Source organism: Miscanthus floridulus, chromosome 10, assembly GCF_019320115.1.
Source record: "Miscanthus floridulus cultivar M001 chromosome 10, ASM1932011v1, whole genome shotgun sequence".
NCBI lineage: Eukaryota > Viridiplantae > Streptophyta > Magnoliopsida > Poales > Poaceae > Miscanthus > Miscanthus floridulus.
The window spans coordinates 11701170-11845348 of record NC_089589.1 but is presented as its reverse complement, the minus strand read 5'-3'; the positions used below and the strand labels follow the sequence as shown (position 1 = coordinate 11845348).

The 144179-nt window shown below is 48.3% G+C and overlaps 4 protein-coding genes and 2 pseudogenes across 5 annotated transcripts; 5 read left to right on the top strand and 1 right to left on the bottom strand.

The window, feature by feature from the left end:
- Positions 1-15021: 15021 nt before the first annotated feature.
- On the top strand, positions 15022-17445 carry LOC136487658 (ATP-citrate synthase alpha chain protein 3-like). The gene is made up of 5 exons (XM_066484755.1): positions 15022-15173; positions 16315-16489; positions 16618-16860; positions 17013-17064; positions 17160-17445. Exons 3-5 carry the CDS (start codon positions 16624-16626, stop codon positions 17291-17293), a joined length of 423 nt encoding a protein of 140 aa, XP_066340852.1. The 5' UTR covers positions 15022-15173; positions 16315-16489; positions 16618-16623; the 3' UTR covers positions 17294-17445.
- Positions 17446-24946: 7501 nt separating this feature from the next.
- On the top strand, positions 24947-27892 carry LOC136487656 (uncharacterized). Of its 2 annotated transcripts, XM_066484754.1 has the most exons (5): positions 24951-25201; positions 25301-25396; positions 26653-26756; positions 26858-26994; positions 27568-27892. In XM_066484754.1, the coding sequence occupies exons 1-5, from the start codon at positions 25142-25144 to the stop codon at positions 27648-27650; spliced, it is 480 nt and encodes a 159-aa protein (XP_066340851.1). In that variant the 5' UTR covers positions 24951-25141; the 3' UTR covers positions 27651-27892. The 2 variants fall into 2 exon arrangements, with proteins under 2 accessions (XP_066340850.1, XP_066340851.1); XM_066484753.1 differs by having other exon boundaries at positions 24947-25396.
- An 11762-nt stretch (positions 27893-39654) lies between these two features.
- Positions 39655-41875, bottom strand: LOC136487661 (F-box/kelch-repeat protein At5g26960-like). The gene has a single exon (XM_066484759.1). The coding sequence runs from the start codon at positions 41616-41618 to the stop codon at positions 40332-40334; it is 1287 nt and encodes a 428-aa protein (XP_066340856.1). The 5' UTR covers positions 41619-41875; the 3' UTR covers positions 39655-40331.
- Positions 41876-69006: 27131 nt separating this feature from the next.
- On the top strand, positions 69007-71138 carry LOC136487655 (phosphoglycerate mutase-like protein 4). The gene is made up of 6 exons (XM_066484752.1): positions 69007-69207; positions 69606-69656; positions 69783-69893; positions 70010-70168; positions 70525-70567; positions 70763-71138. Exons 1-6 carry the CDS (start codon positions 69097-69099, stop codon positions 70990-70992), a joined length of 705 nt encoding a protein of 234 aa, XP_066340849.1. The 5' UTR covers positions 69007-69096; the 3' UTR covers positions 70993-71138.
- Positions 71139-71311: 173 nt separating this feature from the next.
- LOC136487654 (protein Rf1, mitochondrial-like) lies at positions 71312-97295 on the top strand (annotated as a pseudogene).
- A 25594-nt stretch (positions 97296-122889) lies between these two features.
- On the top strand, positions 122890-125087 carry LOC136488012 (serine/threonine-protein phosphatase 7 long form homolog; annotated as a pseudogene).
- The last annotated feature ends 19092 nt before the right edge of the window (positions 125088-144179 follow it).

The following is a 144179-nucleotide window of genomic DNA, read 5'->3' as shown; positions in this document are numbered from 1 at the left end:
ACGCGGCACCTGCTGCTCGCTGGGCCTGACATTGTGCAAGGGTCTCGGGGACTCTGGCATTGTTCGAGCTAAAGAAGATGGCCCCGCCGATGCCTGGCTGGTCGAGACCGCATGCTTCGCCGGTTGGCTTAAAAATGACGGCGCTTCCAGCTGACTTGTTGATGGCGTTCCCTGTACAGGTGCTGTCGCACCTCCACACAGGTTAATGTTGCCAATTATTTTCGCCAACAAGTCCAGTTGGGTCATCCGTAGCTCCTCAGCCTTGTCTGGATCTACCTCCTTTGGGTATCCAGCGTCCAGGCGCTTGAGGTCAATTAGGGGGTAGTGAGCATGTACCATGCTTAGCACATGTGCGCCTATGTACTCACCCGCCTCCTTCACGAACTCCTGGAACCATCCCCATGCCTTTCGGCATCTCTCGATCAATCCCAGCTGTGGCATCCTTGGCACGTCCTCTGTTAGCGCTGGATCGATGAGGTTAAGGACTGGCAAAATGCCCATTGCCACCTCCTAGCACCGGCTTTTCCAGGTGTCACGATCGTTGGTGATCTCTAGGCACTACGCCTGCCAGCCGCCACGGTCTTTTATCACGGCCTCCAGATGCTTCTTCGCATTGATTTTTATAACTGCAAACCGTACATGCTGTTACGACGCTATATTACGCCAAACTACGGTAGGCAACAAAAATGAGCAAAGGGGTTTGAAAAACTTACTTTTCAGCTCCTCTGTCATCTTGGTCGTGTGGTCTCGGAGCTTTGACTGGTCATGCGCCAGTTTTCTATTGTCCTCTTTCAGGCGATCACACTCCATGACCGCACGACTGTTCTCCTCTCGGAGACGGACCACTTTGGCTTCTAAGCCTGCAGTACAGCTGTTACTACCAACAATGCAACAACACTGGCAGTATTCGTTATGATAAAGTGGCTACTTACTTGTTCTTTCCTGCTCTTTATTACTGAGCTGGACGACCAGGTTCTGGTTCTGGGACTCTTGCTCCGCCTTCTCATGGTTGGCGCCTTCAAGTCGGTGGCGCAGGCGTTCCACCTCTACCGTCAGCTCCTTGTTGCTTGCAGTGATCCCCTCGATCTGGTCGAAGCATTTCTTGCGGTACCTTGCGGTCTTCATTAAGTCCTGTGTGCAGATGGCTAAGTAAGACAAGCTCGACTAGACAGCAAGATCAGGTGGTGAAGCAAAGCCTACCTAGACCTCTGTCACTAGCCGTTTCGCCGCCTGTTCAACTTTCTTGGTCTCTTCGACCTCTGAGATTTCCTCATGAACAACCCATTGGTCGTTCCGCCAACGCGACACATACACATGTTGTCGTTTGTCCTGTGGATGGCCTAGGACCTCCTCCACTTCGTCCTCTTTGGTCTCTTCTTTGGGTCTCGGTGCTGCTCCGGCGTTAGCAGCTTCTGCGATCACTATGGCCTTCTCACGGGCTGCAGCATCAACAAACATGCTCTATGCTCTCACCTCCGGCCACTGCTCCTCGGTCTATTTTGTTACCCTTGATGCTAAGGTGTTGCCCTCAGCAGGTTTAGCGCTCGGAGCACTCGTGCTCGGCTCGGCTCTTCCCTTGACCCCCTGCTCGGGGACTGTTGTCTGACTGTTTGTTTGCTGAGGCCCCGACGGATCTTCTGCTATGGGTTCCTCGATGGCCGGCTGCTGGGCAGCCTGCTCTAAAATTACTGGCGGAGCCACGCCGCTTCCGGCTAGCTGGTCCGGACTTTTGGTGGAAGCCAAGCTAGTACATCCGAGATAAGTTCAGAAGGCAATCATATTCAATGCAAATTGCTAGCTTACATCAAGGTCACAAATACTTACATGTTGGAAGCGCGGAATGATGTGGCGAAGGCGCGTCTCTTCGGCCGTGCTTGCTCCACGTGATGTGCGGGTGACTCCTGGTCTCCCTCTACATCCAGCACTATCGCTGGGCCTTGGTGCTCGACCCCTCCGCCGCTTGCCCTTCGCGCTGCAGTGGTCGGCGATGTAGGTCCCACCGGCACGGAGGAGCCACCTTGCTCCATCGATTCCAGTTGCTTTCTCCTCTTTCGAGGGATAAGTCGAAAGGTGCCTGCATCCTCTCCCTCCTCTGCATCATCGTCCGACAGAGTAAAAATCGCCTGACGACGCTTGCTGGCCGCCAGCCGCTTACCAGCAGCTTTGGCCGCTGCCTCCTCTCTAGCTCCGAGCACCGCCCAGTCGACGTCCTCGATCCCGACGCTGGTCTGGGTGGCTAGGACAGCTCCTTGTGGCCAATCTACTCTAGGGGGTGGCGACACAAACACTGTCACTCTATCCCGACCATTAATCTAGGAAACAAATGGGAAGTGAACACAGTGAGTTTCTACCACAGTATAAGACTACGGGTATAAGGCAAGATGAGTTACCTTTGGGGAAGGTCGGGCAAGCTTGAAAGCGTGCTCGATGTCGCTCAACCTAACATAATTTGGATCAGCTAAGTTAAATAGCTCTCCAATTCTGGCTCTGACTTCATTTTTGTCAAGCGCCCCCTGCCTCGTCCTTGTCGGATCCGCGCTACCTTGATACTCGTAGCCAGGATGCACCCTCCTCTGGCAGGGCTGGATCCGTTGGCTGATGAAGCTCCCGACCACGCTCGGGCCGTCCAGTTTTTTCCACGGAATCATCCCAAATATTTCTGGAATCTGTTCCAGGTGCTCGGGCTTCTCGGACCAGCTTGTCCTCTTCTCCGGAATGTACCCCACGTCGCACAGCGTGATCGTGTTCGGCTCTTCGCGGATGTAGAACCATTTCTTGTACCAGTCGTCAAGCGACGTGTTCCATGGGCAGTGCAGGTACTGGGCTTTCATGCCATCATGGAGGTTGAGGTACACACCTCCGGCAATCTTCGATCCGCCGCTTCCTTTCTTCCGCAGACAGAAAAGATGGCGGAAAAAATGGAAATGGGGCTGGAAGCCGCCATATGCTTCGCAAAGATGAATGAAAGTGGCGACAAGGAGAATCGAGTTGGGATGCAGATTGCAAATCCCAATCTCGTAGTCAAGACAGAGCCCCTGAAGAAAAGGATGAATAGGAACCCCAAATCCCCGCTTAAAGAAGTCTTCGAACACCACGATCTCACCTGGTTGTGGATTGGGATATCCCTCGCCCTCCGGTGCACGCCATCCTACGAGCTCCTTGTTGTGGAGCACCCCCATGGTGATGAGGTCTTCAATGGTCTGCTCGTTGCTTCTTGATTTCCACCACTCCTTCGCCATGACTCCTGCTTTCTTCTACGCGTCACTTTTCACCATGAATCTGGCCTTGCTGATAAACGAGGAACTGGTGGAGGATTGATTGGTGGTGATTTCGGAGGTATTAGGGTTGGCAAGAGGAAGAAGATGGCCGCAGCTATGAATGGCAACGGGGTTCAGTAAAAAGTAACTTACCTATCCTATACTGTATTTAACCCAAGAGTTATGCCGTTTCATCTGCCTGAGATTCTTGGGAGACGTGCGCACGCGTCGTAGATGGTTGTTTTCACAGCGTTGATATCTATGCCAATATATGCGCCTTTTCGTTGCCAGTGTATGTGCCTCTTTGTTACCAGTGTGAGAGGGCCCATGCTGACACACCTATTTATAGGTGCCATGCAACTGTTTGCTTGAAAAGACAAGACGGCAGTATGACGTGCTATACCCGTCTACTTTTTTGACCAGACATGTCAGATTGGACTTGATAGGGCAAGTAATTAAATAAATACAAAAGATAATAGTACAAGTGGCATATGGTTTTTCGCTGCACTTCTCGTGCACAGGGACTTTCTAGACCACCATCGTGCACAGGGACTGTCCAGACCACCATCGTGCTCGGGAACTGTCCAGACCACCATCGTGCTCGGGAACTGTCCAGACCACTCTCGTGCTCGGGGACTGCCTCGACCACTCTCTAACTACAGCTCGGGGACTTCATCGCTTGCTCATTGACTTGTGCTCGGGGACTGACTCGACCACTCTTCGATCATAGCTTGGGGACTTCGCGTCTCGACTACATGCAATTGGCGACTCGCATACAGTGGGGATATTTTTTCTTCATTTGACCTTGCTACAAGGCTGATATCTCGCCTTCCAGCAAGCTCGGGGACTACATCGGTATGATGCACCTGCCGGTGCATCTCGTATCACTTGTACGACGATTGGATTTTTAACTTAATTGGGAATTCTTTTTAGACCCTGGCACCACGTGCCTGCGTCACCTACTACCAGGCTCGGGGACTAAGTGGGCACACTTCATCTTGCGGTGAATGTGTTTATTTTATTGACCCCTACGCTCTGACTATTGGCCATAACTGCTATTGTACAAGGGTCACTTACATTTCTTTTCAGAAATACAAGTGGGCACACTTCATCAGGAAAGAAATCTTTTTCTTTTTTCTTTAGAGCACCATGCATTCTTCGGACAACCAGAGTCTTCGGCTATAATCGTGGTCTACTGCTCTCTGTTCTGACCAGAATACCGGCACATTCGCTTGGTCAATGTTTCAACCAGTTGGAGATGACATTAAGACGAATCGCATTAGCCGAAGGAGATTGAACGGCGTGTCGCAGCATAATACATGGAGCTCGGGGACAAGCTGTGGGGGTATTAACCCCTATACCCTTACGGCTAGGATCGGGTCGGCCCGGACCAGAGGGTCTGGCCCACTAGAAGACGACGCGCAAGGAATCAAGACAAATTTGGAGATCAAGCAAGATCCTGGTCGGTTAGAATAGGAATCCTTATCCGGCCACCTATGGCAATTGTAACTGGTTAGGATTAGTTTCCAGATTAGTAACCCTGCCCCCCAGACTATATAAGGCGGGCAGGGGACCCCTCTAAAAAACATCTATTATTGACATACAGCAATACAATCAGATGCAGGACGTAGGTATTACGCCCTCACGGCGGCCGAACCTAGATAAAACCTCGTGTCTGTCTTGCGTCATCATCTTGTCCGTAGCTTGCGCACCTGTCTGCCGATAATCTACTACCTTGGGCATACCCCTAGGTAGACTGCCGACCATATTTCATCGACACAACCCCATGGGAAGGACCCTTCATGATCAAGGAGGTTACACACCCTACGTCTTACAGGTTAGCTCGCCTAGACGGCACAGACGTACCCAATTCCTAGCACATCGACAAGCTTAGGCGTTTCTATGCTTAGCTACTAAGATATGTACCCCTCTTGTACTTTTGATTTATTTCAATAAAGCTATTATGATTTCTCTGACCACTCTAATGTGTCACTTCGAAGTCTATTGTTATTTTAACTCTACTAGTTAAAACCAACCACCATTCCTTCTCGGGTTCTCGGAGCAGGCCCTGTCTCCGGTTCCCCCAACGCGTGCATGGGATCCGCTCTCTACGCTATGGGTGATCGGCAGGTGCTCTCTGGTTTGACTTGTGTGTTTCTATGTGTGCACAAGCTACGCACCTCACACTCCGACCGCAAGACAAACCAGGGCCATACAAACCTTTCAGGATGACGTGTCGACTAAACTGGTACAACTAAATAGAACGCCAACACGTTCTAACTTAGTTACATCAACATGATATCCGAGCTTAAACACGTTTTCTATAAAACAAACAAGCTTATGTTGATATACAAGTACGTTATTACAAGCTTGCCTGAAAAGGTCCAAGTTTACAATAACCCAACTACATCTTCTTCTACAGCTATAGCCTACACTATTGGCTGGTCGGGGCACGCGGCGCCTGCTGCTCGCTGGGCCTGACATCGTGCTCGGGTCTCGGGGACTCTGGCATTGATCGAGCTGAAGAAGATGGCATCGCCGATGCCTGGCTGGTCGAGACCGCAGGCTTCGCCGGTTGGCTTGAAGATGACGGCGCTCCCAGCTGACTTGTTGATGGCGTTCCTTGTATGGGTGGTGTCGCACCTCCACACAGGTTAATATCGCCAATTATTTTCGCCGACAAGTCCAGCTGGGTCATCCGTAGCTCCTCGGCCTTGTCTGGATCTACCTCCTTCAGGTATCCATCCTCCAGGCGCTTGAGATCGATCAGGGGTAGTGAGCATGTACCATGCTTAGTAAAAGTGGCATATGGTTTTTTGCCACACTTTTTGTGCTTGGGGACTGTCCCGACCACCCTCGTGCTCGGGGACTGTCGCGACTATCCTTGTGCTCGGGGACTATCCCGACCACCATCATCCTCGGGGACTGTTCCGATCATTCTCGTGCTCGGAACTGTCTCCACCACCCTCGTGCTCAGGGACTGTCCCGACTACCTTTGTGCTCGGGGACTGTCTCGACTACGGTTATTCTCGGGGATTCGTCGTTTTCCCCATGCTGCGCTCGGGGACTGCTCCGACCACTCTCTGACCATTGCTCGGGGACCACTCTCCTCGGCTACATGTGATTTGTACTCACATACAGTTGAGAGGCATTTATTTTTTCTCACTTAGACCTTGCTATAAGCTGATACCTCGCCTTCCAGCAAGCTCGGGGACTACATCGGTACAATGCACCTGCCGATGCAACTCGTATCGCTTGTACGACGATTGGATTCTCAACTTAACTGGGAATTCTTTTTAGACCCTGGCACCACGTGTCTACATCACCTACTACCAGGCTCGGAGACTAAGTGGGCACACTTCACCTTGCGGTGAATGTGCTTATTTTATCGACCCCTACGCTCTGACTGTTGGCCATAACTACTACTGTACAAGGGTCACTTACATTTCTTTTCAGAAATACAAGTGGGCACACTTGATCAGGAAAGAAATCTTTTTCTTTTTTCTTTGGAGCACCATGCATTCTTCGGACAACCGGAATCTTCGGCTATAATCGTGGTCTACTGCTCTCTGTGCTGACCAGAATACTAGCACATTTGCTTAGTCAATGTTTCAACCAGTTGGAGATGACATGGAGACAGACTGCATTAGCCGAAGAAGATCAAACGGCGTGTCGCAACATAATACATGGTGCTCGGGGACTAGCTGTGGGGGTATTAACCTCTATACCCTTGCGGCTAGGTTTGGGCCGGCCCGGACCAGGGGGTCCGACCCACTAGAAGACGACACACGGCCCAGCCGATCTGCTCGGAGTCCTGCGTAAAGAATCAAGGCAGACTTGGAGATCAAGCGAGATCCTAGTCGGTTAGAATAGGAATCCTTATCCGGCCACCTATGGCAATTGTAACTGGTTGGGATTAGTTTTCAGATCTGTAACCCTGCCCCCCAGACTATATAAGGCGGGCAGGGGACCCCTCTCAAAGATCATCTCATTTACATACAGCAATACAATCAGACGCAGGACGTAGGTATTACGCCTTTACGGCGGCCGAACCTAGATAAAACCTCGTGTCTATCTTGCGTCACCATCTCGTTCGTAGCTTGCGCACCTGCCTACCGATAATCTACTACCTTGGGCATACCCCTAGGTAGACTGTCGACCATATTTTGTCGACACACAGTAGCCTCCGCGGGCTAGAAACCAACGGTACCACAAATTAATCTTGTGAAATCTATTTCAATACGTCCTGATGATCCAATCTTTCCGTTCAACTCCACACAAGCTGATTAATTGGAGACGTACTAGAGACACCGGCCGGGGCGCCCCTGCTTGGAACATGCCAGCTAGCCCAGCTTCCATACATCGTAGCCCGGTGGACGGATCTCATTTTCTTGGGCTGCTACTGTACATGTTTTCGTTTAGTAGCTCAGCAATGTAATGTTACGGTACTACCAAAGTTCAGACATGCTGTAGGAAAGGACGTTACTGGTTTCGACAGAAAATTACTTTATTATGTACCCTAGGGTACCCCCCCCTTTTTTTTGGACAAAGTAGCAACATATTAGGTGATTGCAAGAAGTTCAGGCATGAAGGAGAGCAGTATATCAGCCACAAGCTAGTCAGCAGTGCTGATTGCCAATCAGGCAATAATACCTGTGCATGTAAATTAGCCTTGTATGGGATTGATTCGTTTCATTTCTTCTTTCTCTCATGTTGTACAATTCCTATAAATCAGGCATGTAAAGTATTAATGTACTATATATATATTCTCTTGAATGGAATACAAACATCACTGCGTCGCAATTCCTCCAAACTCTCACGCTTTTTTTTAGGTCAACACTGGGGGAGTAAGATCCCCCACCTGAATTTTCGTTCTACATATGTCGGGCAAGCCAGGGGTGGAAGGGCATGGCGCCAATCCGATTACAATGAGTTCAAAGAGGGGGATGAGGGACGGATTACATATTCAAGATTGAGCTCCAACAATCTATTAGCACAGCATCCTTCCTTGGTAGGCGGCAGCTCCAGAGCCTGACCGCTTCTCTGCAGGCAGCCACGAGCCGGTTCTGGTCAGGGGCCAAGCTCCGGAACACGGCATCGTGTCGGTGTTTCCAGAGTTCTCAACAGCATAGGATGATCAGGGAGCTCACCGACGAAGCTGGGACATGAGGTGGGGGTGTGGACTTCCACAGTTCAGACACTGGCGCAATCGACCCTGGTTGCCAACTGATGCGCCTCGGCCTCCGGAATGAGCTAGCGAAGGGGCAGCCAACGATGATGTGGTCGCCCGTTTCTTCTGCCTCGCCGCACATGTCACATACGTCGTCCTACAGGATATTCTTGCGACGGAGGGCCGTCTTGCATTGGACGCGGGGCGGAGCGAAATTACGCCAGACAAAGTTGAAAGAGGGGCAGGTCTGGTCACCATGCATGGAGGTTGTAGACCAGCCCTGACCAGAGCCGGTGGTCCGTGTCTTCAAAGCATCAATGTCGCTCGTCCGGGTTGGTCATCAAGGCGACGTCGTGGAGGAGCAGGCTCAGTTGCTCAAGTTCTGAGGCCACCTGGGCGGAGAGGCGGTGCTAGACCACGTTCCTGACCCCTGCACGCACGACGTCGCAGACAGAGGTCGAGCTCCCGTCCGCATGGCTGTGCAGCGCCGGCATGCGGTCTGCGAGTGGAGCATCCAGGAGCCACGTGTCCCTCTAGAAGTCGATGTTGCGGCCGTTGCCTACCATCACAGTCTTCATCTTCAGGTATGCCGGCAACAGTTGGCGGAGCGCCGTCCAGTGAGCCCCAGCAAGATTGCCACCCAAGTCTGGTAGTGTGATCTGGGTGACAACCTAGCGCGCCCAGGCTGAGTAGCCTGGGTGGTGAAGTCGGTGGATCAGCTTGAGGAGCAGGGCGGCGTTCTGGGTCTCCAGGCGCTTGACGCCGCCGAGACCACCATCCTCTTTCAGCTCATAAACATTCTCCCAGGCGATGAGGCATTGGGCGCCAGATGCACGGTCTGAACCAGACCACAGGAAGGCCCTGCGTTTGGCGTCGATCGCAGCACAGACGCCAGGCGGCAGGAGCATGGCACCCATGGTGTAGGTCGGTAGGCTGCTGAGGACGGAGTTGATGAGGATGACTCGACCAGCAGAGCTGAGTAGAGATGCCTTCCAGCCGGCAAGCTACCGATCCACCTTTGCTATGAGCGGCGCAAAGGCAGATAGCTTTCAATTAGAGCTCCGGTTTGAGGGCTGCTGGGGGAGAAATGGAGCTTAGCGACGGTGCGTCTTCGTTATTTGCCAAGTACCTTCGTCTAGTGGACCTAAGCGGATACTTCGTGAAGAAGAAGCTGCCACACTCCATTCATTCTCTGAAGCAGTTGAGGTACCTCAAGGCTCCAGGGATCCAGGATCAAGTGTTTCCTACATGGGCGGATACAAAGGGTATTCCCCATATTCCCAGGAATACCCAACTATTTTAGCACACTTCTATGTATATATGTGTATATACTTGTATATGTATATGTATATGTATAATGCCATATTTTGTAGTATTTTTACTCATGGAAGCCCAAAACAGTAAAAAAACAGCCTCTTAAATTGGCTCATATTTTGTAGTATTTTCACTCATTGCAGTTAAAAACAACTGATTTTTTTTATTGACGTGGAAATAGGAATACCCAAGTTTGGAATCCTGGCTCCGCCACTGGTTTCCTAGGTCTCCACGAGCTAAGGTACCTCATCCTGCACGGGTCTTGCCAACTTTTTTTTTCACGACCGTGCTAAGGCACGTATTTCGTTAAGAGGAAGTAGATGAAACATTATATTACAACCACAGGCCACAATCACGGTAATCTCCTGATTACCGAGATTTCAACTCGCACCCGGAAACAACTATGACGGTTTTGCCAACTCAAAGACTTAACCGAAAACATTCCTGAGGCTCATTAACTTGCTTCACATCGACCTATCTGGATGCTCCGGGCTGAAGGCACTGCCCGATTCATTCGGGAGGCTTTGGAGGCTGGAGCACTTGGACCGGTCTGCGTGCTCCGGGCTGGAGTCCCTGCCCGACGAGTCGTTCGGGTTGCTCCAAAACCTGAGGCGTCTAGACCTAGCAGGCTGCTCAGGGCTCAAAGCGCTGCCCGTCTCGTTCGAGAGGCTCGTCGGAGTGCTGCGGCACCTCGACCTGTCGCGCCGCACGGGTCTAGAGCTCCTGTCCAGCTCGATGGATTGGTTCAGTGAGCTCCGGCACCTGAACCTGTCGGAGCTTCGGGATGACATAGTTTCCCTACAGGTGGCCGGACAAATTGCTGCACTTGTACCTGTCGGCCGGGCTGCTCGGGGCTAACGGATGAGACACCTATTTACCAGATACAAAGGCTGCAGTACCTAGACCTGTCGGCGTGCTCCGGGCTAGAGTCCCTACCCAAGAGGCCGTTCATCTGGTACCAGAGCCGCCTAAGGCATCTGGACCTGGCGGGCTGCTCGGGGCTCAAAGCGCTGCCCGTCTCATTCGAGAGGCTCGCTGGAGTGCTGCGGCTCGACCTATCTGGATGCTCCGAGCTAAAGGCACTGCCCGATTGGGGCGATTCATTCGGGAGGCCATGGAGCGATTCGAGGTCACGGAGATTGGAGCATTTGGACCTGTCGACGTGCTCCGGGCTGGAGTCCCTACCCGATGAGTTGTTCAGCTGGCTCTGGTGGCTTAGGCATCTGGGGCTACTCGGGGCTCAAAGCGCTGCCCGGCTCGTTCGAGAGGCTCGCCGGAGTGCTGCGGCACCTCGACCTTTCACGCTGCTCAGGTCTAGAGCTCCTGCCCAGCTCGCTGGATCGGTTCAGCGAGCTGGACCTGTCGGGGATAACATAGTTTCCCAACAGGTGGTCGGACAAATTGGTGCATCTGAACCTGTCGGACTGCTCGGGGCTAACGGATATGGTACCTATTTACCGGATAGAGAGGCTGTAGTACCTAGACCTATCGGGCTGCTCGCGGCTACAAGTGTCGTCAGAGGGATTTCTGGAGGGCATCAGGCGCAACGAAGTGCCATGTTACATGATATTTTCAAGGAATGAAAACAATTTTCTTTTTGCTGGCCACATAATTCACAAGTGCCATGTTGCTGAAGACGACGATAACATTTGTTAGCTCTCGTCGATAGACCATTGTTTTACTATGCTTTCTGATCATACATATATTGCAAGTGCTAGACCTTCTAAAAATTTTACCTGTTTGAAATGATACTTTCAATGCCTCAAATAAAGCCATAGATAACAATAACAATGATACATTTCTTGGTTTCCATCACTTGATATGCCAAAGAAGAGAGCTCAATCAGGAATAATAGCAAACTCACTAACCGGAACAAAGAAAGAGTACGTACTTTGCTGCCAGCATGAACATTTATAGAGCCCTTGTTCATATGGAGAGCCCCGTACAAATAGATTTTGAAAGGCATCTAGAGTAAAAACCAAAATTCACCATTGACATGAAAATTATGCAGTACTGTCAGATGGCAAGATCTGATTTTACCTGTTGTCCATATATGACACCAATATTAACCGAGACCACCAAGCCAACCTTGTCATTGATTAACAGATAACCCAACACATAAATTCAGTCCACAAGAACTTAAAGAACTAGCAAACTAAGGGCAGTCCCAATGCTAGAAACTACATGTAGTTTCTATACCTATTAATTACCATAGACACTACATATAGAAATCATAGTCCCAATGAATAGTTTCTACAGAATAATTTTTTATCCAATCACATACATTCTCTCTCCATTCTCTACCAATCACATCCCTTAATGTTTTGGTTCTCGTGTAGACATGGTTTCTAACTTAGACCTGGTTTCTATGATTTTTGCTCTCTCTCTTCAATAACTACCTTGCCACATCAGCAAAACGCTTAGGTGGCAGTATAATTAATGTCCATAGAAACTATAGTGGTTTCTGCATTGGGAGTGCCCTAATACATTTCTATGCACCTGGTTAAATTCGCAAATAAAATTAACTGCAGTCTACATTAACTCTGAAAAGCAACTAAATTCTCATTTATACAATTCATGTAATCGATTCTTGTGTAGGCGACCAAAAAATCAGGAAAGAAAATATATGATATATTTTGTATAGCTGTTTAAGGAATAAGGTGCATTCGTGGAAAATAATTTCCCAAACTCTCAGAAACATTTTATCAAACACATGGAGTGCGGATTAAAATTGATCCATTTCAAATCATTTTTATGAACTTGTATGCACGTGATGGATCATTAACCAATCTAGAAAACCAAGAAGAGGAGGGGAGGGGAAACGTGACCTTGTATATGTTCAGCAGGTGAATTGGTGTTGTGTCCCTCCACTACTGGAAACAGAGACTTTGTCGAGTGCAAAATCCTTTGCCGAGTGTCAAAAATCGGGCACTCGGCAAAGACTTTCTTTGCCGAGTGCCGCACTCGGCAAAGAATTGCACTCGGCAAAGAGTTCTTTGCCGAGTGCCGGGCACTCGGCAAAGGACTTCTTTGCCGAGTGCCAGACTCTCGGCAAAAGAGCGGCACTCGGCATAGGCTGCCCGCGTAACGGTGTTCGGCCACGGCCTTCTTTGCCGAGTGCCTGCTGTTAGGCACTCGGCAAAGATTTAATTTTTTTTTTAAATTCTTTGTCGAGTGTCCTAGATCTGGCACTCGGCAAAGATTTAATTTTTTTTGGAATTTCTTTGCTGAGTGTCCTAGATCTGACACTCGGCAAAGTTGTTTTTTAAAAAAAATACTTTGCCGAGTGCCCCTGACACGACACTCGGCAAAGATTTAATTTTTTTTTAAAAATGTCTTTGTCGAGTGCCCCTGTGCAGCACTCGGCAAAGAAGAAAGTTTAAAAAAAATCAAAACCCTCTTTGCCGAGTGCCTTATTCTTGGCACTCGGCAAAGACCGCCTTTGCCGAGTGCCATGCCCCGGCACTCGGCAAAGTTTTTTTTTTGCCTCCAAATTTTTTGTGCAGCCCTTTTAAAGCACCAGAAACTCCTAGTTAGAATTTGGGTATTTTTATGGCTTTTTGGTATATTTAGATACTTTATTTCGTTTACTTGAATTTTTTCGAAAAATATAATTTTGAACTGCACGTGGTACGAATAATGGAATTTAATGTTTCAAAAAATGATAGTAATGTTACTGAGTGTAGTGTGAGGCCGTATCCAGGAACGGACCTGAAATTTCGGACATCTTGTTCACGAAACGTGACCGCGAACTTGCATGCGAAGTGTTTTTAAATTCTATAAAAAGCAAACGAAGTCCGAAAATCATGAAACTTGTTGAGATGTCGTGATATCATATGTGGAGGCTATGATAAAAATTTTAGAAGATTTCATACACGTTGTCACGTACGATGCTTACAAACCAGGACATCACATACAGAGATGTCCTGGTTTGTAAGCATCATATGTGACAACGTGCACGAAATCTTCTGAAATTTTTATCATAGCCTCCACATATAATATCACGACATCTCAACAAGTTTTATGATTTTTGGACTTCATTTGTTTTTTATAGAATTTAAAAACACTTCGCACGTAAGTTCGCGGTCATGTTTCGTGAACAAGATATCTGAAATTTCAGGTCCGTTCCTGGATAGAGCCTCACACTACACTCAATAACATTACTATCATTTTTTGAAATATTAAATTCCATTATTCGTATCACGTGCAGTTCAAAATTATATTTTTTGAAAAAATTCAAGTAAACGAAATAAAGTATCTAAATATATCAAAAAGCCATAAAAATACCCAAATTCTAACTAGGAGTTCCTGGTGCTTTAAAAGGGCTGTACAAAAAATTTGGAGGCAAAAAAAAAAACTTTGCCGAGTGCCGGGGCATGGCACTCGGCAAAGGGGGTCTTTGCCGAGTGCCAAGAATAAGGCACTCGGCAAAGAGGGTTTTGATTTTTTTAACAAAATTTCTTCTTTGCCGAGTGCCTGCACAGGGGCACTCGGCAAAGACATTTTTTTAAAAAAAAATTAAATCTTTGCCGAGTGTCGTGTCAGGGGCACTCGGCAAAGTATTTTTTTTAAAAAAACAACTTTGCCGAGTGCCAGATCTAGGGCTGTGTTTAGTTGGACGAAATTTGGGAATTTTGGCTACTGTAGCACTTTCGTTTTTATTTGGCAATTAGTATTCAATCATGGACTAATTAGGCTCAAAACGTTCGTCTCGTGATTTCCAACCAAACTGTGCAATTAGTTTTTTTCTTTCCTCTACATTTAATGCTCCATGCACGTATCGCAAGATTCGATGTGATGGCTACTGTAGCACTTTTTGGAAAAACTTTTTGAAACTAAACGAGATCTAGGACACTCGGCAAAAAAGTTCCAAAAAAAATTAAATCTTTGCCGAGTGTCAGATCTGGGACACTCGACAAAGAAATTTTTTTAAAAAAAAATTAAATCTTTGTCGAGTGCCTCCCTGGTCCGGCACTCGGAAAGGAGCGGTTGCGACTTAAACGCTTTCGGCCGGCCGGGCAGTCAAGCAGACAGCCGCAGCCAGCCACAGCGCCCACGCCGGCCCGCCCCCGCCCCCGCCCCCGCGCCGCGCGCCGCGCCCACGCCGCCCGGCCGCCCGCGCGCCCGCTCTGCCCGCCGCCACCGCCCGCGCCAGCGCCGCCGCTGCCCGCGCGCCCGCTCGCCCGCGCCCGCCCCACCGCGCCAGCGCCGCCCACGCGCCTGTGCCAGCGGCCAGTTCATTCACCGCAACGCAGCAAGCAGCAGCCAGCAGGACGGAGCAGGAGGCAGGAGCAAAGAGGCCAAGCCACTGAGACGGGCAGACGGCGACTCGAGCACTCGGCGAGACTCCACCGCGAGCACGCAAGACCGTGGAGCTGGGCTACAAGACGGCAGCGAGCGCCTTCAGCTTCGGATCATCCGCCTCCATCAAGGTGAGTGGCCTTCTGCTTGAGGACTCGGACCCTATAGAGTTCCAATGCCTGTTGGATTGCTAGCTAGTACCATAAATATCAACACCAGGGCATTGCTTATTAATGCGGTTCTTTGATAGCATAAAATGTAGTTAGTTTGATGCATATATCAGCTGATTGGATCGAAACGAATTAAAATAGCATGTTGAATTGCTGATGCATATGGCCCTGCTAAGATAGTTCAGATTGATTAGTTCTACCTTGTGTGTTGAGTCGAGATGCAATGTTGGAGGGGGAATTTAGTATGCTTGTACCTTGTCGCTTTGCTTGCTCTTGCAGTATGATTTATTGGTATACCTGATACATGTAGAGTACTTGAAGCTCAAATGGTGCAAGCTAGGACAGAGCTAAGCTAGTTTCGTATTGACGCTATAGTTGTTTGTCGGCTGGCTGGCTGTGACTTGGTGAAAAGAGCATCATGTGGATTTATTTAGTGTTATTTGGGGTAAGCTTTTTCAAAAGCACAAGCTGCACAAATTGAAATGCTGGATCAGAGTGACGAGTCCTGATTTTATTAGGTTGGCAGTGACGGCTCCTGCTTTTCCTGTTCTATCCAAATGAATCTCCATGTCTTGGATAATCATAATCAGCACCCACCATCTTGCGCGCGGTCACCGTAGGAACAGGATCGGGTGCCGGTCTGCCGGAGTTAGCTCGCTCCATAGAATGGATTTGCAAGGTCTATGGCTGTGGTCATTGAAATCTCAACCTCCATAGAAACCAGAATTTTCAAGTAGCAGTTATATAGTTTGGTTTAGGGGAATTTTACTCTGATAAACTGGGTCTGTGTCAAAAACCAGTAGATCATCTAGGTAACACCAACAGATTGTCTTCGTTTTTAGTTGCCATTCACCAGATAGGAAACAACCGGTTCATTTTACTTGGGTTCTCTTTGAAGGTGCACTTGCTTAGTGTTTTGCATTAGCTGGGTTTATTGGTTGTAGAAATACAGTTACACAGATCGAGTTTGATTACTCTCAAGGGAGGTTCTTCAGGTTCTGATGTTCTATATTAGTTATCTTCTTTCATTCACTATAGCATCCCTGTTTTTTACATATTCCTCAAGACCAGTTGATTGAATTTTCAGAATGCTTAATCACAGGTCACACAGTCAACGGATTTCACTGAGCTTGCAAACCAGGAGCCATGGCTCTCATCTATGAAGTTGGTTGTGAAACCTGACATGCTCTTTGGGAAACGTGGGAAGAGTGGACTTGTGGCCCTCAACCTAGATCTTGCCCAAGTTCGCCTTTGTCAAGGAGCGGTTGGGAGTTGAGGTACTGTCATGACTAGCATCTTGCCATGCTTTTTTTTGAAGGTCATCTCGCCATATGCTTTTACCAGCACAAACCTGATCGTTAAAGCTATTTATAATCTGTATGACTGAATTTGCTCATGTATCTAGGTCGAGATGGGTGGCTGCAAAGCTCCAATTACAACCTTCATAGTTGAGCCATTTGTGCCGCATGACCAAGAGTATTACCTTTCGATTGTATCAGAAAGGCTTGGCAGCACCATTAGTTTCTCAGAGTGTGGAGGTATTGAGATCGAGGAGAACTGGGACAAGGTTAAGACTATCTTTCTTCCCACAGAGAAGCAAATGACACCTGACGCATGTGCTCCATTGATCGCCACCCTGCCATTGGAGGTCAGCTATTGCACTGTTACTTGTTTATTTATTATACCATTTGTTTTGTTCCCAGTAAGGCTTGGAACTCGTTGCTGCTGGTCATTCTCAGATTCTTGATTAACCATCAATTCTCAGTTGATTCTCATTGATGATCCGTGCTTGAATTTCAGGTCCGCACAAAAATAGGTGATTTCATTAGAGGTGTATTTTCTGTTTTCCAAGGTACCTCACCCTTGCTTTTCAAAGGCAGACAGTTTGTAGTTGTTGCTTTTCCGGTTTCAACACTCAACGTGTGATGCTCTTTGGTTCTTTTGCAGACTTGGATTTCTCATTTCTTGAGATGAACCCATTTACCTTGGTAAATGGTGAACCGTATCCTCTAGATATGAGAGGAGAACTAGATGACACAGCTGCTTTCAAGAACTTTAATAAGTATGATTCAGGCTTTTGATGTACCTCACAGATCCCAGTTGCTTCCTTCATATTAGTCATACCAGCCATATTTATGTGAAAAATATAGGTTTTTCTACTGTATTGCTAATCATAATGAGTGCACGTTGTATTTTTTTTTTCATTTGTTGTTCACTTGGTGATGGACTTGTGATATACTTGTGATGCACTTGTGGGCTTTGATGGACTTGTGGATTTATTTGGATAAACTTGAGCACTTATTATTATATATGTGATATATATTGTGATGGATGTAATATGTGCGGATGGATGTGTGGATGGATGAGATATATATATGATATATGTTTGTATGAATTTATTTGGCATGATGGAATATAAAAAAAATTAAAAATTGCCATTTTGGGTCACTTTGCCGAGTGTTGCACTCGGCAAAGGACTTCTTTGCCGAGTGCCATGGTCACAGCACCCGGCAAAGCTGGCCCAGCTTTGCCGGGTGCTGTGACCATGGCACTCGGCAAAGAATTTTTTTTAAAAAAAAAATCCAAATTTGCCGAGTGCTGGACAGAGGGCACTCAGCAAAGAAATTTAAAAAAAATAATAAAAAAATCTTTGCCGAGTGCTCTGACCATGACACTCGGCAAAGAATTTTTTTTAAAAAAAATTAAACTTTGCCGAGTGCAGGGAAGAGAGCACTCAGCAAAGAAATTTAAAAAAAAATCAAACTTTGCCGAGTGCCAGCCAGAGGGCACTCGGCAAAGAAATTTTAAAAAAATTAAAAAAAAAATCTTTGCCGAGTGCCGAGCAGCGAGCACTCGACAAAGAAATTAAAAAAAAATTCAAACTTTGCCGAGTGCCGGGCAGAGGGCACTTGGCAAAGAAATTTAAAAAAAAAATTTAAAAATCTTTGCCGAGTGCCTGAAGGGTTGGCACTCGGCAAAGAATTTTTTTAAAAAAAATAAAAAAATCTTTGCCGAGTGCCTGAAGGGTTGGCACTCGGCAAAGAATTTTTTTTTTAAAAAAAATAAAAATTCTTTGCCGAGTGCCTGCAGGGTTGGCACTCGGCAAAGTGACCGTCAACGGAACCGGCGCCGTAACGGTCGCTTTTCTTTGCCGAGTGTCACCGGGGCACTCGGCAAAGCCTTTGCCGAGTGCCCGATAAAAGACACTCGGCAAAGAGGGCTTTGCCGATCAATTTTTTGCCGTGTGTTCTTTACCGAGTGCCGCACTCGGCAAAGGCTTTGCCGAGTGCAATTTAGCCTTTGCCGAGTGCCTCAGGCACTCGGCAAAGAATCTGAATCCAGTAGTGCTCATAGCTTTGATGGATCTTCGGCATACCTGTTCAAACACCTGGTGCCATGCTTGAGTGGATCTTCAGCCACCCACAGGCAACCATGCAAACATTGTGGCTTAATTTAAACCATTCAATCATCCATATGCAAATTGAGGGAAAGATCAATACCTCATGGACACTCATGGCTGAAGGGGAGATGCAGACAATGGACAAGACGAAACATGCATGAACCCTTTGTAGTTGCTACTAAAGAATATGATGCTCTTGCCCCATCCAACTTAAACAAAAGCTCACATCATTTCTTGCTAATTTTGGAAGGCATCAAAATATGCTTTCCCATAACCAACAATTATCTCCGTTCCCATAAAAAATATTAATGGACAGCTAGTCATGGGTTCATACCATAATGTGCATTTGCATTTCAATCATGTAACATACATGTATGAACCAATGTTCAGTGACATGATGCAGTCAGGTGTGGCAGCTTCATTGCTGAATTCTCTCCGATGTGACCAAAGCTCGCTGCCGCGGGCTGCACTGCAGGTAGCGGAGGCCACAACGACCCCGATGTGGGAGGGACCCTTATCTAACCCCAAGAGCTTGTTCTCCTTGATAGGATCTGTATCAACTGGGGACGACGCAGGGACAGAGAGATAGGGCTGATGTGAGACAAGGCGCCACGTACCTGGAGGACGAGAACACCATCGCTGTCCGTGAGCTCAGCGAGGCCGAGGTGCGCCCCCGTGCACGGGGGCTGAGCCAGATCGCCCCTCGCCCTGTGCCTTAGGACGAGGTGAGCCTCCGTGAGCGTCCAGGGAGAGGGGAATCCATTGCAATGGCTCTTCATCGCCGGGCAGGAGGAGGACGACCAGGAGCTCAACGACGCATGCGACATCGAGCACTACGGCATCCTCCAGGTCTCCCGCGTCCTCCTCGTCCTCCCCGACGACGCGTTGCCCATGTCCTCGCCCTCCACTGCCAGATCGGGCCATGTAGCATCGGGCTCGAGGACATCTCTACCTCCGACACCGTGGCCCTCCTCCAGGAGCGCACCGACAGCGCACTGCTCCCCGCGAGAATGGCCCTCTTCTTCGGCAAGGCGGAGATGGAGGATGGCAAGACGCTGGCGGAATACGACCCCCGGCCGACGGCATGAACGCGAGCATCGTCGTGCACCAGTAGGTCCCCGTGGCGTCGGGTCTCGCCTGCCTGCCTGCCTGCCGCCGCGCGCCTCCCCGTGCGGGACCAGCGTGTGCTTTGCTTGGTCTGGCGGATCCAGGAGGAGGCGCGGTCGGCCGGCGGGATGGTCTGGCGGATCCGGGAGGAGAGGGATCCATGGCGTCCTCGACGCGTCCATTGGCGGCGGCGGCGTGGAGCGTTGGGAGTCGGGCGTGATGCGTTTCTTTTTTTCGTGTTCGCAGGCTCGATCCCTGAACCCTGATCGCGACGTGAGTGGGCGTTTGAGGGGAAGAAACAGCCCGCGTGCGTGGGGATGGAGGGCGTCGGGTGAGAAGCTTGGCATCACACGTCAAAGATCGGCCGTTGGATGTATTTTTGTGTTTTATTAGCCCTTAATTTTAATAGAAACAAAGTTCTATATGTATTTTCTGGATATATAATGGTTGGAGGCTCACAACGGGGGACATTTTTTTAGAGACCTAATATAATTTTGATAGGTCCAGTAGAGATAATGCATGCATATGTTAGGCTACCCACGGTGTACACCACGCTAAAAATAAAACTGCTTGGAGCACTTGATCTCAGGGCAACCTCAGAGCTTGTTTAGTTAATCTCTAATCCAAAGAAATTGATGGGAATTAAAATGAATTTCAACTTGTAGAGGATAAAATCTCTCACAATCCCCATCGTATTAGAGCTAATTAACCTAACAAGATCTCAGCAGGTTGATAACCTCTCTAGAGCGCGTCCACATACCAAACATAAACAAGAAAAGAGAAAAAAGAGGGGGTCGCTAGTGCTGGTGAGAGCCGTTAGTTCCTCCCGCGAGCAGGGCTCACCACACATGCTCGCCCCTCAGATGTGACGCCTCATTCGCCACAGAAGGTTGATCCACCAGCACGAAGAGAAATCCAGCTCAGTACGAAGCACGGTCTCTAATGGAGGCAGAGCCACAGTACGGGTTGCGGTCCGCGAAGCACAACCGCCATTGGGGGCGGTGGCCAGATCGAGCAAGGCTATCGATGAGGCTTACCCATAGGGGGCCAAGATGCATGGCTCGTCTGATGGTGCTGCGCACTAGGTGCACAGATGCCGTTTCAAGCTTGTGATGGAGGAGTCGCCCCGGCGTGACAAAGAGGGGATGTCATGCTGTTGTGCATTGGGATCTAGTGGGTTAGCACACGAGGCACAAAAAGTTATACTGGTTTAGGCAATCGAGATCTACATTCAGTGAGCGGAAGAGGATGTACTTTTGTATGCAGAGTGGTTGGAGTTTGTTTAGGGGGTGTGCTGCAGAGAATATTATGTGTATGAAGTAGAGGCACGTGTTTTGAGAGGACATCTCTTCCTTCCCCTGTTTTTTTGCTGGGGCGCTCCACCCTCTTATGGATGGTCATGTTCGCTTGAACTTATCAGCCTGGCTTATTAGACATGGAACAATATTTTTCTCTCACAACAAATCAGCTTCAACCGGCTTATCAGCCACAGAAACCGTCAGCCGTTGAGTGACGCTGTGATGAAACTTACAAGTACGGGCAGTTGGTAAAAGTGTCGATCACGTGGGGACATGTTCAACTGTCCGCTGCCTAGGTGTTGTTTTGTTGGCTGGATGTTGCTGGCGTCTTCATATTCATATCTGTTTGGATCCACTAGCTAAAATTTAGCCCGAGTCACATAGGAGATTTGTATGTTAATTAGGAGAACTAAACATGAATTAATTATAAAACTAATTGCATAAGCCATGACTAATTCGCGTGAGACGAATTTATTAAGCCTAATTAATCTATGATTAGCATACATTACTGTAGCACCACATTAGCTAATTATAGACTAATATTCGTCTCGAGAATTAGCCTTCATTTATGAAATTTATTTTGTAATTAGTCTATATCTAATACTCTTAATTAGTATCAAACATCATATGTGACCGAGACTAAAGTTTAATCATAGGGATCAAACACCCCAATGTTTGGATCCAGGGTAGTCCATGTCGAATGTTTGAATGTCAATTAGAAGGACTAAACATGATCTACTTATAAAACTAAATGCATAAGCTATGACTAATTTGTGAGACGAATTTGTTAAGTCTAATTAATCTATGATTACCACATATTTACTATAGCATCACATTAGCCACTACTACAGAAACGTTTTCCGCGGTGGGCGAATTTGCTTTTGCGCAGCGGGCAAACGTGTCCGCCAGCGTGGGAAGGTCACGGTAAATCGTGGCCTTCCCGCGGCGGGCCACTTTGCCCGCTGCGGTTAATCGATTTCCCGCGGCGGGCACGTTAGGATGCCCGCCGCGGTTAAACGTTTCAAAAAAACAAAAAAAAAACCCCAGGAACCCGCCCGCGAGCCCATTCTCGAGCCCACTGACGAGCCCATTCACAACCCAATACTGGCGCCACCGCACCTCGCTGGATCCACCGCCGGGGTCTCCACCTTGCCGGATCTGCCGCCGGGGAGGTCATCCTCGCAGGATCTGCGCCATCGCCGCAGGTTGGGGCTGTCTCGCCGTGGATCCGTGTCATCGCCGTGTGGATCCACGTCGTGGGAGCAGGGAGTAGACGCGGCCGCCCTGGAATCGCCGCCGTGTGGATCCACGTCGCAAGGAGTCGACGCGGCCGCCTGGATCCACAGCCGTGTGGTCCCTGCGCGCCATGCAGCTCCTCGCCTATGAGAGAGAGAGATGAGGGAGGTACTGAGAGGAGAGAGAGGGTGGGAGAGAGAGGGAGAGAGAGATATCGGGCATGGCGGTGCTCTCCTCGCCAGATCCGGTCACGGTCCTGGACCCGCGTGGTGGCGCGCACGACGGAGAGGTGGTGGCGTGTGCGACCTTGCTCGATGCTACGCCGCGGAGAGGCCTTCACACGCCAGCGGCGCGCGACGGAGAGGTGGTGGCGCGCGAGACCTCGCTTGTCCCTGCGCCGCAGAGAGGCCTTCACACGCCGGCGAGGGAGAGAGAGAGGGAGTGGGAGAGGGAGAGAGAGAGAGAGAGGGAGTGGGAGAGGCCTTCACGCTGGCGACGGAGGGAGTGCGTGCGTCGCGGGTCGTCGCGGGGTGGAGGTGCTCGTCGCGGGTCGCGAGGTGGGCGAGGTGGGAGCGGCGCCTGGGGATGAGAGGTAAGAGGACTGAAACCCTAAGTGCTCATTTTATACCAGTACCCGCTACGGGCCTCGCCCTGGGCCTATTGGGCCTCGGCCTTAACCGAGGCGGGCTTTATAGGATGCCCGCCACGGTACATCGATTTACCGTGGCGGACCTCTTAATATGCCCGCCATGGAAAATAGGTATTTTCCGTGGCGGGCATATTAAGAGGTCCGCCACGGTAAAACCTATTTTCCTTGGCGGGCATATTAAGAGGTCCGCCACGGTAAATCGATTTACCGTGGCGGGCAAAAGTGCCCGCCTCAGTAAATAAAAAATGCCCGCCGCGGTAAATCGTGGGATTTACCGCAGCGGGCAAAAATAGGAGCCCGCCGCGAAGAGCGTTATCGCAACAAATTTGTTTTTGTAGTAGTGAGCTAATAATGGGCTAATTAGATTTAATAGATTTGTCTTATGAATTAGTCATTACTTATGTAATTAGTTTTGCAATTAGTTTATATTTAATACTCCTAATTAATATCAAACATATAATGTGACCGGGCTCAAGTTTAGTCACCCTACTCGTGGGAATAAGGCTGATATCTCCTGTCTTGTCGGGTACGTGGGAACAGTGCCACCAGGCAAATGTCATTGGAATTGAATCTATAATAACCTAAGCTAGGTGTTTCTCTCTTTAATTTTTCCCTAACAAATCCATGTATGCTAGCGTTCCCCTAAGAAAATATCCCTTCAGCGATGCAAGAACTTGCTGATGCTATTTTACAATGCGAAACGTATAGAAAAAAGTATTTTTAGCCCTCGAACTTTTCTTGAGGTATGAATTTAGCCCTCGAACTCTAAAACTAGACACGTGCAGAACCTGGCAACCTTAGTCCTTGATTGGTTTCAATGGTGGCGAATTTATATATTTTTCTAAAATAATAGGTAAATCTCTAAAATCCATAATGATTTTTAAATCAGAAAAAATAAAATTGGTACCAATTTTTTCTAAGAAATAGAATCTATCTATCTAGATTAATTAGCTATAAATTTTTAGAGATTCAAATATTCTTTTATTTAAAATATAATCTATTTGTTTGAAGTTCTTGTACTTTGAAATTTAATTTTTTTTCTGTTCCATTGAATGAACTGGGATGGGAAGTGACCAAATCAAAGTTGTAGATATTGATGGGATCTACAACTTTGTATTGTATCACTATTTCATTTGAAATCATTTATAGTCCAAAATTATGTTTTTAAGTTCTTGTATTTTGAAATTCAAACTTTTTTAAATTATTCGAACGAATTCGGATGAAAAAATGACTAAAAGTTTGTAGTTGATGATTTTTTTATTTGAAATCATTTATGGCCCTAAAATTCTGTTTGAAAATCTCATATTTTGAATTTATTTTTTTTGAATTATTTGAATGAATTCAGATGGAGAAATGACCAAAACCGAAGTTGTGGATCTCGATGTAATCTATAACTTTATAGTCGACGACCATTTCATTTGAAATCATTTATGGTCTCAAAATCCTTATGGGAGTTCTTATATTTTGAAATTCAATTTTTTTTTGAATTCTTCGATTGAACTCGGATGAAGAAATTACCAAACCAAAGTTGTAGATCTCGATGACGTAGATTATATTTTTAGAAAAAATTGGTACCAGTTTTATATTTTTCTAATTTTAAAAAGTATTTATGAATTTTAGTGAGTTATCTACCGTTTGTCATTTTTCGAAAGTACTCCCTCTGTTCCCATTTATGTGCCGTTGTAGCTGTGCTTCTGGTAGTCTAGGTTCGAAGCATCTTCCAGGTACCTAGATGTATATATGTCCAAGTTTCAATAATCTTACATGTATCTAGTACAAAAATCAGATTTGAAACCGGCCAGAGGGTCAGATTTGTTCAGTTTAAATAGTTGTAGGGCTATGTATGTCTAATTTTAATGTTCGAGCTAAATCTAGACTTTAACAAAAATTCAAGGACTAAAAATAGACTTTTTTCCAACATATATCGTCTATGACTCTATGAGTCTATCAACAGACGAAATGGTGCTCAAAAACAGCGGCCCAGGATTTACACGCAGCGGCCCAGGTATTAAAGCCTCTTTCCGGCCCACGTTTTTGTCCCCTTGGCTACCCGAGCTCAGTCACGCCTGACGCCCCCTTTGCAGTCGCCCTCCCGCACCGAGCGCCGCCGCCACTCGCTCTCCCCTGCCATCTCTCGCCGGCCGCCGCCCTCCCTCGCGCACCGGCCACCGCAGCGTGTTGTATTCCAGCCCTCTTATTCCGCGACCTCAAACCCGCGGGGGAGAAGCTCCAAGGAAGGATGGGGTGGAAGGCGGCGGAGAAGCTCATCAGGCACTGGAAGATCCTCCGTGGCGACAACGTAATCTCTCCCGTTGTCCACTCCATTCCCTCGGTTACTATTGCAGTCCTACTTTCTTCTCACTGCAAGATCTCCCCCTATTCTCTTTTTGACTGCCAGGTGATGATCATCAGAGGCAAGGACAAGGGGGAGTCCGGGCTCATCAAGCGGGTCATTCGGTCGCAGAATCGCGTCATCGTCGAGGGCAAGAACTTGGTAATATGCTGTTATATGTTCGTTCCCAGTTGTTTAGCCCGAGTGTGGAATCGATGCAGAAGATAACAGTTTTTTATTACATAGATTGGTGCCAGTTTCATAATTGGCACTTCAGGTTGTTGCAATGCACACTGGCTGTATGCCTGTATGGATTTAATCAAACTTATCCCTCTGTAATAGTGTGCTCTAGGTACCCAGTGTAGAGAGCTCCCGTTCTGTGCGGGGTCTGGGGAAGGGTGTTAGTGGCAAGCCTTACCCTCGCCTGTGCAATGCGAGGAGACCGCGACTCGAACCCGGGACCTTCCGGTCACAGGCGGTAAGACTCTACCGCTTGCACCAGGCCCGCCCTTCAATAGTGTGCTCTAGGTATTCGTTGAAATTTATCAGACCATTACAGTTGAAAGGTGGTGCATCATAAATTGATGTGAACCTTTTGGAGTTCAGACTAGTGTTGCAGCTGCAATCATGGTTTTAATATTGTCTTGTAAGTGATTGGATGATGCCCAGCCTTTATCCCCATTGCACTGCTTTGAGTCTGTCATATTAGTTTGTCTTGTGAATGCTGAGTGATACTTCGCCTATAAGTACCACGCATCCATAATGACAAAAAGATAGCAAATTAGGAAGGGAGAACATAATAATAGTAAGTCACAGCTGAATAGCTGTCTGCATTCTGTATCATAGATGGATGTTGGCCTTCATGCTTTACAAATTGGTTAGAGCTCAAAGAATAGCTGTGGCACTCGAGGGGAACAGGCCAACCAATATCAATTGTTCGTATAGTTTGTTTGATTGCAGAAGATAGTAACAAGTGTAATTCCTTGCTGTATAACTGATCGTTATCGTGCTGTACATACTGCAATGTCCCTTTTCATGCTTTACTGATTCTCTTTGTGTCACACCACACCACATGCTTACCATATAAGCAGTTAAATATTGACATAACACCATCTAAGTTTCTAGCTGAATTAACACATGCAATAAGCCCCAAGCATGCTCAATAAGCTTATAATGTGGGCCAATTGATTTGTGATGTGGAATCAGCTGTGATGAATACCCAAAGAAGAATGGAGAAACTGTACTTTTCTAATATTTCTAAGATCATTATGTATTTATTAAACATATGCTGCAATTTTGCTTGTTTATTCTGGGTACTGTTAACTGCAGATAGCAACCATCGTTTTCATTGTCTCTGCTTTGTCATGTCCTCATGCTCATTAGGAATTCCATAAATATCTGAACTATTATTATTTCAGGTTAAGAAACACATTAAGCAAGGGGAAGGGCACACAGGTGGTATTTTCTCGATTGAAGCTCCACTTCATGTCTCAAATGTCCAAGTGGTTGACCCGGTCACTGGGTATGAATATGATACTTGATAATGTGTTAGTACCTACCTACAAAGATGTTGCTTTTATTGACTTCCTCATTTATTAAATCATTTCTCACTGTTCACTGTAGGAAACCATGTAAGATTGGATATAAGTATTTGGAAGATGGGACCAAAGTCAGGTACGCTAGAGGAATGAATGCATCGGGTGCTGTGATACCCCGGCCAGAAATTTTGAAGGAGAGAAGAAAACCAAGACCCACGTCACGTATGTCTCACAAAAACCTTATTTTACTCTTATCATATGGTGATCCACATCTCATCTTATATGCTTATTACATGCTGTTTTTCATGGCACATTAATTCTCTAAAAGTGTGAAAGTAATTCAAACTCTTTATGCTGTCGTACTTCATACTGATATCAACTGCTCATATGTAGTGTTTTCTCCTGTTCTTCATTCTATCCGGTCCCTCAAAAGTCATTTTTTTCCTCACAGCAACACTTAACCTTTGGTTGACATGTTGCCTGTGGCTATGATGTCTTTGAGATGCTATACATGTTGGGTGCCTTATCTGTGCCCGAAGGAGATTTGTAAATGAATAAAGCATGGAGCAAAAAGACTGATATTTTTCTGCTTTGAGCGTTAGTAATGTCGTATTAAATCAAAAGTTGATAGAGGTTGCATAAGCATATGAATGTGTAGTAGTAGGACAAATCATAGCAACGAGGTGCACTAAGCATTTCTCTGGGGTCTCAAATACATTCTTTGCCTATTTGACTATTTCTACCATGCCCATTTCGTGATGAGAAGTTGCTCTGACTGTTTCCTTCCTCACGCAGCTGGCCCAAAGGATACACCAATCGAGCTTGTGCTGGAGAAGACCTACGATGAAAAAGCTGGGTTTGGTATGCCCGATCTATAACTGCATTGGTTATGCGGAGAGTTCAGTGTATGTGACCAGGCCCTGAGGCCTATGCGTTAGGCAGTAAATGATTGTTGCAGTTACACCATGCTTCCCTTGTAATAATAATGATGTATTAGTTACTGGCACTTGTGTTTCTTTTGTCAGATTGTCCTCTTCTGCAGAAATGCAATCTACGAATGAGAGTGGCCATATTCGTACTTTTTCTTTAAGGTGCAATAGTCATTTCAGTTCCTCAACTATTGCTTGAGGTTCAATTTTGTTCTGAACTTTTAAAATGACAGTTTCAGTCAGTTTCATCTCATCTCAGAACTATCAAAAGTGAACTATGAAATTGTGTTCTAGTCCTCAAACTTTTCTTTTCAACTTGACTTTGTCCCTCGTCCTAAGTGAAATGCCACGCCATCAGTGCCTGGTAGCTCCTGAACAAACTGTGCTTGTGAAATCCCTCCGACCACAGCCCCTGCCCTCAAAGATGGTAGCTATTGACCTATTTGTATTGCTCTATTGGGGATGGCGGCAAGCACCCCTCTTGGGGGTGGCGGGATCACACCAAGTTCACCATAGCAATGCTGAGGATGCCCAGGACTGCAATGGCATTCACCATAGCAACCTCCATTGTTGTACAGACTATTGGGCCATGGGCCGAGCGCATCCGTCTGAAGAATCAAGCGGCAAAGGGGGTACTGGTGCAAGAATGGGCTCAGCTGCTACTGCTAGGGGTTCTCCTGCAACAACCCGAAACATGTGCTTCTGATTGTGTTATGCCTGTGATCCATGCAAATATCTGCAGAGATTATGCCTGAGCCAGTTTATCTTATAGTGTCATGTAATTGCCTTGTTTGTCCCTGAAAACTGATGCTATGGTCGAATTGATGTATGCATCTGTACTTTGATGCTGCTGTATTGCTATTTAAATATCGTACCATGTCTGATAAAAGAAAAAGATGTCTGATTAAAGAAAAAGTTTGCGTTGTGTTCAACTCTGAATGAACCATCATGCAAGCAATTTTAGGAGGTTTGTTGTCTGCATGTATGTATGCTGCCAATTGCATACTCCGTATATGGTTTGAGCTTTGCTGTTGTACACCCAAATAACCGTGGACCATTCATTTAGTTAGATTAGATCGGATGGTTAGAATTATCTATTATTCCAGGAGGTAATATGTGAAATGTATATTTATTTAATTTTTAATTTTGTAAAATAGAATAAATATGGAAATTTGTAGATATAAAGATCTTTGTTAGATTGATGCATACATGATCTGCTAGATATGGTAAATCTTGTTATTTTTGTAAATTTAGATATGACATAATTTAATTAACATAAATTACCTACTATTATTTTAACTACGTCATCCGTGCCGCACTAAGGTGCTCAACCTACGTGAACACGTACGTGTCCGATGCCCAATTCTATAGCGTGTTAACATGTAATATATTTTAGATCGTCAACGTTCACACTCGATTATATAATGTGTTAGCGTGTAATATGTTTTAGATCGTGAGCGTTCACGTACGATTTAGTTAGCATGTTAGCTGTTGATATTTTTTATTAATGTATATAGCATATTTTTCAACTGAGTATGTGAATTATAAATAGATTGTTTGAATTCGTATTCAAGATATATGCTTTATCAATTGTTTTAGTAGGATAAAATATTTATGCACAGTCAATTTGACAATAATAGAATGTGAAAAGGAAAGGTGAGAACAATAAAATACTTATGCACCGGGGACGCTGAGGAGGCTGAAGCTATTGCCTGTTGTGAAGGTATTTCCCTTGCTACGCGGTGGCCGGATGTTCCGATGGTGCTGGAGACTGATTCTGCGGTGGTGGCTGCGAAGCTGAAAAGCAATGTGATGGACCGATCGGTGGGCTGGTCCCTTGTTCAAGAAGCGCGGACGAATATGGAGGAGCTGTGTCGTTTGGAGATTGCTAAAATTAGTAGGAGTCAGAATAATGTAGAGCATGAGCTTGCTCATTTTGCAATTAGGTCTGGTCGTAGTGAAGTCTTTTTTGCTTCTTTTCCTGAATTTGTTTTGTCTCGAGTATGTAATGATACTACTTGATTTTAATAAAGTTTATGATCGAAAAAAAGGTGCGGCAAGTAAGTCACCGCATGAGCACTTGTATCGCCGTGATTAGGTGGATTATTGTATCCACGTGATTAGGAGGATTTGACGATATCTCTCTTTTCTTTTCATAGATTAATTAATAATTAATTCAAAGAATCTAAAAAAATGAAAGGATCAGATCTGTTTGAGATATTCGTCCTGTTCGCTTGAACTTATTCAGAACTATTTTTCAGTGTTTTCCTCTCACAACATTTCAGCATAAGCATCAGCATAAGCCAAATTTTAGCATAAGCGAACAGGGTGATTACCTCCTAGTGAGCAAAGGGGTACGTAGCATTGCCCACTTCAGCCATCTCAACAGTAGAAGTCGTCATTTTAGTCACTGCACGCCAGAGGCCCATTACTCAGGAACCATCCAAATGTATTCCTATAAGGAATCCCAATCATGTTTATCAGCAGAAATCTAGCTCTGCGCATGAGAAGTGTTAGCCACCAATTAAGAAGCATGTGCAGAAGCCCGATGAAAATGAAATTTTACTTCTGGTGATCTCCCACTGCCATCCTCTTCTCTCTGCCTTTCGGAACACGTAATAGAGAAATATAAAAAGAGGAGTTGTACTCAGTTACTCTTCTTTTTCGAACAATGTTTTCTCGTATTGAACGATGATGCATGGTGGCTTACTCTTCTTTTTCTCTTTACTATCTTGTGAATGAAGTTAAATAAGACTATATATGCTTCTGATCATGTTGAATTGAACATTGGTGGCTTGGTCTATTCAAAGAAGAGGAGACTTTTGGTTTTGGACGTCAATAATGAGTTTTTTTGGACGAAATCTTTGCATTGTAAGGTAGCTAGACCACTTCATTATTAAGTAGAGGCAGTTTTGTGATCGAAACTTTGAATGTAACACGTGTATATATATATATATATATATATATATATATATATATATATATATATATATATATATATATATATACACACACACACACACACACACATACCTCGTTAACGATGCCAGGAGCCGGAAGAAGGTCTCCAGCGGCAAGGGCTGCACGCGTTGGTGGCAGCATTAATTGCTGCTATTGCTAACCGCAGCGGCTACATAGGCGGCGCGACTACCTCAGCCCCGACCGGCGGTCATCCTCACGGTTGACCAGTCACCGGTTAAAGGTGATTACACCACCATACAAGAAAAAAAATTCTCCTCCTCAAAGTAGCCATGACAAAAAAAATTTAGAGGAGCTTTAGGAGGCTCCATGAGATCAACGGCGGTAGGGGGGCTGAGCCCCCCTCCCTTCCCTCTGCTAGATCAGTTCCTGTCTCTCGATCTCTACCATCATCGTCGTACCGGACACTGTGGAATGTTAATTTATTGTATATGCATGCAGGGAGTAGGTGGTGGTGAATAGGAGTGGAGTTTCTCTGTTGGGCACGGGCACAGGCACGAGCGCCACCTGCACTGTTGTTACATGAAGCGGACATTGGACTAACACCAGCCTGTATGAGTTTGCTCTCTTCGTGCAAGTGCAAAGCCTCTGACTTCATCGCTAGGCGTATAATATTTCATGTGTGTTGTTGTGCATGCTTCTGTTCTCATGCACCACCCTTAAATAAAATTAAATCAATAAGTATAATGCATGCATAACTTGGTACTTAGTACTCATTGTCGCACGTGTGCATGCATGCAGAACACGTGGGTGAAGACTCACCAGGCTCTGCACTCCATCTCAGACGGCCAGGGAGCAATCACGCGCAGGTCCGGGAAGCATTGTCTAACAACACCGGCTTCAGCTTTGTCAGGTGCGACCTCATCGGCATGCCTGGCAAGTCTATCCTAGGCCGGTCGTGGCGCACGTACGCCTGGGTGGTGTTTGCCCTATGCAACATATCTGACACGGTAGCTCTTGTGGGCTGGACCAACTGGAGGATACCTAAGTTTTAGAGGTATAGTACGTGGAATGGTTTTATCATATAGTACACCCAGGGCGGATCCAGGGGTGGGGAGGGGGCTCGAGCCCCCCTACCGCCCCCGGGCGATGCATTGGAAAAGAGGGGTTGAAGTTCGCTGGAGGTTGAAGATGACCAGAAAATCGTGATATTTGGGCCACCTAACAAACTGGGCTATAAACTTAGCAATTGGGCTTAGCCCACGTGATATTTCTGGGTTGCTTATCTCCACGTCTAACTTTTCCCGTCAGATATCCGAACCGTCCCCGATTGCCCAATCGCCACAACCTGGCAGCGACCTGGCGCACCGGGAGCAAGCTAGGGAAGCAATGGTGCGCCGCGCACCAGCAAGCCAACGACACCTCTATATGTAGCGGCGTGGCGGGCTGACCGGCAAAACAAAGCCAAGCGGTATCCCGGTTCATCATAACATAAAAAAAACATTATCTGGAAGTAATGGTGAATGGTTTTCCAAATGCAAAGTAATATTGGTTTCACCTCAGTTGGGTAATGGCAAGAATAGATGTTGATTTTTTTTTCTGTACCTTGATCCTGACACAAGAAAACAAAATACATGTTTGTTGACTTCAGCTTTTAGTCATGGACCGAAAATCTAGGTTGGATCATGCCATCATTTCTGTGTTGAAGCTATAAATAGAACATCCACATCCTTCTATTTGTTTAATTGTTTCCTGATATACTCCCAACAAATGAGTGGTCAGAGTGAAAGTTTAGATTTTAGAATGGTAGGTGGGGTTATAATGTTTCTCTGAAATATAGTCCGTGTTAAACAGAAATTTCTAATTTAGTTCGTCATTTGTGAAGAACTTCAAATTAAAAATAATAATAATAAAAGAACTTTCTTTTCTCAGATCGTTTTTGTTTTCGTATAAAAACGCTTAAAAACTATTGTATGTTGGTCTTATTTGGGCCAACATATTGGATTTATATTGGTCTAGTTTTTTTTTGAGCCTCCGCTATAATTTTTTTCCTGGATCCGCTACTGAGAACACCAATCGATCGAGGTATATGCATGTGTTTATTTGTTTCTACTCTGGCTGATCGACGTCTTCACTGTGAAACACGGCATACTTCGGGCAGTCCCAATGCTACGGTGAAGGATCCAGGACAGAGGGCCGCCGCAGCGGCCGGCGTCTTCCGACGCAGCACGGTGCTCTCTCTCTCTCTCTCTCTCTCTCCCTGGAGCGACAGCCATATTGTCATGTTCGCTTGGCTTATAAGCCGTACTTTTTCAACCAACGAATAGTATTTTTCTCTCACGACAAATCAGCCAACAATACTTTCAGCCATGGCTTATCAGCCAAGCGAACAGGGCATAGCGTCCGGCACCGGGCACCAGGCCGCGTGTGATGCGGTGCGCCCGGTGGCGTGACCAGCCGAGTCGTACTGTTTTCTTGGGCGCTTTTCTTGTCCTGCATCTTCTGAGGTGAGATGCTTGATTGAGTTTTACGTCTTTTGGGAGCAAGGTGGTATGCTGGTCTAATTTCATGGAAATAGTACACTCCAACCAGTACATGTTACTGCAAGGGGCAAATAATTGGTTATGCTATACATATGAATGTAATACAGTTCTGCATGGACAAGAACAAAACGATATTGATGATCCAGGAATTATAGTGTATTTACATACAGTTTTCTTTAATATACTTTTAGCGATTCTACTTATGTATATTTTTAAAAGAATTTTTAACTGAAATATGCAGTTTGCCTTTCTTCATGCCTCAATTACTTTGTGTTGGTGGTTGCAGGTACCCCATATGCATGGTTTATAAAAAAAACTATAAAATCGAACTAGCACCAGTTTCATTTTGTGAGAGGAGGCAACCTCGCTGCAGGTGGTGAGGTAGTTATTTTTAGTCTTGGATTATAGTTCTGGCAGTACCCAAGTTTAGAGGAGGCAAAGCAGTAATTTTGTGGTTATTTTGCCTTTTTCAGCTTAGATAATTTAACATTTAACACAAGCTCGCAGTTGACGTTACCAAAGATCCATTGATTGTTTTTTATATCCATTTGCTCTTTTACCTTGGTGGGTCATAGCAGACTTTTAAACTCATGTTCACTTTGTAGGGCCTCTGCTGCGTTGGGACACTGGTGAGTCGTGTGGCTGCAGGAGGTTAAAATTGAGAAGGACGACAGAGAAATCCTTTTAGGAAATGCATCTGCATGTTGTTGAATTGAAAGGCAAAATATTTGGATGTCCACAATTCTATTGTAGGCTCCAATTGATTAGAGCAAATATCAGGTATGAGAGGTGAAAAACATTGTTAGGGTGCTTGATCACAAATGCCACTTTAATGCCACTCAGATCTGAGATTATTGCATTATTATTGTAGGGGGCTTCTGTTTCCTGATAATCGGTGTCCCTGGAAGTGTGCAAAGCTTTGAATGTAACATGTTTTGAATCTGCTATTTTTTTTCTATTGCATATATTGGCAACAGACGATAAAAGTGTAAACTTGAGATTACGGCCCAGGTGCAAGTTATCCTCAGTTGACGGCCCTGGCGCCACAGAGTGTTCAAGTTCCTTTGGGGACACTCTGGATCGGGGAATGACAGAAGGCCTTCACAGATTAGCGACATTGACGTAAATACTTCCACTTCACTAATTGTTGCATAGGTAAGATTCTTTCTTTAAAGTTTGATGATGAAACATTTTCTGCTTCCATTTCCATCCTGCAAAATAGATAGGACAAAGCAGCAGCTTACGATTGATACCTACCTTACCACAGAGGCTTCCAATTTGTGTATATTTAATTTTGCTTGCTGATGCCTGATGCAGGAACTTAATTGTGATGTTGCTTCAAAACTGTCTTATGATCTGTACAGAAAAGCAATTAGATTTTTTTTATAATGCCGTAAGATAAGTAGCTCCTTCAACCTTACTTTTACTTTAGCCTTGCATGCGTTTGTGAGTACAGGAGAGGCGTTCCTTTTCTCCTAGGCACCTCTCGATGTCCTTTGGCTTACAAGAAGGTTGCTATGTGCAGGTTGACATGAAGAATTCCTATCTGACAAGAAGGTACCTGTGTGCAGGTTGACATGAAGATCTCCTAAACACTTTTAATTTGGTTTGTTTGTGGTAGATGACTCCTCCTGCCATTAAATCCGGTACCAATAGTTATATGGTATTTTCATTTCCCAGTTTTGTGGACAAATGCACGTTTCTTTTGCCCATGTAGGTCTGCCCTATGCCGTATGGACATGACAGGGTCAAGAAAGTTTATACTCACATAGTCACATGTAAGTCCAGGTATGGAGCTACTACTCAGGTTTCCAGTTGTTTAACAGAAATGTTCGATGTTGAGGTTCTACAATTAAGTCACTTTTATGGACTGGTCATATCATTAGCTCTCTTAACATGGAGATGAATTGTGCTACCATAGGATATGTGCTTAAAAATGTGAGCCTACTAAATTATAAAATAACATGATCCTACTGCATGGATAGTTGCGCTTTCAGTTTGATTGTTTTTCACATTCTTCTACAGATAGACATAATGTCATGGGTTAGCACGGTTCTGTTCAGTTTATAGTGGCTGTAGTATACCTACGTGTTCTGGAGGCTGAACCTGAAATTAGTGTTTTCATGCTGCAGCTACAGCATTTGTGCATCCATAATTTCTAACTTTGCATTTTCAATCCCCTCCAAAACTACACACTGAGTTTTCATATGTTTAGAGTGGTGCAGCCTATAGTGCAGGTTAGGACGAGCAACGGATACCTAAGGAAGGCAGAGCGGGGAAATAGATTCAGAAAACGATTTGACAAACAAACACCGGGATTGTATTTATTGCATTTTAGTTGTACCTGATATTGTGGCACTTGCTTCATAAAGTTTTCGAGCAACTTCATATCCCCTCCAAGCTAAAATCAGGAATCCTCCTTTCATAAGCTCGCAGGTGTTGCATTTTAAGCAGAGGTATTTAAGATGTGATTCATAGGTTGAGTACAATTGAACCATGAATCCATGAGAAGCTAGAACAATGCCATCAATCGCATGCCAATCTCTTATGAAACTATGAAACGAATAACCTTTCAAGAATTAGTTCGTTTTTACCATCTATATGATAGTCTTGTTTTCTTATGTTCCTTTGTTTCCTTAATATTTCATTGCTACAGTAAATGTAGGGCATAGTTAGATTACTTAGATATTATTATATTTGTGTCTTCATATCATCACCTCGATTCATTATATGCTGGTGCCCTGCAATAAACCAAATGTGCTTTTTTCCCTAACATGTGTATGCAAAGTAGTCACAGCATTAGATAGTCTATATTTATAGCACACCATAACAGATCAGATATAAGATTAGTCGCATATCAAAACTCAATTCTAAAATTTCCAGTTTGACCCTGTATTTCATACTCGGGTTTCCTTCTATTTTAATTCCAAATTCTTGTCCTTCCACAGATTGGTTTTTGTGATATATTGCAAACTTACATTTGAAGAAATACGCTAAACACCTTAAAGGCATTCAGTGCATGGAATACTCTTTTTCTTTTGCTGCCTGGTACATGAGACTGTCTGACATTGGATGCACAATTTTTTTCCCATATTTTATATTTTTAATCTTGTCATCACCGTTCTTCCATGTAGCAAACCAAATACTGACAGACAGGCAATACTCACATCCAGGCTGTGCAAGCCAGCAACAAGGTATTTTTTCCCTTTGATCCATTTACTATAAATGGATTTTTGTAGTTGTGTTCATGGTACATGAAGATATGATCCCTTTCTGTTCATGGTACAAATCCATTTCCAATTCTTTGTATTTTTTCAGATTTAACTACCCTAAGAAAAGTGCGAGGTCCAATTCAGTTACACCAATCCAAGTTCTAATTCTTTGTATTTCCATATTTAACTATGTTGACAACAGTCTAAGCTTAGATTCAGTTACACCAATTTATCTTGGCCTCCTGTTACGGTTAAGTTCCCATGCTTCCATACCATAATAAAGTGATAATGTTAACATATGCAATATTTTTCTAGGCTACCTACATTGTCCAGTACGTCGTACTAAAATTACATTGCCATTGTTGGCCCCCCTGTTACGGTTAGGTTCCCATGCTTCCATACTCTAGGTGCCTCAAATGTGTGCCTTATTCTACTCAAAGACTTCGATGCTTAAGTTCTTCAGTGAGACTGCTGCAAATTTGCTACTCCTAATAAAGATTCCTTGCTTTATCTTTCCTGCTTCCTAGAAATACAAAGGTTGCTGGTGTTGCCTTGGATCCAGTTCAAAGAGTAGGTCATGATCTAGATTTCAACAGATGATGGAAACTGCACTTGATTACTGAAAGCAGATGCCACTCCATTGCAAGTGCCATTAGTTTGATTGATGCCTATTTTGGAGAACTTTTGATTTTCCCTTCAAATTTGTACAATATCAGACAAGCATGTAGGCTACTGAACATTGGGAGGAACTTCTTTCTTGCTGGTATTGCTGAATCAAAAAGACCAAATGGAGAAGAGTTATTGAATAAGTTGACTTTTCGACTTCAGGAGCTTCAAAGAATTGTTGACGACAAACAGAGCTTATCCAGCATGTTAGAACGTGAGTAATCTTTACTCCTTCAAGCAAAACTGTCATGTTCTTTTTGATGCCAGTGTTATGTAAACCAGCAATAATTCTGAAACCTATTCTGGACAGCAAATGTGAAATTTCTTGCGACAAAGTTGTGATGTCTATCAATATATATAGGTGATATTCTTACTCATATATCATTTTCTTAGATGTCCAGTTATGAATGGGGACAGCATAGTGAGTGCCATTTTTCTTATTAAAATGTTGATTCATTACTGTTTATTCAGTTATTCAAGAAAGCACAAAGAAGTATCTGAGTTTGTAGGAAATTGTCCCCTTTTTGTAATCCACTATAGCTTGCTGCACAATTATATGTTAAGTGTAGAGCACCTTATCTTGCCTCTACTGATCCATTATTTACATCTAGCATTTTGATTTTTCTTCCAAGCCAAATTCTTATTTTTTGTTGTTGCCATTGCCACACAAGAACCCTTCTTATGTGGATGAATGCTTCCAGTTTATTATGACACACATAGGCGTCCCCATGGCCTAGGTCCATCACATGTGCCACAGTTGATTGATTTAGAACAATTTATGAATCCTCTACTCATAATAGATAGCCTTCCCTTTTGCTTTCGGTTCCTTCAGGTCGTTACATATGTCCAATTCCAGGTATGCCAAAAACCATGTCGTCTGCCACTGCTGCTGCCAACCTATTTGCCACACAGTGTGCAAGTCAATTGTCTGGGTTTATCCGATTGTATGCAGGTTAGTTATCTAATTCTACAAATTTTTCTTTGCTCCATCCCATGGAGTGTCTCAGTTTACACATGCCTCCATATTCCATTTGAACATTTGCTTCATTGGTTTTGACAAGATGACTCAGCATTGTGACCACTTTACATAGCTCAACTTTAATACAGTCCTCTCCACGTATTAGCAATAATTCAATCCTCAGAATTTGTAAAGTACGTGACAATATAACTCAACATTGTCGCGACTTTACATGGTTCAACTTCAGTGTAGTCGTCTCCACGTATTAGAAATAATACAATGCTCAAAATTTGTAAAGTACGTTTCTTAGCCTAATTTAAGTCCCTATATATTTTTTAATGCATGAACTTAAGATACGTAGTCCAATGCAAAGAGTTGACCTTGCCATCACTAGATGTCTATCAAATGGATTTTCCAATAAACTACCTGTTACTTCGTAGTTTTATTAGAAAGGGTAGCATACATGATGCAGCATGTAAATAGAGGTCCCGTTCGCTTCGCTGAAAAAATAAGCCGAAACACTGTTCCGGCTGATTTATTGTGAGAGAAAAACACTGTTCCGGCTGAAAAAATAAGCTGAAAAGTACGGATTATAAGATAAGCGAACATGGTGCTTCATTCTATGCTCCATATGTACTAACAACCTTCGTAATGCTATAGGTACAAAACAACATAACGGCTTCACCATTTTGTGACATGGACAACCCTATTTCGGAAGGGCTGCAAAACTTGCTATTAGCAATGGTTCCTGAAGACAACCACACCAACCTCTTTTGTACCTTTTACATGCTATTGTTCCTTTGTATATCGTGTTATTGATGAACCTGTCCTGTTGTTTTACAAGGTATTGTCCCTCTCGTGTACTCGCATATGCGCGCGATGGCACGCGCCCTGCACTAGTTCCTTACCAATGCTTGGGTTGATGGACAACATTGGCTTCGCCCTCAGTAAATCATAATCACTCCAACCCAATTGAAGACCTTAAGAAAATTTTTGCGGTGGGTAAAGTTTTAATAAAGATACTATGTGTTTTCCAACATGATATGATTGGTGTGGACTGTATTCATTAATGAAAAAAAACAAGGGGAGTATATATAATGAATTATTCGAGAAAGGTAAGGAAAAAATGTAATGAATCCTCCAAACTATTTCTAACCGCAGAAAATGATATTCCAACTTATCCCTCCCCTGCCTCGCCACTCCCTAGAATTAAACAAGTAACTTGAAGCCACAAACATCATGCATCACCATTCTATCCCCACCCCCCAAAAAGGCTAATTAACAGCACCCCAAAGAATTCCGTTATTTAACATTAGTAAAAATAATGGAAATGAAGTAAACCTTTGTACCTGCATGCAAACATACATTGAAGTGATGTGTAAATAGCTATGTTACCTATGACAATGACAATGCTATAATGACATGGATGCGAAGTGCAGTGTCAATCTGATAGTAAATAATGTCACGTGTACATAAGGAAGTTCGGGTTTTCTTAAAATCTCTTTAGGCCTTGTTTGGATGTTCCATGTATTCGTCTCAATTCATATGTGTTGAAGTGGATTGAAGTGTAATTAAACTAAATTATATTCTATTTCACTTCAACACATATGGATTAAGGTGGATATGCGTGCGTCTAAACAAGGCCTTACCTTGCTATTACATTGAGCTTGTTTTATTAGCAGCTAGCAGCCAATAGAGGTAACAGTCCTGCACCCATCAAACAACATGTTGTGAACCTATAGGGAGTTTGCAATTCCCGTTTCGGATGCCCAGCATAGCGTGCAGGTGCAATGTGATGCGAGGACCACGGCCTCCTCGAGCAGCGGCGATGGCACGGCTAGGCGCAGGCCGCGTGGAAGCGGTGCGCGCACCCGCCCGGCTCGTGCCAGCCGAGGCAGATGGCGCACGGGCCGTCGCCGGGGTACAGCGCGTCCGTGACGGCGCCGTCGATGCTCGGTGCGATGGCTTGCATCCTATGTCCACCACTGCCGAGTGCGGACCTGCTGCTCCTAGGCCCTCACCCGGATCTTTACAAGAAGATCCAGCGACCATTTCAAGATTCCAAGCGTGCTGTAGAAGCAGAATGCAAGGAAAGAAAGAGCTCGCCCGGCACAGACATGGCCAACCAAGTACAACTACAGATGAAGCTACCCGGTGGGTCAAGAGCAGCACCAAGAAAACGCACGGGGCAGCAATCGATTTCCCAACAGCAATCCCCACGATGACGACGACGTTGCTTCACATCTCATCAATCCAGCAAAACCTTACAATGCCAGTCAACGGGACTCTTCTCGGACACGCCATCATCGTCCCAACCAACGGCGCCACCGTGTCAGCACTCGACGGCGGCGCACGCGGCGCGCCGGAACCCGGGGGGCAGGTCGGGGGCGCGGCTCCACCTGCCACCGCCGATGTCGTACACCAGCACCAGCCCTTCCACGGCGCCGCCCGAGGCCGCAGCCGCGGCGGCGGCGTGGCCCCTGACGGCGGCCACGTTGACGACCGCCGCCACGCGGTCGGCGCCCACGCCGGCCATCGCCACGCGCACCGCCACGCCCAGCCCCACGGCGCCGCGGGGCACGGGCGGCGCCTCGAGCGCCACCCACCCGCCGGCGGCTCCGGCGCCACCGCCCCTGCTGCCGCCGCCGCCGCCGTGCCACCGCCAGAAGGAGAGGTCCACGGCGTGGCTGGCCACCACGTAGAGGTGGCCATCCCCGGCGCCGCACGCGCCCACGACGCAGCCGCCGCCGGGCACCGCCCGCGGGCGCGCCCACGCCCAGGCGCCCGAGGCCACGTGCAGCGCGTCCACCGACCCGGCGCACGCGTGCGCCTCCACCAGCGCCGCCGCCGCTGACCCTCGTCCTCCTCCCACGGCAACCCCTCCGGCGACGTAGAACACGCCGGCGGCGCCGGCGCCCGCGCAGCCGTACCTCCGGCGGGGTGCCTCCGCGACGACGCGCCACGCGTCGGCGGCCGGGTCGTACTCCTCGACCGTGGCCGTGCGCGCGGAGCCGCCCGCGACGTAGATCCGCGCGCCCACGGCGGCCGCCGCGAACTTGCTCCGCGGGAACAGCGTGGGCGCGCACGCTCTCGCCGCGCCCGTCAGCGGGTCCACCCGCAGCGTGGCGCCGCGGCCGACCAGGTACACGTGCCGCCCCACCGCGACGGCGCGCGCGTGCGCGAACGAGTGCGGGAGGAGCGGCGGGGGCAGGAGAAGGGGAAGCGCGGCGACGTCGAGCGAGGAGGAGGAGGAGGGGGAGGCGTGGAGGTGGAGGAGCAGCGCGCGGGCGGAGGAGGAGACGGCGAGGAGGCAGGGGCGGAGGCGGCCGCGCGCGCGGCGGAGGTGGAGGAATGCCTGGGACGCGAGGAGGGAAGCGAAGCGGCGGCAGACGGCGGGGAGCGGCGGGAGGGAGGCGCGGGGCACGCGGGCGAGGATCTCGAGCAGGAGCTCGTCGGGGAGCGCCGTGATGGGGGGCTCCGCCTCGGGGTCGGGATCCTCGGCGTCGGGGGCCGAGATGGGGATGGGGACCGGGACGGCGGTGTGGCGGGCGGGGTCCGTGGGGATGCAGGACCTGACGAACCACGAGAGGCCGCGCGGGTGGCAGCTCTCCGCGGCCATGGCTGGCTGGCTGGCTGCCGCTGCTAGTAGATCGGGGGAGAGCGCACCTCGCGGCTCAGGCTCAGTCACTGCATCCAGTCAGTGCTCCTAGCTAAGCTGCTGCTGCCGCTGCCGCTGCCCGCTGTGCCGCATTGGCCTTTTGGGGGAAGCCAGTGGGCACGGGCGAGCGTCAGGTCTGGGCGTGGGCTTGCTCTGTTTTGCGTGCAGTTTTGTTTGGATTTGGTTGGTTCACTCCATTGATTCGCAGGGGGGTTGACTGATTGGGCATGGTGGGGTGGAGGTGGAGGTGGAGGGAAGGGGAAGGAGGAGCGGGAGGTGGGGGACGAGCCGTTGCCCACTGGGCCCGTGCTGGCAGTGGCAGCCTCACACCTTCAGGCGAGGAGGGCCAGAGGAGATCGCGGCGCTTTTCAAAATTGGAAGGAACTGACTGAGATGGCTGCGTTTGAGGTGGTACGACTTCGAAAACTGAAAGAGAGATGGAACTTTGGCCATGTTTAGTTCCTGAGCTCCTGAATTTGGCACTATGCAAAAAAAAAAAGATTTTTCGTCACATCAAATTTACGATACATGTATGAAGTATTAAATGTAGACAAAATCAAAAACTAATTGCACAGTTTGATTCTACTTTGCGAGACGAACGTTTTGAGCCTAATTAGTCAATTGTTGAACAATTATTACCAAATACAAACGAATGCTACTGTACGCTACAGTGCATTCGGCGGCGCCGAATTCGGCCAACTAAAGGTGGCCTTTGAATCAGTTTTGGCAAAAGCTTCTTCCGGACCCACGAAGCTGAGTTGCGTGCAAGAGAGAAATGGTTTCTTTTGGTTCTTCCATTCTCTACGATCCTGGAGTAGATAGTAAGACTGACTCCAACGGAGCTACCAAACCTAAAAATAAGTCTCGCAACCGGTTCCAACGGATGACCCAACCATACGACGTATTTTGTCTACCAGGCCAAATGAAACGCAAAAAAACGTCGCCTCTCTTCTCGCTATGCAAATCTCCGAGCGAAGTCTACTGCACCTTCTTCTCCACGCGCGACCTCCACCGGCAAGCACGCGAGCACACACGCGAGCACGCACGCGAGCACGCGACCTCCACCGGCAACCACCGGATCCCCCGCCGCGACCTCCACCGCAAGCACGCACGCGAGCACGCAGGAGCCTCCGCCGGCAAGCACAAGCACGCAGGAGCCTCCGCCGGCAAGCACGAGCACGATGGCCTTCACGAGCACGCTGGAGCACGCAACCTCCGCCGGCTAGCACGAGCACGCCGGCAAGCACTAGCAGCAGACGAGCAACGGCAGGCAAGCACAAGTACACCGGCCTTCACGCGCACGCCGGCAAGCACGAGCACGACCTTCGCCGGCCTTCTTCTCCAGCTCGCAGGAGCCCAAATCGAGCCTCTCGGCGCCCGAATCGAGCTTCCCCGCCTCCGAATCGACTTTCCCCACCTCCGAATCGAGCTTTCCCGTCCCCAAATCGAGCTCGTCGTGCGGTCCGCCGCCACCTTCCTCCTCTGGCTCCACCGCGCGTTCCTGCGCCTGGGCAAGGACCTGGCGGGGCGGTACGGGACGTGGGGGGTGGAGGAGGCGCCCGTGTGGGAGGTCGTGGCGCGGGTGAACGTCGAGGCCACGGCGGGCGAGGTAGGCAGCTCGACGGCATCCTTGGCCGTGCGGTCGTCCTCCGCTTCGGGATGGGCTCTGCATTTGCGTCGCTGTTGGAGAGGGCTGAGTTATGGGTGTGTTATCTTTTCCTGTGCATAACCCAAAATCGGAAATGGGTGTTGTATTTAGGTCTCTTTGTTGGCGACAGTCTAAGATAGCACAAGAAATGGTGGTTATGCATCCCTACAAGGTCCGACAACTTGGTTCCACGAGCTATCACCAAATATACCGAAGGTGCTGTTTGGTTGATGGTTTCTACGGCTGATAAGCTGGCTGAAGCTGATTTGGTGTAAGAGAAAAATAATGTTCCATGGCTGATAAGTTGAAGTGAACAGGGTTAGTGAAAACCTAAAAATAAGTCGTTTTACCGAGAGAATTATATCGAAACTCAGCACAGGTCTTTTAAATTTATAACCAAATTTATAATCGTCTATTTTAAATTATAAGTCGTTTTACTTTTTCTATTATGAGTCGTTTTTTAGATTCATAGATTTTACTGTATAACTAGACATAGCTTATATTTATGTGTATAGCAAAAATAATGTATCTAGAAAAGACAAAACAACCTGTTGTTTGAAACAGTGAGAGTAGAAAATAGTATAAGCACTTATGTGTCCAAATAAGTTTACTATAAGAAATATATTTTTAATTAATATAATTGTATTTATTTCATATCATAAATGTTACTCCCTCCGTCCCGTAACATATTGCTTTATAACTCTTAAAATTTTACAAAAAATAAGGCATTCTATGTTGAATCCAGATTTGGCAAAGTTTGTTAATTAAAAAGAAAACCATAATGTAAGGAGGAACTCCTTAATTCGGTTTAATCCATGGATACATACTAGAGCGTTCTCTTAAGTTGTCTTAATTTTTTTTGAAATTTATTGTATTAGGATGAAGGGAGTTGTATTTTGTATAGTTTTGATTAAATTCTATGTTGTTTGACTCCTAGCGAAGTAAGAGTCATATTCTTGGTGGCGTTTGGATATAGGGAGTGCGTGTGTGTTTTGCGTGCAAGAGAAAATTGGTTTTGGTTTTTCGATTCTCTATAATCTTTTAAGTGACCAATGGAGTAGTAGATAGCAAGATAGCACAAAAAATGGTGGTTAGAGTTCCCTATATATAAGTTGCTTTAGGAGATTACTCTAAAATCAATTTAGGATATAGGAGAATATTGTTGTAGCAGATTATTTAAAATTTGTCTTCTATATTTCTTTATTATGGGCAAGAGATAGGGGTTGTCTTCTTTTATTTAGGAGAGAGATTGCTTGTTGTACAAGATTTCTTAAAAATTGTAGGATAGGAGATGAAATAAGAGATTTTTAATCGTAAATCGCTCCGCCTTTTCTAGATATCGAGACATAATTTATATTTAGTATAGAGAAAAACTATGTATTAAAAAACCAGATACATCTAATCCGCCAGAATATGTAGCAAAAATCTAAAAAGATTAGACGTAAATGTATATATATATACATATTTTAAAAAAACGTACTTGCGCCATTTAAAAAGAATTGAAGCGACGCACGTAAAAGCGACTAGCGTGTTGTTTATATATATATATATATATATATATATTGTCTTTCGCGGGTACATCATGCATATGCATATGCTACTCTACTCCTACTATACGAACTTTTTTTTTTTGACAAGGACGAACCAACGCCATTGACCAACGATCTCGATCGCCTTTTGCGCATGTGCAGCTAGCGGTGGTGCCGTCCTAGACTGGACAAGCGGTCAAGAATGGTGGAGGCGATGCTATGCTAGGTAGCGAGTGTCGTTTCTGTGTGCATCTGCGTCTGGTCATCGACTCGACCGTCTCGACAGTCTGCAGATCTGGTCATGCGCGCTTTATTTGCATTTGATGCATATGGCAGGAGAATGAACCTTTTTTGCTGGTGCCTGATCTCATGAAGTGATGATGATGATATGAATATGATGCGCCGATTCAACGGGCATTCAAAGCCTTCTCCCTCGCGTGGCTCCCGTAGGCGACTCGGGGGAGCCCCCGGAGCACCGCCGCCAGCCCCTGCTCTGCTCCCTCCCTCCCCTGCCCGTCGCCCGAGCGGGTGGCTGGACGCTCGGCACCTGCAAGGAGGGCGGCGGCAGGGCTTTCTGGCCGGGCAGAGCACGCACGCCGTGCGGGCGACGCGACTCTCTATCCCGTACTGCGGTGCTTTCCCGGCGCTTCGGCCACCGGTCCTCACCCCTTCGTCCAGATCCATCACCCCCATGGGTGGATTCGCGACCTGCAGGGCCATGGCGGTGGTGGCGCTGCGCGCAGGGCCGCGCGATGACGGCGGCTGCGGGCTGCTTGAAGCAGCGGCGGCGGCCCGGTCCGGTCCAAGGTCTTGGGGGTCAGATCCGGCACCTACAGGGTGGATGACGGCGACCGCGCGACGATCTGGTTGGGGGCCGGCCTCCTCCCCTCTCTATCCGGCGGCTTGGGGCCGGATCCGGTGGTCTGCTGGCTGGATCCGGTGATTCTTTGCCAGATCCGGCGGGGAGCCCATGCGTCAACGGCGGCGGCTCCAGCCTTGGTGCCGGGAACGGCGCCGGTGGCTGGGGCTGCAGACGCTTGGTGCTTGGCGCTCCCATTGCGGCATCCTGCGTCTTTCTCGCCCGATGCCAGTGACGTGGTTTGACCGACATCCACGGAGGGCTGGGGAGAGGGCGTGATGGCGGCAGGTCGGCGCGGAGGCTGCTGAGGTGTTGCGCGGCATGGTTGTTGCGGGGCCGGCTTGGCAGGGGGTGGGGACGTTGGTGGGTTGGGCGACTGGGGCTTCTTCTGATCCCGACCCTCTTCTCCCTGCCATCTGCCTTTCCTCTTCCCTGGGCTGGTTTTCATGGTGGAGCTGGCTGGTTCTGCCTGCTGCTGGCCGGCATTGCAGGTTGCGGGGGGGGGGGGGGGGGGGGCGGACTCTCCGGCGGGTTCCCCCGACGCTTCTCCTGGTCGGCGTCCCTAGGGGCGACGTCTAGGCGCTGCACCCTGCCTCCTGGTAGGGTTGGGCCTCTGGCTGCGACGGTGTGGAGGTGGTTTGAGGTGGGGGCGAAAGCGTGGACGACGACGTCTGCGGACGTCGTTCCCCTTCTTGAAGGCGTCCTTTCCTACCTCTTCTCCTACCGTATTGGATGTTGCAGGTGAAAACCTTCCTTGGCGGGCTACCATGTCGGCACTTTTAGCGTCGTTTTCTCCTTGGGGGCATGGCTAGGCATTCCAGTTTTGCGATTGATCCTTGCTGTTTGGTGTCGCTCGGCACGACGTCGTCTTCTTCGGTCCTTGTTAGGTGATAGTTGAGTTGTTTAGTTGGTTCGTTCTGACCAAGTTGGATGAAGTAGTGGTGTGAGTTGTGATAGTTGCTCAGTTGTTATACTAAGGTTGCTAGGATGAGTGGAGCACTCTCCTGGGTTGTATGGTTTTTGGATCCAGTTTTCGCTCAAAAAACTAGGTGAGCATTTGCCTTTTTTTTTCTTTCATCGTCTAATAGAAATCGCGGCAAAGCTTTTACCGTCCTTTCAAAAAAAAAATGATGCGCCGGCCGGACCTGCACGGTTACTGGCCGAAAGTCCGAAAGCAGCAGCCAGCGACTCTCCTCAGTCCCGCTGGCCGGGTTGTCCTGATCAATGCAGTGCTCGACGGCTTGCCAACATACGCCATGGGTGCCCTGGTACTGCCAGTTGGAGTCATGGAAGCTTTGGATGCTAAGAGGCGAGCCTTCCTCTGGAACAGATCAGACAAGACCACGGGTGCCAAATGCCTGGTCGCGTGGGAGAATGTTTGAAAAACAAAGGAGGATGGAGGCCTAGGGATCAAACGCCTAGACACTCAAAATGCCAGCCTTCTACTCAAGCTCATACACAGGCTATACCATCCAGGGGATTCGTCATGGGCAGCTTGGGCAATGTTGAAACATAACCTGTTGCGTTGCATATTTCCTTTCTTAGTGTGTCTAGCGGTGAGCACGGCGTCGTCTGCGTCGTGCGTGTTTTCTTCATGCAGAGCGTGCGTGTGTGGCGAAGCTCGGCTCGACAATGGCACCCACGTTCTGTGGCTGTGGGATGGCGCAGCTAAAAAGGGGCGTGGGCGGTTGTGATCAGGGCCTTGCCAACCGTGTAATCGAGTGAGTCAATAAAAAGAGAAAAACAGAAAAGCAGCAGTTGGTGCGCTGCGCAAAATCCCGGTTTCCATCTGTTCCTCGCGTTCGTCGCGAGTTCATCGAACGTGAGAGGGAGAGCGAGCGTTCCAGCAAGAATTGATCTTGATTCAGTTACAACAAGTGGTATCAGAGCCCGATTTCGTCGCTGGGATCATCACCGAGCGATCACCGCAGCATTCATGCCGAGAAACAACTCAAGGTCGCCGCGGCGGCGGCGGTCTTGGTCTCCACCCGGCGGCCACTCTGGAGGTAGCGGCGGGGATGATCGTGGGCTGGTGCTTCACCGCACAGTCAAGGAGCTCGGCAACAATGCTGGGTGGCCAATGCTGACGAGAACAAACTACACCGACTGGGCGGCGTTGATGCACGTCATGCTGCAGGGCAGGCACCTGTGGGATGCCATCAATGTCGGCACCAACAGCTTCACCGACGACCGCAACGCCCTAGAGGCGCTGTGCAAGGCGGTTCCGGAGGAGCTCCGCGGGACGATGGCCAACAAGCCCATGGCCAAGGCGGCGTGGGACGCACTGAAGACACGCCACATCAGTGTCGATCGGGTGTGGAAGGCCAGGGCGCAGACTCTGCGTCAAGAGTTCAACGGCCTCACCTTCAAGGAGGGGGAGACCGTCGACGACTTCACGTATCGCATCACCAAGATCACCGACCAGCTCGCCATCTTGGGTGATGCCTACGAGGAAGAGACGATCATCCGTAAGTTTCTTCAAGCCGTTCTAGATCGCTTCCATCAAATTGCAGCGGGCATCGAGACTCTCCTCGATCTCGAGGCAGTCTCCCTGGAGGAGTTGGTGGGGTGGCTCAAGGCGGTTGAGGAACGGCTCGATCGTGGGAGAGGAAAAGGCGGCGGAGGCTCGGGTGGCGGTGGCGGAGGCAAGGAGATAGACGGCAAGCTGTATTTCACCAAGGAGCAGGTGATGGCGAGCCTTGCGTCCTGCCTCAACCTCAACTCCGACGGGTCGGCGGGGCGCGGCAAGGCGCCGTCCGGCTCCGGTGAAGGGTCGAGATGGCGGACTAGAGGGGGGGTGAATAGTCTTTTCTAAAATTAATCGCGTCGGCTAACCGAAACAAGTGCGGAATTATAACTATCGGTCTAGCCAAGACTACACCCCTCTATCTATGTTCTCTAGCACCTTCCAAAGATACTAATCAAGCAACAAAGGTGCCGGGCTAGTTAGAGCTCTCCTAAACGATTCTAGGAGCAAGGTTACACAAACCTATGCCACTAGTATTTTAAGCAACAAGAGAGCTCCTACACATGCTAGTAAGCAAAAGCACAAAGCTAACAAAGCTCACTAGCAATGCTCAATAACAAGGCAACCAATGCCTAATTAGAGAGCGCAAATACTTAGCTACACAAACTAAGCAATGTGACTAACAAGGTTACTAAAATCAAATTAGCCACGCAAGGGAGCTACTTCTATGCTACACAAACAAGAAGGTAATTAGCAAGCTACACAAGCTATCTAATTACAAGAGCAACTACACAAGCTTAATATGTATAAAAGTAATTGCAAGCTTGTGTAATGGGGATGCAAACCAACGGGAAGAACAAGGTTGACACGATGATTTTTCTCCCGAGGTTCACATGTTTGTCAACATGCTAGTCCCCGTTGTGTCGACCGCTCACTTGGTGGTTCGGCGGCTAATTAGCATCACCCGCTAAGCCCGCACGTCGGGCGCCGCAAGAACCTACCCCTTGAGTGAGGGTAGCTCAATGACACGCTTTACTAAAGTTGCTCTTCGCGACTCCCGCGGGGCGAGCACAAGTGCCCCTCACAAGCACTTCTTCGGAGTGCCGCACAAGCTTCTTGCGCGCTTCGACGGAGACCACCACCAAGCCATCTAGGAGGTGGCAACCTCCAAGAGTAACAAGCACCACCGGCTTGCAACTCGATCACCTAGTTCCACTCGATGCAACCTCACGATGCAATCGCACTAGAATCGCTCACTCACACAATCGAATGATCACTATCAAGTATGTGTGAGATGGAGGGCTCCCAAGCACTCTCAAGCATAGACACAAAGTCTCCCAAGGTGCTCTACACCAGCCATGGCCGAAGGCCACTTCTATTTATAGCCCCAAGGGCTAAACTAGCCGTTACCCCTTCACTGGGCAAAAATCGGGCCGACCGGACGCTCCGGTCGTGTTGACCGGACGCTGGACCTCAGCATCCGGTCGCCCGTAGACGGACACGTGTCCCGATTCCAACAGTCACTTGTCCTGACCGGACACAATAGCTTCAACTGACCGGACGCTGGACCCCAGCATCCGGTCGTTTTCAGTAAGGTACCCGAGGCGTATTTCTTCGACCGGACGCGTCCGGTCGCACGTGATCGGACGCAGCCCAGCGTCCGGTCACACTCCAGCTTCTGCGTCACCGTACGTTAGCCTGACCGGACGCACCCTGCCAGCGTCCGGTGCTTTCAGACCCAGCGTCCGGTCAGTTGACCGACGCCAGCGTCTTCGCAATCAACTCGTTTTCACTTCTAACTTCTTCACCCTTGCTCCAATGTGCCAACCACAGGAACTTGCATCCGGCGCAATAGAAAATAGGCATTCCATTTTCCCGAAAACGCCGAACCCATCTTAACCCATCTCAACCCTGCAAACACCACCTCCTTTGTAAATGTGCCAACACCACCAAGTGTACACCACCATGTGTATGTGTGTTAGCATTTTCACAATCATTTCCCAAAGGATGTTAGCCACTCAACTTGCCACGCCACTCGATCCTAGCGACGATGCAAAGTTAGATCACTCGAGTCACTCTGGGCACGATTTACCGAAAACCGAGAACCGAACCGAATTTACCGAGAACCGAACCGAATTTACCGAAACCGAAAAATTCGGTTCCAGGTTCGGTTCCGAGATCTCAGGTACCGAATTTACCGAGGTATTTTCGGTTCCATACCTCGGTAAACCGAAAGTACCGAACAATACCGAATTTACATAGTAAAGCACTAAGGCCCATGTTCTGTTGACCCAACAGCAGCCCACCAAGGCAGTAAACCCTAGTCACTACTTGGCACTCGCAGGGCAGTCGGCCAGTCGCCCGCTCGTCCCACACTCCCACCCCCGCGCCGCGCAGCCGCTCGGCGCCCGCCCAACCCTGCGCTGCGCCGCACAGCGCCGCCTTCCTCCCGCCGCCGCGCCCCGCAGGCGCGCTGCGCGCACCGCGCAGCCGCTCGCCCGCCTCCGCGGCGCCGCTGGTCCGCCTACCGCTCACTTGCCCGGCTCCACGGCCACGCGGCCGTGCCGGCGCCGTCCCGGCGCCCCCAGAGGCCCAGACCTGAGACCCCCCACGTCGTCACCCGGTCGTCCAACTGAGCAAGAGCAAGGAGAGGCAGCGACAGCGAGGCATCGAAGACGGCTACTTCCATTGCTTCCTGCGACTCCAAGTCCAAGGTAAGTCTGATCTGAGTCTATGTTTGACTTAATGGAGCAATTTGGTTCTCTAGAATCTAGATGTTTATTTTGACTTCGCTTGAATGATGATATATAACAGATGTCTCAGTCTGATGAAGACATTGGCAAAGAAATCAGTGATTGGGGGCTCCAGGAGGACGAGCGGCTAAGGAATGAAGAGGGAGAGGCCTTGAGTCATGGCAGGGCTACTGGTGCTGATGGGAAGGAAGCTGGTGCTGATGAGAAGAATGCTGCTGCTGATGGAGAGAAACAGAAGGAGGTCATCGATGTAGATGCTGATGCTGAGGATGGGACGAAGAAAAAGGAGATGACAGCTAGATCAAAAATTTGGGACCACTTCATCAAAATCATGGAAAAGGGTGTGGTGGTCAAGGGACAGTGCAAGTATTGCAAAGCTGAGATCAAAGCACATCCAGTTCATAATGGTACGTCTGGTATGCGTAAGCATTTTGGCGTTTGTAAGAGTAATCCTCATAGATCTAGTGATGATGCAACTCAGGGTGTTTTGCAAGTTAGTGAAGGAAATAATGTAGGCACTTGGAAGTTTGACCCTGAATTGCTTAGGTCTGCCTTTACTGAAATGATAATAGAAGATGAGGAGCCATTTGGATTTGGTGAAAAACCTGGTTTTAGGAAGTTCATGTCTATTGCTTGCCCCCGTTTCATAATACCATCTAGAAGGACATGTACTAGGGACACTGTGCAATTATATTTTGAGCAGAAAGCTAAACTGAAAATGTTTTTTCAAGAACATTGCAATAGAGTTTGCCTCACAACCGATGGCTGGACATCACAGCAGCAAGATAGTTACATGACTACAACAGCCCATTTTATTGACAATGATTGGTGCTTGCACAAAAAGATAATTAGTTTTTTCAAGGTCAAAGGGAAAAAGGGGGATGATATTGGAAAACACTTACACAAAGTATTGCTTGACTGGGGATTGGACAAAGTAATGACAGTAACAGTTGATAATGCTAGTGCAAATGATAGTGGTGTTAGTTATTTGAGGAGACAAATGAATAGTTTGAAAACTAGCATAGCAGACGGCAAGTACCTTCATATGAGATCTGCTGCACATATAGTTAATTTGATCGTGCAAGATGGTTTGAAAGAGGTAGACCAATCTATCAAGCGTATACGGGCTGCCATTAGATTTGTCAGAGCAAGTTCATCTAGGATTGCCAAATTTAAAGAGATTGCTCAATGGGAAAAAGTGGACAGCAAGGCATTCTTGAACCTTGATGTATGCACAAGGTGGAACTCGACATATGATATGCTAGCAGCTGCCTGCACATATGAAAAAGTGTTTGCTAGATATCTAGAGGAAGATCCATACTATACAATTGAATTGCTTAGTGAGACTAAGCCAGGTGTTCCAGGTCCAGGAGTTCCTGATGAGCACGATTGGGATAATGCAAGGAAACTAGCTGAGTTTCTAAAGCATTTTGCTAACATAACAACACGTGTTTCAACATCCTTAAGTGTGACTGCTCACACTTACTTCCATGAGATTTTAGAGGTCAATGCTTTGGTGAATGAGTGGCTGACTAGTGCTGATTTTGTCCAACAAGACATGGGGAAGAGAATGAAAGACAAGTACGACAAGTATTGGGGGCAGTGGCATGACAATTTGGGCTTGCAAAATGAGAAGGGAAAGGGAAAGGAGAAGAAGGAAAATATTAACTTGCTTATCTTTGTTGCTGTTGTACTTGATCCAAGGTACAAGCTTTCACAGTATACAGAAATTGCAATAGAGGACATGTATGGTGAGGGTGTTGGACAAAAAGTGTGGGCTGCTATTACCAAATGTTTGCATGATCTTTTTGAAGAATACAGAGCCAAGAATTCATCCCCAAGTCCTGTAAACTCCCAACCAAGTGATGAGACCCAATCTAAACAAGGTAGAGACAGTCCTAGAAAGGCGAGGAGTAACATTGTGAAGAGAATGAAGCTGAATAGTGGAGTAGGCAGTTGCAGTAGGGGCGGCATCAGGACTGAATTGGATAGGTACTTGGCTGAAGAATGTGAAGAAGATACCAAAAAATTTGATATTCTTGCTTGGTGGAAGGGCCAGGCCACTAGATTTCCCATACTTTCTAAATTAGCTCGTGATGTGCTTGCTATCCAAATCTCTACTGTTGCTAGTGAATCTGCCTTTAGCACTGGTGGGCGTGTACTGGATGATTTTAGGACTTCACTCACTCCATTCATGGTCGAAGCTCTTGTATGTACTCAAGATTGGCTTAGAAGGGCAACTCCAATCAATCTTTCAGAAGATACAGAACAATTAACTAAACTAGAAGAAGGTGATAACTCATAACTCTATGTGATTTATTTTTCTTGCTGTTATCATTACTGAAAAAAAATTATTACATCCTCTGTTTATTTAATTTCAGAGTTGATTCAAGAGTTCAAGGACTTGGCCATTATTGACGGCCATGCTGCCAAGTCACAAATTCAAGGCAGCAAAAGTAGGATGGTTACCGCCACCAACATCAAGTCCCAACCAACAAAATCCTCCAGCACCAAAGCAAGCAAGAGCAAGTCCTCCAAGCCTACATGAGTTACATGAGTTGCTGGCATGCTGCATACTGTGCTAGTGTGCTGGACTGCTGGACGCCTGGACTGGACTGCTGCAGTGCTGCTGCTGCGTGCTGCACTGCTGTCTGCTGCCTGCTGAAGTGCTGATTACTTGCTGATTGTTGTCGCCTGTTGTTTGCCTTGGGTACTGCTATGAGTATTTGTGTTAATCCATCGTGGACAACTATGAGTATTTGTGTTAATCTATCGTGGACAGCCTGTTGTGTTGTGGCCTTTTATATGTGTGATTTTAGCACTATTATTTTATATGAAACCATGTTAAATTTCTGACAATTTGCTACTGAACCTGATTTTACATGCTGGTTCGGTTCTTTCGGTAAATACCGGAACCGAACCGAAAGAACCGATACCGAATTACGTCGGTACCGAATTTTGTCGGTACCGAATTTTTTGTGGAACCGATCGGTACCGATTTTCTCTAGAACCGAATTTACCGAGGTACCGAGGAACCGAACCGATCGGTTCGGTAGTACCGAACGCCCAGAGTGACACTCGAGTGGCACTAGATGACTGATATGCAAACAAGTTTGCCCCTCTTGATAGTACGGCCATCTATCCTAAACCCGGTCATAAACTTCTCTACACACCTATGACCGGTGAAATGAAATGCCCTAGGTTATACCTTTGCCTTGCGCATTCCATTCCATCTCCTCCAACGTTGATGCAACACATGCACCAACATGATCAACAATGATATGATCCACTTCATATCATCACGTGATCATATTGGTTCATCGATCTTGACTCCACTTGCTCTTCACTGTTGCCATCGTCCATCGGCGCCAAGTCTTGCTCAAGCTTCACCGCCACATGGTCCATCACTCCAAAGCCTTCGACTTGCCCTTCACGCTTGCAACCGGTCCATCAAGCCAAGTCTTGTCTTGATCTTCTCCACCTTGATCACATGACTCAATGTCATGTCTCATGTGCATTTAAGCTCCTTCATCATCACATGTGTGAGCTTTGCAACATCTCCAAGCCATTTTCACCTCCATGGCATATGTTGCTCACACACATGTACCTATGGACTAATCACCTGTGTATCTCACATAAACACAATTAGTCCACCTAAGTTGTCACTCAATTACCAAAACCAAACAAGGACCTTTCATCCGGCAAGCGTCGCGGCGGTATGGGCCACGGCAAGGAAAGCGGGAAGGAAACGCGTTCAGGGCCACCCAAAGGGGGCAATGGCCGGGAGGGCGGTGATGACGCCTGCCACTACTGTGGCAAGTCTAGGCACTGGAAGCAGGAGTGCCGAAAGAAGAAGCGCGACGAGGCGGCGGCGTAGGCGAATCAGCCTCAGGCCAACCTCGTCAAGGCGGAGGAGGAGACGGCCTCTCTGTACATGGCCGTGGTGACCCCGACGGAGAAGGTCATCCACAGAACGGGCCCCGTCGAGCATGTCTTCCTCAATGAACGAAAGGTCGTGCTGGACATGGAGGATGGCGGTGATCACGGAGACTTGAAGTGGTACCTCGACACCGATGCGTCGAATCACATGACTGGCGACGCGTCCATCTTCTCCGAGCTCAGTCACGATGCCATGGGATCCATGAAGTTCGGGGATGGCTCCCTGGTGGAGATAGCGGGGCGCGGCACCATCCTATTCAAGTCGAAGGATGGCGGCCACCGGGCGTTCCATGACGTATAGTACATCCTGCGGCTCCGCAGCAGCATCCTCAGCATTGGGTAGCTCGACGAAATAGGCTGCAAGATCGACATCGACGACGGCGTCCTCCGGATGTGGGACAAGGGGAGCCAGGAGCTGCTGGCCAAGGTGAAGCACACGCCTAATCGCCTGTACATCCTCCCGCTCAAGCCAACCAGGCCGGTGTGTCTAGCCGCAAGCTTCGACGACTACGAGTGGAGGTGGCATGCTCGTTTCGGCCATCTGGGGTTCCAGGCCCTACAGAAGATGAGTAGCGGTGGCATGGTGCGCGGATTGCCCTCCATCGAACATGTCGAGCACGTCTGCGACGCGTGCCTGGCTGGGAAGCAGCGTCGAGCGTCGTTCCTGCAGGCGGCCAAGTACCGCGCCACCAAGCCCCTGGAGCTGATCCATGGCGATCTATGCGGCGCGGTGACACAGCCAACTCTCGATGGTAAGAAGTACATCATGCTCATCGTCGATGATATGTCCAGGTACATGTGGGCGGTCCTGCTCGCAAACGAGTCGGACGCTGAGACCGCGTTAAAACGCCTGCGCCCCGGCGTCGAGAATGAAGCTGGGCGGTGGATTCAAGCGTTCTGCACTGATTGTGGGAAGAGTTCGTGTTGGCAAGCTTCCTCGAGTACTGCACCGAGCACGGCATCAAGCATCACCTGACCACGCCGTACAGTCCCTAGCAAAACGACGTGGTGGAGCGGAGGAACCAGTCCGTGCTCACCATGGCGCGGAGCATGATGAAGGCCAAGAACATTCTAGCCTGGCTTTGTGGGGAGGCTGTGATGACAGCTGTCTTCCTCCTGAATCGAGCCCCGACGCGGAGCCTGGTGGGCCGGACGCCATATGAGGCGTGGTATGGTGTCAAGCCGGCCGTCCACTTCCTGTGTGTGTTCAGCTGCGTGGCTCATGTCAAGGTCACAAAACCAAACGCCAGGAAGCTGGACGACAGGAGCCGGAAGATGGTGCTGATCGGCTATGAGGAGGAATCAAAGGCGTACAGGGTGTTCAATCCCACTGAGAATCGTGTGCATATCACGCGCGACGCGGTGTTTGAAGAAGGGGCGGCCTGGGACTGGGCCGCATCTAACGAAGGCGACAATGGAGAGATCATGAACAGTGTTGAGCAAGGCGGTTTTGTGGTGGAGGATGAATGGGTGAGTCCAGGCGAAGAGGAGACAGTCGCTGCCACACCGGCAGGACCCGGCTCCACGACGGCCTCACTAGGGGTCGCGCTGCATCACCAGGCGCGGCACCGACCCCACCGAGCTCGACACCACCGGGTTCCATGCCCGGGGAATCGGCTTCATCGGCGGCGCCCACAACCATGTCGTCATCGCGCACGCCACGAGTCCAAGGAGGTCCAGTACCGTGGCAAGGTGAACTTCCACAGAAGGATCAGGTCCCCGTTGAGTTTGTGTCCCCTACCTCCGCAGCGCTAGAGACGCTGGATGCGGACGACGACAAGGGGCTCGCACATCGGTTCATGATCGTGGACAACCTGCTGTACGATGACGATGAGCTAGTGGCAGATGGTGATCTGCTCCTGGCTGTCGATGAGGAACCCACCACCTACGATGAGGCGTCGGGTCATAAGGAGTGGAAGATGGCAATGGCGGAGGAGCTGAAGTCCATTGCTGACAACAAGACTTGGACGCTCACTGAAGCACCGCCTGGAGCGAAGCCGATCGGGCTCAAGTGGGTGTTCAAGATCAAGCGCGACGCCGACGGCAACATCACCAGGCACAAGGCTCGTTTGGTGGCGAAGGGGTACGTGCAGCGCGCCGGCGTTGACTTTGAGGAGGTGTTCGCGCCCGTGGCACGTCTGGAATCTGTACGGTTTCTCCTCGCCATCGCCGTGCATCGAGGGTGGACGGTGCACCACCTCGACGTGAAGTCGGCGTTCTTGAACAGCGACCTGGCGGAGGAAGTTTACGTCGAGCAACCGCCGGGCTATGTTGTCCGGGGTAAGGAGCAGAAGGTGTACAAGCTACACAAGGTGCTGTATGGGCTCAGGCAGGCGCCCAGGGCCTGGAACGCCAAGTTAGACAGCTCCGTGCTGAAACTTGGGTTCAGGTGTAGCGCGGCGGAGCACGCCGTGTACGTGCGCGGAACCGACGATGACCTGCTACTCGTCGGTGTCTACATGGATGATCTCATCGTGGTTGGGGCGAACCAGACGGAGGTCAAACGCTTCAAGGAGGAGATGGCAAGGCTCTTCAGCATGAGTGTCAAGTCTTCGGTGTCTACCTGGGGATCGAAGTGCAGCAGAGCGCCAACGGCATCACGTTGTGCCAGAGCGCGTACGTTGACAAGATCATTGAAAGGGCCGGGCTGAAGGGGTGTAATCCGTGCAACACTCCCATGGAGCCACGGTTGAAGTTGAGCAAGGTGAGCTCCAATCCACCTGTTGATGCCACACTGTATCGCAGCATCGTCGGGAGTCCGCGGTACCTGGTGCATACGCGTCCAGACATCACGTTCGCGGTGGGCATGGTGAGCAGGTTCATGGAGGCGCCAACAAAGGAACACTGGAGCGCCGTCAAGCATCTCCTCAGGTACATTTCAGGTACGCGCTCTCACGGCTGTGTCTATAGACGCGGTGAGGGTGCACTGGAGCTGATCGGCTACAGCGACGCCGACCTGGCTGGGGACTGCGACGATCGAAAGAGTACCTCTGGTGCCTTCTTCTTCCTCGGCCAGAGCCCTGTGAGCTGGCAGTCACAGAAACATCGTGTGGTGGCGCTATCGTCGTGCGAAGCAGAGTACATCACCGGTGCCACCACAGCATGCCAAGGAGTTTGGCTTTCCAGGTTGCTGGCGGACCTGGTGAACGTGAAGGCTGTCGCGCCGCTGCTCTACATCGACAACAAGTCTGCGCTGGCTCTCGCCAAGAATCCGGTGCTTCACGAAAGGAGTAAGCACATTGATGTTCGTTTCCATTTCATTCGAGACTGCATCAACAATGGCACTTTGGAGACGGACTACGTCAGGACCGGAGATCAGCTAGCGGACTTGCTCACGAAGCCGCTTCCACGCGAACGTCTCCAGGAGCTACGCATTCGGAGCGGCGTCATCAACGTTGGTGCAGCGCAACATGATTAGGGGGAGTTTGTTGAAACATAACCTATTGCGTTGCATATTTCCTTTCTTAGTGTGTCTAGCGGTGAGCACGGCGTCGTCCGCGTCGTGCGCGTTTTCTTCATGCAGAGCGTGCGTGTGTGGCGAAGCTCGGCCCGACAATGGCGCCCACGTTCTGTGGCTGTGGGATGGCGCAGCTAAAACGGGGCGTGGGCGGTTGTGATCAGGGCCTTGCCAACCGTGTAATCGAGCGAGTCAATAAAAAGAGAAAAAACAGAAAAGCAGCAGTTGGTGCGCTGCGCAAAACCCCGGTTTCCATCTGTTCCTCGCGTTCGTCGTGAGTTCATCGAACGTGAGAGGGAGAGCGAGCGTTCCAGCGAGAATTGATCTTGATTCAGTTACAACAGGCAAGAACACAGGTCAGCCTCGTAGATCTCAGTGGAGACGTGACCGGGCCGCACTGGGAGGCGATGAGAGAGCTGCTACCAGCATACAGAATCATATCGCATGTCAGGGTTGACAATGGATATCACACGTCCTTCTGGCATGACAGATGGCTTGGAAATCAAACCCTGATTGAGGCCTTTTCCTCTCTGCACAGCCACTTTACCAAAGGAGATGCATCGGTGCGCGACGTGCTCAGCAGGGAATGGGACACAATGCTCCAACCCCGGCTGTCCAGACAGGCCCAAGATGAAACGGAGAGCTACAGTGTCTCCTATTGAGTGTGGACCTCGACGACACCCCGAACGATAGGGCCTATGACTTCGGCAAGCAGGATGGGAAGCTGGCTGCTGGGGTGGTCTACAAAACTTCGGTTAGAGGAGATCAGAAACTGCCCTCCTTTGACTTCATCTGGGGTAACTTTTGTTGTCCTACATGATCACCGGCTCAGATGAGTGAACCACTTACCAGTCTTGTCGAGCACCCGTTAGTGTTGTCGAGCACCCACTAGCCATGCCGACCACGAACAAGCGTTGTCCGTCCCCACGCACTATGGCTAGAGCTTGAAGAAAAAGGGAGAACATAGTATACACACACAGTACAAGACACCAGCGTTGGCCGAAGTCATGTTTGGAAGATGGCAAATCTGAACTCTCTTTACTGAGTTGCCGTGGTTGTCTATTTATACAACTCTATCTATCTAGTTCCAGTACAGCTGCCCTGACTCTGCGCCAGCCTCTGCATGTGGCTACAGTGCTGCTGGTGAGCCGTGCGGCGCCTGCACCTGCAATGGCTACAGTATCACAGCAGGGGGCCTTTCGACGCCACCTTCCCTTGCTGTGTTCACACAAGGTAGCAGTAGATTATCTAACAATCTTCCCCAAATCCTCTGCTAACCCTTGAACTTCCTCCATGCCAATCATCTCCTTCAGCTCCGTGAGTCGAAGACGTCCGAGCGGCTTGGTGAGGACGTCCGCGAGTTGCGGACCAGTTTCGACAAACTCGATGACGATCTGCCCTGCATCGACACAGTCCCTGAGGAAGTGGAACTTCACGTCGATGTGTTTGCTCCGGTCGTGCGGAACCGGATTCTTCGCGAGGACGATGGCGGGCTGGTTGTCCACCATCAGTGCTGGTGGATGATCTTCCACGCCGGTCAGCTCGTCCAGCAGCCGGCGCAGCCACACAACTTGGCACGCTGCTGTGGCCGCCGCTACGTACTCTGCCTCGCACGTAGATAGTGCCACCACCTTCTGTTTCAGCGACAGCCATGAAATTGGAGCGGACCCGAGGAAGACGAGCACGCTAGAGGTGCTCCATCGTCCGTCGATGTCCCCCGCCATGTCTGATGAGGACATGACACCCATGCATATGACCATGTTTGGCACATGGTATGGAGGGGTAGGAGGCCAGCAAGGGTGTCTAAGTCAAGAAGGAGGTCCGAGGCTAATTCGGTTCGAGTCCCCGAGGTGGAGGCCCAAAGCAACTCAAGTTCGAGTCTCCCTCGGTCTCCAGGACCAGTCTGCCTTAAACTGGTCACCTAGGACGCATCCGGACTCCGTTTTCGACGATCCACATATGGTTGAAAAGCTAATTTGATAAGGAAGCCAATCCAAGTGGTTTCATATCAAAAGACATTCGGAATCAATGGGATTTGTCGAAACAAGTCAGCATCCAGAATCTATCAGGGTGCTGCGACACCGTCTTTTGGTCTGTTGGACCGTGTATCGTGTTTGGGCCCATTTGGGGGTGCGTCTTTTGGTCCGTTGGACCGTGTATCGTGTTTGGGCCCATTAGGGGGCGCGTCCAGGGGGGTGACGCCCAAGACTCTATAAATAGCAGCCGTTGCTCTCCTTAGGGTTTGAGTTTTATTTAGTTCTTGATTTCCTTGTGAAACAGACGTCGTTTTGCTGCAACTGTCGCCGCCAAGGCCGCTTGCTGTGAACCAGGGCCCCAGTTCTTGATCTTGTTCGCCTGTGGCGCTTAGTCCTTTCGAATAAATACTTGAACTCCTTCTTATTTTCATAAGCCTCATATTTATTTGCAATTTCAGATTGCATCCATCCCGTTCTTGCTTGTGTTCTCGATTCGCTTGCAGGAAAGCCTTCTCAGCGAGGTCAATCGCGTTCGCGTGGTTGATAACCAACGGAGCAGTGGTGTAACGGTTGCGGAGATCCGAATCAGTCTTGGTTCGAAGCCTAGATCGTGAACGTCGAGTCTCCACCAATCGACGTTATCATACCTATCGGAAGATCGGGCATAGTCTACATCAAGTGGTATCAGAGCACCTTGTTGCCCGTTAGGTATAACTTTGTTTTCCTCTTTAGATTATTAATGTTTTTGCATTACCTATAGTCCACAAAAAGCCAAAAAATATACATCGTCATAAATTCCCTATCCTATAGCCTCATTGTGCCGTGCAATTTCGTCTCTGTTTCGCGTTGTTGAGTTTGTACCCTAGGTCAAGTTCTGGTTGCTGGTTTTAGATCGTTTTTTAGTCCAGTTTATGTTTTCCCCTTTGTTTTTCATCATAATCCGTGAACATCTCCAAGTCTTGTTGAGTTTTCTTTGTATTCATCAAACCCTAGCCCACGCCATCTTATTTGTTACACTTGTATTCACTATTTCCATCAAATCCTTGCTGCCGTGACCAATTTTGCGCACATTATTCCCGTTTTATCCACTAATTCGGAGTCCGTTCTTAAAACTGGTGTAGTTTTCGCATACGAACTCGGATTTCGATGTTCCATATATCAAAATCGATCAGAAATTTTTTTGGATTCGTCCATCCCCCGCTTTATTAGGGTCGAAGATTTTTATTTTAGTCAAAAAGTGGTCACAAGATCCTTTTTTCGTGGTCACAAGGTTTTTGTCGATTTCGACCACGTCTTCTGGAAATTCCACAGGCCACGTCTTTCACTTGTTTAAGCTCATATTTTCTGTGGTTACTTCTTTTGTGCTCCTAAGTGAAGAAAAATATAAAAAAAATAAAAAGAAAACGTCAAAATTTCTCAAAAAACAACGACAACCCAAAAAAATAAAAAAGAGAGAGAGGCAAAAGTGGAACAATATCTAGAGGAGCACATAGAGAGCACCATTTGAGCCGTGTTTGCGTGTGCTGATTTCTGCCTTGTTCCTAATCATATTCTTGCTGTTCACATCACTTGATACATCTGGTACTTGGAACGTGAGTAGGCCATCAACTAAGACAAGTACTTGGGATACTTATTCAGCTTTGCTATTTAGTTGCGAATTTTGCTATTCCTTGCTACTATATTTGTGCCTGTCCAAGCTCCACTTTCTTCTAACCAAGTACAGGTTCGCCTTGCAACTGTTACACTTAAGCTACAACGGTATCACAGTCACCGACCGATTGCACCGCCTGTTGCTTTGGTAAGAACACTTGTAAGACCGTGGTAAGACGCTTGAGAGTTGAGTGCCTTGATTTTTCCTTGTCCACAACCTAAGTAGTTGATAGGGATAATACTTTTGTGTTATCTTTTGCTGTCTTCTAACAATGACAGGTTGTTCGTATCCACCAACCTTTGCTACTCGTTTTATGTGTCCAAGGAGGAAGGTAACAAATGCAGCTAGTGTTTTACGACATTCTGCTTTATCTTGGTGGGAGTCTTTAGATTCTTCTGATAAACCTCAAACTTGGAATGATATGAAACTTCTTATGCGAGAAACCTTTGTTAATCCACCTCCTATTTTGACTTCATATGATGAGGTGCACCATTTAGAGGAAGAGTCTGTTGTTATTCCTCTTGCTATGACTAACCTTCTGCAGGATAATGTACATAAGCGAGAGGATGACATGGAAGAAAATGAGGAGCTCACAACCTCATATGCAAATTCAGAACCATTACTTCACAATGCACCTATTACTACTGCTGAGAACACAGGTAATGCCCATGGTGCTACACTCACGGAACATGAGAATAGTTTTAATATACTAAATTTTTCCACAAACCATGCTATCATAGAGCAATTGTTAGTGGAACCCTCTCTTGATTTATCTCCGTCCCATGATAATTTGCTTGAAGTTCCTTATGATAAAGATGAATTGGTTGATGATGCCTCAGTTTTACATGTTTTGGAACCAGTCACTTGTGCTGAAAATAAACATATTATTCATATTGCTACTAAAATTGATGAGTTCAAACTGTTGTCTTCTTTACATACTTTGGGTTACATTGAATTTGATGTTTTGTGTAACCTAGATTGTTTAGAGGAGAGCCTATTTAAATATGTTGATTTGCCTTGGTTTTCTAAACATACATATCATGTTATTGGCAAATATAACAGCAAGGGACAATATATGATACATCGAATATATATTCGTAGTAATATGAATTCTTCTTTTGTTGTACAAGATTATGATCGTTTAGAGGGCAGCCATAATAATACAAACATTTTCTCATGTTCCTTAAAGAAACAAGTTCACTTCCAAGAAGGGGAGCATTGTTGGTTGCTACCTATGTCTGCTAGATCATCTATTCCTGTATTGTCTTTGGTTAGTTCTAATCTTTTGCAGGATAGTGTTGACATACATCGTGTGCATTCGGATCATGGAGTCTACATGCTTGCTAAAATTTTTATGCGAGATGACATGCTAAAAACTTGGAAACATGGTCATGTTTCTTCTCACAATTATTTCAGTTCCCTTTGTTTTCGCAACCCCGTTCTCCTTTATGTTGTGCAGGATCAGTTTCAAGCACAATCGACGCCGAGAACGGCTTTTTGTCAAGAAGGGGAGGATGATGAGGACATGACACCCATGCATATGACCATGTTTGGCACATGGTATGGAGGGGTAGGAGGACAGCAAGGGTGTCCAAGTCAAGAAGGAGGTCCGAGGCTAATTCGGTTCGAGTCCCCGAGGTGGAGGCCCAAAGCAACTCAAGTTCGAGTCTGCCCCGGCCTCCAGGACCAATTTACCTTAAACTGGTCACCCAGGACGCATTCGGACTCCGTTTTTGATGATCCACATATGGATGGAAAGCTAATTGGATAAGGAAGCCAACCCAATTAGTTTCACATCAAAAGACATTCGGAATCAACGGAAATCGTCGAAACAAGTCAGCATCTAGAATCTGCCAGGGTGCTGCGACACCGTCTTTTGGTCTGTTGGACCGTGTATCATGTTTGGGCCCATTAGGGGGCGCGTCCAGGGGGGTGATGCCCAAGACTCTATAAGTAGCAGCCGTCGCTCTCCTTAGGGTTTGAGTTTTGTTTAGTTCTTGATTTCCTCGTAAAACAAACGTCGTTTTGCTGCAACTGTCGCCGCCAAGGCTGCTTGCTGTGAACCAGGGCCCCAGTTCTTGATCTTGTTCGCCTGTGGCGATTAGTTCTTTCGAATAAAGACTTGAACTCCTTCTTATTTTCATAAGCCTCATATTTATTTGCAATTTCAGATTGCATCCATCCTGTTCTTGCTTGTGTTCTCGATTCGCTTGCAGGAAAGCCTTCTCGGCGAGGTCAATCGCGTTCGCGTGGTTGATAACCAACGGAGCAGTGGTGTAACCGTTGTGGGGGTCCAAATCAGTCTTGGTTCAAAGCCTAGATCATGAACATCGAGTCTCCACCAATCGACGCTATCATACCTATCGGAAGATCGGGCCTAGTCTACATCAATGTCTGCATCGCTGAACACAGTGAGCTACAGCCTACTCCCGCCGGTCTTTGGGAAGATGATCTCATGATCTACCGTCCCCTTGACGTAGCACAGTAGCCGCTTCACCACGGCCTAGTGATCCTCTCTAGGATCCTCCATGAAGCAACTGACATAGCCCACGGTGAACGCAATGTTTGGCCTCGTGTGGACTAGGTAGCGTAGACCGCCGACGATACTCTGGTAGAGTGTCGCATCCACCTTCATCGCGGTGCTGGTCTTCGTCAGCTTCAGCCGCTCCTCCATCGGAGTCACGCATGGCTTGCACTCAGCCATGCCGTTCCGCTCCAACAGCTTCGAGGCATACGCGCTCTGGTCGAGTGTCAGTTCCTCCTTCTCCTATCTCACCTCGATGCCAAGGTAGTAGGAGGGTGCGCCAAGATCGCTCATTCGAAAACGAGTCACCATCTCTCGCTTGAAGCTGTTGATGTCCTCCGTGCACGCGCCGGTGACGATCAAGTCATCCACATACAAGCCGACGATGAGCTCCTCCTTCCCCCATCGCCGCATGTAGAGCGCATGCTCGATTGCGCACCGCTGAAACCTAAGCTCGCCCAGCGTGGCGTCAAGCTTGGCGTTCCATGCTCGTGGGGCCTACCGCAACCCATAGAGCGCCTTGCGCAGTTGGAGCACCCTGTGCTCCTCTCCCTTGACGGCAAAACCTGGAGGTTGCCTGACGAAGACCGTCTCCGCCAGCTCACCGTTGAGGAAGGCCTATTTAACGTCCAAGTGATGGACGCACCAGTCCTTTGCTGCTACCAAAGCTAGTAGCAAACGGACCGACTCCATATGCGCTACTGGCGCAAAGACCTCCTCGGAGTCTATGCCCTCGCGCTGAACAAAGCCTCGGGCAACGAGATGCGCCTTGTGCTTGACAATGGCACCGAGCTCATCCCGCTTGACCTTGTACACCCACTTCAGGCTAATCGAACGGCATCCTGAAGGTGGATCGATGAGCTGCCAAGTCTTGTTTTCCTCGATCGCCTTCATCTCCTCCAGCATCGCCCGTCGCCAGTTTCTGTCCCACTCGGCTAGCATGAACGTGGGTGGTTCCTCTACAGTGACAAGCAGCAGCTCTGCGTCATTGAGCAGCCGACCAGCCAGTCCTGAGGGTCCTGTGCCGCCGACGATGTCATCCAGCCTGCAGAACCACACCTCCTCACCTTCATGGAAGGCATCCATAAACTCAGTGATGTCACTTGGAGGTGAGACAAACTCAATCAGTGTTGACAGAGTTCCCTGTTCTGCTAGAGTGCTCGGCACAGCACCTGGAGTGCTCGGCACAGCACCTGGAGTGCTCGGCACCCTGGTTGGAGTGCTCAGCACCTTGGTTGCAGCGCTCGGCACTACTTCTAGACAGCTCATCATAACTCCTGCAGTGTTTGGCCCCACTGTAGGAGTGCCCAGCCTTAGTCTTGGAGTGGTCGGCACCACTGCAAGACGTCTTGGCTCCGCCACGGGAGTGCTCGACACCTGTCCTGGAGTAGTCGCCACCACTATAGAACCTCATGGCACCACTCCTAGCGTGCTCGGCATCCCTCCAGGAGTGCTCAGCATCCCTCCTGAAGTGCTCGGCACTGCCCCATGAGTGCTCGGCTCTTCCGCTGGAGTGCTCGCTGCTCCTCCCGGAGTGCTCGGCACCTCTTCCCTAGCGTCTCCACCACCATGGATGACCAAGTGTTCGGCGATGAAGGTGCTGGTGAAGCCGCTAGCTTCCCCCGTGCTCGGACTGCTCCAGTCCCAAGCCGCCTCCTCGTCGAACACGACATCGCGCGAGACAAGCACCTTGTCTCCACGTGGGTCGTAGAGCCAGTACGCCTTGGTACCCTCCGCGTAGCCCAGGAACACCATGGGTGTGCTCCTATCCTCCAGCTTGGTGAGGTTCGGCTTTGTCTTCCTAACGTGGCCGATGCAGTCGAATGTCTAGAGGAAGGACACGCTCGGCTTGTGCCCATACCATGCTTCGAACGACGTCTTGCCCGTCAGGGCTTTGGTTGGAGCGCGGTTGAGGATGAACACCGCCGTGGTCACCGCCTCCCCCCAGAACCTTGCCGGCATGCCTTTGGCCTTCATCATGGATCGAGCCATGCCGACCATCGTCTGGTTCCGTTGCTCCACCACGCCATTCTGTTGTGGTGAGTACGGCGCGGTGTGGTGTCGCTCCACACCCTGATCCACGCAGTACGCAGCGAACTCCACCGAAGTGAATTTGCCGCCGCGATCAGTTCTCAGCACGCGGAGCTTCTTGCTGCTCTCGGCCTCCGCGTGCATCTTGAACTTCTTGATCACCGCCGTCGCTTTGTCCTTGCTCATCAGGAGTTGCAGCCACATGTAGCGACTACAATCATCCACGAGCAGGAGGAAGTACCACCGACCACCGTTTGTAGTAGGCGTGATCGGCCCGTATGTAGAGGTCGCTGTGGATGAGCTCGAGAGCGTCCTTCGCGCGATACTTGACCGCCTTTTGGAATGATAGCCTCCTCTGCTTCTCGGCCAGGCAGCTGTCACACAGCTCGCCTCCGTGCTTGATGTGGGGTAGCCCTCGGACCATCTTCTCCAGCCGACCAAGCGCATCGAAGCTAAGATGTCCGAACCGGGCATGCCACATCCACGGTTCCTCGGAGCGCCTTGTCGCCAGGCACACCGGCTGGTCTACCTTTAGGTCGAGCAGGTACAACCGGTTCAGGGACCTCTTCACCTTGGCGAGAAGTCGCTACTCCCGATCCCTGATCCTAAGGACTCCATCCTTGATCAGTACCTCGCTACCGCGCTTATCCAGCTGACCAATGCTGATGATGCTGGAACGCAGCTGCGGGGTGTAGTATACATCCGTTAGCGCGTGATGCTTCCCGTTCTAGCACCTAAAGATGATGGTGCCACGCCCTTGGATAGCCACCCTTGAGCCATCACCAAACTTCATCGTACCGGTAACATCATCGTCGAGCTCAGAGAAGGATGCCTTGGAGCCCGTCATGTGGCAGCAGGCGGCCTTGACGCGCTGGCATTCGTGGCACGGGCGGCGTGGGCGCTGTTTGGGGAGTGGGCGGGCGCGACGTGGGCGGGCGGGCGCGGCCAGCACGGGAGCGTGCGGGCGCGGCCAGCGCGGGAGCGTGCGGGCGCGGCGTGGGCGGGCGAGCGCGGGCGCGTGCGGGCGCTGGCGGTGGGCGCTACGCGGCGGCGGGGCGCTTGCGGCTGGCGGCGGGCGGGCGGGCAGGCGGGCGGGCGGGTGGGCTCGCTCGTGATATTTATTTGGCCCTGCCGCGCCATGCGCCGTGGCGTGGCACTGCCGCGCCAAGATCAGTGACGCGGCAGAGCCCTGCCACGTCAACGATCGTGAATCCGATCGCTGCCACGTCAGTCCTCTGTCGCGCCACCATGCATAGCGCAACATAGGCATTTGGCCACGCCAGGGCAATAGGCACGGCCAATAGTGTTAGTTTTAAAAAACTGACAGTGTTAGATTTAAAATTAGTTTTTAAAAAGTGTTAAAATTTTAAAAAAATCCTGATCTGTTGGACCATCCGGTCTTAGCGGCTTTCGAAACGTAACATGTTTTTTTTTCCGTTGTATCCTGCGCTTTTTACCAAAATAAACCGATTCATGCTTGTTAACTGATGTGATTTCTGTGAAATTCTTAATTTCCAAAGTTGTCGTAGTCTTTTTCTTCTTCTAGTGCAGTAGATGACACCAAGAATTGTGGTTATGCAACTCTATAGCAGGGTCCAATCCAACATTCCAATCACATGCTATGCTATGATACAAAAAATGTTTACGGGAACCATCATGCTAACCAACACCATAATCGACCGACCAGATCGATGATCTCTATGGGCCCATTTGTTTCCACTTCTCCTAGCCACGTTTGGATTATAATCTAAGCGAAGATTTTCTCACTTCTCGCTTTTCGCTTCTCGTAGTTCAAATTTCTGAAACGGCTTACCACATAAGCGAGAATCGGTGGAAATAAGCAAAGCGTTTGATGAGATTCTCGCTTATTTCCACCGACAAGACGCTTATAAGCGGAAACAAACGGGCCCTATAACTTGCGGCGCATGCATGTGCGGTGCCGTCGGGGACAAGTCAGTGTGTCGGGCGTGAAGTGTGAACGGTGTCTGTATCTAGAAGTCTTCCCTCGGCCAGCACTCGGCAGTAGATCTCGCTAATGCGATTTGCTAGACAAAAGCTCGCGCTTTAGCTGCAGGAAGCTCTATTCTTTTTCTGCTCGCGTTGTGGTGAAGTTGGCGGCTGATTGTGATTGATGCTCCGGCCACTGGCAGAAACAAGCTGAGTGCGTAGTAGCTCTCTCTCTGGCCTCGAGATGTTCTTTGGGTATACACTATACAGTGCTATCTGCATTTGCCCGCAACACTGGACTGAACGCCTGTCACGCACGTTCGTTTGAACCGTGTCCGTGTCAGCAAAGTAGAGCAGAGTCGTCGGTGCCGGCCCTGTGTCTGTGTGTGCGTGACGGTGGATTGGTGGTGAGCATGCCGCTGTCCTCGCTTTCTCCCTTCATTCAGCTTGCAGGAATGCAAGACATTGATGACTGGGTTGGAGTTTGGTGGTGGTCACTGGTCAGCAAGACAAGCACCGCCACGTACCCTGAATAGGACAAGAGAAGGCCGCCGGCGGCGGCTTCCTGGAATCTGCCGTTAGCCCCACGTGCATATAAAGGTAGGGTGGGTGTAGAGACGTAGGGGCCGCGACGGCCGACGAGCACCAACCGAGAGCCATGTCGTCCACCCCTGCGCCGGGCGCCGCCGGCGCCGGCGAGGAGTTGTCCACGGAGGTTGTGGTGGTCCGGCACGGGGAGACAGCGTGGAACGCCTCCCGCATCGTCCAGGTCCGTCCGTCCGTCCGTCGCCGCCCCTCCTCCCGAGTCCTGCTGATTCGTCGCCGTCGCTCTGTCGATAGCTAATTCTCTGTCGTACTACTATCTCCCAAGTCCCAGACCAGACGACGAGAGGTGTTCAGAGTGTAATGGTTGCCGAGAGGGTCAATCCTTCAACTCCGAGATTACTGCAGCACCTGTCCATGCGTGCGTGTGTTTTGATACGCCATCCCATTCCCATCTCGTCAGTCAGTCAGTCCGTCAGTCCAAACCATACTACTCCCTTAAGCGGTTAAGCCTGTTGGATGTAGGATGAGGTCAACCATTTGCTGCTATTGCAATTCTCCCATTTCAGTAAACTGTCAGGTTTCCCAGAAACTGGAAGAACTCATCCTTGACCAATTGACCAGGGGCAAATGGACCCGGAGCTAAATGAGGCTGGCAGGCAGCAAGCCGTTGTGGTAATGTCCGTTATTTGCACAAACCACGATGCAGAATGCAGAATGCAGAATGTGACGAATGTTCCCAATCCCAGCTCTAGCACTAACATTATATTTCTGCCAAAACCTGATGATCAACCTTGTAAGGTGGCCCGCCGGCTGTCGAGACAAGCCAAGCCTGCCGCCGTATACTCTTCTGATCTGAAGCGAGCCGCTGAGACCGCTGAAATCATAGCGAGAGCTTGTGGTGTATCAAATGTAATTGCTCACTGATGTTGTTGTTGTTGTTTTTCAACAAAAAAATAGAGTACCTGCATTCTGTATTCGTTCCACCTCTCGAGTCTCAAGTCTCAACAACATTTTGTCGGTCTCAGGTGGTGCTGAATGAGGCGCTGAGAGAGAGGCACATGGGGTATCTCCATGGCCTCAAGTGGGACGACGCCGTGGCTAAGAGTCCAGATTCTTTCAGAGGGTTCGATATTTTCAAACTCGCCGAGGGTTCTGATCCTGACAGCAGAAATCAAGAACTGCCCGTAAGTCTGAAGCTTATTGTCATTTTGCATTTTCAGTAGCAGAATTGCATGGAACCGCATCGCTTGTCATTTTGCGTTTTCAGCCCTGCCAAAGATCTGGCATTTGGGTCCATAAAGGCTTTCTTCATCCTCTTTTTTACGTCACAGTGGCCTGTTTCATTCAGATCTTGAATTGACTGAAGCCATATGTGTAGTTCTGAACAGAATGTTTTCAACCTGCTGTTGCTAGTTAAAACTGAATAGAATGTTCAAAACAACACAAGTTTCCCCCTTAGCCACCCGCAGCAATGCTAAACCCATATCTGTAGTTCTGTGCTTCATTTGAAGGTCTTATCTAAACTTACGCTGATGTTCAGGGTGGTGGAGAGAGCCTGAATAAGATTGCCCAAGAACACATTGGTAATCTGCAGATGTCCTCGTCTCCTCATGTCCAGTATGGGAAACACTAAACTGAAGCTTCAAACAGGCTTAACAAATCAGGACAATCTATGTTACATTTCACTACTCCCTCTGAATAGAATATCTGCTCACTACAAGTTCTGAACTCTCAAGTGTTTGGAATCTCCGCTAATGCTGGTATTGCTACATTGTCAGGGGAGCGGGTTGTGGTGGTCTCCCACGGCGCAGCCATACTGGAGCTCTGCCGGCACACTGACCCACCCAACAGCTTCATCCGCAGGCACATTCCAAATACCTCGCTGAACGTTTTCCGTGTCTCCGGCGTCACCGCGCAGTGGACCCTCGAGAGGTGTGGAGACATCAGCCATCTCAAGGGAAATGGCTTCCTGGAGGACTCGTTTGGGGGCGACGGGTCCTCGGCCTAACAAGTTCAGTTCTGCTGCTTCAGAACGAATAATTGTGGATTGAATCATCTTCGAAAAGTGATTCTGATATTGGAACTTTATTTATTCCATTGTTTAAAAAAGAACCAGTAATTGGATTTTGAAATAAAATTGAGCTTCGTTTGGCACCGACAAGTGAAGGACCGAAGAACAGGTGACTCAAAAAAAATCCGTAAAAACTTTTCAAACCAGATTAATATTAAAATAGTATTGATTAAATAAAAATGTTAAAAATAAAGGAGTCGGCTCCTGAAGAGGGAGAGAGCGCGTTGCGTTGCGTTGCGGAGCCGAGGACTTTCCCTGTTTCCCATCATCGCCCGTCACCCGTCGCCACCGCCACCGCCAAACCAACCGTCCACGCCGCCGCCCGCCATTCCAGCTCCTAACCTCACACACTCCACGGCACTGCACGCGCGTATCCGGCCACCTCACGTGGGCTGCTGCTGCTCTGCTTCCCCGATCGATCCGGAGACTGACGCGGCGCCGTGCCGTCCGTGCCTCTCGTCGCCGGGCCCGTAGCCGCGCCGCGGCGCCCCGTCGGCATGTCGGGCCGCGTGAGCGCCGTCAGGGACCGGTGCTTGGAGCTGGAGCGCGTCATCGGCGCCCGCGCCCGCTCGGGAAGCCTCGGCCTCGACGACGCGCTCAAGCTGTTTGACGGATTGCTTACCCACGCCAGGCCTGCCTCGGTTATTGCCTTCAACCATCTCCTCACCGCTGTGTCTCGTGCGTCGGGTTGGCGCTCCTCCACCTCAGAGTCAGAGCTCGTCGTCTCCCTCTTCAACCGGATGATCCGTGAATGCTCCATCAAGGTGACTCCATACCTTTGCACCTACAGCATACTCATAGGCTGCCGCATGGGCCACCTGGAGCATGGCTTCGCCACCTTCGGCCTCATCCTTAAGACAGGCTGGAGGGTGAATAACGTAGTAGTCATCAGTTAACTGCTCAAAGGTCTCTGTGACGCAAAGAGGGTGGGTGAGGCCATGGACGTTTTGATCAAACGAATGCCTAAGCTTGGTTGCACACCCAATGTAGTTTCATACAACATACTTCTCAAGGGTTTCTGCAATGAAAAGAGAACTGAGGAGGCACTTGAGCTGCTCGACATGATGGCTGATGATCAAGGTAGAAGCTGCCCACCGGATATGGTGTCCTACAGCACCGTCATCAACGGTTTCTTTACTAAGGGTCAAGTGGACAAAGCTTACAACCTGTTTCTTGATATGATGGATCAGGGGATCCCACCAGATGCTGTGACATACAACACTGTAATTGATGGCATGTGCAAAGCTAAGCGGTTGACAGGGCCGAGGGTATATTTCAGCAAATGATTGATAAAGGTGTTAAGCCAGACAGTGCGACGTACACATGTCTAATCCATGGATATCTCTCTACAGGGCAATGGAAAGAGGTGGTTCGAAGGCTCGAAGAAATGTACACACGTGGTCTTGACCCAGATGTTGTTACTTATGGTTTGCTGCTAGACTATCTATGCAAGAAGGGAAAATGCACAGAAGCGAGGAAGATTTTTGATTCTATGATTAGGAAGGAAATAAAACCTCATGCAAGTACCTATCGCATTATGCTTCATGGATATGCTACCAAAGGTGTTCTTTCTGAAATGCATAGTTTCTTAGATTTGATGGTAGGAAATGGTATTTCACCTGATCATCGCATCTTCAACATAATGTTCTGTGCATATGCTAAAAAGGCAATGATAGATGAAGCAATGCATATATTTACCAAAATGAGGCAGCAAGGGCTGAGTCTTGATGTGTGGCAGAACCACCCAAATTATGCTGGCCCACGTGTACCCGTCATTGTCCTAAAGACCTTTGACTGCTGTACACGAAAGCGAGATAATCCGGTAGTCTGTCGGGTGTCATCGGGGAACCTCGAATCATCCACATTTTATAACTCAGACATGATCAACAATGGAGTTGCCACAACATTACAACATTTGGTACAAAATGATATACATCGGAGTGTGAAAGACTTATAACATTAGTTTACAAAACATGTTTAAGTAAAACTTAACTTTAGATCCAAAAGGTGAATAGGACAGCAGGAGCAAATTAGAAGAAGCACCTAAGATAGAAGAGACATCCAGAACATGTCGAGCCCACCGACATGACTTTGATTAACAACACTAGTCAGCACCTGCAACTGGGGTTAACAAACCCTGAGTACTTGAGAGTACTTAACAAGACTTACCCGACTAAAAGAAAAGACTCCAAGTGTATGAAGGCTTAAAGGAAGGTCTGAAGCAAGAGTAACTTTTGCAGAAAAGCTTACTACGAGTGAATCCTTACTTTCAATGTTTTATCGGTGTATTAAGTCCATATCAATATCCAGTTTGCACCTGATCTAAATCAATCACTTCTTTAAACATCTCAACTCATTTCTTCTCATATCCATAAGTCACCATGTTTCATCAATTAACTACGATGCAGAGCATTGATCAAGTTTCTCACTATCCAGGAGAGACAGCGATTCGAATCGATGTACATCAAGCTGGAGTAAACCTTAACCAGCACGATATATGCAGGTTCCAGACCTACATATATCAACCATTCCCTCGGATCCTCCAAAACATGAACGGGTTCGCGCCACCCGAGAGCACAGTACTCCACCGCCCTGCTCCATCCCGGACGGTTATCTCGCAGGGTGGGTACACGTTACTCCCATCATCTCTCAACTCCTGGTGCGTGGTTGTCCTTTCGCATAATGAAATAGCCGAGGTACTCAGGCTTACCAAGGGCATGCAGTTAAGTACTTTCAATCTTGATCAACAAGTCTACAATCGGAACGGTCCTTAATCGACACAAGCGGAGCGCTACATCAAGACTCCATTCTTGATGCAAGCTAACACCCGCCCGGTTTCATATTAACCATGTCTCATGTTCCATTAATTTATTTCTGAGAAAAGAAAATATTGGTCGAATGATGAACTCATCATCCGACTTCTAGAAACTAAGAAGGGCTAAGCATCTCTAGCCTATAACTACTAAAGGGTAACAAGGAAAGTATTGAAATTTCAAGGTAGGCATGCAACAATTGGTACTTCAACCAATTCCTATCTCACTTAATACACATATTATAGGACTCGAATTATAAAAGCATTTGTAAATACAAGGAACGGTTTGGATGCTCCGGGGCTTGCCTTGGTTAGTAGAGGTGTTAGGTTCTCCCGATGAGCCATAGATGTCAAACCCAACCTCCACTGGTGGATGCTCTTCTTCTAGGACTTGATCAACGGTTACTTCCTCGCTTTCGGTCACTATACGTGAATAAAGGATACATGCTTAACATGATGAAGTGCTAAACATGATGCATGATGAGAGGTACCCAAGAGTATGGATGAATTCAAACAAGATTAGCAAACTTGAGTACAACTTTCCTTCACGATACTATTCAAGTTGGTTAGCAAAAAGCAGTTTTAGTTATTATTATCACTATCACTAAGTTGATTATGATCATAACAAGGAAGTGATTAAGTTGCCAAGGAACATCAAAGGGGTTAGTGTTACAAGGTCCACAATCAATCCCAAAATCACATCAAAGTTAATTAAGGGTTTATCTTAATCATTTTAGTAATTATTAATAAAGAATAAAGACATTTAAATTTAGATGAATAACTAAAATTATTAAAACAGTATCGAAATTTTGGTGAAGTCAGGTCTAAGCATGTAAGGTATACACAAAAAGTTTCATGACCAAAAGATTATTATTTTAGCCTATAAAAATTATACAATGTCCATTTTACAATTAAAAGAGGTAATTTTTAAGCATACAAAAACTATTGATTTTCATCATTTCATATTTTTCCTAGGTAGATAACAGCATGAAGAGGCTACATAAAACTTTTCATAATATTATCAGCTCTAATTATTTAGTTATGAATTTTACAAGATTAAGCACATTTATTCATTTTCAGAAAATCGAAAAGGAATAAAAATCGTTTTTACCCGGGCGCAGTCAGCCACAAAGACTGACAGGAGGGGCCCATGGTTAGCGAAACAGTGTCCCCGAGCTGACCGCGGTGGACACCGCCATTGATCGGCGAGAACTCGCCGGTGGCGAGGTCTCCGGCGACAGGGCTTGCACCTACACGACCTTCCTGACCTCGCGCACAAACTCAGGGCAATTGACGGCCATCTAGAGCATGGCAGCAGACATGACGGCGGCCATGGTGGCACGGCGGCGCTCCGGCGCAGCGGAGGCGACCCCCAGCGCAACGACTGACGACGGGAACTACACCAAAAGCTTCCTTGCAGCCATGGCGGAGCGGCGGGGCAGAGCACGGCGGCGTGACGCGTCCCGGTGGCTACGGCACAGTAGTGGTTCAACCAATAGCTCAGTCAGCACCAGGGGCTCACCATGACGTCGAGGCGTTAACTGGTTGAAGCGGAACTCGAGCGGAGGGGGCTGGACACGGCGAGGTGGGCGCGGCGGCGTTCTGGACGGCGACGGAGAAGAAAGCGGCGCACGGGTGACTCTGGCCACGAGGCTCAACGTGAGTTGGTCGGGGAGGAGCGCAAAGGTGAGGCAGAACTGAGGGAGCGATCAATTGGATGAGAGGTAGCTCGATGGCGACGAAATTCGTCGGCGAAGTGGAGGAGCTCGGCGGCGGCGCTGAGAGAAGAAAAAGAAGAAACGGCGGCTGGCGCTTAGCTTTTATAGGCGAGGGCGACGTCATGACCTTGACAGCGCCTTCATGAGCTCGACACACAGGCGTCCGCGCGGGAAATGCCGCGAAGGCGCGGCCAAATGGTGCAACTTGAAGCTTGATCTTCTTTTGTTGATTTCTCCCAAATTCAGGTAGCAACTTGGAAAACTTCAAAAATAAAAGTTGCTCAGTTGGACGAGATCTACAACTTTTATTCGAAGACAAACACTAAATTCTAAATAGTTTAAGAGATTTTGAATTTTGAAAACCTATACCGTAAACCGAAAACTGCACTTAGTTTTAATGTTGAAACACAGTTTCAATTAAGCATTTTTGGTGAATTAATTAATGGTTAATTAGTTGTCAAACAACTCAACCAATAGCACTGTTGCACAATGCAAACTTCATATCAAATCATGGAACAAGAGTTACGCAAATTTTTTTCATGAAAATTCATTTAATAAGTACCCAAGAATTGAACTTAATAACTTCATTTCAGGGACACAACCAAAATGGCGAAGTATGGAATTCAGTATTGAATTCAACCTTTGAGCTCAAATTTAAACATGTTTGACTTGAAAACATTTCACCACTTTGCTTCTATTTCACAGAGCACATTTTGAACAACAAAGTTTATTTTAGAAAAAAATTATTTGTTTAAGGAATTTCACATATATAAATTCACAAAGTTCCTTAGTTGATATTATTGATAGCATTTCAAACACGCATATACTTTATATATGAACCAAAATGCATTATGATTGATGCATCCAAAGCATGTTTGATACAATGCGTGATGATTATGCATAATGATGACCATGATTAAGTTTTTAATTGCTACTTAACATCTAGGATGTTACATGATGTAGTCAGCTATGGAGCACTAATAGATGCACTATGCAAGGTAGGCAGAGTAGACGATGCTGTGCTCAAATTCAATCAGATGATCATCGAAGGAGTGCCTCCTAGCATCTTTGCTTTTACCTCCCTAGTCTATGGTCTGTGCACTGCTGACAAATGGGAAAAAGCTGAGGAATTATTTTTTAAAATGTTGAATCAAGGAATCCGTCCTAACGTCGTGTTCTTCAACACCATAATGTGTAATTATGCAAAGAAGGATGGGTTATGGAAGCCCAGAGGCTCATTAACTCGATGGAACATGTAGGCGTGAGGCCTAATGTTATCTCATATAATACATTAATAGATGGCCACTGCTTAGCTGGTAGAATTGATGAAGCGGCGAAGTTACTTGATGTTATGCTCTCAGTTGGCTTGAACCCTGATGAATGGACTTATAATACCTTGCTTCATGGTTACTGTAAAGCTGGCAGGACAGATGATGCATATAGTGTTTTTCGAGAAATGTTGCACAATGGCATTACTCCCGGAGTTGTGACTTATAATACTATATTGCATGGTTTGTTTCGGACCAGGAGATTTTCTGAAGCAAAGGAACTCTATCTCAATATGATCAACAGCAGAACAAAGTGCGACATTGACACATACAACATAATTCTAAATGGGCTTTGCAAGAATAATTGTGTTGATGAAGCATTCAAAATGTTCCAGAGCCTGTGTTCTAAGGATCTTCAAGTTAATATTATTACTTTCACCATTATGATTGGTGCTTTGCTCAAAGGTGGCAGAAAGGAAGATGCCATGGATTTGTTCGCTACCATATCTTCTTATGGTTCGGTTCCAAATGTTGTGACCTACTGCTTAATAGCAGAAAATCTCATAGAAGAAGGGTCTCTAGAGGAGTTTGATGCTCTGTTTTCAGCGATGGAAAAGAGTGGTACTGCTCCAAACTCACGTATGTTAAATACTCTAGTTAGGAGGTTGTTACATAGAGGTGACATAACCAGGGCTGGGGCTTACCTCTCCAAACTTGATGAGAAGAATTTCTCACTTGAAGCTTCCACTGCTTCCATGCTTATATCACTTTTCTCGAGGGAGGAATACCAGCACCATGCAAAGTCTCTGCCTGAAAAGTATCGTGTCCTCAATGAAGCCAAGAAATGAGTATTATGTCAGAAATGAATTCAGTTTTAAACTGCGCTGATCATCTTTCTGTAGCATGTGAATTTGTTGGAGTGACTGTTCTGGCTTATGTTTTTTTTTCCATGCTCTGTCGTATGCTTTGAATGATGAAATTCTCTTGAGAATTGTCTCTTGTTAGTGCACTTCAATATCATGTTTATCACAGGTAAAATGATCCTGTGGCCAATCCTAGTTAGCTTTAGAAGGAATCAGTTTAGAAATTAATGAGTAACACTGTACTGTAGTCTGCCTTTTATTGCATAATCCGTGAATGAAGAAACCCTGCACCCCAGGCATAAAATCGATCATATGTACCTCTTAATCATTCATGTGATTCTATGATTTAAGCTTGGGTATTTCCCCCCACTGTTAGCAGTGGAAAATGCTTCTTATATTTTTTTTCTCACACAAACTATGTTGACAGCAACAGTCCTATATTGCTTTTATTGTCTTGATTAGTTCCCTGTAACACGCTCCCTATGGATCTCACAGTGTCCGCCTTTCCATATTTGTGTTGATAATGAGTGCAACTGTCCATAAGGCGGATCTCCGCAGTTCATTGGAAATGAGGTCAGAATTTTTTTCTCTCCCCGTCTGTAATCAGCTAACGTTTGCAATATCATTATCCTAATGTTTGCAATCTCTGCAGTCCAGATGCTTTCAGAGGCTTTGATATTTTCAAAATCACTGCGACTTTTGACCTTGACAGCAGAAATCAAGAATTGCCCTGAAGTTTGCAGCTTTGTCCAGATTGAAATGGTAACTGCCAAGTCTGACCTGTACCGTATTTCAGTAGTAGAATTGCATGGAGCCGCAGCACTTGTCATTGCACATTTTCAGTCTTGCTAAACATTTGGCATTTGGGTCCATAAAAAGTTTTGATCATCCTTTGTTTCATAAGTCACAGTGGCCTCTGTTTGATTCAGATTTTGAATTGACTGACGCCATGCGGGACTATCACTAATGCTTTCATCCTGCTGTTGCTAGTTAAAACTGAATTTGACGTGTTCCAAACAACACAAATTTCCCCTTAGCCATTTGCAGCAATGGTAAACTAAACCCATATCTGTACTTCATTTGAAGGTTTTATCAAAACTTACAATTGTGTCCAGGGTGCTGGAGAGAGCCCGAATCAGTTGAATGAGCGCAGCGTCTCCTACCTGAATAAGGTTGCCCAAGAACACATTGGTAATCAGCAAATGTCCTCATCTTCTCATGTCTAGTATGGGAAACACTTAAAAGCTTCAAATAGGCTTAACAATCAGAACAATCTGTTACATATCACTGCTCACTACAAGTTCTTGCAATTGAAGTGTTTGGATTCTCTCCTAATGCTGCTACTACACTGACAGGGGAGTGGGTGGTGGTGTTCTCCCACAGCGCAGCCATACTGGAACTCTGCCGGCACATTCGCAATACTTGGCTCATGCTGGGCGCCTCTCTTACATTAACTCTGTGCTTGCCTCCATCCCTATTTGCTCATCGACAGGATCGACACTATTCTCAAACGTTTTGGGTGGGCAGGGATCCAAGAAGACAGTGATACGGCGCCGGCGAGGAGAACGCAGGGGAGAGTGGAGGAGTGGGCTGGACTGAGAATTGGAGCGCGAGGGATAGTGAGGAAGTGGTGCGGCGGGAGGTTCGCCGGCGGCAGCGGCAGAATCGCTCGCAGCCACCATCGAAGGGGAAACCTGCCCACCTTGGGAGGATTATTCCTTCTTCGATAATCCTGGATTACAAGCCTAAGTGTCCTTTATAGATTAGGATCACCTTCCTAACAAACATAATCAATCTCCTAAAAATCCTCCCCTTCCTCTATTTACTAAACCGCCGGCCACCCCTTAGCCACGGCTGGGCCTGGGCTGGCACCTATATTGGCGCCCTACAAAGCCGTCCACAACACTTTCCCCCTCCCTAACAAACAGCTCGTTCGCGAGCTGAAATGTGGGGTAGCAATCCTTGAGCCGTCGACGTCTTCCCAGGTAGCATCAGCAGCAGTGCGGCCATCCCAACGAACAAGAAGCTGCCAACGTCCGCGGTTCATGCGAGAACGAACAATGGCAGCTGGAGTAGGCAACACCCGACCATGAAGAATGGATGGCAAAGGCACCACGGCTGCAGGAGGATCTCCAGTATACTTTTTCAGAAGTGCCACATGAAAAACATTGTGAATCTGATAGGGGCCTTGGGCGGAAGACGAAGACGATATGCAACAGCACCCAAATGCTCCGTGATCTGATAGGGGCCAAAAAACCGAGGAGCCAACTTGGAAGTAGCAGCAGGAGTGATGCCAACCGCCGTGCGATGATGAAGGCGAAGCAAAACCCAATCACCCACAGCGAACTCAACAAAGCGGCGCTTCTTGTCATGCTGCTCCCTCATAGTATCCTGCGCCAACTCCAAACAAGCACGGATATCTAGCAGGAAGGAATCATGTCACGGAGCTGATGATCAACGGCTGCAACACGAGCTGAACCTGGAAGATAAGTGACCAGAGATGGCGGAGGCCGACCATAAACCACCTCAAACGGTGTTGCACGAAGGGCGGACTGATAGGAGTTGTTGAAGCAAAACTCTGCCCAAGGCAGCCACTGCAGCCAAGAACGAGGCCGATCCCCAGCCAAACACCGCAGATACATGATGATAATGCGATTGGTCACCTTGGACTGGCCATCAGTTTGGGGATGAAATGATGAACTGCGCAACAGAGTGACAACGGCCAATTTAAAGAGCTCCTCCTAGAAGTTGCTGGTGAAGACGGTTTCCCGATCACTGACAATAGAACACGGGAACCCATGCAGCTGCACGATATTGTCAAAGAAGGCACGAGTGACAAAGCTAGCTAAATACGGATGGCTCAGGGAAATGAAGTGCGCCATTTTGGAGAAACGATCAACCACCGTAAGTATCACGGACTTGCCTCTGACACGTGGAAAGCCCTCCATAAAGTCCATGGTGATGTCGCTCCACACATGCTCCGGTACAGGCAGGGGCTGAAGAAGACCAGCAGGATGCAGGTGCTCGGTCTTATTAAGCTGACAAACTGCGCAACCTTTGATGAAATCACGAACCAGCCTGTGCGTGTGCTGATTGTAGAAAGACGCACGCAGGCGATGAAGCATCATCTGGGAACCTTCATGGCCGGTGTGAGCATCACGCAGCAGGTGAGGCCAGAGGGGCGACCCATCCGGAACGAAGGGACGGCCCTGAACAGCAGCAGACCATCCATGAGTGTCCACCCTTCAGGTGCGGTGCTAGCTGCTATCTGCGCCTGAAGCTCCTGGGCTGAGAATCGTGCTGCAGCTCAGCACGCAAGTCGTCGTAGACAGCGAACGAGGGCCCGGAAAGCACACGGGTGGCTACCACCCCGCTGGAGTCCATGTCCCGGAGCGACAAGGCATCCGCCACCGTATTCAGCTTACCCGGCCTGTACTCAACTGAGAGGTCGTATCCGAATAACTTGGTGACCCAAGTGTGCTGTGGTATTGTCGTCAATCGTTGATCCAAGATGAACTTCAAGCTCCAATGGTCTGTCCGTATCGTGAAGGCGTGACCCCAGAGATAGGGCCGCCAATGGAGGACAGGCTTGACGAGACCAATCAACTCCCGCTCATATGCTGGAAGCTTGGCATGGTGAGGCGCCATAGCACGGCTGAAGAAGGCCACTGCTCCATCACCTTGGTGAAGAACAGCACCAAAACTTGCTCCTGACGCGTCACAGTCGACGATGAATCGCTTGGAGAAGTCGGGAAGCTGCAGTACTGGCGCCGACATGAGGGCGGCCTTGAGGGCGACAAAGGCGGCGTCCGCCTCAGCCATCCAGGAGAAGCCCTCGCCCTTGAGGAGCGCCGTGAGTGGGGCAGCCAGGCCGCCGAAGCCAGCGATAAACTTGCGGTAGTAGCCGGTGAACCCCAGAAAGCTGCGAAGAGCCCGGGCCATGCACGGACGGGGCCAGGCCTCCATGGCTGTGACCTTGTCGGAGTCCATGGCGATGCCTTCGGCTAAGATGATGTGGCCAAGGTAGGCCATAGACAATTCGCCGAAGAAGCACTTGGAGCGCTTGGTAAAGAGACGATGATCACGCAGCTGCTGTAGCACTACACAGACGATTCGCTGAAGAAGCACTTGGAGCGCTTGGTAAAGAGACAATGATGTGGCCAAGGTAGGCCACAGACGATTCGCCGAAGAAGCACTTGGAGCGCTTGGTAAAGAGACGATGACCCCACAGTTCATCCAAGAGCTCGTCGACGACTGGGATGGGGAACTTGTCTTTGACGGTGGTGTCATTGAGGGCACGGTAGTCGACACAAAACCCCCAACTATCATCGTGCTTGCGGACCAGGAGCACCGGGGAGGAAAAAGGCGATGTCGACTCCCAGATGATCCCTTGAGCCAACATGTCATCACATTGGCGCTCAATCTCGTCCATCAATAGCTAGGGGTACCGGTAGGGCCGTACTGCCACCGGCGCTGAGCCCAGCAGGAGATGTATGCGATGATCTTGCCGACGTGCTAGAGGCCGGCCGTGCGGTGTGGCGAAGACGTCCTCAAAGGACTGGAGCAGCTCGTCCAGCACGACCCGAGAATTAGCGATGGCACGAGCAGCAACAGTCTGGCCACCCATGCCAGTCGAATGATGGGTGCGTCCATTGAACCAGAACGCCATCAAAAGGGTAGTGAAGTCCTAGACGATGGGTCCCAGTGTCCGCAACCACTGGACGCCAAGGACGAGGTCGAATGCACCCAAATCCAGTGTGAAACAGCCAATGGTGAAGCGCTCATCATGGATGGAGATGTCAACGGCAGCACAGGCTGTGCACACGGTCACCGTTGGCCACTAAGACTGACAGATCGTTGCGTGCTGTGATCAGTAGTCTAAGACGTCAGGCCACCTCTGAATGAATGAAGGTGTGGGTAGACCCGGTGTCCACCAACGCCTTGAACAGAACACTACCAATTATCACCTGCAGCATCATAGAATCAGAAATCCCAAGGCCAGTCAGGGCGTGCAGGGAGCTCTTCAGGTCGTTGATGTCGCTAAGTGGATCCTCCTCTCCATCAGCCAACTCCATGAGGAAGACGTCCTTACCAGCGCATTTGTGGTCCTTGCTGTACGGCTTCAGGCAGAAGTAGCACTGCCCGTTTTGGCGCTTCTCCTGTATCTCCGCCGGTGAGAGACAGCGGAAGCGATGACGCGACACCTCCGACTTGCTGTCATGTGGAGCAGTTGTAGCGCCCGTAGCACTGGACGACATAGAGCTATGACGAGTGGTCGACTTAGGCGGCGCCGAGCTGTTGCGCCTTCGCCTGTCGCTGCTCATATGCCCTCGCCAAGCTCATGGCTTGCTGTAGGTTGGCGGGATGCTGCATTCCACATCAGAAGCCAACGGCTGACCCAAGCCTCTAGTGTAGAGGTCAATCGCCGTTCGCATGGAGAAGTCATTGCAACGCGAGAGTAGAGCAAGGTAGCACCGAGAATACTCTTCCACCGTGCCCTGTGGACCAGGGCCTTGATCTCAGCGACAGAGTTGGTGTGAATGGGTGGCCCAAAGCGGAGGTTGACAAATTCGACGAAGCACGGCCAAGAGACCATCCCAAAATTGTGCTCCATCTGATAGTACCACTCAGCCGCAGTGCCATCCAGATGCAGAGACGCCATCCACACCTTCTCATCCTCCGGCACGCGGTGCCCACTGAAATAGTTGTCACACTTGCTGAGCCACGTGAGCGGGTCCGATTCCCCGTTGAAGGTAGGAAACTATATCTTCGGCAGTCAGTGGGGTTCACGGCGGCCATCATTGCCATCATGGTAATGGCGGTGTCGACAAAAGATGCTCGACAGTCCTTCGATGGGTATCCCACGAAGGTAGATTGATCGGTGGAGGTGTGCGTGATAGGAACCGGATGGTGACACAAGGCGCAGAGACAGCGATTTAGACAGGTTCAGGCCGTCTTGATTGACGTAATACCCTACGTCCTGTGTCTTTGTTATATTGTATTGAATATGAGATCTATGGAGATATCGATTAGGGGATCCCTGCCTCTCCTTATATAATCTGGAGGGGTAGGGTTAAAAGGAAAATATCCTATTTAGTACTATACAATATCTTGCGGTGCACTTTGACTAGTGCTGTGCACGCCTTGATCTTGTGGGCTGGGCCACCTCTGATGGTGCGGCCCATGTCTTGTCTTATGGATACCGGGGGTCATATCACCCACAGTTAGTCCTCGAGCATCTTGTATCCTTTGAGCAACGCTGTCTTGAACAAGTCCGAGCACTTTGATGTGAAGCCGATCAGATTAACTGGTGATCCGAGCAGTGAAGGTCGAAGCCGACCAATTTAACTGGTGACCTAGGTGCTGAAAGTCAATGCCGACCAGTTTAACTGGTTAGGAGACCTTGGACTTGGCCAAGTAAGGCTTGCTAGAAGGATGTAAGGGGCTCAAGATAAAATTTTAAAAATTCTTCCACTTAGAAGAAGTGTAGCCACTTAGACTCTGTCAATAAGGAGGGTAAATCAAGAAAAGAGCACTACATTCACCTCTAGGTGAAGTGTAGTCACTTAGTCCCTGAGCCTACTGGAAGATGAAGAATGAATCTTGTAGCAGGGTCAAAGAAAAGAAATCTGAAAGCTTGCCGACATCATCTGACATGCGCATATCAAGACCCTAGACGTGCTGCCCAAGATCAGCACCCTGATTCGAACAACATGGAGCAGCTTGATAGCACACCAATGAGACGTAGCAAGATCCGACCACCAAGGGAGTCCCTAGCTTAGCTGGCGATGTTTGCACGAAGAATCTGAACACTGAGGAGTCCCCAGCGTAGCTGGCGACGTTTGCACGAAGAATCCAAACACTGAGGAGTGCCTGGCGTAGCTGACGATGTCTGAGCACCGAGGAGTCCCCGGCGTAGCTAGCGATGTCCGAGCACCAAGGAGTTCCCGGCGTAGCTGGCGATGTCCGAGTACCGAGGAGTCCTCGGCGTAGCAGGCGATGTACGAGCACCGAGGAGTCCCCGGCGTAGCTGATGATGAAGCACGAGCGACGAACAGTCCAGTCAACTGGTCGACGGCGAAGTGAGCATCGAGTAGAAGTGACCGGCGAACAGTCCAATCAACTGGTCGGCGATGAAGTCCATGAACCTAGCAGCCCGACCAGTTAATCAGTGGAGAAGTCCGAGCACCAGGTGGTCCGATCACCTGAACGATGATCCTACAATACAAATATGTAGAATGGGTAGTACATGATGTAAAAATATATGAACTCCAGAGAAGAATCAGCAACAGTGAGAAATAGCATATGCAGCTAGGCGATCAGTTGGTGTGCACACTTAGTGTTATTCTGAAGATGTATTTATATTTAATATAAACCGCCCGACCAGTTAGTGTGTAGCTGAGTCTCCAGCCCTAGCTAGCCCGTTAACCATAACGCAGAGCGCGGAGCCCATGTGCGTGTAGGAAGAACAAAGCGTCGCTAAGGAGCCGCTGCCGACCACCCATAACGCAGAGGGCAGACACTCGTGCACATGTAGGGAGGAGCCAGAGACAGGGCTGTCTCTAGGGACATCTGAGCGTCAACATGACTGCTCGGGGGTTCGCCTTAGACTTAGTTATATGTCATCTTTAAGATGGTATACATTAAAGAAAATCGTTTGGAGAGGAAACATAGAGAAAACAGCTCAGAGAAACATTATGTCGATATACGAAGATTGGAGAATATTTAGAAAAATTTTAAAACGTGACTTAGCTTTAGACAGAACGTCTGGTCGGTGGCGTATGGTGTTATTTGGTCGGCGTGTACAAAATTGCCCGGCCCTCGAGCTTTCCGAACTGTCATCATGGCGGCAGTCGTGGTTGTCACGGTGCCATTCTTTGCGGCGATATTCATTACGACGCGGCAGGTGGTCAGAGTAAGTAGTTCAGGCGATGTCGTCCTTATGCCGCTGGTCAGCCTTAGGCAGATTAGATATGGAGAGATCGTTGTCGTAGCCAAATTCAATTCGACTGCACGATGCAGTCGGATTAACGCGCGGAGTCATACCTGTAGTCGTAGTCGAACGGACGTAGTTGGAGTACGTGTACTGTGCAAAGGCTTGAGCCTACACAGACGTGTGGAATCTGACGTAGCTTGACGAAGTCTAGAGCACGGACGTGGTGAAGTTGTCGGCGTCGATCCCGTTGATGTTGAAGTCAAGAGTGCTCTGCCCCAGCATGGAAACAGCTGCTCTGTTCGTAGTTGACATTCATGTTGCTGACGAATCCAACTTGAATTCATACATGTACAGGTATGCATGCGCCAAGTAAATCAAATATTTAATAACTTGCATGGCCCCTGTACACGCTTCTTGTTTGCTCGTGATGGACAATGCCCTGACAATCATTATGCACGTATCGAACTAGAGCAGGACTCCTATGCATGTCTGATCAGATCGGAGTAGGATTCCTGTATTCCCGTGCGGATGCATCTTGGCGTGTCGATGAAGCCTAAGAGTCGGCAACAGCCTCGGCATGGTGCGAGCCCACGCACACCGATAGCTCCGCCAGCAGCCGGCTCCATTGCGTCGTGAAATTCCCATAGGTGGAGTAGGAGGCTAGCTTGATGTCGTGCAGGGAAGTGACCTTCATCGAATACCAAACTGGCGATATGCGAGCGACTTGAGCGGCGTGACCTCGTCTAGATTCCTCTACTGATTTGAACTTGCCATCTGTTAGGCCACCAGTAGCCGATTGGTTCAGTCGCTGTAGAGATAGCAGTGCCTAGACTTGGTGACGCGTGCTGCTCGGAGATGCACCGTGGTTGTCAAAAGATGTCGACGCGATCAGCCGAGTTGCCACGAAGATTGTTGATCTTGAGGTATGCTATCTGGTTCAATATGGATCAGCGTGCACACCCCTACCTGGCGCGCCAACTGTCGACAAAAGATGCTCGGCAGTCCTCCGAGGGGTATCCCACGAAGGTAGATTGATCGGTGGAGGTGTGCGTGATAAGAATCGGATGGTGACACAAGGCGCAGAGACAGCGATTTAGACAGGTTTGGGCCGTCTTGATCGACGTAATACCCTACGTCCTGTGTCTTTGTTGTATTGTATTGAATATGAGATCTATGGAGATGTCGATTAGGGGACCCCTGCCTCTCCTTATATACTCTAGAGGGGTAGGGTTATAAGGAAAATATCCTATTTGGTACTATACAATATCTTGCGGTGCACGTCGACCAGTGCCGTGCACACCCTGATCTTGTGGACTAGGCCACCTCTGATGGTGTGGCCCATGTCTTGTCTTGTGGATACCGGGGGTCATATCACCCACAGCTAGTCCCCAAGCGCCTTGTATCCTTTGAGCAATGCTGTCTTGAACAAGTCCGAGCACTTTGACGTGAAGCCGATCAGATTAACTGGTGATCCGAGCAGTGAAGGTCAAAGCCGACTAGTTTAACTGGTGACCTGGGCGGTGAAAGTCAATGCCGACCAATTTAACTAGTTAGGAGACCTCGGACTTAGCCAAGTAAGGCTTGCTAGAAGGATGTAAGGGGCTCAAGATAAAATTTTAAAAATTATTCCACTTAGGAGAAGTGTAGCCACTTAGACTCCATCAATAAGGAGGGTAAATAAAAAAAAGAGCACTACATTCACCTCTAGATGAAGTGTAGTCACTTAGTCCCCGAGCCTGCTAGAAGATGAAGAATGAATCTTGTAGCAGGGTCAAAGAAAAGAAGTCTAAAAGTTTGCCGACGTCATCTGACATGCGCATATCAAGACCCAGACGTGCTGCCCAAGATCAGCACCCTGATCCAAATAGCATGGAGTAGCTTGATAGCACACCGATGAGACGTAGTAAGATCCGACCACCAAGGGAGTCCTCAGCTTAGCTGGCGACGTTTGCACAAAGAATCCAAACACTGAGGAGTCCCCAGCATAGCTGGCGATGTTCGAGCACTGAGGAGTCCCGGCGTAGCTGGCGATGTCCGAGCACCAAGGAGTCCCCGGCGTAGCTGGCGATGTCTGAGCACCGAGGAGTCCCCGGCGTAGCTGGCGATGTCCAGGCACCGAGGAGTGGCCGACGTAGCTATACAATATCTTGCGGTGCACGTCGACCAGTGCCGTGCACACCTTGATCTTGTGGGCTGGGCCACCTCTGATGGTGCGGCCCATGTCTTGTCTTGTGGATACCGAGGGTCATATCCCCCATAGGCGGCCAAAGACGTGAGTGCCGCGGTCGAAGTCGCGAGCGTCGCGATAGTCATAGTCACGTCCATGTCCGCCCCGCTCGTCGAAGTCACGGTCTCCCCGACTATAGAAGTCAAGACTGAATCGGTTAGCCTTGCAACGCGTGAACCGGTCATGGTCACGGAGGGCGCGGTCATGGAACTCCGCCCAGGCAAGATCACAGTCGAAGCCGCGGCCGTCGAAGTCCTCGCGATCCTCATGGTGTATGCCCCCGTCGCCCTCGCCACCGTGAGCGTCCTCTCCGCCCTTGCTAGGATTGGGTTTTCTTGTCTCCACGTGCGTGAGTCAGGAATCATGAGAGTTGAGGCGGTTGGTGATGGTGGTCAGATGGCCAAAGATGCGATCTAGCTTCGCATCCAGCTTTGCCTCGAAGGCCACAGGGTCGAAGGGAGTGCCGGACATGGTTGTCGATGCACTCGTGGAGGTCTCCGATGCCAAATTGATACGACATCGGCGAGGAGAATGCAGGGGAGAGTGGAGGAGTAGGCTGGATTGAGAATTGGAGTACAAGGGATAGCGAGGAAGTGGGGCAGCGGGAGGTTCGCCAACGGTAGAATCGCTCGCAGCCACCGTCGAAGGGGAAACCCGCCCACCTTGGGAGGTTTATTCCTTCTTCGATAATCTTGGATTACAAGCCTAGGTGTCCTTTATAGATTAGGATCACCTTCCTAACAAACATAATCAATCTCTTAAAAATCCTCCCCTTCCTCTATTTCCTAAACCATCAGCCACTCCTTAGCCACGGCTGGGCCTAGGCTGGCGCCTATTTTGGCACCCTACAAAGGCATCCACAACAGACAGCCAGACTAACCCCATCCACTTTAGATTAGGGGAGGACATGTGCCAGCCAAAATCCTTGGGAGGTTTAGGTATTAGAAATCTCCACATTGTTAATAAAAGTTTAGTCATCGTATTTTAGCTTGGGTTGTTGTGGAGGGAGTAGGAATGCGAGGTGGATGGCCTAGGCTTGAACGGCCGGCAGCGAACTGGCGGCGCCGTGCTTGGCACCTAGGGCTTGTGTGAGAACGCGAACAGAGCGAGAGGGCTAAAGCGTTAGGAGCAAGAGAGATTAACTCTAATCTCTGGCTAAACTTCCATTCATCGAATTGTTCAATACTTATAGCATAATCCTAACAACCAAGCAGCTAAGCTTAAGGAATAATCAAACAAATAGAAATGTTTTCTCCTAATCACTCAAATCGACTAACAAACTGGCGAACCCTGGGTGACGTAGTTGGCGTGCCCGCGGCGTGGTGATCGCGCACTGATGTTCTATGGGGCCCACTGCTTTAGCCATTGGTCTTGTCTTGCCGACGATATACGTTGCCCACCATAACATCCCTCCCCCCTCGATGAACAGCTCATCCATGAGATGGAAGTCGGGGAAGAGGGCCTTGAATGCGTCGATGGGCTCCCATGTTGGTTCAGCTTTGGCCATGTCCGCCCAGTGAATCAGCACGTGCCACACACCTCAACGGAGTTGGGCACGCAAGGCATGAGTGGGGTGGTGTAGCAGGCAACCATTGTGGAGGGGAGGCAGCGTCGGTAGCATAGATGGTGGCGTGCCCCAGAACAGCTTGAGGACACCCACATGGAACACATCGTGGATGTGGGCATCGTCGGGTAGGCGGAGGCATTATGCGACGGGGCTGATGCGCTCCACCACCTAGAACGGACCGGCGAAGCACGGGCTGAGCTTGCTGTGCTTGCCGGGCACCAAGGAATGCGCCAGGTGATGAAGAAGCCATAGCCAGACACAGTATTGATGGAGAACTCCAGCGGGCGATGGTGGCCATCGTAGTGCTTCTTGGCGTAGGCTTGAGCTTGGAGTAGGTGATCACGAACGTCAGCCAGGAACGTATCCTAGTCCCAGAGGAGAGCATCCACCGCATTAGTGCGGGCCGAACCTATAGTATAGGGGAGCAACATGGGCTGTGGGCGCTCGTATACCACCTCAAATGGCGTCGTCTGTAGCGCAGAGTGGTAGGGCGTATTATAACAATACTCTGCCCAAGGGAGCCAGTCCAGCCAAGCTCAAGGTCTGTCGCCAGTGATGCACCACAAATACATTGCGATGGTCTTGTTCACTCCACTAAGGGCGCTAAGAGCGAGGTCATCGTCACCATAGCGGGACAAGGCGTCGACGACGGTGTTGAGGCGGCCGGGTGGAATTCGACGCTAAAATCATAGCCAAATAATTTGCTCACCCATTGATTTTGAGGGATCGTCATAAGGCGCTGATCAAGCATGAACTTGAGGGCGTAGTGGTCTATGCGGATGACGAAGTGGTGCCCCCAGAGGTATGGCCTCCAGTGGCGCACCGCCTAGACGAGCCCGATGAGCTCGCGTTCATAGGCGGCAAGCTTGTGGTGGCGCGTCACGAATGTGCGACTAAAGAATGCAAGTGCGCTGTCTCCCTGGTGCAGCACCACCCCGTACCCAAAGCCAGACACATCACAATCCACCAGGAAGGGCTTGTTGAAGTCGGGGAGCTATAGGACCGGGGTAGAGGAGAGCGCCTGTTTGAGCACGTCGAACGCCTTGGTAGCTTCTGGTGACCACGCGAACCCCTCCTGCTTGAGGACCTACGTGAGGGGTGCGGTGATCGCGCCATAGTCCTAGATGAACCGGCGGTAGTAACTCGCCAGTCCTAGGAACCCGTAGAGGCCATGCACCGAACGCGGCTGTGGCTAGGACGTCACGACTTCGATCTTGTCACGGTCCGTGGCGATGCCGTCTGCCAAGATGACGTGACCAAGGTAGGCCACCGAGCGCTACGCAAAGGAGCACTTGGTGCGCTTGAGCCACAGCTGGTTCTCATGGAGGGTGGTGAGGACGGCCTTGACGTGTTGCATATGGGACGACCATGTCGGGCTATAAATTAGGATGTCATCAAAAAACACCAGGACGAACTTACGGAGGAATAGGTGAATCACCGTGTTCATCAATCTCTAGAACGTGGCCGGCGCATTCGTGAGCCCGAAGGGCATGACCAAAAACTTGAAGTGACCCTCGTGGGTCCGAAACGCCGTCTTCTCTACATCATCAGCGTGCATACGCACTTGATGGTACCCTGAGCGCAAGTCCAACTTCGTGAAGAAGTGGGCGCCATGGAGCTCGTCCAGCAGCTCTTCGACGACGGGTATGGGGAACCTATCCTTCACCGTATGTTGGTCCAGGGTGCGATAATCGATGCAGAAGCGCCATGAACCATCATGTTTCTTGACGAGGAGGACGGGCGCAGAGAAGGTGGAGGTGCTCGGCGGGATGATGCCCTGGTCGAGCATGGCGGCGCACTGAGCCTCTAGCTCATCCTTCTGGAGCTAGGGGTAGCGGTATGGCCGCACGATCACCGGCGCTGTGTTCGGGAGGTGGATCATGTGATCACAGGGGCGTGCGGGTGGCAGCCCCTGTGGTGAGGCAAAGACGTCATCAAACGACTGGAGGAGGCGCTCCAGCATGGCTGGCTCGTTGTTGCCGATGACATTGAGGCGACGGGTGGATTGCACATCATGACGAGTGGAGCCGATGCCGCGCCAGAAGATGCGGCGGCCCTCGCGCTAGAAGGACATACATAGATCGTCAAAATCCCAAAGGATCAGGCCGAGGGTGTGGAGGAACGTGACACCCAGCACCATGTCGTATGTGTCGAGGGGGATGGAGTAGCAATCGATGTTGAAGAACTCATCAGCAATCCTGATGCCGATGTCGTGGGTGAGGCCGCGGCATGCCACATGGTCCCCATTGGCGACGATGACGTCGGCACCCAGGCAGGTCTCGAACTGCAAGCCCACGCGACGTGCGACGTCCCCACAGATGAAGTTGTGGGTGCTCCTGGAGTCGATCAGTGCGACGAACTGCTCATTGCATGCCCACGGTGATGTAGAGCTGCATGGTGTCTTCTGTGCGGATGCCAGCATTGGCGTGGAGCAAAATCATCAGTGTCTCCGGGTCGAACGCCGTGTGCTCGGCGGCGGCCTCGGTGGCCACAGCTGGCTCCTTATCGTCCGGCTCCTCGACCACATAGTCGGAGACCTCGAGGTAGAACAGGTGCGGGCACTTGGGGCCGTGAACGTACGGTTCATCGCAATTGTAGCACAAGCCGAGCTAACGTCGATCGGCCATCTCGGCCGGCGTGAGGCACTTGAACGGGCGCAGAGGGGCCAAGGACAATGGTGGCTGGGGTGCTCTCAGGGTCGGTGCTGGTGCTAGTAGAGCGCTTTGGGCGCGGCGGTGCGGCCGGGCCAGCGACGCGGGTAGGGCCGGCGTAGGTGCCGCGTTCCAGTGCTCGTATGAGCGGGCTAGGCTCATGGCGCGCTAGAGGTCTTGGGGGTCGTGGAGTTCGACATCCACCCGGATGTGGTTCGGGAGGCCGCCAGTTAAGAGCTGCGCCTGCTGATACAGAGAGAGCTGGTCGGCGTGCGCCATACATGCCTGGAATGCCTCCTGGTAGGCCTCGACAGAGGATGTGAACGGTAGATCCGCCAGGTGGTTGGTCCGGAGCAGCAACCCGAAGCGCTAGTGACATAGGTGCTTGAATTCCTCCCAGCGAGGCTCGCCGGTGTCCTATTCGAAGATGTAGTACCACTGCTAGGCAGTGCCGGTGAGGTGGTAGGAGGCGAGCCAGACCTTCTCGCTGTCGGCGGTGCGGTGGCTGCGGAAGAATTGATCGCATCTGTTAAGCCACCCTAGAGGATCGTCCTTGCCATCATATGTGGGGAAGGATAGCTTGTGGAAGTGCGGCAATGCGTGACCGGGCAACGCAGGGGGCTCATGGGGTAATGGTGGCGGCATGTGCATCGGGGCCGATGGTGGGGGGGGGTGGGGAGCATGGACGATCGAGGAGTAGGACGGCACCGATGAAGGCGGGTGGGGGAAATTGATATGCGTAATCTACACGGCATGGTCAAGGACAACGATTGAGATGGCGTGGCCATGGCGGGGGCAGGCGGTAGGGTGGGTGATGGCACGGGTAGGGTGGGCGCAGGCAGAGATGGGAGCACCGGCATCGATGGGGTCACCTCCGAAATGACCGGGCCAAAGGCCGGCAGAGGCGGAATGCCGCCGAATGCTGGAAGGCCGAGCGACAACAGTGGCGGAGCGGAGATGCCCAGCCGGCTTTCGACGGCAGTGACGTGTGTGGAGAGGTCCCCCACCTGGCGCTGCAGGCCATAGATGGCCGCGGTGAGCACGTTGAGCGCATTGGTTGGCACCGCGGTCATTGGGGGCTGCGATACGGTGAGGGGGGGGGGTAGTGGTGACAATCGCGTCGGTGGTGACCGGGGGGGGGGGGGGGGGGGGGGGGGGACGAGGACAGGGTGGGCGGCACGGCGGAGGTGGCGGCGGCGGGGGAAGCGGCGATGGCGGCGGAAGCTCCAGCACCTAACATTGATACCAGATTGTTGGGGCTTGGGTTGCTGTGGAGGGAGTAGGAATGCGAGGTGGAAGGCCTAGGCTTAAACGGCCGGCGGCGAACTAGCGGTGCCTAGGGCTTGTGCGAGAACGCGAACAGAGCGAGAGGGCTAAAGCGCCAGGAGCAAGAGAGATTAACTCTAATCTCTGGCTAAACTTCCATTCATCGAATTGTTCGATACTTATAGCATAATTCTAATAACCAAGCAGCTAAGTTTAAGGAATAATCAAACAAATAGAAATGTTTTCTCCTAATCACTCGGATTGACTAACAAACTGGTGAACCCTGGGCGACGCAGTTGGCGTGCCCACGGCGTGGTGATCGCGCACTGACGTTCCGCGCGGCCCACTTCTTCAGCCACTGGTCTTGTCACGCCGACGGTAGACGTTGCCCACCATAACACATCCACTCAGCCTGGATGATTGTTGCTGGAAAAGATCCTTACCTCTCCGCTATCCTCAAATCCAAAAATTTCCCCAACTCCTCTTTCTGGTCCAGTAGCTCCTCTGCTCCTTGGTCAGTCTTCTGGGCCTCCGTGATGAAGATAAAGCAACACCTTCACAACAACTGTATATACCAAATTCATAAGGGCAACACCAACATTTGGACTGATCCTTGGTACAAGGGTTGGGAAGACACCCACAACAGTCTGATTCTTCCCCCACGTCAATCCCAACACCCCCCCCCCCCCCCCTCTTGATCTTTGGCACCATGATTCTAGAACCTGGAATGGCACTCTTATCTCTAGTATTTTTGAAAATGTTGCTGCTCAGAATATGCTGCAGGGGTACCGGTTGTTCACTCCCAAGGAGAGGACATACTCAGATGGAAACCAGCTAAATCTGGAATATGCACTTCGGAAGTGCACAGGAGCCTATCCCAAATTAACCGACGACCACCACCTACTCAAGGAAGCAGAAGCTTAATATCTCAAACTCTACAAATTCTTCAAAGAACTTGGCACCATAAGACGCTGCCTCCTAGGATTAAAACCTTCACCTGGAGACTACTACAGAAGAGAGAGCAGCACGCTTTTCCACCCACATAGACAAAACATGCAAATTGTGTGGTTCCGTTGAAACTTGCAAACACTTGTTTTTTAACTGTGATTTTGCTAGTGCAACCTGGTTTGGCGCCAATCCTCCTTTGAGGACTGACCTTCTTCCACAGGAACCTGACGGAGTTCACTCACCTTAGCCATGCTTATACCATCCTCTGTCTCTGATGATTTATTACAGAGAATCCTCACTACTCTATGGTATATTTGGAATGCCAGAAATGATTGGTGTTTCAACAATATCAAGTGGACGGATAACAGAATACACCAATAAACCAAGGCTGACATCTATATGTCTACAGTTCTGGCCTGTTCAGATGATTTGCAGGAGATGTCTCCTAACCAATCTTTTTTGCAGGACCACATACAGGAACAACAACAGCCTGCTCCGCACCATCCAGGCCAAGGCGACATCTCTTTGGCTTCTGCAGGTACTATCTCCTATCCACAAGTTCTACAACCACAACAGGGACAATCCTTTTTCCCTAACCCAGGAGCAGGAGGAACACACCATCACCGTACCACAACGCTGAAGACCTACGCAAGCTACCAAGCAACCTTGCAGCCCTCTATTGCCTCTTCTCCAAGGGGTTCGATGCTACACTGATACTGCCGCTTTAACTCTGGCGGCAAGGATAGCTACCATACCGCAACTAAACATTGTCAACTAGTACTTCTCTGATAATGAGATCCTTGTCAAGTGCTTGAATTCTCATCATCGGGAAGCTACTCCTCACTGGACTATCAGACCTATGGTGACAGATTTCGGCCAACTCAACAGAAACATCCAACATAAAGTCTTCAAGGTGCATAGAAGCTCCAAGAAAACAGCTCACTCCCTACCTTCTCAAGCTAGACTTTTCAGCAATAGTCCTTTTCCTTTTTCTTGTTCTTACTCTCCTCACGGGTCTCTTTGTCCCGTCAAGAGTGCTCTTCTTGATGTAAATTGGAATCATATCAGCCTTGTACAAATACGCTGTATATAAGTTTTAATGAATGTCCTTTTGGAAAAAAAAATGTTTTCTGTGTCTCTGGCGTCACCAGGCAGTGGGCCCTCGAGAGGTGAGGAGATGTCAGCCATCTCAAACGAAATGGTTTTCTGGAGGACTCATTTGGGGGGCGACGGGGCCTCCGCATGATAAGTTCAAATCAGATGCTCATTAGCTCATGCAGTCATACAGTTCAGAACGAACAATTGTGGATTGAATCGTGTCTTTGACAAATGGTTCTGATATTGGAACTTTATCCCATTGTTTTAAAAAAGAAGCAATAATTGGAGCTAAAATCGATTTAAATGCTGAGTTGGATTTTGAAGATGCTGAGTTGGATATCTCTCTACAGGGCAGTGGAAAGAGATGGTTCCAAGGCTCGAAGAAATGTATGCATGTGGTCTTGACCCAGATGTTGTTACTTATGGTTTGCTGCTGGACTATCTATGCAAGAAGGGAAAATGCAGAGAAGCCAGGAAGATTTTTGATTCTATGATTAGGAAGGGCATAAAACCTCATGTAAGTACCTATCGCATTATGCTTCATGGATATGCTACCAAAGGTGTTCTTTCTGAAATGCATAGTTTCCTAGATTTGATGGTAGGAAATGGTATTTCACCTGATCATCGCATCTTCAACATAATGTTCTGTGCATATGCTAAAAAGGCAATGATAGATGAGGCATTGCATATATTTACCAAAATGAGGCTGCAAGGGCTGAGTCCTGATGTAGTCAGCTATGGAGCACTAATAGATGCACTATGCAAGGTAGGCAGAGTGGATGACGCTGTGCTCAAATTCAATCAGATGATCAACGAAGGAGTGGCTCCTAGCATCTTTGTTTTTACCTCCCTAGTCTATGGACTGTGTACCGTTGACAAATGGGAGAAAGCTGAGGAATTATTTTTTGAAATGTTGACTCAAGGAATCCGTCCTGACGTTGTGTTCTTCAACACCATAATGTGTAACTTATGCAAAGAAGGACGGGTTATGGAAGTCCAGAGGCTCATTGACTCGATGGAACATCTAGGCGTGAGGCATGATGTTATCTCATATAATACATTAATAGGTGGCAACTGCTTAGCTGGTACAACTGATGAAGCAGCAAAGTTACTTGATGTTATGGTCTCAGTTGGCTTGAAACCTAATGAATGGACTTATCATACCTTGCTTCATGGCTACTGTAAAGCTGGCAGCATAGATGATGCATATAGTGTTTTTTCGAGAAATGTTGTGCAATGGCATTACTCCCGGAGTTGTGACTTATAGTTGTATACTGCATGCATTGTTTCAAACCGGGAGATTTTCTGAAGCAAAGGAACTCTACCTCAATATGATCACAAGTGGAAAACAGTGGACCATTTACATATACAACATAATTCTAAATGGTCTTTCCAAAAATAATTGTGTTGATGAAGCATTCAAAATGTTTCAGAGCCTGTGTTCTAAGGATCTTCAAGTTGACATTATTACTTTCAACATCATGATTGGTGCTTTGCTGAAAGGTGGCAGAAAGGAAGATGCCATGGATTTGTTTGCTACCATCTCTTCTTATGGTTTGGTTCCAAATGTTGTGACCTACTGCTTAATAGCAGAAAATCTCATAGAAGAAGGGTCCCTAGAGGAGTTTGATGATCTGTTTTCCGCAATGGAAAAGAGTGGTACTGCTCCAAACTCACGTATGTTAAATGCTCTAACTAGGAAGTTGTTACGTAGAGGTGACATAACCAGGGCTGGGGCTTACCTCTCCAAACTTGATGAGAAGAATTTCTCACTTGAAGCTTCCACTACTTCCATGCTTATATCACTTTCCTCGAGGGAGGAATACCAGCACCATGCAAAGTCTCTGCCTGAAAAGTATCGTGTCCTCAATGAAGCCAAGAAATGAGTATTATGTCAGAAATGAAGTCAGTTTTCAACTGCGCTGATCATCTTTATGTGGCATGTGAATTTGTTGGAGTGACTATACTGGCTCATGTTTTTTTTTTGGCCATGCTTTGTGGTATGCTTTGAATGATGAAATTCTCTAGAGAAATATCTCTTGTTAGTGCACTTCAGCATCAAGTTTATCAACAGGTAAAATGATCCTATGGCCGATCCTAGTTAGCTTTAGAAGAAATCTGTTTACAAATTAATGAGTAACACTGTAGTCTACCTTTTATTGCATAATATGTGAGGAAACCCTGCACTCCCAGCCATAAAATCGATCACATGTACCTCTTAATCACTCCTGTGATTCTATAATTCAAGCTTCCCACTGTTAGCAGTGGAAAATGCTTCTTATATTTTTCCTCACACAAGCTATGTTTACAGGAACAGTCCTCTATTGCTTTATTGTCTTGATTAGGCACCTGTAAGATGCTCCCTAAGGATTTCAAAGTATCCGCCTTTCCATGTGATGAGTTGATAATGAGTGCAACTCTCCATAAGGCAGATCTCCGCAGTTCATTGGACTTGAGGTTAGATTTTTTTTTCTCCCCTCTGCAATCAGCTAATCTGCTAATGTTTGCAATATCATTTTCCTAAGGAAGCCTACCAATAAACATTATGTTAAATGACTTGAAACCTCAGCTGTGCTGATATATCTTCAAGTGACATGTGAATTTTTTTTTTGGAGTGATTATATGTCTCCTGATCTAATTTACTGACCATGATCTGTGACCTCCTTTGTTTGATGAAACTGTCTAGAGAAATGGTGTCCTGTCAGTGCACTTCAGCATCAAGTTCACCACGTGAAATTTATGTTTTGTTCAGCCCAAGTTATGTTTAGAGGGGAAATCAATTTAAAAATCAGTGGGTATCACAAAATTCTCAGTTTATTGTTGCATTATTTTGTAAGAGATCCTGCAGTCCCAGTGAGAAAAATGATTAATCTGAACCCTCACTGTTAGCAGCGTTTACTCTTTGTAATTCCATGGGTTAAGAGAATAAGAACAAGCTCTAACAGTAACGTTAGTGTTTTCATGTCTACCCCATCTTGTTAGGCGAAACTACTAGTACTCCCAAATGTTTTCATATCTGAGAAACTCATATCTGCCGTACCTGTACTACCTAGAATATCATAGTAAGCCTCTGTTTTGAGCCACTACTGGTAGAAAACAATGGTACAATGTATCTCTGTACTTGAGCCTGTAGCCTGTAGGCCAGCATTAGTGGCCATTAGATGTACTCCTATAGGAGCTCAACCATCTAATGTCATTCATCCATTGTCATGTGTTTCCCAGAAAGCGGAATTCTTACAGGATTCATCATCTACCAATGACCAGGGACAAATGGATCCTGAGATAAATGAGGCTGGCAGACAGCAAGACGTTGTGGTAACGTCTGTATGCTCAAACCGTGATGCATAATGTGATGAACATTCCCAATCCCAGCTCTAGCACTGACACTATTTCCGGCCAAAACCTGATGACGAACCTTGTAAGGTGGCCCGCCGGCTGTCAAGAGAAGCCAAGCCTGCCGCTGTCTACTCTTCTGATTTGTATCGAGCTGCTGAGACTGCAGAGATCATAGCGAAAGCTTGTGGTGTATCAAATGTAAGTGCTCCCTGTTATATTATTTTTTTTCAAAAAAAGAAAAATAATAGCATGTACAGTGCATTTTGTATCTGTTCCCCCTCTCACATCTGAACAACATTTTGTCGGTCTTGTTAGAATGCCAACTTATTCTATTCCAAGGCCCAAAGGGGCAAGTATACAGGTGTGTACAAGTGCAAAGAACCCCTCCAAGTAGAGGGAAATTATAAGTATATCTATACATCTAACACCCCCCTCAAACTCACGGTGGATCTACAACACTGAGTTTGGAGAACTAAAATCTATGTTGGGCCCGTGTCTGTGCCTTGGTGAAGAAATCCGCTAGCTGAACCTCGGAAGGCACATGGTGGAGCGTCACAACCTGATCATGCACCTGCGACCTCATGTATGAAGCATCAACACCAATGTGTTTAGTGAGCTCATGCTTGACTGGGTCCCGAGCAATACTGATCACACCGGTACTATAAGTAGAGAGAGGAGTGGGTGCAGTGGCAGGTACATCAAAATCCTCGAGAAGCCATCGTAGCCATGTCACCTCTGCAGTCATAGTCGCCATAGCACGCAGCTCAGCCTCAGCACTCCGGGAAACAACAGTCTGCTTCTTGGTTTTCCAGGCAATCAAGGAGGAGCCAAGGGAAACACAATAAGCTGAGAGAGAGTAGCGATCAGTGGGATCACTCGCCCATGTCGCATCAGAGTATGCCTGAAGCTGGAGAGAACTAGAGCGAGGGAAGAAAAGGCGGCGGGAGATAGTTCCACGAAGGTATCGCAGAACACGAAGGAGGTGAGCATAGTGGAGCTGGGTAGGAGCCGAGACAAACTGACTCAAGACATGAACAGAGTGAGTGATGTCAGGACGGGTGATCCCAAGATAGACAAGGCTCCCAACAAGCTACGATAGCGAGTGGGATCAACAAGTGGTACACTGTTAGTGGGTCGTAGGTGAACACCAAGCTCCATAGGAGTATCAACAATACAGTGATCAGTGAGAGTAGCATGGGAAAGGAGGTCCTGAGTGTACTTCTTCTGAGAGAGGAAAATACCATCAGATGTGGAGGTGACCTCAAGACCAAGGAAGTTAAGAAGGGGACCCAGGTCAGACATAAGGAATGTGTCACTGAGACGCTGCTTCACAAAGGCAATGTGCTGAGAGTCATCGCCCGTGATGATCATGTCATCGACATAGAGAAGAAGAAGGTGCGACCACAAGAAGTGTGAACAAAGAGAGCAGGATCGTGGTCACTAGGCTTGAAGCCAGCATCGATGACAACAGAGGAGAAACACTCAAACCAAGCACGAGGAGCTTGCTTAAGACCATAGAGGGAACGACGCAACCGACAAACCATCCCATCTGGAATGGAGTACCCTGGAGGTGCCTGCATGTAGACTTCCTCTCGGAGCTCACCATTGAGGAAGGCATTCTTGACATCCAACTGAGAGATCGACCACTGACGAATAGATGCCATAGCGAGAAGGGTCCGAACAGTGGTCATGTGAGCAACAGGAACAAAGGTCTCATCATAGTCAACACCGTACTCCTGTTGGAAACCACGCGCCACAAGGCGAGCCTTGTAGCGCTCAAGAGAGCCATTCGAGCGATTCTTGACCTTGTACACCCACTTGTAGGTGATAGGGGTGACACAAGGTGGAAAGGGACAAGATCCCAGGTGCCAGTACGCTCTAGGGCAGCAATCTCCTCAGCCATAGCGTGCTGCCACTCCTAGTGAACAGCAGCCTCCTGATAGGTCGTGGGCTTAGCCAAGACGACAGCAGCAAAGCCAAGATGATCAGGAGGATGAAGAGTGCTATGGTCGTGGAGAGCATAGCGAGGAGGGGACTCTGGAAGGGGGCCGAGGACAGATAGGGAAGAGTCAGGTGGTGGAGCAGGTTAGGTACGATGAGTGTAGAAGTGAGTGATCTCATGAGACAGACACAACGGCGGTGGAGGAGGAGATATTGGTGGAGAGGGAGAGGGTGGTGGAGTAGGAGGAGGTGGCGGAGGTGGAGAAAAGGATACCTAAGGTGGCGAAGAAGATGGAGATGACAGCGGAAGATACCAATCAGGTAAAGTGAGAAACGAGAGGGACTCAGTGGTATAGGAAGGACCGGAGGAGGAACGAGGATAGTAAGACCAAGATTCATCAAAGGTGACATCCCGACAAATCCTCATCCGACGAGCAACATGATCATAGCAGCGATAACCCTTATGTTCCGTACTGTACCCAAGGAAAACACACTCAATAGACCGAGAAGTTAGTTTGGTGCGTTCACGAGGTGGAAGAACGACATAACAAACACACCCAAAACAACGAAGATGGCTATAGGCAGGTGGGGTGCCAAAAATACGCTCATAGGGAGTGCAACCCTGAAGAGCAGTAGAAGGTTGGCGATTGATGAGAAAAACCACCGTAGAAACAGCCTCAGCACAAAAATGAGGACCGAGCTCAGAGGAGATCAGGAGAGCACGAGCAGTCTTAAGAATGTGGCGATGATTGCGCTCTACAATACCATTTTGAGCATGAGCACCAGGACATGAGAACTGAGCAAGGGTACCCTGCTCAGCAAGATAGGAACGATGTGTAGTAGAGATGTACTCACCAGCAGAATCAGCACGAAAAACTCGAATAGTAGAGTCAAACTATGTACAGATCATAGTGGCAAATTGCTGGTAAATAGAAAGAAATTGACCATGAGAAGACATCAAATAAATCCATGTAAATCTCAAATAGTCATCAACAAATAGAACATAATAAGATTGTCCTCCTTTTGAAACAAAAGGGGCAGGACCCCAAACATCATAGTGAACAAGATCAAAAGGTCGCTGAGACTTAGACTCACTAGAAGGATAAGGGAGTTCCAACTATTTGCCAAGTTTACAACCCGTACAATGGAGATCAGTATCACCAGAAATAGGACCTAAGACACCACGACCAACAAGAGTAGACAATCTAGAACCAGAGAGGTGGCCGAGCGATGATGCCACTGCGCAAAAGAAGTGGTAGACGAAATAGCTGACGCAGATGTTGAAGAACTAGGAGCCATGTGAGCCAAAGAAGATGAAGGAAGACACAACCAATCAAGCTCCCATAGGCGTTGTGAGTCCCGACGCCTAGGCCCAGTCCCCACCAAAAGGCCCATACGAAGGTCCTGAATACAACAAGAATCAGATTCAAGAATTATGCGACAACCATGATCAGTGATTTGACCCGCAGACAATAGTTGCATGGTGAGTTTGGGAACATGAGAAACAGTAGGAACATCAAAGGAAGATGTCAAAAGAATGCCACTCCCAGCAACAGAAAGCGAAGTGCCATCCGCGGTTTAAACAAAAATGGGTGGATCGAGAGAAGACATAGAGGACAAATTGGTCGAGTCAGGTGTCATATGAAAGGAAGCACCTGAGTCAAGGAACCATGAGAATAATATACCTAGAGGAGGAGCAGAACTAGAAGCTTGAGCAGTAGTCCCGTGAGTTGAGGCCTGAGAAGCCTGAGCAGTAGTCCCGTGAGCTGAGGCCTGAGCTACTGTAGTAAGGCGACGAAACAGGGCGAGAACCTCCTGCTCCACTGCAGACACTAAACGAGTGCCCTGCTGAGTAGAAGAGCCACCCGAGCCCTGAGAGAAACATCTACCATGATGCCCCTATCGGTCACGCTGCTTCTTGCAATAATCCTTCTCCTCATGACCATAAATCTTGAAATAGCGGCACTGAACACTAGAAGGAGCCCTTGCCACCACCAGAGACTAGGACGAAGGTGAAGAGACCGGGGGAGGTGTTGCCGCTAGTACGGAGGGCTGTGGCAAAACACGACTCACACCCCTAGCTCAAAGACGTGTCTCCTCGACTCGCAACTCAGGCATCGCCTCGAAGAAAGATGGGCAGGGACGACAAGTCAGCAACTATGCCAGAACAGTCTCAAACTCCGAATGAAGCTGGCAGAGGAACTTGTGAAGGCGAAGTGTCTCTTTGGTCCTAGTGGCGGTCACATCACTAACAAGTACCACCACCGCAGAACTCAACACCCAAACTGTCTAGACGATGCTAGACGGCTGTCATTTGATGGTGGAAGTCCTCAACTGTAGAATCAAGCTGACGAAGTGACTGAGCCTCCTCAACAACAGCAAGGTACATCGCTTCATTACGGATCTCGTAACTACAACAAAGGTGTTCCCACATAAGGTGTGAAGTGGTAAGACCTCTGAGGGGCCGTGCGAAATCAATCTCCATGCTTGCAAGTAAAATGGCCTTAGTAGATTTTTCCTCACGTAGCCAAGTCTCATAGACACTGAGATCAGACTGGTAGTTCTCCATCTCAAGCTCAAATACCTCAAATAGAGCACTCTTGACATCATCAGCAACATCTGGCGGGTATGTGGGCGGCGTGGGGAGAACCGGAGGCGAAGGACACTTTTGCTCCCCTGTGAGATAGCCCCACAGCAATTGCCCATCCATATGGACCTCCAATATGAAAAATGAAATCTCCCCAATTGGTGCCGTTGAAGATGATAGGGCAGCGAGGGACAGGAATAGCACCAAGGCGCCCAGGAGACGTGTTGGGAGACGCCATGGAGGGAAGCAACTAGCTGCTGCCTTTTTTTGGAAAAGGATAAAAGGTGGGAGAGGCAGAAAAATGCTCACATGGAGGAGCGATTCGAGGCCGTACGGGTGGGAGGAGTCCAGCTTAGAGGGAGGAGGCTGGAGTAGAGGGACCGATTTTTTTTATTTTTTAGCCCTTTTTTGATTTTTTTTTTCACAAATATGCCCCTGGAGGTAAGATTTCAAAATCTGGACCCTTAGCTCGGCGCCATCATTGCTGACGCCGAGTTTACACGTCTCGGCGCCATCGTTGCTGGCGCCGAGCTCTTAGGCTCGATGCTGATGTGGCGATGATTTGGCAGGTAGCTTGCGCCGTAGATCTTGGCGCCAAACTTGGCTCCGTAGATCTTGGCGCCGAGCTCGGCGCCGTGGTTACTGGTGTCAAGCCTATCTTATGTGTGGGCCCTAATCCTTTCTCTCTTCCTCTCCCTCTCTCTCTTGCACCGCCAGCGCCCACCCGAGCAGCGCACCTCTGTCGCCGCCCGTGCCCGCACGCCCTTGCCCACGCCCGTGCGCGCCCGCCCGCGCCCTCACCCTCACCCAGCGCCCGCCCACGAACGCACGCCCTCGCCCTCACCCTCGCCCTTCCCCACGCCCTACGCCCATGCCCTCGCCCACGCTAGTCCCCGTACCCGCACCATGCCGCCCACGCCCGCCCCCCATGCCGTGTTGCCCACGTCCGTCGGCCATGCCATGCCGCCCGGCCCGGTCTCGCCTGATGTGCCGTCCGCCCCCACGGCCGCCTTGCCCGCGCCATGCCCTGCCCGCACCGTGCTCGTCGTGCCCGCCGTGCCATGGCCGCGCCGCGCCCGGCCTCGCCTGCCGTCCCGAGCGCCCGCCGTGCCAGCCTCGCCGCCGGAGCACCGACCATCCTGCGCCCGCCACGCGCCACCGCCAGCCCCGACACCTATAGTGCCCGGCCATGCCACCGTCGGCCCAGCTCGTCGGCCTCACCCATGCCCGGCGTCCGCTGCGACTTCATCGACGTCCGCGACTCCGTCGTCGGACAGGTAAAAATTGTGAATTTGCAATGTACATACTTAGTTAGCTTTGATTGTAGTGTAGTAGTTTTAGCATTTGTTATTTACTAGTTAATGTGATGACTCAGGTAGTTGATTTAGTTAGTGATCTGGTGAGATATATATGTAGATAGATAGAAACATAGATACATAGGTACATAGATATAGTTAGATAGCTACTTAGATAGGTAGTTATATATTTAGTTAACTAAATAGGATCTAGCTATTTAGTGAGTATACTGTATCTATGTATGTAGTTATTATCTTATTTACTTAGTTTGTAGTTAGAAAGTACTTGTTAGGTACTATCTATCGTCTAATTTGGACTAAAGGACATGTGTTTCGTTACGTGTTTGAAATAGATGGACAACCTAGTGACCATATATCATGGAGGCACCGTTGAAAGCGATCGTTATGGATATGTTGAGTTTGTTGACATGCAAAGTGTGCCTGTGCTATTCAATGAGAAGCCATCGTTTAGTGAGATGGTTGCAAGGGCTCGGGAGGAGCTGCATTGCCTTGGCGATGATGATGATGGCATTGTAGTTGAGGGTGTACTGCACCTAGGTTCTCCTTCCAACATCCTTAGGCGAATGATCACAATTGGATATGCGGATCAGTGGGAGAACTATGTGAGATCGGCTATGAAGAGTCAGCTACAATGTTTGGACGTGGTTGTGCATCGGGTGTTAGTTGATCCCATCCCTCATGGGTTTTCCCCACCAATGGGTCAATAGGCACACTTCGACCCTCCCGTCCTGGAACCTGATATGGATGTGGAGGTTGCACCTACGGTTCTCGATGCTCAATCTGCCCCAATTAGCTAGTTGGAGATGTTTGTTAGACTCATGATGTTGTGGTAGATCCTCCTCATGAGATCCCTTTGACACAGATTCATTCGAGTAAGTGTCTTATCCGCATGGTTATTGGGAGCTTACCCCATTCCTTACATCCAATATTTCATTCTTTCCTCATTTTTCTATTGATGTTGCAGTAGATATTCCTGACAATGTGGATGTGCCCAATGTTGCTACGCAAGTGCTCTGTGGAGATGGATTCCGTGGCTCCAATAGTGTTGAAATTATGAATGATTCGGAGCCATATGAGATGTCAAGGGCTCTTAATTCTGATGATGATCACCCTGTTGGAGAGCTGATAGAGAGTGATGTTGAGATGTTGAGGCGTATCTTTCCTGGCTATCGTGATCCAAGAGTTCACGAGTTCAGTGGTCTTGCTAATTCCGATCAGGCGTGTGTAGAAGGACATGATGATCTCCTAGAAGCTCCTGAGGCTGGCCCTAACATGGTAATTGAGAATGGGAGGGTATTCAAGGACCTCCCTTCATTGAAGAGATGGTTACAAGCGTTTGCAGTGATACGAAAGAGACCTTACAAGGTCTTGCAGTCATATGCGGAGCGCTGTTACACAGTTGTGTGTGACAAGGAATACTGCCTATGGAGGGTTTGTGCAAGGAAGCAAAAGGTCATCGGAAAAGTGGAAGCTCACAAAAGTTGTCGGGCCACACAATTATGATGACCATGTGCTGACACTGAGGCATCGACAGTTGACATCTACCCTCATTGTCAAGCGGTTGATGAGAATATTGCAGGGAGAACCCAACATGAAGGTTAGGACAATTATTAGGACCATTGAGGCGTTGTTTGGAGGTTATGTGATAACTTATGGTAAAGCTTGGAGGGCTAAGCAGCGAGCGTGGAAGATGATATATGGGGACTGGGAGGATGGATATGAGCAGCTGCCAGTACTTTTCAATGCAATCAAAGCGGTGAATCCAGGCATGCATTATGAGTACATCCCAAAACCAAAAGCATGGAAGGATGGGAGGCAGATATTCTTCCATGCTTTCTGGTACTTCCCTCAGTGTGTCGAGGCCTTTAGGCACTGTCGTCCCATCTTCTCCATTGATGGTACATTCTTGATTGGCAAATACCAAGGCACACTTCTTATAGCCAGATCTTGTGACACGAACAAGTTGGTTCCTTTGGCATTTGCTTTGGTTGAGAAGGAGAACAATGACAGTTGGGGATGGTTCTTGAGGCTAGTCCGGATACATGTGGTTGGGCCTGATAGGGAGGTTGGCGTCATATCTGATAGGCACTAGGGCATGCTTAATGCTGTGCGAGAGTAGATAGAGGGGTATGCACCTTTGCACCATCATTGGTGTACTCGGCACCTTGCCAAGATTCTACTCCGGAAGGATGGTGTGAAGGATAACTTTGATCTGTTCTAGGAGGCTGCTCGACAGCTTGAGGACAAGTACTTTCAGAAAAAGTTAGAGCAGGTTAGAACCGCATCAAATGCAGAAGGTAGACAATGGCTCACATGTTTGATGAGGGATTTGGAGAAATGGACAAGAGCTCACAACACCGGTGGATGGAGGTACAAGTTTCAGTGCAGCAATATGGCGGAGTCATTCAATAAGTTGCTATTGGGAATATGTGGTATGCCCATGAATGCAATCATTTAATTCACCTTCTACAAGCTTATTGCTTGGTTCAATGATAGACACGCCCATGCATTGAAGTTGCGGAGTGATGGAGAGATATGGGCTCCGAAACCAAAGGCCCACCTAGAGAAGGCAAATGAAAGGGCTGGCACACATGATGTTACATGCTTTGACCATGCCACAGGGACTTATCAGGTCAAGCATAGGGGTGGTACAATGTGCGACGGTGAGGTTCGAGAGTCGAGGATGCATGTGGTTATCCTCCAAAATTTCAAATGCACTTGTGGTAAACCAAGGCAGTACCACTTTCTATGTTCCCATTTGGTGGCAGTAGCTAGGCATCGCAACTATAATATCAAGAGCAGGATAACTCACGAGTATAGTGTCGACACGCTTGTGCACACATGGATCCCCCGCTTCATGCCTTTCTAGGACCCTAGAGAGTGGCCTCCATATGATGGGCCAAAATACATTGCGAATCCAGCTTACTGTTGGAACAAGCATGGATCAAGGAAGAGGACGAGGCACAGGATAGTTATGGATCAGATACCTGGAAGAACGAGGCATGGGAGAGGAACCCCATTTCTTACTGACCCCGAGCAGTACAAGTGCGATAAGTGTGGTAGACTGGGCCACAATTCACGCACTTGCCATTGGCAGATTAGTGAGGTGCGACTATTGGTTGTTTTCATTATTTCATATTTGTCGTATTCATTTAATTAATTATGCATGTCTCAATTTATGCATGTAATTGTGTCAATTACTTGTACATTTCTAAGTTCATGTTTTATTGTATATTGAATTTCTATTGAATTGACTTCTTTTGTAGGATGGCGCAATTCCACCTGCTTGACCCGACGTACGAGGCGACCCACCGAGGACGTCTCATAGCGGAGGGGCAGGTAATAATCTATATGTTTTGTTCAAATTTTTGTGAGACCGTACATGTGTTCGTGAAGTAATGGGAGACTATGTTTTATTCCATGCAAGACCGTCCGCTCCTTCGTGCTAGAACCCACAATGGGTTCTTGGACATGCAGTACGACAACAGGTACACTCCTTTCCTATAAAGAGCTGGCCTGGATGTCATCTCTTTTCAGGTTTGTCATGGGTTACCCAAGTTCAACTCAGTGGCCATAACTACGTTGGTTGACAGGTATTATCTTCAATTATTGCCTCCATTCATGGCCATTTGTTCATGCACTTGCCTTTTTGACATGTAATCTTGCTTTGTCTAATATGTAGGTGGCGGCTAGAGACTCACAGCTTCCACCTACCTTTCGGAGAGATGACAGTCACGCTCTAGGACTATTAGAAGATGCTAGGCCTGAGGATTTACGGCAATGCAGTCACTGGGCAGTGCAGGTCAAATGGCTGGAGAGCACGAGTGGAGGCCTTCCTTGGGCGTGAGGTTGGTGAGCAAGGGGCTCGCACTTCAAGAGTTCTAATCTCCTGGTTCCGACAAGAGTTCGCACAGTGCCTCGAGGAGGCAGATGAGGAGACAGTTGGGTACTATTGCAGGGCGTGGATCCTACACCTGTTCGCCTGCGTTCTCTTCCCCTACGCCACGGGTGACACTGTGTATTGGATGTGGGTCCACTACCTCAGTGACTGGGACTAGGCGGATCAGTACAGCTGGGGATCTATAGTCTTGGGTTTTCTTTACCGCCAGCTGTGCGAGGGGTGTCGTCGGACTTCATCCATAGCATCACTTGGTGGCTGCGTGTACCTACTTCAGTTATGGATGTGGGCTCGTCTACCAGTTGGCCTTCCCGAGGTTCTAGCTCCTCGTGAGTGGTTTCTAGGTTAGCCTCCACATCGGCAGCCGACGTGGGCGTACCTTTGGGACCAGGTTAGGGTTTCGCACGCAAGGTTACAGCGAGCGTACATTGAGTTCACAAACAAGCTAGACACGCTCACAGCATCTAGTGTAAGTAAATTTTATTTCCCATGCTGGTTTGAAATGGTTTAGTATACCATCTAACATCTTGTTTGGACATGTTGCAGGTGTTGTGGGAGCCATACGATGGAGAGGGGGCACTTCCTTTTTATTTGAGCAACATGTGTGGGTGCGATGACGACTTCTATAGGATGAGGTGCCCTCTAATCTTTTTCTATGCTGTCGAGTTCCACCTGCCAGATAGAGTTGCGCACCAATTTGGAGTGAGATAGCTTTGGCCAATGGATCCGTTCTCGACTAGCGTTGACTTACACAAGTAAGTGTTTTGCTATTTCAAATGTCTCGTGATGGTCCATTTCCATTAATATGGTGACATGTACATGGATTCAAGTAATGATGACATACGTGCAGGTTGGATCGTCAGAAGAACAAAAAGATTTTTGACTGGGAGAAGCACCACCAGTACTACATTGAGTAATGGGAGTAGATGCACGACAACGTGGACGAGAACAACGAGCCACACATGAACCGTGAGTTCAGGTGGTACCAAGCTTGGTACCAACTTGCGACACGTTGCAGGCTGAGGCTACAGTGGACAGAAGATGACTACGTCGACATCGAGTCCTCCGACAATGAAGACACGGCGTACGACCAGTCTACTTGTGCAGGAAGGTAGGTGGAGGCAGGACCAATCTTGGATAGAGTGGTAAGACAATTGTCTTATTTTTCTACGTTAAGTTGCATACCAATACATTATGCGTTAGAGGTATCTATTTTAGTTAGTGCCACCTTCGAGCCATAGCATCCTTATAATACGTTAGATTCTTGTACAAAAGATAACAAAACATGTTGCTATCTGTTCAGAAGTATTATTACTGAGAACTTTGTTGTAGGGCAATACCCTCAAATGCTTCGTTGAAGACATTGAGCGCTTTCATCCGAGAGTCAGGGACGACGACACGCGTAGCTTCCTAGACGTAAGATTCAAAATATTCTTTCAAACATATTATTAATACGTTAAATTATTTCAGTTAACATAATTTTATACAATAGAGGCTGTCACGTCGGCTACGCCGTGCGGCTGCTCGTTGTGGTTGTAGGACGGACATGACACAAGACGTGTACGTTTCTTCCGTAGGCAGAGGAGGCTTAGGTTCCTCTAGCCAAGCACCTATAGGGGACGAGGACGAGGACGAGGATGAGGACGACGATGACGATGACGTGGACTAGAGGCACGAGGAGCTTGGCCCCTCTCAGCTCCATGACGCTCCCTCGACTCAGCCTACACAGCCTCCAGGCACTAGACGATGCCGTCCACCTGACCCTTACACTCCAGGTATGAGCGCTCTCGGTCACAAGGGTAAGGGTAAGACTAGGAGGCAGTGAGGGTTTGTGGTAGATGTTAGTATGTACTATTATGGATTTTATAGTTACTTTCCTATAACTATTTAGGACTGTATGGACATTGTGGACTATTTGGACTATGCAGGACATGTTATGTTGATTGTGATGTTCGTTGTGGTTGCATTGTGCTCTTTGGATGATTAAATGTTTGGATTATATAATGATGTCTCTGTTTGTAACTGTGGATGCTCCTGAAACAAGGGAAACTCTTGCGAATTTTTCTGTTAATCATTAATTATACTACACCGCTAAAAAGGCACAAATGTAGTACACAGATTAAATGTTAATTCATTAGAACGTGTATAGTCCAATCATATCGTACAGACTGTCGGGAGTTCCGACGTACGTCGGGACTTTCGACGGGCGCAGACAGCCGGCCAACAAAAACCTAGGTGTCAGGACTCTCGACTTGGGTCGCGACTTCCGACTGTCGGGACTTCCGACGGCCACAGTCACTGCGCAGCCTAAGTGACTGGGTGTCAGAACTTCTGGCATGAGTCATGACTTCTGAAGATCTAGAGTTTCGGCTTACGTCGAGACTTCTGACCCCAACAGTCACTGAAAAATATTCTACGTGCTCGTGGAGTGTTAGAGTGTCTCTCTTTTGATTTTATTTTTATACTTGAGCACTCTATCTTCCTCAGACCAACTAAGTTTGCATCCCTCTTTATAGTGCGGCGGATCCTAAACTCAAAAACAAAAATAAAACCTTTGGAGAGCGCTTTGAGTTCGTGCGCCTTTACAACTTCAAGAATTGAGGGATATCATTTCATTTTTATCAACTCTTTGAATCTTTTATGGGACTAATAGCTATGACATATCCATTAAGATTATATTATTCCCTAATTTGGATGTCATCAATACACTAAAACCCACATATGGGGCAAATGCACTTTCAAATCTTCAGTCTGAAACATACTGAGTAAGCAACTCATCATCTGAGTACCAGTCCTCTACCACAACCTTATTGTTGTGGCTAGGCTCACCTGCATTGCTCTGACCTGCTTGTCGCCTGTAGTAAGCGGCCTCCGCTTCATCTGTGGCCTGAGTGAAGAACGCGTCATCATCCTCCTCCGCCTGTAAGCCCGCCTCTGCTAGAGCGATGAGCTCGCTCAATCTGCCAGTGTCGTCCTCAGCCTCCTCCGCCTACAAGCCCGCCTCTGCTAGAGCGATGAGCTCGCTCATTCTGCCAGTGTCGTCCTTAGCCTCCTCCGCCTGCAAGCCCGCCTCTGTTAGAGAGATGAGCTCGCTCAGTCTACCAGTGTCGTCCTCTACCTCCTCCGCCTGCAAGCCCACCTTAGAAAGAGCAATGAGATCGCTCAACCTAGCAGTGTTGTCCTCATCCTCGTCTACCTCATCAGACAACACAATCGGTGATTGAATGGTGTGACTAGCTCACGTTCTGTGCTCATCTAACTTTTTTTCCTCATACCTTGCATGAGCCACCTCTACGGCATGGTCCTCGCTACATCCAATCCCTTCATGTATAAAATGCAATCAGTTAGCAACGCGATTATATTACATTTAAAATCAGGCAACAAAAAAAGGCTTTCAAGCACTCACTGGCACATAATGTAACAACATGTTCGTTCAAGACCTACATCTGTACTCTTGCCTCCTTCCTTGCCATCTCCTCCTCTAACGTCCTCCGTCTCTCCAATCCCCATTTGTCAAGCCCAACATCGATCGGGTTACGAATACCGCGCTGTCTAGCAAACTCGCGCATCTTGTTTTTATGATGTTTAATAAATAGGTTGACGTAGTCAGGTCTATATCCCCTCTTCCGTGCAATTACTTGTCTTCCCTTCAGTTTATCCAAGAATTTAGCTTGACCATCATAACATTCCCACCTGCATTTCCTAGTGCTCTGTTCAAACAAAAAATTATATCATATATGTCTTAGCAAAAGAAACAAAATACGATTTCATGTTTACCACAAAAATAATCAACCTCATTATAGTCAACCATATGGCCGCAATAATGACCTATTCCAAGCTCCGAAGGGACTAGACCGTAGTTGGATTTAACACCACATTCGTATTTGACTGGAGGTGCTTTGTAAATTAACCTTTCTTTCTTCTTTTCCTTTGCCTTTGGTGGCTCCGGCCATTGATTCTTAGGACCGTAGAGCCACTCATTGAAACGACACTTCACAAATCCATAACGCTACAAGAGAATACATTAGTACAGGCACACCTATAGAGATAAACATTTAAACAGATACACTTTCCACTTACTTCGTGTTTGTTCGGACACACAAACTCCAATGTATTCTCATGCTTTATCATAGCTCGATCTCCGTATTCGCACAGAGGAGGTTCCTCGAGTCGTCTAACTATGGCTAGGTGCTTCTCCTTAGCCATCATTGGCAAGAGGTTAGGGGGTGGAACCCAACGCTGTAAGTGCTCACGTGGATGTCTCCCTCTACACCAATCGTCGAAAAGGAGGTACCTAGAGTCAAACTTCTCTGCATCATCGATCCACTGTAAGAAAAAGCACCTCTCATGGTCCTACACAACAAGATTCCAACAAAATATTAGTAGCCTACTTACACAAATGAAGAAAAAAAGATAGTGGAAACAATTACTTACATTAAAACGACTGCATGTGTAAAAGCAACGCGCAGTTGTGTCTGGATGTCTTGATTGAAACACGTCGGCCAGAAAACCACAGTCATAGTTAGGGACAGGAAGGTCAGGAGGGACAGGGGCATCTTTGCTAGACGTGTCGGGGTATAATTCTTGAGGACGACCCCGTTTTCGCTAAAACTCCTCCCGATACATTTCTTGCATCTAACAAAACGGTTGTAATTTAACAAACAAAAATCAAAACTTAGGTTTGCTAGCTTTTCCACGCCTTGGATCCTATGGTTGTATAATACAAATATTAAAAATTGCATGAAACTCTAAGTAATGACGATTCTTAGGTTAAAAAATCTGACTAATATATACCGAATCGATGCGAAAAAAACTAGGAGGGGAGCAAGGATACCTTGCTCTCGAAGATCTACGGATCAAATCAAAGTTTTCAAGATCCAATATGCCGATTCGTGAGGTAGAGCGAAGTGGGGAGAGCAAAAACCCGAGAGGGAGGAGAAAGAAGAGGAAGAAGGCTAGGGCAGCAAGGTTGGGGCCGGGGTTCAAACACCACCTCGGTGCCATAGATCATGGCGCCAAGATCTACGGCGCCGAGCTCGGCACCAAGCTTGGCGCCAAGATCTATGGCATCGAGCTGCCTGCCAAGTCACCGCCACGTCAGCCCAAGACCTCACCACCAGCAACGATGGCGCCGGGCAGTGTAAGCTCGGCGCTAACAACGATGGCGCCGAGCTAAGGGTCCAGATTTTAAAATCTTACCTCCAGGGGCATATTTGTGAAAAATTTTCAAAAAAGGGCTAAAAAATAAAAAATTCGGGCAGAGGGAGGACGCCGGGGCGAGCAGCGTGGGTCCGCGCGGGGGCAGGTGACGGCCGGCGCGGGGGCACGAGTCTGCGCCCGCCCGGGAGGGCGCGACGCGAAAGCCGTGCGGTCGCGAGGGGTGGCGCCAATGGCCGCGCGGGGGCCGCGCGATGGAGGCCTACGCGAACGGGAGGGGCGGCGCCAATGGCCGCGCGACGAAGGCCTAGGGCCCACGAGGCCAGCGGAGTTGGCCGACGCCGGCGGCTTAGAAGGTGAGTGGAGATCAAACCCTAGCTCTTTGATACCATGTTATAATGCCAACTTATTCTATTCCCAGGCCCAAAGGGGTAACTATACATGTGTGTACAAGTGCAAAGAACCCCTCCAAGTAGAGGGAAATTACAAGTCTATCTATACATCTAACAGGTCTCAGGTGGTACTGAATGAGGCGCTGAGATAGGCACATGGGATATCTCCAAGGTCTCATGTGGGATGATGCCGTGGCTAAGAGTCCAGATGTTTTCAGAGGCTTTGATATTTTTAAAATCACTGAGGGTTCTGATCCTGACAGAAGAAATCAAGAACTGCCCGTAAGTTTGCTGCTTTCTGTCCAGTTTGGAATGGTAACTGCGGAGTTGTACAGCTACTGTACCGTACCATATTTCAGTAGGAGAATTGCATGGAACTGCTGCACTCAGGGGCGGATCCACCAATCTGGCGAGGCCTGGCGGCCGCTAGACCTCCCCGCTGGCGAGACCCCCCTCCCCCCGCCCCACTCCCTCCCTCAGCCATGGCCGGCGGCGACCGAAGAGCAGCAAGAACGTCGGACAGAGGAAGACGAAGGTTGAAGGCTTGAAGCGTTATTTTTACTTGGAGAATTGGACTGCGCTTGGTCTTTTTAATTGGGCTGTGTAGTCCATCTGCATGAAGCCCATGTAGAATGTGAAAAGCCTCTGCGTGCGTCTAGTTCCGTTCCGTGGGCGTCGTTTCAGTTTGTCCATATCCGATCTTACTCCTAGCCGGCTGCGCGTGACGGCCGACGGCACATCGGCATCGCACTGCTGATTGCTGGCCGGCGGACGGCGATCGCTGCTGCTTTGCACTTCTGGATGCTGGTCTGCTGCTGTCAAGTTCAGGCATTCAGCGTGGAAAATTCTGATGCAGCAGCAACACAGAGGGGAAAAAAAAGAAAAGGTAAGTTAATTTGATTCAATCTATTGCGAATTTGATTGGCCTATGGTTGAGCAATTGATTTACTGAATGTTTTAATTGATAGTTGTAGGCTTAAAGATATACTTTAGCACCGTTTCTGGTCCAAGTACGGGTACTGAAGAAACAATTGAAGTTGCAGCTACAGGTACTGCTGCACCTGTAGAGTTTCATTGATTTACTGAATCTTCAATTGGTATATTCATTCACCATCACTGGAATATGCAATTTGGTTTCATCTTTTAGAGTTTAAAAACATCAATTATGAGATTGTGACATGGTTTATGGATATATGTAAGTATATTGTTATTGTTATTTTTTCATGCTATTATCTTTTATATTCTATACAATCGCTTCGTGAAAAAAAAACTAGCGATCCAAAGTTTGCCATAGGTCATTTTTTATCATGGATCTGCCGCTGGCTGCACTTGTCATCTATGCAGCACGGATACCGCGTATCGGTATCGGGAGGATACGGATACGCGGATACGGTAATTTTCTAAAAAATCCGATACGCGGATATGTTTTACTATTTTAAAATTAAAAAAAAATACATATTAAAACTAATAACAATAAAACATTGGAGTCTACTTAACTACTTAAGTTCTATTATTCGTTTTACTATTAATAAATGGCATTCAGGCTCGCATCAACTCCCTGTTTCCTCATTTGTTTCACTCTCATCCACATTCCACAGCATCAAGCTGCAGAGTAGATCGAGTAGATCGAGAACGGAAAAAGGAGACGACATCTACTCATATTTGGAGATGCCTAACGCCATCCACTGCATACAAAGAAAATCAAGAAGAAATTAAGAAATGCAAAAACAGAGTAGATCGAGAATGGACAGAGAAAGAGCAAGTGCGGACCAAAGAAATCAAGCAACAATAAGTCATGAACAGTAGAAATATAGTAGATCTAGAACGAGGAAGGGGATGAACTCACGGGAGGTCGCTGGACGCCTAGATCCATGTCGCGGGGACAGAGACGTTGCCGGCGGCCAGCGAGCAGGGGCGGAGGCTCGTCGCCGGCGAGCGGGGGCAAAGGCTCGTCGCCGGCAGCTGCTAGCCGCTGGGGATCCGGATCCGCCGTCCGGGCAGCCCAGGCCGGCGCCATGGCCGCCGTCGAGGAAGGAAAGGGGCCGCCGCCGCCGCCGGAAACCCTCACGGCCGGACGGGATGCCCCAGGCGCGGGGGCGGCAGATCCAGCCGAGAGGACGCCGAATCCGCGCACCCCCGGGCCGAGAACCCGCCGGCAGCCTCCGCCCCATGCACACCGAGCTCAGGAGCACCTCCGGCCTCCAGGAGGCCCGCTCCTTCGTCACCGACACCGGCAGCCAGTGATGTCATGCCGCTCCAGCGAGTGGCACTCGGCGGCAATCTCGGCGAGCCCGGCATCCGTCACCGGCATCCGTCACCTGCGGAACATCCCACAGGGTAAGGGAGCAGAGCTCTGGGCAGCCGCGGGCGAGAGCGGAGACGCCAGCGTCGGTGACGCCACGCGCCGGGTGGCTCCCGCGGACGGAGACGGCAGCCGGGGAGGAGCAGTAACCGCCGTCGAGGAGAAGCAGAAGACGGCGGGGAGCAGATCGTTGGGGTACGCGCGGACCGCGAAGGCGGCGACGGCGGCCGTCGGCGCGCGGTTCCTGGACCCCGCGGCGGCGGCGTTCGTGCCCGGGGTCAAGCGGCCGCCGCGGCTGATGGGGGCGAGGGGGCCGTCGGAGAAGGTCCACGGTTGCTGCCCCTCGGCCGCCCAGGAACCAGCCATTGTACGTATCGCCAATCCATCATCACCATTCACCGCCACCGGCCATGTCCGGCGCCGACGCGGACACAGCACCGTCGAGCGACGACGGGGCTAGCACCAGCAGCTCGCGTTCCGGGACCACGCAAGCCTCCTCGCCGTCGACGGCCTCTTCGCGGACGCGGACGCGGGCCTCCTGGCTGTCGAGGTGGACGCGGACGCGAGCCTCCTCGCCGTCGACGGCTTCTTTGCGGACGTGGACGCGGGCCTTCTCGCCGTCGAGGTGGACGCGGACGCCGTCGAGGTGGACGCGGACGCGAGCTTCCTCCGGCTTCTCCATCCCTTGGCGTGGACTAGCTCGCGCCCATAACCTGTTCGATCAAATGCCAGTGAGAAGTGCTGAGAAGAGCACAGGTGGTAAGGCTACCATATGCTTGTGCAAGGTAGCTGTACTCTCTTTGTACATGCAAACAAACACGTTCTAACTTCAGCCCGACTCTACACAGACATGCAATCAAACACGGTCGCATGTACCGTTTGGACCAGACTCTGGCTGGCCATAGCCAGGCCAAACAACCAGGCTGGCCAGGGGCACCTTATCAAACACGCCCCTAGATTCCGTGGATGGTTGGATGCGGCTCGAGGGCTTACAGCCTCGCCGTCCAACGGCCGCGATGCAGCACAAACACAAAGCGTGCCGCCTGGCTGGCCATGGATTGGCGCCGTGGCCGGCCGCCGCCTCGACCTCGCTCGTCAACCGTGCTTGCGCTCGCAGGCCGCGGCCGCCGCCGTAGCGTTCGATGTCAGCGAGGCTCCTACCCCGCGTCACCCCGCTACTCCCGCACCGCCCGAGACCGAGCCCGGCCATCGCCCCCGCCCTCGCGGCCTCGCTCGCACGCGTGCTCACCGCGCGCTCCACCGACCCGACCTGGTCCTGCTCCCTCGCGGCGCTCCTCCCTTCCCCGCTCCCCGACGCGCGCCTCGCCGCTGTCGTCTCCGCGCTCGGGGACGCTGACCCGGACCTCGTGGTCGCGCTCCTCTCCTGGCACTGTGCCCACCACCGCCATGGCGACGGCGAGCCCAGCACCCCGCTCGCCCACTCGGCGCTGCTCCGCCTCCTCGCCCGCGCCCGCGCTCCGCTCCATGTCCCTCGCGGGGATCACGCCCACGCGCCGAAGCCTTGGGGGCGCTCCAACACACATTCAAGTTGCTCCAGTTTGGCAGCGAGAATGAAGGGGTCCTGTAGTCCTGATTCCTGGCCAGCGTGTCTGCTTGTGCAAAGTGTGCGTATGCGAGGAATCGAGGACGCCGTGGGTGGAGAGGCGGCTGCGATCCGTGATCGCTTGCAGGGCGTGTCACCACCGCAAGCTGCCAGGCTCCAAACCAATCCGCGCGCACACGCCCACCAACGCCCGGCGCCCACCATTGCAGTTGTAGCACCTAGCGCCCATTCCACGGCGCATGCACCACGCGCGCCTCTGGCCAGCTCACGTACACGTTGGCTGCTCTGCTTCCGATCCGGAGTCCGGAATTCCGGAGGCTGACGCGGCGCCCTCAGTAGATTTAACAAACATAAACCTAAATAATTTATAACTAAGTTATATATATATATATATGATCCAATGAGTATAAAATTTTTACTAAAGTTCAAGCATACAATAATTAGTCCACCATAAAAATTTCACCACAATTTGACCATAGAAGCTGCAGTTATGAATTATTCCAATTAATTACAGAAAAGTATAGATTTAAAGCTACATTAAAAACTTTGTACTAAAGCATACCATATTATATGTTCACTGTGTAGATCTACTCATGTGAAGTTCAAGAAAATTGGATTTCCATTTTATAATTTTTGTATGATATATTATGATTTTTCAAAGATTAAGTGAAAATAAAATAAAAAACAAAACTACCGTTACTGTAGTAAACCAACCGTCCAAAACCGCTTGGAGGGTTATTTGACCGGTTTTGGAAACTTTAGGGTATTAAAAATCCAATTTTATAGTTTAGGGGATGAAGTAGTCCACCATAAATAGTTAGAGGGCGGAGGTGGGTTACGTAGACTTTTTCCTTATTTATTTGCCGAATGTGCTCTGAATGCTAATGAGAGCTTCACGGGACGCCTAGCGTCCACATATGAGTTAGGACAAGTCATTGGGGGATTAATCAGTTGCCGTCTGCAGCCTGGTACTTGCTCAGATAATGGCGATTTTCTGCCAGGAGCCAGACGCCTCCTCCTCCTGATGCATCGGGAGCGTGCTAAAATTAAACTACGTGGCACACCTTGGATTGGGCAGAAAAATTAAGAAAGCATTGAATCACTGCAGCGAAGTTGAGCTTTACTGAGAAGGTAAGAGATGAATGCATGTGATGTGCATGGAAAGATAGAGACTGAGGAAATCGATTGTTAGCAAAAAGACTAATAAGATCTAGTATCAAGATGCATATATGTGCTCACATTATTATTAGCCAGCTGCTAGCGTGAAGATCACCAAGTGTACCTGCCGAGTCCCTAACAATGAAGTCAGGTCCGTTCGTTTCGCTGATAAGCCATGGCTGAAAGTACTATTGGCTGATTTATTGTGAGAGAAAAATACTGTTTATTCGCTGAAAAAGTACGGCTTATAAGTCATTGCCATTATTCACTAGTGTTGAGGAATCATGCATTCATGCATGTGCGCCCGGCATGACCAACTCCGTCGTCGTTTGGGTATCTTGTCAATACTAAATATGGAACCAGGAAGAGCTTAGGTATACATACAGTCCAAAACATGTGCCACACTTTCCAAATCTACATTTTTGGTGACAACCGGCCGAATGGCTGATCGATAACGCCAAAAATGAGCAGCGATGGACAGCTAAAGAGCCGAGTCAACTTCGGGCTGAAATTTTATTTTTCTTTTCGAATTACATTATAGACACAGACACTCATACATATACTTCTATGGATACACAGTATATCTATCTATCTATACTATAAAGGAGCGAAGCAATTAGAAAATATCTGTCACCTAAAAATCGTTTACCCACCTTAGATCTCCACCGTCGAATGCATTTTAACTATACATCCAACGTTTGATATAGGCCTGACTGGTGGACCCAGGGTGAAAAGGACGATACTTATGTGACAAAACACGCTTTCCTGTTTTTCGTTCTCCCCTCCGATCCATTTTTTGTTACGCGTGGCAGAGCCTACCTGCCGCCTGTACCCACGGTGATCTCCGACCGCGACTCCGCCCGTGTACCCACAGGCCCAGCAACCGCGATTTTTTATTATTTTTAGCACTTTTTAAAACTATTTACGCCATTGACACGGTTATATTTCTATTTTCAAAACTAGCACGTTTGGTCGCGTCATATGCCACGGCGCGGCGAAATCGAACCGCCACGCCATGTATGGCGGTGTGGCGAGGCTGCCACCATGGCAGCTGCCGTGCTCACTGGCTGCTGACGTGGCGAGCTTGCCGCGCCACCATGCACGGCGCGGCGGTGCCGCGCCAAGCTGCCTGGCATAGCTGGTGGTATACAGGCCCACGACCCATTTCCCTTCCTCCTCTCCCTCACTTCCTTTCTCTCCACTCCTCTCCCTCTCTAGGCCGCGACCGCCAGCCGCTCCTGCCTCCTCCGCCTCTGTCTCCACCTCCGGCCGCGGATCCCCTTCCTCCTCTCTCTCTCCCGCGTGGTGCTGAGCAGGGGGTTGACCCCGAAGGGCGGCTGTGGTCTCTGGCGGCGCCCGACCGTACGGGCTCCGCCGCCAGCTGACGCCGCCGTCGGCGGCCCTCTCCATCAGTTGGGGTAAGCCCCCAAAGGTCCTTCACTTGTAGGCAAGGTTCCCCGATCTGTTGATTTTGGTGATTTTTTTGAAATTAAGAGATTAGGGTTAGGCATTTAGTTTAAGTGGGTAGTTATGTATTAGGGATTGGGTTAGACAGTGTAGTATAGCCAGTGAATATAGGGTTCACTTAGGTAGTTAGGGTTTAGTTAGGTAGTTCGGGTAGTTTACTTAGGATGTTAGGTTATAGTTAGGGTAATGTTAGTTAGTTCGTTACTTAGGTTTTAATTAGGGTTTGCTTAGTTAGTTTGGGTTTACTTAGGAAGTTAGTGTTTAGTTAGGTGTACCTAGGTTCTAGTTAGTGCTTTGGGTTTAGTTGGGTAGGTAGTTAGGGTTTACTTTGGTTCGACGAATTCGCAAGCCTGATAAAACTTCGTCATATCCTTTTGTAGATGGATAGTTTTGTCCGTGTTTTTTATGGAGGAAGTGTTACTAAAGAAGATTATTTGTTTGTGGATATGGAGGAAGATTTGGAAATGTTTTATGATCCTCCTAGCTTCAGTGACCTTTTGGTGCGATTGAAGGGAAAGTTTGGCGGTGATATCACACTGAAGGTGAGGTTTGATGTTGGGACGACTAGGTCGCGCTACGTTATAATGCCCTTGCTCGACCCGGCTTACTGGTCCCGCTACACTAGGGTAATTCAAGGTTGCAATGCTTCCATGCCTGAGGTGGTGGCAGAGAGAACAATGATTCATGGTCTTGGTTCATGCGACATCTATGGGTTCACGTGCTTGGCACATCTCGCACAGTATGTATGATATCGGACCAGCACACAGGTCTCCTTAGTGCTGCCGAAGAACAGCTAGAAGGGTACCCACCTCTAGTGCATAGATGGTGCATGCGACATTTTGCCGCTAATTTCTGGCGGCGTCAGAGGAAGAAGGAGGTTTGTGACAGGGTAAAGGCTCTGTGTTGCGTCCGTACTGAGCGTGAGTTCAAGGAAACAAAGAAGAAACTAGACAAGATGCTAAACCAACAGGGGAAGGCCTGGTTGGAGCAGCAGATGGAAGAGAAGCCTAAGTGGGCGTTAGCATATGATGAGGGTGGTTATAGGTATGGCATCATGACCACCAACTCGTCGGAGTCTTTCAACCGTGTTTTCAAGGGTGTTCGAGCATTGCTGGTGTCTAGAATAGTTGAGTACTCATTTGACAAGTGCAACGAATATTTTGTAAAGAGGTGGGCCAAAGCGCAGAGGAGGCTCACCAAAAATGATGGGACGTTTGAAAAGGCTGCTAAAGAATATTTGGAAGAGGCCGAGGTTTGGGCCAAGATGCAAATAGCCGAGGCATATGGACCTACAAGGCAGGTTTACAATGTACGAGGGAGGGGTGGCACAACCTTGGGCGGCGAACGTTATGGTGGTCGCAGTTACAAGGTTGATCTTGAGAAAGTGGAGTGCACTTGCAACGTACCACAGACCATGCATGCCCCCTGCTCTCACATGATCACGGCGTGTAGGGTCATCGGATATGACCACAAAGCTCTCCCATATATGTCACCCTTATACCTCCGAGCGAATACCGTCAGTATATGGCAGAAAAGCTTCGAGATGTACCTTGACCCGACACAGTGGCCGCCTTATCGTGGTGGCGACTACCTGCCTGATCTAGATTTGATGAAGGTTGGTAAGGGTAGGAGGAAGAAGAAGAGACTGAAGGGGGACATGGATGCTATGAAAGGTTACGGCGAGGACAAGTACAAAGGGAGGGACTTCAACGAGACGCGTGGTACAAATCTTTGCTCCATTTGCCACGAACCTGGTCACAAGGCTTCGAGGCATAGAACACAAAGGCAGCAGGTGTATACAGATTATTGTTTTTTTTTGCATTGTTTCATAATGTCAATTGCAATTGTTATGTCTTTTTTGACTCATGTTGCCTAATTATTTATCATGTTCCTTTTTAATTTGATATGCAGTCATGTTTCATTTTTTGTTTATAAATGTTTGTTCTAACAGATCTTTTCCACTTTGAACCAGGATGGATCAGCATCCGGACTACCCCCTTCTTGAGTTGTCCTACGACAAGGACCACCGAGCCCACTTCCTGTCCGACCTGGAGCTTCAGGAGTTCCTAACACCTCTGAGACCACGCATGCACCATGTACACCGCTGGGATGAGTGGTACGCGCCATACATACAGCGTGCCGGCTTCCTTGAGCTGGCCTGGGTTTACAACTCTGGGCTACCAGTCCTTGACCCCCGCACTTCTCACTGCAGCTGTGGATAGGTTCGACTTTCTTTTTGTTTGATTCGTAGTTGGCCTCATGACCTATTTGTGTAATTGTTTTAACTAACTGTTTTCTTTTTCAATTACAAACTGACAGGTGGAGGCCGGAGACCCACACCTTCCACCTTCCTTGTGGCGAGATGACTATCACGCTGCAGGACGTGAAGCTCATACCGTGTCTACGGTTGGGTGGGCTTCCAGTGACGACCACGGCCACTGGATTGATGCGGTAGAGCAGTTCTGTGGTAGAAGGCCACCAGACAATGAGGAGGCTAAAAAATCAAAGTAAGAAACTCGACGAAATTGATAAATTTCCTTCATAGCATTGTATCTGTCTCATTGTTAAAAATTTTTAGGAAAACTTCTGGTCTGACTTCTACGTGGATTAGACAAAACTTTGGGGAACTGCACCCCGACACGCCAGAGGTCGAGATCGAGAGGTACGCCAGAGTGTGGCTGTGGCACTTCCTAGGCGCCTTCCTATTCCCCGATGCGTCAGGTAACACTATCAGCTGGGCATTTTTGAACATCCTTAGCCAGCCATGGGAGAGCATAGCAGCCTACAGCTAGGGCAGCGCGGTCCTAGCATGGATGTATCGTTAGCTCTGCGTTGCCTGCCGTCGCACTGCAGACAACGGCAACCTAGGTGATTGCTGTCACCTACTACAGGTTTGGTGCTGAGAGCGATGGCTAGTTGGGAGGCCCGTTCTTCCTGAGGAGTTGCCTGTAAGTCCGTCGAATTTTGTTGTCATTCAAATTAATTACATACAGTGGTCACCACTTGCAATTACATATTGGTCTAGAATGCAGGCATGGAATCACGACGACATACGACCGACTGCTCTGCACGTGTGGAAAGACGCGGAGCTAGTGAGAGGCAACCCGCAACAAAGGTACATGTTGTACACGGACTACTTGGACGTCGTGACACAACACTAGGTTAGGACCCAAATGCTTATGCAAAGTTGGTTATGTTGAGTCCTAACACAGAATCGAATCCTAACTCACCAATACAAATTTCAGGTGAATTGGTGTCCTTGGGTGCGACTGGAGCTGGAGGACTAACTGAGTCCTCGCGTTGAGGAAGAGAGGGACGAGTGGCGTTCGGACATTGGTCTTATTTTCTTCTACGTGGTAGAGATGCACTTACCGATCAGGGTGTGCAGGCAGTTTGGAAGACTGCAGCCATGCCCACCGCCACCGTACTCGACGAACAGAACTTTGCACGGGTAAACACACACACCACTTCATTAAATACGAACATAAATTATAAAGTCAGTCTTTATACAACCACTAACTGAATTGTATATTGCAGGTATGATCAAAGAAACAGGTACGAGGAGAAGAACTGGGCAATGACGCACCACGCGCACATCATGCAGTGGGAGAATAGGCAAAGGGTCCTGATCTGTGATACACCGCAACACAACTAGCACGCTTTCGACGAGTACCTCCAATGGTTGCATAGGAGTACGAGGACACATTTGAAGGCCCCTTACTCTGACTACGCAATTGGGGACGACTCGGATGAAGATGTCGTCGAAGATGCGTACGACGTCGCAACTAGGGCGGAGACACAGCCTGAGAGAGCCCTGCTATAGAGATATGTGGTAAGGAATTTGAATTTCATCATAACTGCTCTCGTTCGTTGCTAATACATGTGCTAATACGAATGTGCCTCTATTATGTGCACAGGCCACACGGTTGTCAAGCCTCTCCAACGAAACAATCTGTCGACTAGCAGAGACTAGAGGGGAACCGGAGGGCATTCTACACCTCTTCGTAAAGGTACCGTCTATTTACAATGGCATTACAAAAATCTTAATTATGGTTCACTGTGTTCCATGGCTGATCAGTACGTGTCATCTTATTGTGCAGAAAGTGTCTAGGACGTGCAGGAAGCTGGCTCAGAAGCTGAGCTGTATGGATACTCTGTGGGTGCCACACGAAGAAACGCCGGTGCTAAGTCCCTACCGTTCGAGCACTCTGCCGAAAGCTGCCACTTCGTCGGGCTCCATGGCTGCTGGGAGCTCTGCTGTTCATACTCCTGTCCATGGAGGCAAGGGTCCCGCGGAGGACGACGATGAGGCGGACGAGGATGAGTACAATGAGATTGGGATGTCGAGGTGCACCTGTTTTTACACAGTTCGATGATCAGGTAATTCAAAGAACTTTGGGTATTTTGTGTAGCAAACCTACAGATTCTAACTAATAATGTCTATACTATACTTGCAGGGTCCAAGTTACACGCAACAGTTCCATCGGGTGCCCCACCAGCGCGACCGCACGGACGTTGGGTTTACTCCCAACTTGCTGCCTACAGGACCGAAGCGACTGAGGCGTCCGACACATGCGTACACACCTGGCAGTTAGTGTTTGCAGTATCTATGATGTAGGAGGAGCATGGACTAACACTAAGTGCGTGTTTAGTTCGTGAATTTTGGGAATTTGGTTACTGTAGCACTTTCGTTTTTATTTGGCAATTAGTGTTCAATCATGGACTAATTAGGCTCAAATCGTTCGTCTCGCAATTTCCAACCAAACTGTGTAATTAGTTTTTTTTCGTCTACATTTAATGCTCCATGTACGTACCGCAAGATTCGATGTGATGGCTACTGTAGCACTTTTTAGAAAATTTTTTGGGAACTAAACGAGCACTAACGTATTATGTACTTCTGCACGTGGACTTACTATGGCTTATGTACTTGTGCACTTGGACTATGGCTTATGACTTATGTATTAATTTGGAGTGACTTCATATATATTGCGACTTCATATATTGTGTCGAAACTGTTTTTGTTTAACTGTTATTGCGACTTCATATATTGTGTCGAAACTTCAAATATTGCGACCTCATATAATGCGACCATCTCAAACCAACACGGACGCGCCAACTTCATATAATGCGACTTCATACTATGGCTTAGTTAGCGTTCTAGCATTGAAATGACAGCCGCGCCATGCCTAGCGGCATGGCAAACCAACACGGACGCGCCACGCTTGCTGGTGTGGCGGCCTTGCCGCGCCACGCAGGACGGCGCGGCAGCCTTGACGCGTCTTGCGGGCTGACGCGTCAGCCCTGACGCGTCATGCGGGCTGGCACGGCAGCCTTGACGCGCCAGTGTGGGGGCCAATGCTTAGGCACGAATCTAGGCTTTCCAGTGTAGCGTACAAACATCGCAGATAAAGATTGTAGCCTTTTCAGTGTGTTTTCAAATAGCCTTTTCAGTCTGATTTTAAGTAGATTTTTCAGTTGTCCTTTGATGTAGACTTTTCAGGGCTTGTATGTAGGCTTTTCAGGCCCGTTTAATCCACATTACAATGCCTCAAACATATGCCTCTGCCTATATATACGCATTGCTGGACGCATTGGTACCCAAAACAAATCGAGTCTTTGTTTTCATTGGAGTAGCAATGTCGGGAGGGTCATCACGAGGGAAGGATTTCAGCAGTGGGAGAGGAAAGGGGGAATGAAGGGAACTCCCATTGTGTGGGACGGATCTCTTGGTCCTACTGACTTTGAGGAACCTGTGTATCATTTTCTGACTGAGCGCAAGAGTGACTGCTTAGTGCAGATGTTCACCGAGGGGATAGGTGGAGCTCGTCATTTCTTCAAATGCCCACGAGCATGGGTAATTGTTATTACTATTCGTTTGTCAAATATGTTTCTCCACTTAGAACATGTTTAATGAAATATTTTTTACAGTCGTCCGAGGCAGAAGAAAACTGCGGGTTCACTAAGTGGGTGGATCCCTGTGGCAGAACCGTCCGAAATAACACACCTTCGAAGGCGCTTGTCTTTCACCAGACACTAAGCACCCCGAAAGCAAGCTACATCGGACAGATTCTGTCGAGCACACCCCAAGGGAGAACTCGAATAATCCACATTTTTCCTCTAGGATCTAATAATGAGAACAAGTTTACAATAGTTAGTCCATTTCATATAACCAGAGTTCTTAGAAATACATTATTGCAATACTAAGTCCAGAGTGCGGAATTTAACAGCGGAATTACAATAAACATCTAACGGTAGAATACAAGGATCCGTCTATGCCCACCAGAAGAATCCTCCACACAACAGCTGCTCTTTAAGCTGCACCTGCAACAGGGGTAAATAAACCCTGAGTACACAATGTACTCGCAAGACTTACCCGACTAGTAGGAATAATTTTCCCACTCCAAAGGATATGATAAGCTTTATGGTTTGATGGGTTCCTTTTTTTTGCGAAAAGCAATACTAGTAGTGAATCTTTATGTATGTTTCTTATTAGCGGCCATGATTAGTTCATTATCTAACCATTCTAAGTAAGCACATGTTCTACTTTCAAGTAAGAGTTGAGCAAATAGATTCATTTCATCATCTTTCATCTTCCAGTTCTTACTACGGTGCTAGATTGTAGACAAGGCATACCGGATTACCCGGTGATTCGTGAATCAATGTGCCCAGCTAGGTACCCCGAAACACACGCCCCGCTTGTACCCCAGGCACAAACAGGACCAACCCATCACTCTCCTGTCAAGGGGTCCAGGTCCCCATCCAAACTTAGACTCTAAGCCCCCACACCTGAGTCCCAGACTCAGTGTGGTGCTTAGACCACCATCCCCGCCTCTAATCAGTCGACCTGGAAAGAGTCGGAACCCACGACAAGAGAGCAATGAGCCTTCCCTGCTCCCATAAACAAGTATGTGCTCAGGATAATAAGTCTGTGAACTGACTAGAAACCAATGCAATGGCCGGTCCTTAACCGACACGAGCAGGGAAAACAGTGTAACCAAGCTATGCCCCATTGGCCGCAGGACACAACCTCTTACACCCACCAATACCCGTATCATATCCCTGCCCGGTCTCCATTTCTTTTCACCATTTTATCATGTGAGTGATAATAATAATCACCTATTATGAGTAACGATAGGTTACTCACGCTACCGAAAAACCTAAGCATAGCAGCTACTCGACCTAAGCTAGTAGGACTCATAGGTAGGCATATCTATGCATGTAGTTTCAATATAAATCCTGCAACGTAAATGCACATCATATATATATATATATATATATATATATATATGTCTAGTGATTATTCAAAATAAGGGTTATGCACCGGGGCTTGCCTTGGGCAGGCGGGGTGTCAGCTCAGTCAGTTAGTGGCGGCTCTGGGACCTCCTCCTACACGAGAATCTCTTCCTCATACTCTTCAATCACCTCTTCGAACTCATGATCCCTGATAGTCACGATCTCCGCCAACTCGTTCTCTACATGCATGCGATGATAATGCAACACTTAGCATTGTAGCAACAACAGCTCTTAAAATAAGAATACATCTACTAAGCCACTAAGCTAGCTCTAATGACTAAGATACCGAACTAATCATCATTCTCATCAAACCAGCAGGGTTTCACCTACAAGTGCTACTTAACAACTAAAATATTTTCTTACTCTTATTAACAATTTACTATATACTAAAACAAGGTGTACTTAGCTACCCTATTTATCAAACTATTTTAAGGCTACAAAAATTATAGTGAGCACATAATAATATAATGAACCTACTACAAAAATTTCATGGTCAAAACTATTACCAATTTGCCACAAAAATTTCTACAAATACTAATCTAAATAATACAAAACACTCGCAATTGATTTAATAGGCCTCAGTATCAACTTAGACATGCATAAACTAACTATACCATTCGATAGACAATATTTTTAGGAGCATACCAAAATTTATCTCACAATTTTTGGACACCCAAGTGAATTGATATTAATTTTTGAAGTTCAGCTTAGAACTGAAATCAAAAGCTATTGCTATTTCTCTACGAAAAAGATAAACCAATTCTGGCCCAACGCGGCCCACGCGGGGCGCGGCCCGCGTGCGAAATTGGCCTGTGATGGGGAAGCCCACGCGTGTCGGCATCTTCACAAAAACACCCTTGAGCTACCGACAATTCAACCCGAGGTCTGCAACACTATTCCTACAGACTGCTCCTATGCAAATAAGCCCTTCCCCTTTCTCTCCTTTACAACGGCCCGATCCTCCGACCATCCCCGCGTGCGCTGGCGCGGCGACGATGGCATTGGACGACCACGTCGGCTAGCTGGGACCCGTGCTGGCTCCACTAATGGGCCGACCCCCGTCTACAACCCTAGTGCCTACACTAGCCTAGGTTATAGGAGCGGCGGAGCTCGCGGAAGTGGTGATCACGGCGCACGACCATGCTTGATAGTGGCGTAGCCATGCCGGACACCCTAAGCCACTGCGGGGTGAACTAGCTAGCGCTATAGCATCACTATCTTACCCTAGTTGTGGCTACGGTGGTGGTTTGGCCAAAGGTTCCCTGAACAGGGCTGGCCACATGCGGGTGGTGGGATACGGCGGCGCTCTGAGATGGCGCAACCACGTCAGTGGCTACGACAAGGTGGAGAGGTGTATGTGGGGGCGTAGGGAGAAGTGGGGATGGAGGCAAAACTAGAGGCGTAGCTGGATTGGCCTGGAAAGGTGAGCTAGAGGCTACCCCTGGCCGTGGCCTTATGCGGCCTAAAATGGCACGGCGGAGAGGAAGCTCCCAAATTGGGGCACGTCGCGATGCAAATCAAAGTGGTGAGGTGGTGGTTGAGACGCTGGCGACCGGGCGCACCCACGAGCGTGAAGAATTGATGGCTGGTGCCCGCGCTCGGGCCCTCGGTGGCAGTGGTAGGCCAAGGTGTAGCAAGGAAAAATACGGCGACGACAGTGGCGCGGCTGTGTGCCCCGGTGGGACGCATATGTCACGATCGAGTGCTTTCATCCAAGGCACAAACGACGAGCGCACCCTCCACAACCGGCCACTTGCGCGCGCAAAACGGGCAGGCGTGGCATGGCCCACGTGGCCACAGCGCCATTAAGGCAAGGCGACGATGCAAACACAATGGGAGCACCCCACGTGCATGTCGGCAACGCGTGGCTGCAGTGCAGCGAGCAGCGATGTGGTGGCCCATAGCGCGACATGATGAGCGGCAGCGAGGCAAAGCGACCGCAGTGGGCAACAACACAGCAGCGGGGCAGCACGACGGCCTGGGCAGGGGACTTATGTGCAGCGGCCAACCGAGCACGGTCAGTGCGTGCACACGGGCGTCCAACGTGGCGACGTCGTAACTTGGGAACGCGGTGATCATGCCCACGCGAGGGAAGCGGCCAAAGACTTGCCGTGCACGCTTTTTAAAGTGTTCACAAAAACTAAACCATTGATCCCATTCCAAAACCACCTATGCCATCACCAAGAGGGTACATTAGGCCACTAAAACAACCCGTAACACTACCCTACTTCTTAACCAGATTGCCTTACAAAATTACCAAACATCGCAATGTCTAGCTCACCAAAAGTTCATGAAATCTTCCAAGTGTTGAATGGCTTTCTATTTCTAGTTGCATTTCCAACCCTTAGAAATATAAGCTAGCAACATTATTTATCAACACCAAGTATTTCATTGTCATCTACAAAGTTTATACTTCCAACTTTATTTAAGTGTTGCATATATGTTCTATATTATTTTTGTTCAATAAAAATTGGTTTACAACCCTACTTGATAATTACGTGAATCATGGAATAACTTTCTGATTAACATTCTATTGATCCTTCTACGTTACGACACTTCATCTACTCATTTCAGCACATGCATTAACACACAAATATGATGCTCATGACATATTTTAGTAGATGATTAACGGTGTAACACTGAGGGTGTTACAATCCCCGTCCCATTTATCCGCATGCACAGTACATCTACTACTTGTAGGACCGTATCTTCGATCTACAAAGGGAAGTTAGTAGCGGTTACAAGAATGACGAAGAGGATGACAACAGCAATGAGGCGGTTCATAGGAGGCACTCTGTCTAGATCCATATTGCACCTGCCCTTATCACAAGAAGAAGGGGCCTTCGCCGTCGCCACCACCACCACCACCGCCGCCAACAATGGGAGGATACTATGGAGAAGGTGCAACACAATTTGCTATGTGGGAACACTACTAGGATTAACCTATCCTATGCACATGCTACATGCATGTGCTTGTTGTTTGGTTTAATTACCTAAGGCATGTTAGGTTTAGTCGAGGACCTCTATACCCTTGTTTGGTACATGTTATGACATGCCATTTAATATATTGTGCGTGTTCAATTATGTACTGCACTACTTCATTAGATTTTAAATCAAGTACATGTACTCATTTCAATACCTCCAAAGGCTACATGGGTACTGTCCAATGGTGGCAGCAAACTTAAAGGTTTGGTACATGAATACATTGTTCACAACATGGGTACAGTACATCATTAGTTCATGCATGCAACACCATGGAAGTTCATTACATGACAACATTGTTCATTAATGAAGCGTGCAAACACCAAATCTAAGAAACTACTAAGTGCATTCCCTTCCTCAGCTCATCTGGATTCAACATCCGAGACATAATCAATAAACAACTCATCGTCTGAATCCCAATCCTCTACCACAACCTTGTTCATGCGGCTAGTCTCAGCTGCTTTGGCCTCATCTACCTTTCGCTTGTAATAAGAGGCCTCTACTTCATCTGTGGCCTAGGAAAACAACTCGTCTTCCTCCGCCTACTCCTGCAAGTTGGCCTCCACTAAAGCGATGAGCTCGCTCAATCTGTAAGTGTCGTCGTCCTCCTTCGGCAAGCCAGCCTCCGCTAGAGCGATGAGTTTGTCTAATCTGTAAGTGTCATCCTCCTCCGCCTCCACCGCCTTCTTCTCCAGATACCTTGAATGGGCCACCTCTATGGCATGGTCCCTGCTGCATCATATTCCTTTAGGTACAAAATTAAACTAGTTAGCAAATAGATAATAATTGAAAACAACCAACAAAAAATATTGGGTCTTTCAATCACTCACTGGCACATAATCCATCAGCAAGGTCTTTCAGGAGCTGCTCCTCTGCTCTTGCCACCTCCCTTGCCCTATCTTCCTCTTGCTTCTTCTCCCTTGACAAACACCATTTCTTCCACTCAACACTCATCGGGCTAAGAACACGCATTTGTCTAGCAAGCTCGTGCATCTCCCGTTTGCGCAGCTTCACATAGTCATCGACGAGCTGAGATCCACACCGTATCTTCCATGCCATGAGTTACTTTGACCTTATTGTATCCAAGAATTCAGCTTTCCCTTCAAAAGACTCCTAGTTGCATTTCCTAGTGCTCTGTTGAAACAAAACAATCCAATAGAAGTCAGCAAAGAACACAAATTGGATATCATGCTACACAACAATAACCAACCTTGTAATAGAACTATCCAATTTATAAGAGCACAAGTACAATAGCAATCACCAAAGCGATCAAACCGTCATACTTGAGCCCATATAAACCCGATAGTCCGGTGAAATCATGAGGGATCTCAAACAAACCAACATACAAACCAAGATCATACATGATTCAACATAACCAATCACATGTTACATCACAGTTCACAAATAGTTCACAATTTTCTCACATACATCGGAGTTCACATAGTTATTACAAACCAAGTTCAAATAGCAGAAGCAAAGTAGTTTAACATCAACATCACACGTAGTTCAAATACATGCTAGTGCTAAGGTCATTCCAGCAAAAGCAGAACAGAGGGGATAACTCAGGAGTACCATGTCCCATGGTTTAGTCCTCATCCACGGCAGGATGAAGGCAGTTCTTACAGTACCCTTGGTACATCATGTCATCTGCAACAAGAGGGAATAAACCCTGAGTATGAGAATGTACTCAGCTAGACTTACCCGTCATAAACCAGAAATAATATGACATCAAGGAGTATGCAAGGCTTTATCGGTGGAGTTAGCTTGACAACATTTTGCATAAAAGCTTAAGTAACATAACTTGGAGATTTAATATCTCTAGCATCAATTTGGATACCTATTCAATTAAGTATCTCTAGATTAGCACCTGTACTAGAGCAATTACTTGATTAAGCTAATAAGCATTAGTAACCATATCCGGTTATAAGAATAATTTGAGCATCATCATAACCAACAAGTTTCCATTAAGTTACTCTACGTTGCCGCTGCTCAGTCAAGTTCTCACTATCCGGGAGAGACGGTGATTCAAATCAATTCCTACCCAGCTAGGGAATTATTCCTAACACAAACCCATACTTCCCCCATCGGGGTCGCATCGCTTTGCTTGAATCAGCTATGCTTGAATCAGCTATTTAGCCGATATCGAGCGCTTTCACGAACAGTTCACATTACGAGATCATTGAAGTAGAGATAAGTTGAAGGATATGTTAGCCCCATGATCTTATTATTGTATTACGGCCTGCATGATTCTGCCTCATGCCCCACTAATATTAGTAATGAGTTAGGGTCGTCGAGTCTATTGTTGTTTCTATGACCTGCATGATTCTGCCTCATGCCCCACGGGTCATGGCGATAGATGAGATCTAACATGTTCATTAGATTTATCTTTATTAAATGGTTAAGTGGTGTTGAATTGTTTCTTTATATAAAAGGAGTTCGGTTACTTGTAATCATTGGCTCAGTATAAACCGATCATCATTGATATCTTATTGCCATTGATTCATATTTGCTTAAATAATATTTATCCTGAATGATAACCAATTCTTCTTATACAACCCCATGAGCTTCAATCAATTTATTTTTATGAATATGCTGGAATCGACTATTTAGTCGATCTCCTCTCATATCGGCTCTCAGAGCCACACATTCGGGACTGTCTGGCAACACTGGCACATTCCACCCTTAATTACTGATGAGCTTTCTCTCCTTGTCAATTGTAGGGTCAAATTGACTGGCATGTCTCAGGAGGATTGCGTAGGATCGACCACCCTTGCGCTGAAGCTAGGCGGATCTGCTCCATCGAGCGGACCCTTCCGGCTTGCTGCGTGTGTCCTCGGCACGGAGACAAAAATTCTGTGTCGACACACGTTTCTAGCACGCCCAGTGGGACCCCGCAATCGTCATGGCGGTTCACAACAATGACAACATCCTTATGGTACATTATGAAGACCTACCTGATGAAGATAAGGACACCATCAACAAAGCTACGGAAGAATTTTAGAAGAAGTGTTTGTTGTCCTACACCAAAACACGTGACAGCACAATTATTCAGAAATTTTCACTGCCAAGAGTTCTACTACATGGACAGACAGACATAGTCGAAGCTGAAGACAGGCGTTTCTTTACGGAAGCCATAGACAAATCTGTTCGTGATGCCATATCAAGCCGCAATGAAGCTTTTGTTGACGCATTTCACAACGCCATGAAAGAGGCAATTCATGGAATTCCAGTTGGTCAGGTTGGATCGACTTGTTACAACATTCCAGATCCGTCGACCCAAGGGACTAATCAAGTCGGTACCAGCCATCAAAAAGCAGCACCAACTGGTAATGGTGACGTCTAGGCACTTCAAGGTTCGTCTGAACAAACTCTAGGTACTACTACGAATTAGATACAGTACAATCCTGGACTGTCGATATAGCATGTGCAACAGTCGGCGGGGCAAAGTCAGAGCGAGATGATCAATTTTGGCACATCAGACCACATACCATCGTCGGCTCAAAAAATAGCACCATCAATTCAAAGGATCGTAGAGATATAGATCCTTATGTCTATAATCAGAGACTTCAAGCAGCAAGCCAACAAAGGACCCAACAGATTGAGATTCCACAAGGCTATCACTATGGCACGGATTATAACACCCTCCATATGATGCCAAATCCAAGATATCAAGGCATGCGGGATTTCAATCCACAGATGGGTCTGCAAGTACCTAGAAATCCAAATCTGCATGCTGACGAGTTGCTGCTAAAGGTGACCAAGATGATGAAGAATCAGTTTGGTCTGAAGCCAAAAGGGTTGACCTTTTCGTACAAACGTCCATATCCAGAATGGTATGATTTGGTCGCTCTTCCTACAAATTACAGGCTCCTAGAGTTCACCAAGTTCACTGGTCAAGACAGTACAAGCACAATAGAACATGTCAGTCGGTATCTTACACAATTGGGCGAAGCATCAGTTGAGGATGCCCACTGAGTTCATTTCTTCTCCTTATCCCCGTCAGGGCCAGCCTTCACTTGGTTTTCATCACTACTAGTCAACTCCATTGCCAATTGGGCTAACCTAGAGAAGAAGTTTCATACATATTTTTATACTAGGACTTGAGAAAAGAAGATAACCAATTTGACAACCATGAGACAGAGGACTAATGAATCAAGCACTGAGTTTCTTTAGAGATTTTGAGAGACTAGGAACTTGTGCTTCTCATTGAGCTTGGCCGATGATCAGCTAGCTGCTTTAGCTGTCCAAGGAATGCTGCCAATATGGAAAGAAAAGCTGATAGGACAAGAATTTGATGACTTGGGTCAATTGGCTCAATGAGTAGCAGCGCTCAATAGCTAATTCTAGAGTATACGCAGAGATACCCGATTCCAGAAGAGCACCACAGCAGCCGAAGCTTATGATCCATACTCAATTGATGACGGCTATAAAGATGAAGAAGAAGAGGTTGCTGCAGCTGAATGGAATTGGGGCAAGAAGATAGTAATGGTGCCAAATCCTTAGGGAAGAGGAGTCAAGGAGAGCTTTGACTTTGATGTCACAAAATTGGACAAGCTCTTTGACTTCTTACTTGAGAAGGGCTAGATCAAATTGCCGCACAATCATGTTATGTTGCCCCCTGAATAGTTGAAGAATAAGAAATTCTGCAAGTTCCATAATGCTACTTCTCATTCCACTAATGAGTGTAGAATTTTTCGGCAGCATATACAGAAGGCTATTCAGCAAGGAAGGCTCAAGTTTGATACACCTCGAAAGATGAAGGTTGATGATAATCCTTTCCCAGGAGATCAAAATATGGTTGATGTTGGGCTATTCAAAGGAAAAACTAAGGTCCTAACATCAGCCAAATCAAGAGAAGCTGGAACAGTTGATCCTAAGATGCAAATATCGGCTGATGAATACAGAGAGATTAGAAAACGTCGTGATCAGTAGAGAAGCCGATATGAATAGGGGAAAACATCAAAGGATGGAGCGACGAAACCGCGAGTCACATCTCGAATCCTGTTGAATAAGTGGTGGCGACAGAAGGAAAAAGATTATCAGCGATGGTTAGAGGATCAAGAATACCAGTGTCAACTGGAAGAAGAGAGGTATGAAAGGAAGCAAGCCAAATCGCACTGGAATTGTCCTTTCTTCAGATACTGCTGGAACGAAGGTTTGAAATTGCCTACCAGATATGACTGTCCAGAATGCAGCAATTAATATTGGGAGTTTAGGCAATCTCAAATCAACCACCGGTCTATCCATGCCCAAGATGCATATCATCATAATAACATGGATCGGTGCTTAAAAATAAAAGTATTCATGATCGGCTAGGAAAAAGAGTTATTGACCAAGACTGGGCTGATCATGAAGAAGGAAGCAACCAGAGGGAACATATCTGGCAGGAAGGCTAATGGTGCCCCAGAGGATTGACAAGAAGCCAGAAGAGAAGGGTGCAACACCTAAGGAATAAAGAGATGGAACAGGCTCAAGCATCCGGCAAACCTCAAGTATGGCGTGCTAAGCAAATAGCCGATAGAAAGCAACCATCGGCTAATATCCAAATGACTTTTCTGCTGCCATCGGAATTCAGAGCTCCGGCAGATTAGGAAGTTTATTCAGACTTTGATGAATCAGAGTATGAAGAGATGGTTGCCAAGTTAACGATCATGCAGCAAGCAATATTTGATAAGCCAGTCAAGCATCGGCACTTAAAGGCTTTATATATGAAAGGTTTGGTTGATGGGAAGTCGATGAACAAGATATTGGTAGACGGAGGTGCTTCTATCAATCTTATGCCTTACACCACTTTCCATAAGCTTGGGAAGGGACCAGGAGATTTGTTTGAGACCAACATGATGCTTAGAGACTTCGGAGGAAATACATCTAAGACCCGGGGGGCAATGAACGTCGAACTGACAATCGGGAGTACAACTCTGCACACCACGTTCTTTGTCATTGATGGGAAAGGATCATACAGTTTGCTCCTCGGTCATGATTGGATTCACGCAAACTGCTGCATACCATCGACCATGAATCAGTGTTTGATTCAATGGCATGGAGATGATGTTGAACTGGTTCACGCTGATGAGTCCGTGAGCATTGCAACAGCCGATCCAGTCTTTTGGGAACTAGGAGATTTCAAGTGTTTTTCTAGGAAGTCATGAGAAGGAGGCTTCATTAAAATCAGCAATGAAAGCCAACAGCTGATGCAAGCGATCGGCTCTGAAAGCTTGTTTTAGTAGAAAAAATCATGGCTTCACATCGGCCATTGGATTAAAGAAAAAATAAGCGTTGAGATGAATTTAGGCCGACGTATGTGAATGTTGAGTCAAAGTGTAAGCGCGATTCGGAGTTAATGGATTTCTTAAGAGAAGTTCTGTTTCACTTAATAGGATGCTTGACCCGGATTGATCGATCGTTTGATCTTTGGAGTGAAAAATGCTTGAAGGGATGTTATCCTAACATCTGAATTTGATAGCCAATTCATTCTCGGCTCCAATAGCCGGTACTAGGAGGGTATCGCCTCTAGTTCAAAAAGTAAAAATCTTCAAAGATAGTAAAAGCCGATACGATATGCATCGCCTACAGAGCAAAAACAAAAAGCAAAAATAGTCATACGCAAGGATGTCACACTGAAGCTCAATCATAAAGGAACAGGCGTCTTCATTCATTGGTTTATCCTAAATACAAACTAATTGAAGACCTTGTTCACCACATCCTGAGCGGGTGTGATGTCTACGATGGCCTCCGCCGCTGCGGTGAAATCTTCTATCAAATCTTCATGACCCTCAGGGCCATCGTCAGTCGGGAAGCCAACGTCCATGGTGTGGAGATCATGCTCAGTTTGGACCTGCGCCGCAGTTAGCGCCATCGATGTGCCGTGACAAACGCCGTGAAGGGCAATCTCCCGGACACGGACTGAGATGTCTTGGAGACGAGCGTCAATGAAGGAACCCCTAGCATTGACGGCATCCACGGCCGCGTTTGCTGCTAATTGGAGAGACTCCAATTGCACCGTTTGAGCTGTCGATTGTAGAAGAATATCAAGACAAAGGCAATGGAAACTAGGATGGAAACGTTCATGGACCTCGTCTTACCTGCTACTGTGGAGTCAGACTCAGCCAATCGCGCTCGAACGGTGCTGGCCTCCTCTTCAGCTGCATTAAGGGCCGCTTGGAAGACCCCTAGACGGATCTCAAGCTGGCCATTATTCCGAATCGCTTCAGAATAGCGGTCCTCGGCCGCTCTCCATTCTCGGAAGAAGCTCCTGGCGTCATCGCCGTCATATGAGTTGGAAGAACCCGATGATGAGGCTGGCACGGAAGACGCAGCATCAGTAGGTTTGTTGGTCGTGGAGAAAAGGATGAAAGCTGTCATTCATGATGGACCTATAGACAAATCAGAACGGGTCATCATCATGAACAGGGATTGCCAATCTCACCTCATGCGTTGGAGACGCTGGTTCCTCGGCAAGTCTTCTGCCGAGATCTCCTCTGCAACGCGTTTACCTCGGTTATCTTCGCCGGCCATGATAAATGATTGGATCTACGGGAGAAAGGAAGAAAACTGCTATAGGGTTTTGGAAGGCGGAAGAGAGCGGAGGAACAGTTGTGAATAGAGATGCATTTGGGGCCAAAGCCCTCGGCTGGTATTTGAAGACATGAAGCGAAGAGGCAGACGCCTCGGGACGCGCAAAAGGCAACCGCAATTAATAGAAGGCGAAACGCCACTCCACAAATGTCGAAGAGAATACAACGCCGTGTAACTGAGGATAGGAGATCGAATGGCTCTCTTAACAAAAGCCGTGTTTTCAGACCTAAGTGGGATTGAGATCGGGAGTACGGAATCGGTTATTTTCAAAAGAATCGGCTCTTTAGCCGAAGCAGATGTGATCAGTCGACTGTAGTGGTTCTTTAAGCCTCCCACCTGTTCGAGTGCCCCTTGGCCAAAAGGGTTTTGCGGTCAAACGAACTCCTCTGAGCCTGTTTCACCTTCAGGACCTGATCCTCAAAAATGTAAAAGGGAGACAAGACTCTGGAGAAGGCTGAGAATAGATTGTCCTTGATGACCAAGAGCAGAGGAGCTAATATGATCGCCTTATGAACTTGTGCATAGACACAATGCAATCTTTCTTTGGGAAGTTCAAACTAGATCAAGGCGTGTTATGTTGCAAAATGATTTATCAAGCCGAAGTCTACCAAAATTTTGTGATGGATGACTTTAAAGACTTGAGTTGCCTTCGGCTGCATGCTCTTGAAAAACACTAAAGCCAATAAACTGAGGATTGCGAGATATTGCGATTAAAAGGTCAAGATCAAGCAATTTTCTGAAGGTGACTTACTCTGGAAAATAAAATCGCCGATCGGGTCGGGAAACAGCAAGTTCGGCGAAAGGTTACCCAACTAGGAAGGACCTTATCGGATCAAATGTTATGCGCCTGGTAATACTTGTATTTTGGAGATACTGAGAAGAGAAAGAAAATTTGGTAGAGCAATCATATGGGAAATATTTGAAGGAATATTACCCTAACATTTGGATTGATACTTAACAACCGATTTGCTCGGTCGTGAGTTTTGGTAGCCGATACCAGAAGGGTATCGTTGCTAGCGAAGAAAGTAAACCCGAAGGGGTGAGAGCCGGTACAATGCGTATCGATTATGCCGACAGAGTGATGCGTATAATATGGAGTACAAAACAAAAGAGAAATCACTCAAGACGAAGAAATTGTTTGCTAAATACCACCTATTACAAGTTATGGGCCAGAAAACACTTTGCCTACTATGTCATCGGCCAGGGTGTTGAAGGCCACAGAGTTGGCAGCGCTAAGGAAATCCTCAGTCAAATGCTCATGATCCCCAGGGTGCACCACATCTGAAAAATCGTGAGGAAGAAGTCGAAGATTGTGGCCAGAACGAGCCTGTGCGGTAGCCAACGCCGTGGTAGCACCATGATGAACGCCATGAAGAGCGACCTCCCTGATGCGATTCGGGATGTCATACAGGCAAACTATCGGGACGACACCTCTAGGGTTGACAATCCTACCGCGTACTCCGCAGCTAGTTCAAGGCTCTCTAGTTGGGCGGACAAATCTGAAGAGTTCAAAAGGGAGATGATCAGAATCCTGAAGGTGAAATTGAAAGGAAACAAAGGTTATGATATCTCACCCATGATCCTGGCCTCGGCTTTGGCCAATTTATCATCCACTGAATCAGCCACAGGAAGCGATCGGCGTCGAGCCATGGCCAGGGTTGATTCTACGAGAGAGAGACATTCGGCAAGACTCTGGCCATGACTGTCAATGGTGGCGAGCAAGTCATCATTGCCGATCCGCCGCCTCGGGTAGCAAGGAAGCTGGCAATAAGCTGTCGACAAGGAAGACCCCAAAGGCCGAACGGAGTCGGCCCTATGACATGAGGCAGTGGGCGCATCATGGGCTGCACCCTCTTGAAGATGAAGGCGCTGGCGCGATGATGCAGATCCATCGAGAGCCCCCGCAGACCTCTTGTTGTTCTCCATAATCTTAAGCTTATGAAAAAACAGGGACTATGCTGAGGATGCAGAGGGATTGAGATGAAGCGGGTTGTTGCTCGACCCTCAGCCATGGCACGTATATATAGCCCGGGAAGGCACAATCAGTTTCGCCGGGGGTATGAAATTGAAATCAGAGACAGAAACAGATCGACACTCTAGGGATTTAGGGGATAGATAACGGAGAGGTAACAGATGCAAACTTATCGCTTCCCCAATTATGAAGCATCGTGGGATGGATACAAAGGATTTACAAGGACCAAAGATCAACCCACCAAGGCTTCTTTTGGACTGAAGGGAGTCTGAATCCCCACAAGACCGAGGATCATCATAAATCAAGTCACATCGGCCCACTAATAAGATTATACCAAAGAAAGGGAAAAGCCGCCTGACTAGCAGATACCCAGCTGATTTCTCTGTGACTGGGAAACCGCTGGAAAGAAGCTTGTGGTTTTCCCGATAGGCATTTGATGGAACAAACAAGGGAAAAGTGTCCACACATTCTAGCCCTTGCAAACACTAGAATAGCTCTGCGAGCATGGTGAGAAGACGCAGGTGATGTCACAAGACTTCTAGCCGCAGCAGCTGATCCTCTTGCTCGGCAAGGTGCTAGAATGAGCGACACAATCACCCTATGCACAAGAATTCTTCTAACCGCTCAAGATCTTTATCGCAAAGAGATAGGTCATGGAGGGTCCAGCGGAGTTGGGAGCACTCGAAAAGATGGATGGAAGATAAATATGGCTGAAGTATTGAGTTGCTCTCGCTAGGGCCGAATAAGCATTTTATAGCCGGCCCAGGAAGATGGATCCAAATGCCCGTGAAACAGTGATGCTCTTGTAAAAAGTTTTGAGGCATAGGCTCGTGAATGGACGCAAGCGGCGACAAACAGTGGGCCCCAGATCAAGGTTCTCTACCCATAACTGTGGACCAATCAGGAATGCAGACATGATAATTTTAGAATAAAATTACTTTTATCCCAAAATTGGGGAGCATGTGTTTACACCAGAATTTGAAAGAAAGATCTCAGAAGCTCAAGAGCTCCCAAAAACATGTCAGCAAGGGATCAATTGCGTGCAGATCGAAACCAGCTGATTCGGATGCAGCACTAGAATTGGCTTTCTTCAGATAGCGCCAGCAGATGACGATAGAGGCTATGATCGGTGCTGGGACAAGACATGCTGGACTCTACAAAAAGGGAAAGATTAGAGTCCAAGTTATCTTAAATTAGGGATGTTTTCATTTTTATGCCAAAGATTGTAGCAAATCGTGCTCGAGTAGGATTCATGTTTAGACTCCGGGTATAAATATCAAACCCCGGCTATTGTAAAAGGACACAATCAATTAAATACAAGTCAATTACTTTTTTTTTTGGCTCCGGCCACCCCTTAGGAGTAGGAGTAGAGTAGATCTCGACGAGTTCTTCAGCGAGTACGGCTGCATCGATCCGGTCGACCTCCACTGCTTGTCTGTAAGTACCGTCATGGTTTATACCTCTGTTCGTATGGCTGCATCGATCCGGTCGACCCCCACTGTGACTCTGGTATAGGCTAGTTATCGACTCTTGTCTAATTCAAGTATGGCATATGTGATTCTGCCTCACACCCCACTGCTTGAATTAGATCAAGGTCAAGTTATCGGCTCTACCTTAGTATGGCAGTCTTTGGTAGATTCATTAAGTTACCGATATTGCTTATTGCTTTCATTGTTTATCTAATTACAGCAATATCATTCTGCCCGATTGAGATTGGTCCGAATCGGCCTTACATCTTATTTAACTCATCGTTTGCTAATCTAAAATTGATCTAATCTACATCTTAAGCGATGAGTTATGTTTTTACCGGCTGTTTTGCGTCAATCTCAGTCATGCATAGCGTGCGGTTAAGGCATGTTCGATATCAAGTAGATCTATTAGTTAATGAAAATCGTTCCATGGCCCGTCATCATGGCCTGTGGGATTCTGCCTCTCACCCCACTGTTGGCACAGTAGAGTGGGGATCGTTAGTTGGTGGACCCGTTCCTGAGAAGGCATGACCTTAACTGTGCGCTATGCCTGAATCGGCTGTTTAGCCGATATCGAGCGCTTTCACGAACAGTTCACATTACGAGATCATTGAAGTAGAGATAAGTTGAAAGATATGTTAGCCCCATGATCTTATTATTGTATTACGGCCGGCATGATTCTGCCTCATGCCCCGCTGATATTAGTAATGAGTTAGGATCGTCGAGTCTATTTTTGTTTCTACAGCCTGCATGATTCTGCCTCATGCCCCACTGGTCATGGCGATAGATGAGATCTAACATGTTCATTAGATTTATCTTTATTAAATGGTTAAGTGGTGTTGAATTATTTCTTTATATAAAAGGAGTTCGGTTACTTGTAATCATTGGCTCAATATAAACCGATCATCATTGATATCTTATTGCCATTGATTAATATTTGCTTAGATAATATTTATCCTGAATGATAACCGATTCTTCTTATACAACCCCATGAACTTCAATCGATTTATTCTTATGAATATGCTGGAATCGACTATTTAGTCGATCTCCTCTCATATCGGCTCTCAGAGCCGCACATTCGGGACTGTCTGGCAACACCGGCATGTTCCGCCCTTAATTACTGATGAGCTTTCTCTCCTTGTCAATTACAGGGTCAAATTGACTGGCACGTCTCGGGAGGATTGCGCAGGATCGACCACCCTTGCGCTAAAGCTAGGCGGATCTGCTCCATCGAGCGAACCCTTCCGGCTTGCTGCGTGTGTCCTCGGCACGGAGACGAAAATTCTGTGTCGACACCGTGCTAGCCAGTCCATGTGTGTGCCTTGAATCGCTGGCTATCTGGTTGTGTTTCTGGTTTTGTAGGTCCAATTTATCACGTATCAGAGGAACTGTGTTCTAGATTTGATCCATGGGCGGCAACGCAAGGCTGTGCGTAGCTGTAAAACATGGATGACCATGCCTGCTACTGTCCCCTATACTCTTTCATCAGAATCCAGGGACATGTGAGAATTTTGTTTCCCCTCCGCACTGCATGCAACCAGATAGGTATAATGCCTGAAAGGTGTAGCTGGCATGCTAGCCAATATAGAACTTGGATAATCAGAGTTCACCTATTCAGAACTGCTGTACCAATTGATGGTGCAGACCCCATGCCCCATTTATCATGCCATCTCTTTGTTTATTTCCATGTAAAATGGTGAGTAGTGACACACTCATATTAATATCTGAAGCGATAACTAATCAGAGTCCTCAAAATTAAGCTATCAAATCAAAAGATGGATGGTGATGGTTGACATTACATTTCTTTTGCATTGATTTCATATATTCAGCCCTACATAGAAGTGTTCCTACTTGGAGGATTCAGATATCCACATATCCTCTACCCATGTCCTCAATCTTAATCATGCCGGCCTGTTATAGTCTGAACTGAAAATGCTCTCTAAATATATGCTATGTTGAATTTTTTGATGTATGATTTGTATATGGTTAGGAGCATTTCAACCGAGATTGGCTTCATGAACCTTTCCATTTATCGGATGGGGTCAAGCTCAGCAATGAAATTATTGCTAAACTAACATTGTACAGTAGAGAGAAAGTTATAGTAAACAGGTCATTGAGTTTCGTCTTGTAAGAGAGTTACAATAAATAGGTAACTGAGTCCAGTCCCGTTTTTCTAACAAGGAAGGTGATCTATAATAAACTAACAGTAGTGATATCTATAGGGGATATACAAAAGCCAGTCTCAAAAATACTGGAAGGGATTGCCCATGCTTTGCTTCTTTTTTCCTAGATGTTTCAATAAAGTATTTAATAGTTTAGGTTACATGCTAGATGTGGTTACAGGGAAAATATTTGTGGCCA

Bases quoted from the DNA above. Each gene is read 5' to 3' on its own strand.
- LOC136487658 (XM_066484755.1), top strand. From the start codon at position 16,624: ATGGGTGGCTGCAAAGCTCCAATTACAACCTTCATAGTTGAGCCATTT. The intron at 16,861-17,012 runs GTCAGCTATTGC...CTTGAATTTCAG, and splicing joins TCGCCACCCTGCCATTGGAG to GTCCGCACAAAAATAGGTGA. The intron at 17,065-17,159 runs GTACCTCACCCT...GTTCTTTTGCAG, and splicing joins TGTATTTTCTGTTTTCCAAG to ACTTGGATTTCTCATTTCTT.
- LOC136487655 (XM_066484752.1), top strand. From the start codon at position 69,097: ATGTCGTCCACCCCTGCGCCGGGCGCCGCCGGCGCCGGCGAGGAGTTG. The intron at 69,208-69,605 runs GTCCGTCCGTCC...CCAATTGACCAG, and splicing joins ACGCCTCCCGCATCGTCCAG to GGGCAAATGGACCCGGAGCT. The intron at 69,894-70,009 runs GTAATTGCTCAC...TGTCGGTCTCAG, and splicing joins GAGCTTGTGGTGTATCAAAT to GTGGTGCTGAATGAGGCGCT.
- LOC136487661 (XM_066484759.1), bottom strand. From the start codon at position 41,618: ATGGCCGCGGAGAGCTGCCACCCGCGCGGCCTCTCGTGGTTCGTCAGG.
- LOC136487656 (XM_066484753.1), top strand. From the start codon at position 25,142: ATGGGGTGGAAGGCGGCGGAGAAGCTCATCAGGCACTGGAAGATCCTC. The intron at 26,757-26,857 runs GTATGAATATGA...TGTTCACTGTAG, and splicing joins GTGGTTGACCCGGTCACTGG to GAAACCATGTAAGATTGGAT. The intron at 26,995-27,567 runs GTATGTCTCACA...TTCCTCACGCAG, and splicing joins AAAACCAAGACCCACGTCAC to CTGGCCCAAAGGATACACCA.